We start from the raw sequence: 144,179 nt of genomic DNA, 5'->3' as shown, positions 1-144,179 counted from the left end.
GGGTTTTGTTCTGTGTGTATAATTGGAAGAAAGGTCTTGGTTCTTAGTTCAGAACTAAAAATGGGGGTAGCAGGGTGGAGGAAAGTGGGAATCTATGGCTGATGGATGGGTCAAGTACATGTATTAACAATTCCATAAACTAAAGTTATGCTGAAACTAACAAGTAATTATAAGAAATTAGTAAAAGTAGGTAATTATTGACAATTGCCAATAAAAATGAGAAAGGCGTTTGATCAGTTATGACTCCTACCTAGTTAGAATCCATTTTAATATGGTCCCAAGTTGCAGAGTTCCAAGAGATACCAGGGAGATGAAGATTCTGTATTCTGATGTTTGTGATTATCTACAATTTTTATTAAAGGCACTTCAAACAGGTCACTGAATAAAACTCAGGTAAATGTTGTTGCTCTATTGTGGCTGTTTAATTTTGAAGTTCAGCTAGTAGGATGATGTAGTCTAGATTTCAAAATGTATAACATATTTCCACTCACTACAACTGGTCTTTTTAAGACCCTGATTCCAAACTCAATCACAGGAAAGCAGTTAATTTGGAAGTTCTGAAAATCATTTTTGTTTTCCTTCTGTTGAAATCAATTACCTTGTTGTGTATAAAACTCAGGTTCCACAAGGATTTATTAGATAAATCAGAAAGTGTGAATATAATATGGATGATGGCTTATTTGGGCTCCAGCTAGAAGACAGAAAGATTACAAAATCACTTCACATTTGTTTAATATAATTTCACTCATTTGGGGGCCAACATTTATTGAGCCCCTACTACAAGAAAAGGATGTGCTTAGTTGGCCTTCTGCTGTGTACAAATACAGTAGTCGGGAAGGCAGTCCTGGCCTGTGGGTGACCTTAGGAGATCAGTCCATTAATGACTTGCAAATATTCAAAAGTATATATTTAATATTTTTGCTAGGTCAGTAATGGATTATATCTTTTATAGAAGTTTATCTTATCTAAGAATTGAAAAATAGATTTTTAACATGGGTTATATCATAAGAAAATAAAAGTGACCCACAAGGATAAATGCTCCTGGGTACCTAAAAAGAGCAGAAAAGTTGGGACTTGAATTTGGTTCTAGTTTTCTGGCAGCTAAGATGAAAAGGGAAACATAGATCATGTCTTGTTATGTTTTCTATTTTGTTCCTCTGCAGTGGCAACATTTTTCCTGGAAGTAATTCCTATGAATCATGAATAATTTAACTCAGCAAAGACAGGATCCACTTTCCCAACAGAGGCAATAGTATTTTGACAAGAGTCTGCAGTCAACCACGTCAGACACAGCAGATGTGGTGGTTTTTATTCTGTAAGAATAAATAGCAGGGTCATTCACATGTTCAAAAGAGGTGTCCAAAAATATAACAAAAACGTATTTTTGTTTATCAGTTCAAAATATCTTAGTTTTCATTATTCTGATGGTGTACAAATCCAAAAAGTAAAGTATTCCATTCTTCTGAGGATAACAGCTAACAGTAAAATGTAAAGAAAGATTCATGAGGAAATGTTTTATGACTATTAACTCTAATGGATGCAAAAGGTTATCCAGGTTTGATGTCATTAAAAGATTTTATCAGATGATTTCCTAATAGGACATAATGGTTCTGTTGAGGTAGTTAAATAATGCCTTTGATATTTCCTTTTTATTCTAAATCATGCTATGCATTTTTAAGAACACATTTCAATTGCTATCAAGTAAACTTAAATTATATTGGCAAAGAATTTATCAGTGGATTATGCTAGTAGAAACAGATGTTTTATTTAACAATCCAAGTTCCAAAAATGATTAACAATGTAATAATAACGTGATTTTGTGAAAATTTTATAAATTTTCAATTTTCTGGAGACCTATAGAGCAATTGTATAGCCAAATCATTTGCTTGGCTTTGGTGAAAAAAATGTTAATGTGAGGCTTGCATAGGTATAAAAATGTTTGGAAATTGAAATTCTTCACTAATTAATTTAAATGTAAAAAATTGACGGCACAGACCTGTTGAATGAGATTCTATTCTACCATAATTTAGGAGTAATGGTTAGTCATCTTTGTAATTCAGTATTCATTCATTTAGCAAAGATTTATGAGTCCTACTCTAAGGCCATCACTCTGTAACATGTGGGGACATAATAATGAGTAAAACAGACAGTCTTAAACTTGTGATGCTTGAAGTCTATTGGTAGTCAAGATATTTCACAAATACATAATTACAAATTGTAATGCATGCTATAAAGACACTTCTATTGCCTAAAAGATGCAATGAGAGTGTATCATAGGTAGACCAGATGTATATGGGGGCCAGGGAAGGCTTTCTAGAGGAGGTGGATATTTAAGTTTCTATTTGAAGGGTGAATAGGTGCTAAATAACCATGAAGAAGAGAGTGGGAGGAGCATTCCAGGCAGAAAGAGAAGCATGTTCAAGGGCCCTGAGGTAGGAGGTTTGGAGGAACTGAAAAAAGAAAGAAAAGCCCTGCCTGTAGGATTGGATCACAAAAAGTGTGTGGAAAGTGGCATGAGATGGGGTCAGAGAGGCAGGCAGGGCCAGATGTCACGATTTCAGTGTTTATTGGTAAAAATAATGGGAAGCCTTTGAAGTATTTTAAATAGAAAGGTGATATAACTAGACTTGCAGGTTTTTAAAAATTAGTTTTATTTTTTTAATCCCAAAGTATAATTTACATACAATAAAATGTTCCCACTTTAACTATACAGTTCGATGAGTTTGATAAATGAATGCATGCTTATAATCACCGTAAAAATTAAGATATAAATATTTCTTTTGCCCCAGAAAGTTCCCTCATGCCCCTTTCCAGTCTTGATAACACCTCCTTAGCCCTAAACAGCCACTGATCTGCTTTCTGTCACTATATATATTACTTTTGCCTCTCCTGCTATTTCATGTAAATGGAATTTTACAACATGGACTCTTATGTCTGGCTTCCTTCACTCAGCATGTTTTTGAGATTCACCCTTATTGTTGCATGTATCTGTAATGCTTTTTCTTGCCAAGTGGTATTCCATTCTTTGGATATACCTCAATTTGTTTATCCACTAATCTGCTGATGGACATTTGTGTTGATCTCACTTTTGAGCTATCATGAATAAAGCTTCCATGAATATAAAAATCTTTTTTGTAGACCTATGTTTCCTTGGATAAAAGTAAGAGCGGGTGTCAAGTAGATGTTTAACTTTGTAAGAAGCTGCCCAACGCTTCCCCAAAGTGGTTTTATGTTCCAAAACAATTTTTTTTACTTTGAAATATACTTTATATTCCCATAAATGGTGTATGAGAGTTCCAGTTGCTCCATATCCTCACTAACACTTAGTATGGTCAATCTTTTTAACCTAAACTTTCTAACAGGTATGAACTGATAGCTCACGTTTTTAATTTTCATTTGAAATAAATCACCCTGACTTCAGGGTGGAGAAGGACAGGAAGGAACCAAAAGTGGAAGCACAGAGAGATCAATAATTTGGATGACCAACTCATGTCTGCTTGGCCTGGACTATCCCAGTTTAAAATAGAAAATCCCACATTCTGGGAATGCTCTTAGTGTTGAGCAAACCTGGATGTTTAGGGACTCTATCAATAAAGAAGGAATGGTGGTGGTTTGGCTTGAGTGGATGGCAGTGACAATGAAGAGAAGTGGAAATATTTGAAAGATATTTAGGAGATACAAATCAACAGAACTAAGTGATGGAGTAAATAGACATGGGGAGAAGAGGAAGATGCCAAGGAAAACTCCTAGGCTTCTGGCTCTAAAACTGAGTAACTGGTGGTGCATCCACTGGGATGGAGAACACTGCGGGAGGACCAGGTCTAGGGAGGATGACCTAGAGTTCAGTTTTGAATACGTAGAATGTGATGTATCTTTGAGACATCCACTTGGCATTGTCAAATACACATATAGCCTGGAGCCTAGAGGACAAGTCTGGGCCAGAAATACAAATTAGGGAATTAGACAAATACTCTGGTGGGTAATTAAGGACATGGATCTCAATGAGATCAGATGGATCTCATTGCAGAACTTTAGTGGAAGTTTCTTAACTGACTTTTCCGGGTGTTTTTCCCTGTGATTTTTGTAGAATGTAAGTCATATTACTTCAGTATGAGAACAAGAATAGAACTTTATCATGAACATGTCACTTTATATGGCAATTTAAAATTTATTCTTGATTTCTTAATATCAAAAATGTAACATCTCAAACCCCTCTTTTTTTTAAGATTTTATTTATTTATTTGACAGAGAGAGAGAGAGCACAAGCAGGGGGAGATGCAGGCAGAGGGAGAGGGAGAAGCAGGCTCCCCACTGAGGAGAGAGCCTGATCTGGGACTTGATCCCAGGACCCTGCGATCACAACCTGAGCTGAAGGCAGACATTTAACTGACTGAGCCACCCAAGCACCCCTCAAACTCCCTCTTAAACTAGATTTTCCAATTTGGCATAATACAGACTCTTATAATTAGATGGCTTAATGAATGATTCTCTACCTACCCTATACAAAATACATTTATTGCAGCATCATTTAAAGATAACATATTATTTATTTATTTATTTTTAAATTTTATTATGTTATATTAATCACCATACCTTACATCATTAGTTTTTGATGTAGTGTTCCATGATTCATTGTTTGCGTATAACACCCAGTGCTCCATGCAGAACGTGCCCTCCTTAATACCCATCACTGGGCTAACCCATCCTCCCATCCCCCTCCCCTCTAGAACCCTCAGTTTGTTCCTCAGTGTCCACAGTCTCTCATGGTTCGTTTCCCCCTCCAATTTCCCCCACTTCATTTTTCCCTTCCTGCTATCTTCTCCTTCTCCTTCTCCTTCTCTTTCTTCTTCTTCTTTTTAACACCTAATGTATTATTTGTTTCAGAGGTACAGGTCTGTGATTCATCAGTCTTACACAATTCACAGTGCTCACCATAGCACATACCCTCCCCAATGTCTATCACCCAGCCACCCCATCCCTCCCACCCCCCACCACTCCAGCAACCCTCAGTTCGTTTCCTGAGATTAAGAATTCCTCATATCAGTGAGATCATAAGGATAACATTTTCTAAATGGGTGGTAAATATGCCAGACTTCTGAGGAGCCCAAATTTAGGGGCTTCTGTCTTTTTGAAAAGAGACTATTTTCACATCTGAAAACCACAAAACTCAGATATAATCCCTTTGCTTGAAAGATGGGAACATCAAGAAACAAAGATACAGTGCTATGGTGAGCACTGTGAACTGTGCAAGACTGATGAATCACAGACCTGTACCTCTGAAACAAATAATACATTATATGTTAAAAAAAAAGAAGAACAACAAGAAGAAGATAGCAGGAAGGGAAAAATGAAGGTGGGGAAATCAGAGGGGGAGACGAACCATGAGAGACTATGGTCTCTGAAAAACAAACTGAGGGTTCTAGAGGGGAGGGGGGTGGGGGGATGGGTTAGCCTGGTGATGGGTATTAAAGAGGGCATGTTCTGCATGGAGCACTGGGTGTTATACACAAACAATGAATCATGGAACACTACACCAAAAACTAATGATGTAATATGTGGTGATTAACATAACAATAAAAAATTAAGAAATGAAAAATAATCCAATTGAAAAAAAAACTAATGATGTAATGTATGGTGATTAACATAACATAATAGAAAAAAAAAGAAACAAAGATACAAAGATATGGAAAACATGTTATTTTTTTTAAGACTGTATTTATTTATTAGAAAGAGTGAGAGAGAGAGAGCACAAGAGCGGGGTGAGGGGCAAAGGGAGAAGCAGATTCCTGCTGAGCAGGGAGCCCGATGCGGGGCTCAATCCCAGGCCCCCCAGGATCATGACCTGAACTGAAGGCAGATGCTTAACCAACTGAGCCACCCAGGCGCCCCTGGAAAACATGTTCTAATATGAAATTCCAAATACTACGTCTTAATTTAGGTATGCTATTTTCATTTAAATGTATGTGTAATTTCTAGATTATATCCTATCCAACGCTCAGAGAATGCATCAAAATCTGAATCTTAGCAATGCCAATATTTTAGTAAAATATCTGACTAAATCTTATCTTAAGAAATATAGGGTTTTTTTAATTTAAAAAAAGGCCTTAGGGACCTAATAAAGAGAGCTGAAGAAAATGTGCATAAACAGTAGAAAAGTATTAATGAAAGGCAAGCACTGAAAATGCAGATTGTATGTTTAAGAAATGAGAGCTTAATGTGTGGGGATGCAGCCACAGACCAGGTCAAAGAAAGCCTGGAGTGGAAGAAGGAGAGATAATTGGGAAAACGTTGATTCCCTACTTTGTCGAATATCAGAATATCACATCAGCATTCAGGAAAGCAGTCTTGTAATGCCATATGACCTATTAGACCCCATCTGGAATACTGCACTTAAATCTATACTTCTGGAAGCTACATTTAAGCATTCAGCCCCAAATTGTTCTTAAAAGTATGTTCTATTATTTTTCTGTCATGGTATTAAATACAGGTGCCGGAAAGTTAAAAAAAAAAAAAAAAAAAGAAAAAGGTTCAGAGATAAACATGGACATCGTACAAAGGATTTTAGGTGTAAATAACGTGATGAGATGAAAAGAACTAAACCCATAAGCTGAGAGAAACTTATTAGGGACTCAGTTACTGGGGGCTTATTAGGGATTGATATATATCTCTGAAAGAAAAGAAGGAAAATAAGTAGTGGGTGGAAGACATCAGAATTTGGTAAGCATGGTAGAATAGAATAAGAGGAAAAGATTCTTCTTTTTGAATTTTCATTATTTAAGTTTTGGTAGGAGGAAAACCAACCAACCTGGAAATTCCATGATCACCGGTAGGAGTTTTATTCCTTGAGATATTCTGAAGACTTCATGACAAGCTCAAGAGTCTAACAAAGGGGAGAATGACTGTGCATGAAGAAACTATGAGAATGTGAGAGCGTTTTAATGGGGCTCAGCTTGGATTTAGATATCTATAAGGAAAACACAGAACGCCACAGTGTGTTCCAAATGACCATGGGTCAGTAAAATGTGTATCAGGGGCATACGGACTGTGTGTCAGTTGCTAAACTTTTTATCAATCCCGCTTTTTGAAGATTGTTTCTGCTGACTGGTTTGTAACCCCATTTGCCCATAGATAGCCACCGTTGTAGCCTTTCGTTTAGCACAATTCTAATAGAGCCAGTCTAAGCAAGCTTTATATAACAAGGATCTGAAAGAATAAAGTAAGGCCCACCCTCAATTCCAGAAATCTGGTGTTACAGGCAAGCATTTGTTGTTTTCCTATTGCTGCAATTTGATGGCATGTCTGCAGGGTGCTGAATGCATTATGTAGAGTGCATTGAAGATACAGTGAATGTTTTCTGAAAGCTTTTGTGCTCTGAGTTATTTTCTAAGGTGCTATTTAATACTACCAGATGCTAATACAATGATGTGAAATTTATGAAGCCAAATGGCGAATGCCCTCCGCTATACTTTTTTCCAGTGCCTTGAATGCCAGCTTGCTGTGACTATTACTTTTCTTCCTTTCATTTTATCAGCAACAGACTTCCAACAGAGTGTAAATTTACGTATGGTTATTCTTTGTTTTATACAAATACTGAACTCTAATTCAGAGGACCCAATACCGCTCTATACATTTGTCCAGGGGAAGCTATTTTAGGCTGCTTCAGAATGTGTGTTTAGGGCAGGGAAAGGGGGGTGGACACTTGGATTGTATTCAATATGGAGGCAGCTGCATTAATAAACACCACTTGATACCACTGATTTCATTTCACAGTAACAAATGTTTTTATTTAAGTGTTCCTATTTCCCTATGAAATAAGTTTAAATCTTTAACTCCCCATCTAATTCTAATTTTGATTAATGTTAATAATTTTCCCCACCAACACAGGAATTCAAAATTTAACAAATGAATTATAATTCTAAGGAGAAAGAATGGATTGAGTTCTTTTGCATCCATGTCCTTACACCTCAATGTTTGCTGTTCCCTGACACACTCTGATCAGATCAAAGTGTCTACTTGGTATCCACCGGATTGTGTTCATTCCTACTTCTGTGCTTTTGTTCACATAATTTCCTTTTCCTCTTAGCTTTTTAAAAAATGTTAATGATTTTTATTATGACGTATTTCCAATATACAGAAGAAAACAGAAAATAAAATACAGAACAACTCTATGTATGCATTTACCAATAGCTTTAAAAGACATTTAGTGGTCATACCTGCTTTGATCTCACCAGCTTTTTTTCTTTTTAAGAAAAATAGTTTTGCTCAAAAAAACCTTCCAATTCCTTTCAGTCCAACTGTTTGTTTTTGTTATTCAATAAACAAACAACTGTTGAGTACATCTAGAGGCTCTACTACATCTAGAGGCTGTGCAGGGTGTAGAGAGGTGGGGAGAAGAAACCAAGTAGCCTAATCTTTTAAGAGTTCACCATACAGGGGATCCTGGGTAGCACTGTCAGTTAAGCGTCTGACTCTCGGTTTCAGCTCAGGTCTGATCTCAAGATTGTGAGATAGGAGCCGACGTGGGGCTCCGTGCTCAGTGTAGTCTTCTTGAGTTTCTCTCTCTCTCTCTCCCTCTCCCCTTCTCCGCTTCTTTCTCTCTCACTGAAATAAATAAATATTAAAAAAAAAAGAGTTCACCATACAAAGCCCTCCCCCTGTTTAAATCCTCCCTTCTCGCATTAAGGACTTCCTAATAGGAGTCTGACAGGCTGACCTCCCTTCCCAAGACATCTAGGACACCTGTGATCTAAAAATACCATTTAAGGGATTGTGCATGTAGACAAATGACTAGTGTGTGCTAGAGCTGGCTTGTACTAGCTTGTGAGAGACTATGGCGTATATCTATTTCCAGCTCTGCATTGAGTGGTGGCAGAAGTGAGCAAACACTACAAATCAGAGTTTTTGTTTTTAGGAGAGCTCATTTACTAGCATATCACTGCATGTAACACACATATAACATACCTGTCTTGTACACTTAAAACGTTTTTGTAAAGAGGTCTTAACTGTAAGTCCTACAATCTCCTTGAAGATGGAATCACATTTTATAGGACTTTCTTAATCTCCAAAGAGTTGGCCAAACAGTAGGGATTTTATAAGTACTTTCTGATCATTTTAAAAGAGTGTGTTCAGTTCTCATCTTGCCATAGAGATTCATTAATGACACCCACTTTGCCCTGTTTTTGTTACAGTGAACTTTAAGATGCTGTTATTTGAAATTACTCTGATAGCTAATTGCTTTCCCTCTCCCTGTGAGGTAATTTCATAAACATCAAAATATCAAGTACTTGCAGCCCAGAAAGATAGATTCCAGTAAATGATAGTCTCTCCGGTCCTGTGCATCCTCTGGCAATGCTGTGCTCTAGGACACAAGCCGCCTGCTCCGTCTGTGGCTCAGTTGTACTCTGCACGTTCTGTATTACCCAGCAGGTCTCTTTTGGAGGCCTGGCTTGATGCTAGTCAGTTATTAAAAATCTTGAGAAAGGGAGGGGAAGTGTGAGGTTATGTGCTTCTGGATGGGCAAATGGTCCTTAGCAGGGACCACAGGATCTATCAGAGTGAAATGAAGTCAGATGTTAGCATTGACAGTCATGTGCAAGTTTCTCAGAGTCCTGACCTTTTTATGTCTTCATTTCTCATCCCTCTAGTGAGATAGCAAAGCTCAATGGAGAGACTGATGCTCTGCAGTTCTCATATTTGCAGACCGTAATCAGTGCTCCTTACAATTCTTACACAAAGGTAGAGATTCTCACAGATCTGGGGTATGTCTGCAGAAAGACTACTGTCTGTCCTACCTCAGGGGTCCTTTAAGGGACCAAACATACCTGAATTTTTCTTTTCTGTGGCCTCCTTCAGTAAACCATTATAGTGTTCAATCACTGTCCATTTTTAAACCAGAAAAATGTTTTTATTTCCCTTATTCTAGCAAGGATTAAAATAGGGAGTAGATGATGATTATATCCTGTATCCTGAGAATTCAAAGAAAGTTACACACTGGCCTTTTTTTCCCTCAATCACATTTATGGGGGTAGGCAGGCAAGAGGTAGAGGATGCTTTATGCTTTGTGATATGACTGTTTACTTAGGTTTATGTTCCATGAGTAAATGAAACAGCATCTACTTCCTTTTCCCATCTTGCCAGAATTCCCAACATACAGACTATTTGTCTAACTTTCAAACTGAAGAGCTTCCTTCAAATTCATTGTCCCAATCTGCTCCCCTTTCCAGGGGCCTTTAATAAATCCTTAGTCCTAGGGGAGGAAGCAAAGGCAATCGACTGGTTTTCCCATTTTGCTTGTCAAATGCTTCTTAAAATTTTTTATTTATTTATCAGAGAGAGAGAGAGAGAGCAAAAGCAGGGGGAGCTGCAGGTCCCCCGCTGAGCAAGGAGCCCATGCGGGGTTGATCCCAAGACCCCGGGACCATGACCTGAGCAGAAGGCAGACGTTAAACCGACTGAGCCACCCAGGTGTCCCTTCTCAAACACTTTTAAAATTCTCCCTTTGAAAAGAAAAGGCTTTGCAGAGGTGCCTTTGTTCTCTGTGTTAGGGACAGATAAGGAAATTCGTGCCTCCCACCACCATACCTACTGTGACCTCGGTGCGCCTCGGCAGCTTCACCAGCTGGAGGGCCCCATTGCTTTCCAACCTCGGCCTCTGGGATGACAGGACAATAGACCACATCTGGCTCTGCTGGCACCACATTTCTGGGCTGATTTCCTGACTCTTCATAAATCACAATCCTTAGCAGGCTTTACATGTTTCTTATCAGTTACAGAGTGGCTGAATTTTATCATCACCTCACTGATCAGCCTGTAACAAGTTTTCTTGGTTGCGCTGAAACAGAGAAAGTAAGCAATATCCATCTTGTTGAACCACTGACTTACACAGAGGCTGAGGAGCCTCTTAGGAAAAAACCTGACACTTTTCTACAGTTTGAGTCTGGACATGTCTGAAAGATGAGGAACAATGGAAACCAGATTAATAAAAACCCCCAATAAGGGAGAAAGGAGACTTGCAAGATAAGCTAGACCCATCATCAGGACCCAAACATTTATTTCAATACTTAATTCAATAAGTGTTTATGGGATGCCTACTATATACCAGAGCCTGCACTAAGTGTCAACCTTAATTTTGTGTGCTTCGTCATCTGTGAGTACAGAAAATAAGAAGACAGACCCTATTTGGGTGTTCTATGTGTGGTTTAGGCAGTCAGGACAATTTACAATTATGACTTTAATAGTCTGAGCACCTTTAGAGAAATTACTAATTTTGATTACTAATGATATTCAAATTGAGTTACTTTTTAAATATTAATTAATGCTACCCACGATACTGGAATAAAATCCTAAACATGTTAAGATATTTCAAAAGAAAAATTATCAATGTAACCTAATAATTTTCATATAAAATTCTATTATTTCAACAAAAATTTGGTATTACATGGTTATGATTACCCGACAGTGGTAGCTTCCCATCATTTTGGGGATGCTTGATTAGATGTGTCCAAATCCCTGACTGCATTAAACAAATTATTGTATTCTATATAATTCCATGTGTTGTGTATAACTGTGCTAGCCCTTCCATTTGCCATTTTATCCCCAACCAAAGACCCAAACACTCAGAATGTGAAATGAAAACATTGATGGGTTTGAAGTTAAGTGGAAACTCATGAACCTTGAGTTTTTACCCTACCTAAAATTTGACCATATGACTTCAATTCTCAGGATAAACCCTAAAATGATGCGGCAGTTACTGTGCTGCTGGTAAGATTGCAAAGCTATGTCATTGGAATTCATCTATGTCAATTTCCATTTCTGGGGTATTTTACCATGGGAATAGCGTATGGTGGAAAAGAGATATAAGAGAATTGAGTAATGCTGGGTCAGCATCTCCAGGTACCCATGGTCCCAGAGGGCAAAGTTATAAGAGCAGTGGTGAGCACAGACCACTCAAGCTATATCACTAATGTTAAATGAAGGAATACAATGGAAGCTATCAAGAATCTAGGTAACAGCTGGACATTCGACCTCCTCTGTGGCTTTGGGAGCAAATCTATACGATGCTTAAAGATTTCTAGGATGGTGAATATGTAAAGAACCACATAAAGAACCACACAGATATAAAAAAGACCTGCAAAAACTTTCAGCTATAAGATGAATAAGGTCTGAGGATCTAATATAAAACATGGTGACTGTAGTTGATAACACTATATTTATAACTGAAATTTGCTAAGAGCAGAACTTAAACATTCTCACAAAATAAAAAAAAGAAGGAAAGATAAATATGCAAAGTGATGAATGTATTTACTAACTAGCTGGAGGGGATCCTCTCACAATCTATATGTATACCAAATCACAATGATGAACACTTTAAATACATATCTTCCAATTCTATATGCCAACTATACCTCAATAAAGCTGAAAAAAATACCTACATTTAGTGAAACTCATTCGTTGCTGTAATGTGCACTGTCATAATTTCTGATGACACAAACGAACTGGCAGAAGACAGGAATTTCCCTTTATAAGATTCTGGGTATAAACATGAGAGTATTTAGTCTTCTTCATAGAGTTCAATGCATCAAAGTAACTTAGCAGGTTCTGGGGCACTAGTGTAAGGATGGAAACTTCAAAACTCATTGATTCCCACTTCTCTGCATCTGAAAATATTTCCAAGCCTATTTTCTGAGGCTGTGATACATGCCTCCAGTGTTGGAGTCTGTCTCAGTTGCTTAGGTCATAGCAACTTCTGCTGCTCTCTGGGACAGTCACATCATGCTAGAGAAAGCCTGATTTCCCCTGAACTATTTCTAGGCTAAATGGATTGGCTTCTAGATTACTGCCAATAAGTTTCCACTATTGTTTGCCTACCACACAAGGAACTGCTATCAATAACACTGTATAACAATAACAAATACTACTAATAATAACTAAGAAAAGTAGCATTGGCAATTCTGGTAGCCGGCGTCATCAAGTCATGCAAGCCTACAGGAATTAACGAACAGCACAAGAAGCCAGAAGTGGGCCACTGAGGTCTGAAGACAGCCACCACTGTGAAAGAAGTATCCACATTAGAACTGTGAAAATTAATCAAGGGAAACCTCACTAGAAGGGAACTAGGAGGTTCAGCAGAGGGAGCTCTCACACCCTACCACTTGTCAATTGCAGATCCACCAGGAAGAGACGGACCTTGCAAATGGATATACTACCGTTACTACCCCAACAAGAAGAAGGAAAGATGTCCTCCTCCCCCTGCAATAGTTCAGCCAATGAAAGACAGCAACAACCGAGCCAACGAGAAGCCACTATACTTCCAGCTCCCAGTTTACCGCAATGGAGTAACAGTCTATACCGATTCCGTTGATTGCTGAGTATAGCAGCTCACAACACAGGATGTCAAAGGATGAGGTATCTTGAGACTGAGTTACACTAACTTTGTAGCAATACACAGGAGAAACAATAACAACAACAACAAAAAAACTACAGTTTACAATACAGAGCAAAACTTTTTAAAGTCTTGGGAAAGTTAATAAAGTAACCAGGGATCTTATTTAATGCCATTTTACGATTTCCTAATAATATAACATTTTAAAGATGTTTTGTCAGTTTCTCGGGTAGCATATCAACCTTCAGCTGTTTTTTTTAACAACTGGTGATCAATATTTGAGGTGATGTGGCTTCTCCTGTCACATTCTAGCTCATTTATTTCTCTACCCACATTGATCACATGGCCCATTGTAATACTGCCTCTGGTACCCTCCTGGCTATTCTCATGCTTTGAAGGATTTTCACATTAAACTTTTCAACAAATTGCCAAGTCTACATATTCTAATTGCTGAAACCAATTTTTAAAAATATTTTATATGAGGGAGAATTGTTTTGACTATTTTTGGGGTGACGGTTTCTATTTCTTCAACCTTGAAGCATTTTTAAGTATTTTTTTTGCCAATTCTTCAAATGACATATCAGCATTAATTTCGTATGTTTTATCACCAGTAACTAAAGCTGAACATTCCTATTCAAATATTAAAACCATTTTTAATAAGTCAATAAATTTTGGCAAATTGGTCATTCAGTGAATTGAATCTTGTTTTTCAAAGTATTGCTTTTTTGGTGACTTGATCTCCTAAAAGTTGGAGGCACTAAACTATGTCCATGCTTACACTGAACAACTTCTATAGACTATAAATAAACACTGACATTTTTGAAGTATTTTGGCTATAATAGTAGCTCGGATGAAAAGCATACACATTAGAACACACCACCTATGATGTAAATGATTTATAAAAGGACAAACTCTTGAAAGATTTAGGCTCCAGAAGTTGAGAAGTGTCTTTATCACAATCCCAAAAAGAGTTTATAAATAACCCAGAAGGCTTAGGATTCTGTTTATAGATGTTATATCGTGTCCTTCATCTAGGAATATTGCTGAACACTGCTGGACCTTTTGTTTGCTTACCTATTCATGATACGTTACAGGAACTTTTGTTGCACTGTCTCCACCATGAAGGCCCCACTTGTTAGGAGTTATAATAATAATTATTGTGTAGTAATATATTGCTTATAAAATTGTGTATACCGTTATCGGTATTAATAAGGCAATAAACATAGATCAACGGAACAGAATAAAAAACCCAGAAATGGACCCCAAACTATATGGTCAACTAATCTTTGACAAAGCAGTAAAGACTATCCAATGGAAAAAAGACAGTGTCTTCAACAAATGGGTGTTAGGAAAACTGGACAGCAACATGCAAAAGAATGAAACTGGACCACTTTCTTACACCATACACAAAAATAAATTCAAAATGGATGAAAGACCTAAATGTGAGACCTGAAACCATCAAAATCCCACTAGAGGAGAACAGAGGCAGCTCCCTTTTTGACATGGGCCATAGCAACTTTTTACCAGACATGTCTCTGGAGGAAAGGGAAACAAAAAAATGAACTATTGGGACCTCATCAAGATAAAAACCTCTGCACAGTGAAGGAAACAATAGAACTAAAAGGCAACTTACAGAACGAGAGGATATTTGCAAATGACATATCTGATAAAGGGTTAGTATCCAAAATCTATAAAGAGCTTATCAATTTCAACACCCGAAAACCAAATAATCCAGTTAAGAAATGGGCAGAAAACATGAAGACATTTTTCCAAAGAAGACATACAGATGACTAACAGACACATGAAAAAATGTTCAATATCACTGATCATCAGGAAAAACAAATCAAAACCATGATTACATAACACTTCACACCTCTCAGAATGGCTAAAATTAACAACACGGGAAACAACAGATGTTGGTGAGGATGAGGAGAAAGGGAAACTCTGTTACATGGTTGGTGGGAATGCAAACTGGGCAGCCACTCTGGAAAACAGTATGGAGTTTCCTCAGAAAGTTAAAAATAGAACTATTCTACAACCCAGCAATTGTGCTACTAGGTATTACCCAAAGTATACAAAAATAGTGATTTGGAGGGATACATGCACCTTGATGTTTATAGCAGCATTATCAACAATAACCAAATTATGGAATAACCAAATGTCCAGTGATGAATGGATAAAAAAAAGAATTCATTCTTTTTTATGGCTGAGTGATATTCCATTATATATATTACTCAGCCATAATAAAAAATGAAATCTTGCCATTTGCAATGATATGCATGGAACTAGAGTATATTATGCTAAGCAAAATAAGTCAGTCAAAGACAAATACCATATAATTTCACTTATACGTGGAATTTAAGAAACAAAACAAATGAACATGGGGGGAAAAAGACAGAGGGAAGCCATAAAACAGACTCTTAACCTCAGAGAACAAACTGAGGGTTGCTGGAGGGTAGGTGGGTGGGGGAAGGGCTAAACAGGTGATGGATATTAAGGAGGGCACTTGTTGTGATGAGGACTGGGTGTTATATGGAAGTGATGAATCACTAAATTCTACTCCTGAAACTAATATTACACTATATGTTAACTAACTGGAATTTAAAGAAAACTTGAAAAAGAAAAAAAAAAGGCAATGAGCTAGTTTCATTGCTGTGGATTTTTTATAAAGAGGGAGAATTTTGTATAGTAATGTAGAAAAGTATCTCAATTCCTCAGCTAAAATTTCAATGTATTGCACATTCACATATAGAGATTTCAATTAAGAACCTGTGAATAATCAACTTAATACTCAGAAAGCCAAGCTCCTTTTTTCCAAAGCTGGTTCAGGCATGGACCTATGCCTTTATCATTAATATGCTTCAACTCTAATGTAGCTTCTCCTAAGGCAGAAGATAACAAATTCAAGAAGAATTTATTAAGCTGAGGCTAACACTAGCATTATTAGAATGGCTTTTCAATAAAGTCAGGAATCGAACTGACAGCACCAATCGAAACTGGGCATCTTTGATTTCATTGGTAAGACAAAAAACCCAAGAAACAATGTTTGGCTACAAAACCAAGTAGCAGCAAATGTACGTACATCAGATTTTTCTCTTAGTAGTCTTAAAGTAAAGCTACTGTCTCTTAGATGCCCCAAGCCAGTCCTGCCCCGACCAGGCTCTGCTCTCATGTTTCCCTGGATATAGTACAAGGAAATCGTTGACCAATCTCAAGCTATATTCATGTTGGTGACTGGCGGGGATTAATATTCTCTTTGAATTACAGTAACTTTCTCTGAATAAAACCCTGCACAAATACCCACTTTGATTACAATATGTAACTATGATATAAAATAAAGATGCAAAATCTCTGGACACTGAAAACGAAAATAGCCTCTTAACTGCTTTTCCTAAAATAGGTTATATAAAACCTCTTTTACAAAGAGATAATTGGCTACCATAAATAGTCCTATAAAATGTCTCTTGTTTCTGCTGTAAAATTAAAATATGTCCATAACAAAAGAGAAGACTCCCAAGTTTTAACCTTTGATTTTTAATGCTGAAGTCATTTTGCAAAAAAAAAAAAAATGTGATATTTTATATAGTAAATCTAACTAAGATTTTACTACCAAATGACGACCTGCAGAAGCACTGTGAAATGACTTAATTTCTTGTATACTTCTTCACTTAGTAAAAAGGGCTATTGGTCACATTTTAGCCTATATAATTTATAAATGATTGATACAATTAAAACTTAATTCGTGACCTAATTGTGGGAAAGTGCCTACTACATGTGAAACAGAGCTTGCAGCATTGACCAGTTGAATCCTAAGTTTGAAAGTTTTATAAATTAAGGATAATAATGCTATCAAAATAGCAAATGCTATCAAAGTACCCTTCCTGTCTTGTGTTTTCAGGTTATCTCCACTTGGTGATTGGAAAGCCAGTAAAGAACCCAGTTCCGTTTCATGCTGGAAGTTTGGCCCTCCTGTCAAAGGAGTGATCAGAGGGACAATGACGGCAGCTGGAGAGATATGAGAAGCAGGTTCTTCCAGCATGGGCACAGTGATGAGGCTAGGTAAGGAGAAATAATGACTGGACGCAACCGAGCTGGATCTGATTAGCAATTGGGAGACTCTCCTGCCTCATGAGCAGATGATAAAAACTATTCTGTATGTGAAGGATAAACTGGAAGGGAAGAAAATGCAGACAAGGAGCCCAGCTAAGAGGCTGTTACGAACACGTGTGAGGCGGGTGAGATATTGGTTAACGTGGTGACTGTGGAACTAGTCAGAAAAGCTTTATGGGGAAAGTACTGAATGAGCAGCTGTGAGTGAGGAGGAAAGGGAACAGGACAGAGAGGCAGTAACTAAGATGCACTCCGATGTGGGGAGCCTAGGGTCCCAGGAGAGTGTGGAGGCCTTGGCATTCGTGGAGAATTTTGAAAGAGCTGCAGATTTGAGGAGAAGATGGAATGGAAGCAGAGTATGTAAAGCACTGATTCAGGAAAGAAGACTATATTGCATGGTAAAGAAAAATTGAATCATGTCTAAATATCAAAAGAGAAGACATGGAAGAGAAATATTTAAAGTATTAGAGATTAAAGTATTAGAAAAATTCCCACTATGCATGAAATCCATGGTCAGGAGAATCTGTGCAATGAAGACACTACTAAAGAGAGGAAAATGAAGTCTTTAGAGGTATCTAATCCTAGAATGAGTCAGTGGGGAGGGAGTGGTGACAAGACCCTGAAGGAAAGCAAGTGGAAGAGAGAAAGTGACAACACAAGATGATGCCAGACTCTTGAGGATGAGCTGAATCTGTCATCATACCCTTTTCCATCCTGAAATCCTGATTCGTGGTGTCTCTTACCCTCCCTATTCATTCATTCATTCATTCATTCATTCACTCACTCACTCAAAAACTGATTAGATACCTTATAAGTAGCAGGCACATGCTTGGATATGAAGATACATAATGTAGAATCTTTGTCCTTGAAAAGCTCACAGACACACAAAAAGTTATTGGATAGGGTGGGAAATACACATGCTCTTAATTCATTATGGTAAGTACTCACTTCGAGAACACTAAGGAGAGTACAAATAATTCTGACTAGGAAGTGAGCAAGACTTTCCAGAGGATGTTTGTCAAAAAAGTCATATGCATGAACACTTATCACCAAATGCTTTCACCAATAGATATCTACAAGAACGTTCATAATAACATTATTCATCAGATCCCCTGATTCAAATCTATGCAAGTGTCCATCAACAGCAGAATGGATAAATAAGGTGTGGTATATTCATCTAATGGAGTGAGAATGAACAAATTACAACTACACACAACAACACAGGTGACATAACGTGTGGGAAAAGCCAGACAGACATAAAAGAGTATGATTCTACTTAGATCAAGTACAAAAACAGGCAACGTGAATCTATGGTGTTAGACACCAGAATGATGGTTACCCTTGGGAGAAGGCAGAGACTGGAAGGGAGCCTGAGGGGACTTCCTGTGGCGTTATTAACATTGTTTCTTGATCCAGATGCTATTTACAACGTATGTTGACTTTGTAGAAAGTCTTCAAGCTATGCACTTATTACTTGTGAATTGTTCTGTATAAATGTTACACTTCAGTAGAAAAAATAAATAAATAAAATGAGGAAAGAAGGATTTGAAGCCTAAGAAGAGTAAGTTTGGGACACTGTGGAACGTGAACCACCAAGGACCTGATGAAAGAGTGTGTCAGCTCTCCCCTGCCTGCTCCTTGGCACTAGCTCTGCTGCCACCTCCGTCTGGAAGGGTCACCATTGTGGGTGGAATTGTGTCCCTCCCAAAAGACAGTGCTGAAGTCCTCATCCCCAGTACCTCAAAATGTGACCTTATTTGGAAATGCGGTCATTACAGATGTTCATTACACATGTAAGTAGTTGAGAAGTGGTCATACTGGAATAGGATGGGCCTCCACCAGTATGCCTGGTGTCCTGAGAAGATCATGTGAGGACAGAGACACAGGGTGGATGAACACCATGTGAAGACACAGGGTTGGAGAGATGCATTGAAAAGCAAAAGAAATGCCAAAGATTGCTGACAAATCACCAGAATCTAGGAAGAGGAAAGGGAGAATTTCCCTAAAGTTTTTAGAGAGTGCATGGTCCTGGCAATACCTCGATTTTAGATTTCCAGCTTCCAGAACTGTGAGACAGTAAATTTCTGTTGTTTTAAGCCACTAAGTTTTGGGTACTTCATTATAATAGCTCAAGGAAAATAATACATGGGACTTTTATAGACCTTTATGGACGGCATTAATAGGCTTCCCTAGCACTAGATTTTGACCAGTGTGAGGTAGCTATAGGAGGCCCCACAGATTGGAAGGTGGAAAGTGTGCTGGGCTATGCTGGCAGCTGCTGAGTTTCTCTACCAAAGACTATAGCTCCTGGTCCAGGCCCTTTAACTATAACATTATCATGCCTCTCTGGCCCAGGGGTGGTAATGGGCCCTGTTGTTGCTAGCTCCAGGGTACTTCCCCATCCCTGGTAGTTCTCCCTTTACCCAGCCTATACTTTTGTAAATAGGCCCCCATTAAACTCCTCTCAATTACCCTGTTTGAGGATTCTGCATGGATCCTGAATTATATAAAGGAGAGAACTAGCATTGCCTAAGTAGGACATACATACATATACACAACACAGTATAGTTTCAGAGTAAGTTTGTGGGAGTCATGATGAGAGGCCTTCAGGAAAATTCTCTATGAGGGAACTAAAACCTTAGATATGGACAGATAAAGATTTTTCCTGATCCAGGTGCCTATTGTTTTTTTTTTTTTTAAGATTTTATTTATTTATTTGTCTGGGGTGGGGGGCGCAAAAGCAGGGGGAGTGGCAAGCAGAGGGAGAAGCAGGCTGCCCGCTGAGCAAGGAGCCTGATGTAGGACTCAATCCCAGGATGCTGGCTGGGATCATGACCTGAGCCAAAGGCAGAAGCTTAACCAACTGAACCACACATCCCCATTGCCTACTGTTACTATTTTTTTAAGATTTTATTTATTTATTTGACAGATAGAGACACAGTGAGAGAGGGAACACAAGCAGTGGGAGTGGGAGAGGGAGAAGCAGGCTTCCTGCGGAGCAGGGAGCCCGATGTGGGGCTCGACCCCAGGACCCTGGGATCATGACCTGAGCGGAAGGCAGATGCTTAATGACTGAGCCACCCAGGTGCCCCTTGCCTACCGTTCTTAAGCAAGGTTTGTGTACTGCCTCCCAGAGCCAGATTGCATTTCTGCAAAAGGAGAACTTGTACCTTCAGCAAAGCCCCTCCTTAAAACCCTTTGTTTAGAAACCATGTTTGTTGGTTTTTCTTCCCACAAAAAGTAGAGAAGAGGGGAATTAATCTCTCAATGCAGGCAAAAGAATTTTGTGATTGGCTGTCACTGTGGCCCATTATTTCTGTTCTGGGAAAAACCACCCATGGTCTATTGGCATGGGTTTGCTCACAGGCTACAGTCTTAAGAAAAAGCCCTTGGTCACCTGTCCATATATGAACCATCTAGTTCTAGGGGTCAGAGCCAATCATCAGTTGAGAAGTCCCATCGTGAACTTCAAAAAGTGAGTTTCAAACAGAATGGCCAATAGCCAGATAGAGGTTGGTTTGAGTTGATTAAAAAAAAAAAAAGAGTAGAAGGAAGTAAAATCTTTTAATTTGTCTCATTATTATAAAAATAAAAAATGATGAATGGTCTGGTCCAAAGAGGGGGCAGTACCAAGCTTGATATATGCTAAGAAAGAGAGGCAGTAATTATTATAATTATAATTATAATTATAGTTACATTTGAACATTTGAGTGCTCACCACTCCTCACATGCCAGACTAAGTATTTTACATATCTCTCCAACACTACAGGATAGGTACTATTATTACCTCATTCTATAGATCAAGAAACTAAAACTTAAATTGCCCAAAGTCACACAGCTGGTGAGTGTTAAGTTTAGGATTCACATCCAAGCCTATAATAGACACCAAAACTCCATTGTCTTCCCAGGACAAATGGGAAGAGAAAGCCCTTGGGTCGCCTCCTCTCAAAGCCTGAAAAACTTAGGGATGGAGAAAGAAGTGAATTACATTAAAAAAAGGGGGGGGAGGGGGAATTCCACTCCAGATTTTGAACTATGGCTGTGAGACCTCCATTTTGCAGATGAAGAACCAAGGTTTGGAGGTTAAGTAGTTTGCTCAAAATCCCAACCCAAATTAGCACAACCCAACCCAAATTTTTGCCTTCTTAATATGAATAATATGTTTTCAATGAATTAAAGCTAAACCTCCACATTTGGGAAGATTGTGAGTATTAATCTTGGAAATTAAAGTGCTGATCAAAACAGAAAATGCCTTTCCCAGAAAAGGACTCTGCTATTAATTGAATTAATAAACGAAATCGAGGGGCGCCTGGGTGCCTCAGTCAGTTGAGCATCTGCCTTCGGCTCAGGTCATGATCCTGAGGTCCTGGGATTGAGCCCCGCGTCGGGCTCGCTGCTCAGTGGGGAGCCTGCTTCTCTCTCTCCCCCCACTGTGCTCTCTCTCAAATAAGTAAATAAAATCTTTAAAAAAATTAAAAAAGTAAACGAAATCGAGTGCCTTGGGAGGTTCTTTTTTCCTCAGGGTAATCAGGCTTAGTCTCTTACAAAATTGTGTGGAATAGCAATTGGCAATGTAGAGAAATATTTAGCAAGACAGAGCCTATAGAACTAAGAGACAAAATTAGATTTACTATGTAGTTAACATCCCAATGGGATCATGGGAAAAAATGGCCAGTCTCAGTTTAGTGGAATTGAACTAGGGTTTGAACATTGTCAGCTACATGTATCTTAAGATTTAGGTTTATAAACTTTATGTTCTGTATTGATGCTAATTGAAAGACTAAAGTTTAATACACCTTTAATATACAGAAAAGGACATCAATAGTGTCTGTCTAAGGTAGCAATAAGAAAATTTAAGAGGTAATGGAGTGTTAACAATGTAGCTAATTGTTATTCCCTAGTAACAGCTATGCCCCAGTGGCCTTATATATAGTTTCTTCCATTCCACTAACAGATACTCTCAGTGGTTTCACTTCCACAGAGCCATCCTGGGGACTTTAGGAGTGAAAAAAATAGCTTAATAGGAGAAAAATCCAACTCTGTAGCCCTCAAACTTCAGAGTGCTTCAAATCATATGGGAGGAGGGCTTTAAAAAAAGATTTCAGGGCCCCAAACCCAGAGTTTCTGACTCAGCAGCTCGTGGGTGAGGTCTAAAAATTTGCATCTCCAACACATTTCCAGCTGATGCTGATGCTATCTGTCTAGGAAAGACACTTTGCTAACCTCTGATTTAACTGTATGGGCAAATCTGTTGCCTTAGGTGAGAATCAACCAGGAAAGTCGTCTTTTCTCCATTTATGTTTCCAGCAACTACAAGCTTCACATGCATCACAAGGTTAGAATCGAGGTTTAAAAATGAAAAAAAAAAAAAAAAGCGTTGGCATCTCTATTCCCAACACAAACATAGAAGCCAAAAAGATTCTATAAGATGGACCTAAAGTCAGAGCAAAAAAACACCAATCTAATTTGCCATAGGATTTTAGTGTGCTATCTGGACATGCTGTACTAGGATTTACTTGATGAAGACAGAAGATATTAACTCTCAATAAAATCATGTGAGAACAGCACTATTTTCTTTACTTAGCAGCTGACAATCTGGGGAGTTGAATGGCAGTAAATCATTCACCAAAGGCAGCAAACTAAGGAATGGTAAAAGAAAAATGAAAACAGAGAAGAAGGAAAAATATCCAACTTTTCTATTTTCCTCTGCATGTAATGCACATATCACACTTGTGTTGCACATATAAGGAAGAAAGATTCCTGATGGCCCTGGTTGCCTATTACTGGATCATAAAATGAGAGAGCAAAACGTGAGTTCATTTTACAGAAGAGGAAATTGAGGCTCAGGGAGATTAAGCAACCGTTACGAGTTCCCCTGGCTGGTGGTAAGTGACTTACTGAAAGGCCTGGGCCTCCCATCCAGCATGCTGTCTAGCACACAAGTTACAACAGTTGTAAAGACAAAAGACACTGGTTAAAATGGAAAAATCACTAGGCTAGGATTTGGGTCAGGCTGTCCTCTGTGGACCTGTCACATACTCAGTCTGATTTCAGTTTCTTCAAGTCTAAAATGAAAATAACAATTCCTGCCCATAGGGTTGTTCTGGGGATCAGTGATGGAATGGATGTATGGTCACATTTTTGGAAACTGAAAAGCACTGCATAGACCATGACCCTCTAGTGGTAAATGTGATGTGACTGATGAGCATAATGGCATTTCACAGCTAAATAGAAGAATATGGACAGAAAGGAGCAAGGGTCTTAAAACATTTATCCAAAACAAAGAGCCAATAACGAGTAACTCCAAAAGACTTCTATTTGACATTTCTAGTGCTGAATGTCATATGCTTTTGAAAAGACAAGAAGTCAAAACAAAAGGAACAAACAAAAATCAAGAAAAGATTTAACCAAATCACATCCTGTACTCTCCAGATCATCCTGTATACTGGTATTAACTAGGAGGACCAAGTAGTCAAACTTTAAGCCTTTTGTATTAGTCATATATTCCATAGACCCCTTGGACTAACTAGCTATTCATGACAAGTTGTCTGTCTTCCTGCCTCAGCTGGGGAAGTCCTAGGTCAATAATACCCAGACTTTAACTTTCAAATGGCTTATGGCTCTTGCAATTGCCAAGAGACTCCCAAACTTCTGGTTTGGGATTAGAATATCCATGAGACTATTTAACAACCCCATGGCCCTTCCAGTTAATGGTGATTATAGCTGTGAGGCTCCAGAATCCTAGGACTGCAGATACTCCTGGCCTGGGTATGAACTATAAAGCACTAGAAGTAATATGGTGACCTTTGTGGAAATACCCAAAATAACCAAGGTCAAGTTGAGATGGGATAAGGAAAACTCAGCCTGAATTAGCATCCATAATATACAGCAAGAAAAACAGGGATTACTTGTCTCCACAGTCTATGTTTAGCAGAATGTGCTCCTTCGAAAGCTGGAATGTGTGGCTGATATTTATAGAAAGCACCGTAAGCATGTCCAGGACCTTTCTGTGGTATAAAAAAGCAAACTGTGGTGAGCCACAGAGAGGAATACATTGTCAATGTTGATAAATCGAAAAACCCCACTGATGAGGATGTGATTATGTGACTCACTGGGGCTATTTCCCCATCTGTCATGTGTTCCATGAGGATCAGGACAGCTGTAAGGACAGAGATGGAGGAGGGAAGCACTGATGGTACATAAGAAAACTTTCAAAGTTAAAACAAGCATCTTACTTTTCTGGTGTCCCTATTTGACAAGAGAACGGATGTAATAAGGTCATCAGTCTTAACACTGTTGGGTCAGGTGGACAAAAACCAACTATAAGGAAGAAATAAGCCATGAAGAGAAATAAAAGCATATAATTTAAGACATTTGCAATCACTTCTCCTTTGGCTTTAGGGAAAATTGTTACCTTTCTTATTCTATAACCTGTTCATTTAGTTTATTAGGCACTCATTGGGCATTTATGTGCTTAATTTTATAGGGAAAACATTACTTCTGTCATTTTTCTATTTTGTGCTTCAGAAGAATGCCTTTCTCTTTCAGAGTGTTAGGTCCCAGGCAGGTTTGCCTGGCTTTTGGAAGGGCCACTGCTGGCCTATAGGTCCTTTTGAGTGGGTGGAGGCAGCTTCATGGGCACGTGGCTAAGGGTGAGAAGTGAGGGCTGGATTTTGGCTCCCACTTGTGCCTGCCCCAAGCCAGGTATCACTGGGCAGTGCACAAACTGCACACCTGTATTTGGCAGCCTAGCTTCATGTAAGAAACATATTTTTAGTAAGTTGTATGTGATTAAATATGTATGGACTCACTGTGATCTTTGGTTTTCCTGTAGGGGGAGATACTGTGAATCGTCAGGGCAATATCTTATTTTATACTCTGCAGCAATTCCATGATGGATTTTTTGTAAGGGGAAGAAGTATCTTCTAATTTACCTATTATGCAAATCAATAGTTAGTAGTAATATTACAGTAATTATTTATTATAGAATAATTTAATAATAAATTAAATTAAGCTCAGCTTATTTCTTCATGTCCAGGGTGGCAAAGAACCTCTATCTATGTGCCCTAGAGTTCTTCAGAGTAAAACAAAAACAAAAACAAAACACACAAAAAAACTACAACCCCCCCACAAAAACCTTTATTACTATTTTTAATATTGTATTTATTTATAAATATTTTATAAAATAAATATTTTATTTATTTGACAGAGGCAGCGAGAGAGAGAACACAAGCAGGGGGAGTGTGAGAGGGAGAAGCAGGCTTCCTGCGGAGCCTGGGATCATGACCTGAGCCGAAGGCAAACGCTTAACAACTGAGCCACTCAGGTGCCCGATTTACTAGCTATTCTGTAGAAATAGGTGACACTATAACAAATTTATTTCTCACTACCTAATGGTCAGGAAAGCTTCTTGGCAAAGTAAAAGTGTTGGCAGTTGTCGAGGGAGACAAGAAAATAGGAGTGTTACTGGTGAATTATTCCCCAAAATTTGTTTCTCTGTGCTGTCAACCCCCCACTATCCCCCCTTTTAGTACTGCATAGTCTAGGTTTAGAGATGGAGAAGCATACGCTACATGCAGAGACAGAAGACAAAGTATTTTCCCCTTTTCTTAGTGAAATGTGGGCTTAACATGTTAGAAATGTTTATAAACCGACCATCTTGTTCAGAACTAGTTTGGGTGGACATAACTAAACCCAGCTAGTGTTGGGTAAAGGCAAGGGAGGAGCTGGGACTCGAGAACAACTTGATGCCAGGTCTCAGAGTCCGCCATTCTTACTTTCTCTCCATCTCTCCTCATGATCTCTGTCTCTCAATCACTTGGTCTCGGTCCATAGGTCAGCTTTTTGTTCTTAGACCTATTTCCTCATGGATATACAACCACCAGCTGCTCTTCCGCCAGACATCTCCTAGCTTCACCACCAGAGGGAGACTGAGACTCTGGTCCCCATTGAAAGATTGGTGAGGAGGACTCTGGCCTGGCTTGTGTTCTCCCCGCTGAACCCAAACCTGCTGGAATCAGCTCCAAGCAGGGCCACCGGGGACAACCAGAGGAGGCAGGAGAGTGGGATCTCTAAGTGAAGGGCAGCTCCTACATACATAGGTTAGAGTAGAGGAAGGAGCACTTCCAGAAGAAAGCTGTACGGCTGTGGGCAAAGAAGGCCCACTATGCACGTTCTTACACCAAGTGAGAGTTAATGGGCTCTTTTGTATGTGTTTATTCAACATGTATTTATCGAATGCTGCCTTATGCCAGCTGGGAAGTGTGGAGTTGGAAGACACAGTTATGCGTGTACTGCGGAGCCCAGTCCAATTTAATGGCATGGATGTTCAATGATTAAGAACTTGGGCTCTGAGTTAACAAACATGAGCTTAAATCTCAGCTTTCCCATTTACTTGGGCAGGTTATTTAACCTCTCTCAACCTCAATTCTCCATACACTCAAAGCACTTCACCAAAGAGCCTGGCATATAGTAAGCACTCAATAAATGACAGCTATCATTATTCAAAAACATATGGAGATCTTATTGTCCCCATTGTGTTAATACAATGGTGGACTGTCTTCATGAAGATCAAATAGAATTTGGAAAAAAAAATCCATATTGTTTTATTTGGTGGGGGGCAGGGGAGGGGAGCTTAGGCATCTTCACCAGAACAGTCCCTCTTCTGGCACAAAATACACAGAAGCCCTTGTACAAACTAGAGCTCAATTTATGGTGGCACCTAGTTCTAAATTCTTCGTGTGTCTGGATCTTGTGCCTTTTCTCTGCCCCTTCTCTAATACTTGCCTGCCTCACTGTCTGTGTTTTGACCCTCTGCGCTCCTGATTCTCTGCGTTTGATTCTGACCTTCCTCACCTTCACCTTCCTGACAGGTGTTCTGACTCTCGCAGACAGTTGAGGCCTACATACTTCCATACCTTTGCTGGGGTAATGTTTCACTGAAGAGAGAATCAGGGACATATTGGGATAACAGCACCAACCCAGGAAGAACAAATCAAAAACAGGGAGGGGGTGAATGTATACATTGGAGTAGATAGAGATAGCGTGTAAGTGGTCCAAAGCCCTTATATGAAGAGAAAAATATGTCCCAAAGGACAGCAAGTGGGTACATTTTAGTGTAGGGTTGCCATAAGGCAGTTTATGGTCGGATCCAGAAGGAAATAGGAAAGAGCAAGGCAAGGAAAATGAAGACACACAGTGTGAAAAACATGTGCAGGTAGAAGGATTATCAGGGTCTCATTAAATTGCCAGAGGGCTGGACAGTCCAATTTGGAAATGGGCAGGCACCAAGGCAGCTCTGGAAGACCAAGAAGAAGGGACCCTAGCAAGGTCTCCTGAGAGGTAAGGGTACCACCAAAAAATGTGTAGAGTACCTATGTTGCTTTCTTGTGTCCCTCACAACAGATTCTGACACCTGGGAGAGAACATCTGATTGGGGAAGCATACCCTCTTGCTGGCCTGGGGCTTTGAGAGAAAGGATCAGGTCACTTCAACTATTATGGAGGGAAGGCCCTGGGTCCACCATCCGCCAGCGTCACATTCAGTGGAAGACAGGTAATTCCCCAAAGGAAATCGGGGCGCTGCTAGGAAATGGGGAGCAAATATCCTCTACACATTCTTGCACCACAACATTTTTGGTTATCTCAATACAGAAAAATAAGTTGCACTGATTAGAGGAAAGTAAAAGTTTCCATGATTCCAACATTCAGGGATTTTAGAATTTTTTCTTCCCAGAAGACATTTTTGTAACTTTAAATGTTATGTAGAAATCCAAATACAAAACGGGTAAAAAAGGCAGAACTACTGCAGTAGGAAGGGGAAGAAAAGCCCCCACATTCAGCCCCACCATGGAAAACCCGTGGCTTTGAGAAACACAGTTCAAGAAAAATCTCTGCTAAAAGTCCTTAATGGTGGTTATTTAAAAAGGAAAACAAAAAAGGAAACAAAAACTTTGACCACGTATTAAAAGGCAATTCTGAAATTAGAGTTTTTAGAGGAAGAAAATATATGAACCAATGTATGTATACCCTAGTTCTGGTCCTTCCTTCCTGTGGACCAGAAGTTCAATTATGGCTACTAAGAAATTAAAATGCAAGAATGCTAGACTTCTCCCCGCTGAACCCAAACCTGCTGGAATCAGCTCCAAGCAGGGCCACCGGGGACAATCAGAGGAGGCAGGAGAGTGGGATCTCTAAGTGAAGGGCAGCTCCTACATACATAGGTTAGAGTAGAGGAAGGAGCACTTCCAGAAGAAAGAATGTTTCTTTGCTTTTTAGATATTTGTTCCAGGTTGTTGTGCCAATTCAAGTTATTCCTTAAAAGGCTAGAAAATGTACTCTTTATCATTAATATGTTGCACTTGGTACTTGAAAAGGATGAGACTGGGGCAGCTAGCAGAGTTGATCTCTATACAAGTAGCTTCAGTGGAGAATAAATCAAAGACTGGAGGGCACGAACTCTACAATTGCAGAGTTATGCTCTCCAGCTCAAAAGGAAAGTGCATTGACTGGCAGAAAAGCAAGTTGCTAGCACCAAGCCCCGCTGAATGAATGAATAGGGGAGTTCAGAGAAATCTGCACTATTGAAACTGGCACATTTCTAGAGCATCAAAATTTATATGCAACTTTTTATTTTCCAGTTTAAAACGGTTTCCAGCATCTTCAAACAGCAACTTGTATGAAGTTTTGACTATGTGCTTGTTTTGAGTTCTTAATCTTTATGTTTAAAACAGTGATTCCCCCACCCCTTTGCTTAACTGCAAAATCATTCCTGGCCACCGGAATGATAAACATAAGCAGCTTGTTCTTCTGTCACAATTAGGGAAGAGATGAATATGACTGTTTAACAGCTGGGGTCAGAAAGAAGAGATTCGGGAATGTAAAGAAATATTTATTATTGTTGTTGTTGAAAATGTAGACTCATAAAATCCAGCACAGATTGTACTAAACCTGCTGACTTTCATTTCAAATGAGAAGCTAAATACGGGTGACTAAATACGGGTGACAGGAAACCGGTAGTGTGGGAGATTTCAAAGAGATCTCACGTTCTAATCCTTCCTTTCACAATCTGGGATATTGTTCAGTATGCATTTAGGGGAGAGGCAGAGGAAATGCTAACATTAATTAGCCCTTGAGGAAAAAGCAAATTAAATGTATATCTGAAGAGTTTATTTATATATAGGAATTAATTTTATCCTCTGAGAATTCATTGTCGTACCTATAAGCCAGAATTACTAGGTCGAATTCTTATATTTAGCCCATGCTAGAATCATACAATGATATTTATAGGACTTGTATAAGCCTTATTATATATGACTTCTGACTTTTTATTCCTGAGGTACCACCTACAGGGATTAGTGATCATTGCTTTGGGGGTCAAGTAATAATAATAACAGTAATAAAATAATGATAGGTTTTTCCAGTTGGGAATTGATCATCTAGTTAGGCAAGTAAGCACATACACATGAAAAGCTAAATAATAAAACAAAGCAATACATATGTAAGGTCTAAATAGGACCCTAGGAATTAGAAGAGAGCTATCACCATGAGCTATTGTGATCATCGAAAAGTTTGTGGATCATGTAGGACCCTTAGCTGAGTTTTTACACATTGGTAGGATTCTGATTAGAAAAAGAAAAGGGAAGACAGTATCCATTTTAGGCAGGAGAACTCCCACGCACAATACTGAGGGCAGCGCTTGGCTGAATAACACTGGCTGCTCTAACAAACAGTCTCCAAATATCAGTGACTTAACACAGTAAACCTTAATTACTCACTTACATCCCAATCTAATGTGGTGGGGGCAAGAGTGGGGAGAGAATAAGGGGTTCACCTCTTCTCAGTCATGCAGAGCCCAGACTCATTCCATCTCTTGATATCATCATCTTCCATGTGTGGTTCCCAAGGTTACCACAGAAGAGAAGAATAAATGGAGGAATGTGCATGGAAGATTTTCAGAGGACAAGCCCCGCGGTGGTGTAAATCACTTCTGCTCACATTCTACTATCTAGAACACAGTCAGATAGCTCCAACTTGACTGCAAGGAAACTGGGACGTGTAGTTTATGTATGTACTCAAGAGCAAACATATGCCTTGTTTTTGCTGCAGGAGGTCACATGAAAGACCGTTAGAAGAGCATATCACAGTGGCAACTTTAATGGCTATTGCTGGTCACCTCGCTAGTCTCCTTCCTAATACTAGCCCAAGTTTTGTTACCTATGCACCTCCTTCACGTCAAGGGATATGGACACTAACTTTAAGCAAGAACAGAAGACAAGCTTAAACTAGATAGCAGAGAGAGTAAACTGGATGCCATTCTTGGTTCCTTTGTGGATAACTGACATGGAAAAAATGGCACTTGTCAACAACAGTATGGAGTAGACATGAAAAAGAGCGGAGAGACCCGAGAAGAAATAATATATTTATAATATTTTAAATTATATTTTTCATTTTTTTGAAGATTATTTTTTTGAGGGAGAAGGAGAGTACAGAGGGAGAGTGAGAGGGAGAAGCAGACTCCCCGCTGAGCAGGGAGCCCGATGTGCGACTTGATCCCAGGACCCCGAGATCATGACCTGAGCCAAAGGCAGATAGATGCTTAAACACTGAGCCACCCAGGTGCCCAATAGTATTTTTCTTATTTGTAATTTTTTTCCTACACTCTCTTACTATTACTAGATCATGAGATTCTGAATTGTTGCCCTAGGAAAGAGGAAGGCAAACACCAGAAAAAGCAAGAGATGCCAGGATGATATATTTTTTTAAATTTTATTTTATTATGTTATGTTAATCACCATACATTACATCATTAGTTTCTGATGTAGTGTTCCATGATTCATTGTCTGCGTATAACACCCAGTGCTCCATTCAGTACGTGCCCTCCTTAATACCCATCACTGGGCTAACCCATCCCCCCACCCCCCTCCTCTCTAGAGCCCTCAACTTGTTTCTCAGAGTCTCTAGTCTCTCATGGTTTGTCTCCCCCTCCAGTTTCCCTCCCTTCATTTTCCCTTCTTACTATCTTTTTTTTTAACATATAATGTATTATTTGTTTCAGAAGTACAGGTCTGTGATTCATCAGTCTCACACAATTCACAGCGCTCACCATAGCACATACCCCCCAAAGTCTATCACCCAGCCACCGCATCCCTCCCACCCCCCACCACTCCAGCAACCCTCAGTTTGTTTCCTGAGATCATGAATTCCTCATATCAGTGAGATCGTATGATACATGTCTTTCTATTAAGTATCTAAGAACTTAAATAGTCTCTGGGAAGAAGTGCAGGAGAAGGGGAGGAAAGAATCCAGAACTGGCCCAGCTTGAATGCTAAAGGACTGACACTGTAATAATCCAAAGAGACTTTTTTTAACCAAAAGGTGCTGAGTTACCTTGGACTAAATAAATGCCCCCTACCCCATTACAAAGTAGAAGTGGAAACTTCATTATTGCAAATACTATCCATCACAGTTAGTAATGGAAAAGTGTATCTATTACAGACCAGTTAGGAGAGCCTACATGTTCCCAGGAAACAGAGCCCTGAGACAAGGTTTGTATGCAGGCAGGTAGTTCATTTTGAGAAATGATCTCAACAAACAAGGACAGGGAACTAGGTAGAGTGAAACAGGGAGGGAAGAGAGCCAATTCAATGGTGTGTCCTCTAGTTGGCCATCCCTGTGGGCAATGGGGGCTTGATGCCAATGGCGCCCCCTGGGGAACCGTGTAGAATGAGCCTCAGATCTATCCACCCAAGGTATGGAGGAGAGGGGCTCCTGTCCATACACACTATAAGGCTGCCAGTAAAGAGGCCCGGCAGGCCCCTCAGGCATCGCACGCTGAGGCATCAGAGAAGGTCAGCTCGTTAATAGAGAGATGCGCAGAGCACCTTGTGCCCAGTGCTGCAAGGTGACCCCGTGAGGAGCTGGGTAGCCAGGCAAAGGCTGGAGCCAAGGTAGGCTGGGGGGATGGGAGGTGTCGGAGGCAGCTGCAGTCACAGGATGATGGGGGCACAGGCGAAAGTACTGACAAAGTGGATGAAAAGGAAAAGCTGTCCTGCCACCCTGCCCTTTTATCTGCAGGTCTTCTCTGTCCTTTCAAAAAGAGCAATAATCCCAGCCTTCACACGAAAGCAAGGTTTTATTTAGGGACTCTAATGGATATGTGCTACTTAAGGAAGCCTCTAAAAAAAACTGGAGAAAGGGGAAAAGGCTACCAATTTCCCTTTAAAAATTTCCACTCAGAAAGCCAGACCAATTTGAACGTCATGTCCCCTTAGTGCTACCACCTAGTTTAGTGTAAATTGTCATTTCCCAGAGGATGAGTCACTGATTAATGCATTTCACTTACTTTTTCTGTAGAATTCTGTGATAGTTGCCATTACACAGAAAAAGCAGCTCAAGTAGTTATGTCCCACACTGACCTCCTCTACCCTGCCCACTATAAATGAACTGCTTTTGGCTTATACCCATGGTCAGACAAATGTCTTTACCAGATAATGGTCTCTGGGCACTGGATTTCTTCCTTTAGAGAGTTTCTCATGCCGAAATATTCCCTATTCCATGCTCCTTCACCCCTGCTGGTTTTCACAGTTCAGCGTTCTTGACATTGACATTATGCTGATAGCGGCAGCCAAAAGTGTCATAACTGATGGAGTCAAAACTTTACTTGCAGGTTCCAAAAAAAGGAGATTTGACATGAAAACGAGGATAAAGAAATGTCTTGGAATTTTTCTGTTAATCACCACACTCTTACGTTTTTCTAAGCACAAGAACCCATTTAGCTAGTGACACCTCTTTTAAATGATTACAACTTCAGTTATTCTGATTGAAAAAATTTCCATGCTGAGTACATAAGGCAGAAAATTACAAGCAAGCTGTGATTCTAGAATATATTGCTAATGCAGTCATTTTTTTAAACTGAGCTAATATGGGGAATTTTTAAGTCAGTGTTGATACATTTTCCCCCCAATGTTTACTAAGGAGCTGTTTGTTATGTGCTAGATGCTAGGGATTCAAATTTGAGGAATTCCTTACCCTCAGGGAGTTCACAGTCTAGTGGAGGAGATAGAAAAATAAATAAGGAAACTCCCTCTGGAAAATGCCACAAGAGGAGCTTGCATAATGTGTTAATGGGTCAGAGAAAACCCCTAACCACCTCTGGGTGTGTGGGGTGTGGTGACAGGGATGGGAGCAGATCAGGAAGAAGGCTGTGAAGAGGCGGCCGCTCTTGCATCGAGTCTGGAAGGATGGGTGAAAAATCATCAGAAAACAAGGAGAGGAGGGGCAAGTGCAAAGATGTGGCTTTGACTGTGGCTTATTTGAGGAGCTGCAAGACACGGGGAATGCTGATTGTGGGGGTTCTGCTGAGACTGAACTCTACACTTTATCCAGGTATCAGGAAGGCAGTCTAGGGTTTTAAGCTAGGGAGCAACATGATCACATTTGGATTTGGAAAGCAAATGGGTGGTGGTGGTGTGGGAAATGGAGTGATGTGCTGGTGCAATGCCCAGTCAAGAGGCGACAAGCACCTGAAGGAAGACAGGTGATGGGGTGAATAAAAAATGTACTTGTGAGAAATGCCCAGGGTGTAAAACTGCCTGGTTCCATAACCAACAGTGCGAGAGCCAGGACAGGGTTTGGATAGACTGTGTTTGCTCTTTTTTCTTTCCTCACTGCCATCCACACTCCTTGCTACAATTGCTGCTTGCTCTCCTGCCAATAACTCTCCCCACATGAGTAGATGAGTGACAGTGACAAGACAGGAGTGGTGCCTTGTTTGAATGTACCAGTTATAATCTCACCTTCTGGCATTTGACTTTTGATGCAGAAGATGGGCTGTTTTTAAATATCTGGGGGACAGTTATGTTTGCACAAGAATTCTAGAATAATAACTAGAATTGATGTAACTCTGTGCAGTTTACAAAGCAATTTTCCATTTGTCATCTCACTTAAGATGCAGGGCAATGTTCTGGTGGGTAAAGCAAGTGCTCTCACCATGCCCATATTGCCACGGGCAGTTGTGCCTGAGGGAGAGTAAGTGACTGGCCCAAACCCACACAGCTTCTGAAGAGCTGGCCCAGGGATTCCATAAGATCTTTTTCACTCCACAATTTTACAGTACCCCACCATTAGTTGAGCCGTTTGGTTTTTAGCTTGGAATGTCATTGATTGCTTTTTATTTCTCTTTTTAAGACTTATCTTATCTATCCAACTTGATTATAACTCTCACAAGGCTAGGAGTTAGGTACGATCAGTTAGTGTTACATTGCACAGACAACTTAAAATGTAGTGCTAGACTTTCTTCTTCTGAGGATCCTTAGCTATTTCACCAATTCTAGCTTCTCACTGAATTGCTCTGCCTCCCTCTTCTGCTGCCACAAACACTGAAAACATTCACAATGACAATGGTTCTTCCTATTGTTGATGGGGTGGAAGAGTGCTCTACAGCTGTCTAACCTCTATTCCCCAATTCAGTATCAAGCCCCTTTCAAATGACCAAAGACTATGATGGTGGGTTCCTGCCCTGGGTCTCACACCCCACATCGTTTCATCTATTGTCTCTGTGAGGAGAAAGCAGCCACATAGAGACTGATTTCTCCACTGAAATGAATTATGCCACCTCTTCCTTGTAAGGGAGAACCAGCCACAGTCAGTTTTCATTTCAGATGCATTTTTTTTTCTCTTAGTAATATATTATTATTGTACCTCGTGGTGATGGATGCTGCCTGCTTAATAAGATATAAAAAGATGATATTGAATGAACTGTCTTTTTCTTTTTAAATATCTCTTCATTTGGTCAAGACCTTCACTCCCATCCTAGGATTTGCCATCTGCACTGACTGTAACATTGCACAACTCCTCAGGTGATAACTTAAAAAGGAGTTGGGTTTGCATAGATGCAAGAAAACTCCTTGCAAAGCAATGCCATAATTTTGATTCAGATAAACCACCTCTTAAATAGCTAATTTTTCTTCAGCCTTTGGAATAACACAGTGTCTTACAATTACATAGTGTCTATAAATTACTGTCATGTTTTCAAGTAACCTCTATTTGAAATAATGGATGTCTTGTTTTTTCTGGGATGAGAAACTGATGTCTTTGTCTTGTGCCAATGAAAATAAGGCAATCTTGAAATCGTGCAGATCTAGAGATCTGGGTTCTTTGAAAAGGTGAATCCCTGAATTTACAGTAAATAAAAAGTTCTGGGATTAGAAATAGAAATTACAAGTATGCCTTTCACTTCATAGGAATTCCTTCTTGAAATTTTTCCAGTAACTTAACGCACTCAGTATCTTGTGACTAGAAGATTTCAATACAAACTTCTTAAGGAAAGGGAATAAAACAGTGTTGCTTTCCAATACATGAAGTCAACTCTATAACTAAATTGTCTTTTCTGACAAGCAGTCAGAAATGTTGTATGAACACGTAGTTTATATCTGGGCCCTTTAATTGCCATTTTGATGGAACATAAGATAGTTTCACTCAAGAATTTTGCTTTGTTATCTTTAATCTGTCATCATTTTGATTTGGCAACATACATAATGTCTCTGGTTTCAATTTCATTCCTTTTTCAATTTACATTTGATGATTAGACATACGTGAATCCACAAATCCCCTTCAATTTAGAAATGGGATTAGCTTTTGGAATGAAAGACTAAAATCTTGGGGCGCCTGGGTGGCTCAGCCAGTTAAGCATCTGCCTTCAGCTCAGGTCATGATCTCAGGGTCCTGGGATTGAGCCCTGCATCGGGCTCCCTGCTCATCAGGGAGCCTGCTTCTCCCTCTCCCTCTGCCTGCTGCTCCCCCTGCTTGTGCACTCCTCACCTCTCTCTGTGAAATAAATAAAATCCTTGGGAAAAAAAAGAAGAGTAAAATCTTAACCCAATTCTCAAAACTTAACTGGTATATTAGGAAAAAAAAATCTTAAGTTCAAGATACATTAGTGTTGGATTTAGAATTCTTTATTTTGACTTCTGAATAACATTTGTCTTTCCCTGCAAAACTTGCTATTGGTAAACTAAAATTCCAACACTAATTCATTGCAAAATAGTAATAAAAAATTTGCTTTCCTGCCCAGAATTCTTTTCCCTATCTTTTTTAAAGATTTTTAAAAATTTATTTATTTGACAGAGAGAGAGTACAAGCAGGGGGAGCGGCAGAGAGAGAGGGAGAAGCAGGCTCCCTGCTGAGCAGGGAGGATGGCAGGACTCCACCCAGGACCCGATCCCAGGACCCGATCCCAGGACTGGGAGATCATGACCTGAGCCGAAGGCAGATGCTTAACTGACTGAGCCACACAAGTGCCCCCTTTCCCCCATCTTCTTAAACAAAACCCACATTCTCTTACAGAAACCACCCCTCCTCTACTCTCAGGCTAGATGGCTGGGGTAGGCAAACTCCTCCTCTTGGCACCAGTGCAGGGCATGTGAGGAGACCTGCCCAATCAGAGCACTGTATCTCTCAAGGATGGGCAGAGCCAAGAGATGGAGAAAGAATGAACCTTAATTATTTGGTCTTGGATCCAGCTGGGCCACAGTCCAGTCCACCTTGGAATCCCTGATTATGTAAGCTCAAGTCAGCTTGAGTTAAATTTCCTATTACTTACAATAGACAGAGTCCTGACTATAACAAATAGCTTCGGGACATATTTACTTGGCAACATCTCAAAAAAGATTTCCCTTTAGTTTATCTCTCTTTTGCCAATAAGTAAGTTCTTGAAGCTAGATATAAGTCACTTAACTTCAAAGGTGACCCCAAAAAGCACATTCAAGGATTTATTATTTCTGCTTCTGGATTGGTAGCTTTAATTCACACGTTATCCTCAGGAAATCTTTGTAAATTCAAAGTTTGTATTATCCAAACTATTTCTGAGATCTGGGTTTTCATTTCATTTAATAGGTTTTGTTACTTTGCTTCTTATTTTTAAACTTTCTAAATGCTTTACCATCTCACGAGAGAGGGAAAATGGACAATAGGAGATGGCTTCTTTAATGGGGAAAAAGGGCCTTGGAGAAGCCTATCCTCCCCTGCGGCACCACTATTTACATTTCCATCTGTTTTTTCTGTTCTTGTTTTTGTGTAAGAACTTACTTTTATGTAAGAATTTTTTTGATTAGTAAGATATATAAATTAAACTGCTTTTAGCTCTAAGAGGAAAAGCCCAATCCAACTGGCTTAATAAAAAAAAAAAAAATATTTCGTATACCAAGAAAACTAAGCAGGAGTGGCTTCATGGCTAGTTAATTCAACAACTAATTGATGGGTTCCCTCCGTCTTTCCACTTTGCCATCTTCAGGAAAATGACCCTCATTAACAAGAAGGCTACAGCAATGCTAGGAAAGAAGAGCTGTTTCTTCTCCGGTGTCTCTTTTCATGAAAGATGAAATCAGATCCCATGGGCCAGCACTGTGTCATGTGTTTATGCCTAACCGGTTGCTGACAAAGGAAATGGGGATATAGTCTTGGCTTAATCCATCCTCCTGGATTTGGGGATGGGACTCGCCTCCCCTAAAAGGATAGCCATGTGAAAGAGAAGGAACATCTGAGGATAATAGTTGGGAAGGTAACCAAAGAGTTCTGCTCAGGGTCAGCTTCATGAGTGTACATTCTTAACAGCTGCCCAGAGCCCCGCTCCAGAAGGGCCCTGTCCTTAGCTTCATGCTCTGCTCTCATGAAATTCTTAATTAGTTTTGAAAATTACGTAGCCTGTCTGAGTTCTGGCATCTCGAATAACTGTTCCAGGTGCTTGGTAGAGTGTCTTCTTCACCTTTCTCTTTTCCATCTCTCCCTGGAAGAATGCAAAAATAAAACTGTGTTGTGCAGAGGTGAAGCAAGATTAGTTAAAAGAATGTGGAAGACAGTGGCTACTGAGATAAGGAGGAAGCTGTCAGTACAGATGTGAGCAGTCAGAAAGAAAACAGGAGGGATGGAAAGTAGAGAGCAGAAAAGGATGAGAACGAGGTATACCCTGGGGATGAGCCAAAACAGGCCAATGCAGCTCATTTTCAGGGAGCTTATTACCAAAGGAGATTGCACTCTATAGGAATTGGTCAAGGCAAATGTTGTGGTTAACTTTAGAGCTATTTAATTTTCTTTATATTTGCTTATAGTTATTGTTGCTTGTTTATTTTAAATCTCTCTCTCTCTTTTAACTACTCTCTTTCTCATGCTATTCCTTTTATCTGCTTTCTCCAGGTTTTCTGTTAGAGAGCTGCTTTCCTCACATCAGTTATGGTCCCTTCCCCCCTCCTTTTTTAAAAAAATGATTTTGTTTATTTATCAGACATAGAGAGAGAGCACAAGCAGGGAGAGTGGCAGGCAGAGGGAGAGGGAGAAGCAGGCTCCCTGCTAATCAGGGAGCCCGATGTGAGGCTCGATCCCAGAACCCCGAGATCATGAGCTGAGCCGAAGGCAGATGCTTAACTGACTGAGCCACCCAGGCGCCCCTCCCTTTCCTCTTTTGAAGAATAGTTTCTACTTTTAGGTAAAAAGGGGTCTGCTTTACCCACAAGTGCAAAGGCCTACCTAACACAGGAATGTAGCATACTTTATTGCTTGTTGCTGTTCATGTGGTTGACCCCACATTCAACTCCACTTCCAGGAGTGGGCACATGGTATAAGTGTGGCCTACCAGTAAAGTCCAGTGCCCTGGACTCAGTAGTTGTTTTACTTAGCCACTCCCTAAATAAAATTTAGCTCCAGGACATCTGCCAAAACAGTTGGAAAAGAGGTGCTATCTATCTGTGAGAGCTCATAAACCGATAGGATACAAGCTTAGAGCTGCTGGCTGCCACCTTTCTCATGACTTGTCAGAGTCGGAAAATGAAGTTAGCTCAGGGACAAGCAGAACTGAGACGTGGAGACAGATTTCTAACAACTTCTTTTGAACACTTGGGTTCCAGTGAGCTAGAACTCTCTCCCTGACTTTCGATTATGAGGGACAACACATTCTCTTTTTGGTTTAATTCAGTTTGGATTAATCCAGTTTCACCCAATCGCTTTTAATCTAAAGAGATTTGACTAATGTATATCATTGCCACCATACAATATATATGTGTAATATATATTTACAGCCACTTTTTAGGAAGCGATGTGTTTTCAAGGAAATTTCTCTTGCTAGCTTTCCGAGTGTTGAATATCTACCCTGAAAATAAGAGACAAAAAGTGCAAGCTGCCCTTGCGAACGTGACCTCTGACATGCCAGGACTAGTCAGCCCCAGTGGATTCAGCCGGTTGGAACTGAGCAGGACCTGGTCCTCAGCTGCCAGGAGGGAAGGGGCCATTTGCCTTCACAACTCATGGGGACTGTGCAGTAGAAATTGATGAGCCACTGGGTAAATGGCATAGGCCACTTGAAAAGATGACTACGACCCACATCTTCAGCTTGGACACATGGCAGAAATGTCTTCAAGCAGTAGAAAAGATGAAAAGGACAGATTTTTAAATCAGAGTATGAAAAAAATATATATATATATCTAGATGAGGTGGTAATTTTGGAAAAGTTCAACTTACTCCCTGTAGGACTTTTCATGTAGCCCTAGATTTCAGCAGCTCTGGAGTTCTACTGGCCTTATGCCTTTTATCTTCTTATTCTTACTAGTTAGAAATAAAAATAGACATCAAAAGGTAGTGTCGTGGTTGCCAATCAGCATTGGCACAAAGTCTGTTTTCTGGAAATTAGGCCCATTAGCTACAGAAACTTTTTGAAGAACAAATATATTTGTAAATTATATCCATTATGCTAACATAACCAAAACCTCAAAAGTTCGGTACTTGAAATGTGTAGTGAGTTCTAAATTTAAGAAGCAAACCATCTTAGCACATACATTACTTTACTAAAATCTAGGATAAAACCCCTCATTCTTTTCTCTTTTGTTCATAGACAAATTCCTCCAAAGGACTTGCTCTATACTTACAGTCACTATTTCTTCACTTTACTGCCCTGCTTCCGGCTAGCCCGATCCACCCTCAGACCACAAAGAGAATGAGGAAAGCCCCACCGGAGCTCTCCATGGTCCCCCAGCTTCTCTCCCTGGGTCCATGGTCCCCCAGCTTCTCTCCCTGGGTTGCAACCTACTTTTCCTCCAACCCTGTCTTCCCAGTGTCACACCCTTGGTCTGCAAGGCCTTGGAACTCACCTTCTAGGGCTTGACACCTGGCTTTACTTAAATGACTATAATCTGATTCCCTTCCCCCCTACTACCTTCCCTAGACACACAGTTCTTTTTCTGCTTTGAGGAGAATATTCTGCCCCTACACTTTAGTGCTAAAGAACCCACCTCAGACAACACAAAAAGCAGGGTAGAGTGAGTCAGGGAGTGTCTGGAGGCCCTTCTAAGTGCCTATAGAACTTCATCTCTTCCTACTCCCCCCTCTCACTCTATGCTTTCTAAAATAATTCACCTCAGATTTTTTAATACAAAGACCTCTTAGTGTATGTGACCATTAACTTATAAAAATCTAACATGCACATAAATTTGGGGGGAGAAATATTTGCATAAAGCTGAGTATTCTATACAAATATATATTAACATTTAGATTTCTCTTTGCAAAGGCCTATATGTTCTGTAAGCAAGAAGAATATAAAAGTTTTGTGTTAAGTTTAACCCTCTATCCTAACTGAAAAAAAATGAAAGGCAATGAAGTATTTGCCTATTAGAAAGCTGCTAAAGAGAGCTAGAGGAGGACGTCCTTGAAGAGGGGTTCCTGGTCTCTCTGTGCAGAAGTCAATGACAGTTCTCCCCACAGACAACAGAGCAGAGATGACTGTGTCCCAGCCAGATGGTAAGGAGCATTTTTTAAGACAAACCCAGTATCCTGTCTAATATGATCCACATCCTTCTGAGACTCTGAATTGAAAGAAGACGGATAGTGAAGTTTTCAGCCACCTAATTATAAGCCAAATGGCATTTCCATCCAGAAAGAGGCCCTCACATAATCAGACATGTTTATAGTTCATTCCTATCCTTTCACTGGCATGGATTAGAGTAGATAATGCAGTGGCTTTATCAAAAGGTTGTAATTATGGCTCCATGGAAGAAAAGAGTTCCTAGAATTAGAATAAATAGTGAAAGATTGAGATATTCAACAAATGAGTACATATGTAAATTTTAAAAGATACTTGAACTAAGTTTTGTTTTTTAACATTTGAAGAGAGGCACTGTTTGCCCAAACAGAAAAAATATGCTGCATATCCAAGTGATTTTGGCAATTAAATTGTAAAATCTGGTCAATTATTCTTTCATTTTTCTTGGGTTAAGATGAGGGTTTTGTTTGTTTGTTTATTTATTTATTTTTAAAGATTTTATTTATTTATTTGACAGAGAGAGACACAGCAAGAGGGGGAACACAAGCAGGGGGAGTGGGAGAGGGAGAAGCAGGCTGCCCGCAGAGCAGGGAGCCCATCCATCCCAGGACCCTGGGATCATGATCTGTGCTGAAGGCAGACGCTTAACAACTGAGCCATCCAGGCACCCCTTGTTTGTTTGTTTTTTAAAGATTTTATTTATTTGTCAGATTTATATTTATTTTAAAGATTTATTTATTTATTTGTCAGAGAGAGAGAGAGTGTACAAGCAGGGGGAGCAGCAGGCAGAGGGAGAGGGAGAAGCCGGCTCCCTGCTGAGCAAGGAGCCTGATGTGGGGCTGGATGCCAGGAGCCTGGGATCATGACCTCAGCCAAAGGCAGATGCTTAACCGGCTGAGGCACCCAGGCATCCCAAGATGAGTTTTAATGCACTATTTTAAAAATAGAATTTGCTATAATATTTGTTCACAAAAAGTGACCCATTTTTCATTTGTGAGTTAATGGGATTGAGTCAAGTTTAATGTTTTTATAGTGAAAAACTTATTAAATTCATTAATTCATTTAAAATGATATTGTTCAATTTATAGTGACAAACATGAAAATGTGGGGTTTACATTCTAATGGAAGAGAAATGACAATAATAGATAAATAAGGCAATTTTTGAGAATGATTAAGTGCCCTAAAAGTAATAAATAAAATGGTATGAAAATATATACTAATAGTAGTTATGATGTACTGGATAATTACCATGTGCTGCCACATTATATTCTTTATATATAATCCTGTAATGTAAATACTATTATTATCCCCATTTTACAGACAAGGAAATTGAGGCATGTGGAGGTTAAATGACTTGTCCAAAGTCACACAACTATAATGTAACAGAGTGAGGATTTGAGGTGAAGCAATTTCCTGTGTAATGGTGGGCTATGATATTTGAATCAATTGTCTTGCTAGAAATAACCAAAATACTTAAAAGAACCATCTTCTTCAAATCATCAAAGAAACAGGACAGTTTTTTAAGAGGCCAAATGTGAAGAGAAAATGAGAATTCTGGAAGGCAAGTGGGCATAGAAATGCTTTTGCCTTGAAGGCAGTTCCCAATCTGAGTAAATCAGAAGCTTTGTTTTGATGACCTTGTTGGATAAGGGAGATGACCTAAAGTGGAGAATCCAGGGGAAGACCCTCTCTTCAATAAATGGGGAGCCCTCCCCCAAAAGGCTGCACATTCAGGATAAGCATGAACCAGTCCAAAAGAAAATTAAAGCCTGTGATTTAATTACTATCTCAAGACATAAACTTGGTTTAAGGTGAAAGTGCTCCAGAAGCTTAGCAGAAGCAAATAAAAATTCTTTCTGGAGTTTAGTACTTTCATCTGTGGACCTCAAATTATTTCCATGAATGATTTTCACATACATTGTCCAACACACAAAGAAAACCAGAAGTATAAGCAACTAGACTTGAGTAAGAACCAGCAGAAACAATAAAAGAACTATGCTGATTTTGTTGAAATAAATGAAAGATAAGCCTGACTACGTCTGCAAGAAATAGAAAACTAGAAAAACTAGCAAAGTCAATTTGGAAAAGAAAAAATAAAATGTGATAAAAAATTGAAAACCCACTGAATGAGTTTGACATCAGATTCAGCTAAAAAGGTGAAGAAAGCATTAATGAACTGGAATACAAGTTAGAAGAAATTATCCAGAGTATCATGTGTTATATAGAGAGACAAAGAACAGGAAAATACAGAGGAAAATGAAGAAAATTAAAGGATAGATTGAGAATGCCATGGGTCATTTATGGGCACCCAAGTAAGAAAAGGAACAAAGATGATAAGACAGGACACAAAACAATATCATGTAAGAGATTTTGGAAGAATTGGGAATATTTAACACTTATGATTCAATTTTATTCTACAAACACTTGTTGAACATATCCCTGATGCCAGGGATGGTTATAGTCACTGGAGATACAAAATATATAGGACTGGTTTCCAGTCTCAGAATGTTCATAGTTTCGTTACAATGTAAACAAGAGTAGAAGATTAGGGATAAAGAGGATAACTGTCTTACAAGAATTTAAGGTTGAGGGGCTCCTGGGTGGCTCAGTTGGTTAAGCATCTCGCTCTAGGTTTTGGTTCAGGTCATGATCTCAGGGTTGTGAGACTGAGCCTCACTTTGGGCTCTGCACTCAGTGTGCAGTCTGCTTGTCCCTCTCCCTCTGCTCCTCTCTCCACTTGCACTCTCTCTCTCTAAAATAAATAAATAAATAAATAAATAAATAAATAAATAAACAAACAAACAAACAAATAAAACCTTAAAAAAAAAAAGAAAGTAAGGTTGAACTGTATGATTTTTTAAAGGTCCTCCTCACCCTGAGCATCTATTACTCAAAGTGAATTAGTTATCTATTACTGGTTAATATATTACCACAAGCTTAGAAGCTTAAAGCAATATACAATTATTGTCTTATAGTTTCCGTGAATCAGGGATCCAGGCATGATTTAACAGGGTTCTTTGCTTCTGGGTCTCTCACAAGACTGCAACTAAGGTATGGTCAGGGCTGGGATCTTATCTGAGGACTTGACCGGGGAAGGAGCTGGTTGTTGGCAGACCTTCAGTTCTTCAAGGGCTGTTGGACTGACATAGCCAACAGCCATAGGTCACCCTCATTTCCTCTCCAACATAGCAATTTGCTTCATCAAAGTGTGTCAGGGAGAGAGTCTGTTAACAAGGCACAAGTCACTCTCATGTAACTTAATCATAGAAGTAACATCTATCACATCCTACTAGTTAGAAACAAGTCATAGAAGCTGCTCACATTCAAGGTGAAGGGATTTTTCCAGACATGCAATGAATTAGAAAATCAATTAAGATAATCCACCATATTATCCTAATTCAAGGGAGAAAACCTCCAATCCATGATCATCTCTACATATACCAAAAAAAAAAAAAAAAAAAGACATTTGATAAAATTCAACATTCATGCCTGAGTAAAAAGACTTAGTAAAATAGAAGTAAAAATACATTTCTTTAATAAATGTCTTAAAGTGTTAGAAGAACAGTAGCTAGTATGGCAAATTGATCACTTGCTGGTCCAAATTAACAGCCTCCCTGTGTCCCTGCTTTTTAATGTGAATTTGCATCTCCTCCCATTGAGAGGTAAAGTCTGTTTCCCATACCTTGAATCTGAGCTGGCCTTGTGACTTGCTTAGGCTAATAGAAAGCCAAAGAAGTAAACATGTGCCAGGTTTAAGCCTAGGCTTCAAGAACCCTTGCATGCTTCCACTTTCTCTCTTGGACCTTTGCCTCCACCCTGAACACCAACTCTGGCCAACCTGCTGAAGGACAAGAAATCACATGGAGGAGAGCCAAGAGGTGCCAGCCAAGTCCTGGAAGCAGAGCTACTCATCATCACATGGGTGCATGCAGACACGTAAAGGAGCCCAGGTGAAACCAGCCTAAATTGACTACTTGAACTAAATAAGTGGTTGTTTGAAACCATTAAATTTTCAGGTTGTTTGTAATGCAACAATAACTAATTGATACAGCTGGCAAGACCACAAAAATCCTCAACTAATTTCCTTTGTTTTGGAAATGATAACTTCTGGCTACATACATCATCCTTTCCATTCAAAAGAATGGAAAGAAGGGAGAGGGAGGGAGAAGAAGGGAATTCGGGTTACATCCAATTCACTGTACGTTTCTGAATGATGATGAAGGAAACAAGTCATGAAATGATTATTCTATGTAGATAAAAGCTTTTATTATTGATTTTTACATGAGAGTCAGGATACTGATACTTTGTTACTCTTCTCATAATGAAGTTATTTCTAAGAAAGTCTTGATGCAATTAAAGAATAAGTGGCTTGAGAGAGAATTTTAGCTAGTTTAGGCCTTCTTTCCTAACTCATATCTTGAAATTTAGATTCAGGATAATCACTCAGGCTTCATATTCATTTTTTGCTTTTGCCAATGATGCTTACCATAAGCTACAACATTTGAAATCACAATGGAGACATTAAATTTCCAGAATCATAATATTACCTTCATCTTTTAGTTCAAAATTCATCTACCTCCCACATGTCTTAATGACAGTTGAGCATTTTTCTCTCTTTTTGTGCAGTATAATATAATATAACTCAGATATTCAAGATTACCTTTTGAGGATTAGCTAGCAGTCTAACATGTGCCATAAAAATTGGACCTCTAGTAGAGAAGACACAAAGCAATGTAAATCTGGGAGAATAGTCTGTTCAACAGACACAGTCATAATTAAGTAGTCAGTGTGAGCTCTAGCCTCTTCCTGAGGATGAAGTGATGGGCCTGAGGATCCTTCATAAGTCCCCATGATGTTTTTGAATCTAATGTAATTGAAGGGGATGAGTAATTTAAAATCTGTTTAGAATCTCCAGAATGGCCATTTCCTTCTACACATAGTTCCAAATAAAAAAATTAAAAATAAAAACAAACAAACTTAGTCCCAACTCTTGAGTCTAATCTTAAATGGATGAACCAAATAGCCCCTAGGAGAAAATGCTTTTCCCTCTTTATTTTTAGCTCTGAAGATCTATTTATTTTCCAATTACCTGAGCCTCAGACGGTTCCCCCGGCACAACAGCTTTAAAATTGTATCATTGCTAAGGATTTCTCCTATCTTAGGTCTTCTCTGTTTGCCACAACCTCTTCCTGATATTTATCTTATCAATATTTACGGAACAACTCCTATGATCATGACACCAGAGAGATGAAAAGTTTACGGTTTTGCCTCAGGAAGAGAAGATATTAAAGTAATTCTTTTAAGAACACTCCTTTGAAAGGTATGGCTCCTCTATTATCATCAAGAAAGCTTTTTGGCATCTGTTCCTTAAGGAGCACACCCACGATTCCTCCTCTTTACTAATAAAGAGAATTATGTTTTGGAACCAATTCCCAAGCTCAGTTTTCCTGCTTAGAAATGAATGCACTCTAGTCCATAAACCCAATTCTGAAAAACTGTAAAAAAAAAAAAAAAATACCTTCTCAATTGCTTGGCTCTGACTCAGTTCTGGTAGGTTCTGATAGTGAGTTGGGAGCACAGAGAAGGTGCACAGAGCTCCAAACATGCTTCTCTTCCATTACCATCATTGGAATGCACAATTTGGTGTGGTCAAAAGCAGTGCTACTGTTAACTGCACGAGACAGAGGAGTCTGTTTCAGGCAAATCCTTTTCACATGTACCCCTTCACCACTTTGTTTTTTGTTTGTTTCATTTTGCTACAAATATACTCCTAAAATAGCCTGCAAATTGGGAATCATTTCACTAGCAAGATGGTTATGTGGAAAATGTAACATGGTGTGAAAAAATTACGAACCTCTGGGACCAGGTTTTGTGACAACGCTCCAGTTCCTCTTAATCATGCCATTCTCACACCCAATCAGATACCTGTCAAACGCTCCTTCCTAAGTTCTTTCATTTCTCCACAGTCTGTCACCATGACCCTGATTTACTTCCTTTCCTCTGTTCTATGGCTTTGGCTCTAATTTGATCTTCCTATTTCCTGTCCTTCCTGATTCCAGTGCATTTTAATTTTAATCATCTTGAGGCCCAACTTCAATCTTATCACTGGCATGCTTAAAATTCTTTCATTGTTCTCTATCACCCACAGGATACGATTCAAACCCCTGTGGAGGCATTAACAACACTCCTTGTCTCACCACAACTTCTGTTCCAACTTTACTAGCCCTCCCCTCTTCACACACCCTATGGCGGAATCAAACTGATTTCCTCATTCCTTCCTATGCCTGCTCTTCTCTTTACTGCCCTATGCCTCTCACTTGTAGTTCCTGTTCACTGAAATACCCTCCCCATCACTTCAACTATAAATACTATCTTTTCTTCACAGGTCAGATCAGATGCTGCCGTATTGACAAAACCTCTCTGATAATCCCCATATAAATATAGCTGATCTAATCCTCTTCCCCAGCTCTAGTGGAAGAAAGAACTAATTTCCCTTTAATTTTTGGTTCAAATAGCTCTGAAGTGCTACCTCACAGAATGCCCTTCCCCTGTTGGAGAGTCCTCTCTCCATGGGAACTCCAGTTCCCCCAGACTTGCTTTCTTAGTCCCAGTGGACAATATTAATTATTCTTATCTTGCAGCGGTGGGGGGGGGGGTATGTGAATCAGAAAACCTGCTCTATCAGCCAGTGGGCCTATCCTTGTACCACACTTCAGGTCCATTACTTGAGGATCTTTGTCATCTTGGACATGTACTACCACCAAGTCTGGCACAATCCCTGTCCTCCAAAGAAATTCCTTTGGCGGTAAAGTAAGATTATACAACTGTTTTTGCTCTGACCATCATCTCCTTCAATAAGAAGGGGAAAAGGAAAAGCCTCTCTACTTGTAGGCACAAGCAGCTGCCTTCATCTCCGACCACTCAGAATGTTACTGTTCTGAGGTTACATCTTTCCTCAAGTCTACAACAATGTACCCACAGAGCCTTTGCCCAAGGTACTGTGGGCAGTGCCAGAACAGCTCATTCTTGAGAGATTTCCATCTCGGCCCCATGCCATAGTCAGAGCCCTTAATCCCATGCCACTCCATCCCTTACTACCTGACTTGCATCTCATTCCCAAAACTGAGGTTTCACATCACCTTCCATTCAGTTAAATGTGCCTTCTAGGTAGTTATCCCGGTCCTTAGGAGATATGTTGGTTAAAATGCACTGAGTGTTATATGCAAACAATGGATCATGGAACACTACATCAAAAACTAATGATGTAATGTATGGTGACTAACATAACATAATAAAATAAAATTTTTAAAAAAATGCCTTCAATTTTAAGTAGTAAAACAAACAAACAAAAATGAACAAACAAGAAAAGTCTCAAGCTGGATTAAACAATGATGAGATTTGCTGAGTGATATAACTGTAGACTTAGAGGTAAGATAAGTTTGACGATGACTTATCCCAATAGACAGACAGCCCTTTTTCCTTGTGATTCTTGGCCCTGTCTTCTCCTAGTATTGACTTCATCCTCCAGGCTGGTGATGGGATAGCCTTAGAGGTCTGAGCCTCACACCCACACATGTCAAGATCCAGAAGAAGAGTTACAGGGTCACTTCTGCAAGCATTCCTGGAGTAGTGGACAAAACACTTTCCAGGAGCCCCAGCAAACCTCTCTTCAGGTCTCACTGGTCAAATTGGGGACTCCCATTCCTCAGTCAATCACTGGCAAGGAGGAGTAAGACTGCCAATCGGGCTTACCCCATCAAGAATTATATGGGTTACATGAGTGGGGGGGGCACCTAAAAAATGTGGGCTCCCTTAGGAAAGACAGGAAAGGAATTTCCCACATGACTTATAATAGCTGCCTTCTTTCTAAACTGGTGATAAGGAAAACATCTCATATACATTGATTAAAATCTTAGATACTGTTATATTACTCAGGTTTTTTTTTTTAAAGCTTTTAGAATCTCACAAACATAATATTGAGTGAAAGAAGGCAGACACAAAAGAAAATATGTTCCGTATGATTCCATTTATGTAACAGCTCAAAAAGAGGCAACACTGTATTGTATTATAAATAAGAGGGGTAATGACTAGAAAGGGCATGAAGGGGCTTCTGGGGTAATGTTCTGTTTCTTGATCTATGCTAGTTATAGCATGGGTTTAATTTGTGAAATTCATCCAGCTGTACATATATGATTTATGTAATTTTGGAATGTATGTTCTACTTCAAATAAGAAGTTAAAAATAAAAAATAAAATCATAGTGTGAAGTGCTGTGCAAGGTATTACAGATACTGAGATAAAGTCTATTCAAGATTCAGGGACTTTATAGCTGGGTGGAGGATTCACACAAGTCAGTAATCCATTACTATATAGTGTTAGGATATTTTCCATAATATGGGGAATCAAATCCAAGGTTGGGGAAGGCTTCCAAAAAAGGATGACATGTAAGTTGGAGCAAACACAAGGTATGGGTATGAATTTGCCTGGTGAGGGTTGAAAGGGTCTTTGAGGGCACAAAGATAACAGACTGCCTGAAAATAGGTTACTATGGCTGGATCTGAGTGTTTAGGAAGGGCACACATTGAGGCTAAGAAAGGTCAACAGAGGTCTTTTAGGTTATGTGAAAGAAGTATACCTTATCCTGAGGGCAAAGGAAAGTCACAAAAGAAGACTGCTATGATCCAGCCTCAGCCAAGAATACACTCAGCACTCGTAGTGAAGGGACTTCTACTTGTGTGTCTAGGAGACTGGAAATAACATCCTTGAAGAGGTTAATAGGCATCAGGGTTTGGCTGAAAGGAATTAGTGGGAAGCAAACTGGCCTGCAAGTCAGATAATCTAAATTCTCATCCCCACTTTTCCTACAACCTTGATCTGTATCCACAGACAAGGTAGGACAGGGTAGGGTAAGAACACTATTGAATAATTCCACTACTTAGGCAGACCCATCTATTTTATCTCACTTAATAATCTCACTTAATATATGCCCATGCCATAGCTGTTCTTAGCCCCATTTTATAGAAGATGGAATTGAGCCTCAGGAGGGCACTAGTGGCAGAGGTGAGATTCAAACCCAGGACTTCTGGGGCCCTGGTGCAGCTCTTCCTGCACTATGCCATGGAAGAACCACAAGTCCCATCACTCTGGGCCATACTTCCCTCATCTGTAAGGTGAAGGACTGATTGCCCTTTGGTTATTTCCAAGGTCCTTTCTAGTTCCTTCCAAGATTCCATGCTATTTTTTTTTTTAAGATTTCACTTATTCATTTGACACAGAGAGAGGGAAAGAGAGAGTGAGACAGACAGCACAAGCAGGGAGAGCTGCAGGCAAAGGGAGAAGCAGACTCTCTGCTGAGCAAGGAGCCCAATGTGGGACTCGATCCCAGGACCCTGGGGTCACGACCTGAGCAGAAGGCAGACACTTAACCAACTGAGCCACCCAGGCACCTCCAAGATTGCATGCTATAATTAGGATGCAAATCCTTAACCCAGAGATTAAAATTAAAAGTATGTTTTAACACACATTTGCAAATTCTTGGTTGTATTTTTATTATTTCTTTAATCAATAAAAGGAGGATGGGCTTTCAGACATTTCTTTCTCTGAATGCCTAAATAATACAGGAAATAAAATACTACTTTAATAGTAATTAGAAATCTGGAGGCTTTTTACAAAATATTTATTTATTTATTTATTTGAGAGAGAGAGAGAGAGAGAGAGAGCAAGAGCACATGAGTAGGGGGAGGGTTAGAGGGAGAAAGAGGGGGAGAGACGCAGACTCTCCAGTGAGCATGGAGCCACACAAGGGGCTCAATTCCACAACCCTAAGATCATGACCTGAGCCTAAATCTAGAGTTGGACATTTAACCGACTGAGCCACCCAGGCACCCCAGAAATCTAGAGCCTTTTTAAAGCCAGGCCTCTATATGTTAAAAAGCAACAGTATAACTAATTTCTGTAAAATATCAATAGAAAAAAATCGCCTCCACTTGACAGAACAATGACCTTATATAAATACTTAAATGTGGTGTATTGCTATTTTTTGGTCATTAAGTCCCTATTAATTACTTATTCTTTTCTAATTTCTATGAACCTCACAAATTCATTCCATTATGATCTGTCCTAATGCAAAATAAAAATGCCATTGTTAGTAATATGTAGTATACTAGCATCCAATGTGTTTGATATCGGGCCACTCATCCATTTAATGATTTAGATTTTTTTTTTTTGCCATTGCTGACATCAAATGAATACTTTGTGATGGCAGAACCAAGAGGATCCGTGTATCTTACCTTTTTCCCTCTAGTAAAGGAATTAACCTCGTGACCTAATGACTCTATCTATATCAACATCTATACTCATATGTTTGATACACAGTAAATTGTTAATAGTGGTGCCCAGAAAGAGGAAGTGATGCTGCGGGAAAAGGGGGATGAAAGGGAGGTATCACTTCTCCTCATTAAACTTTGACATTGTTAGAATAACTGTTTTACAGTTAAAATCTTTTCATATATTACATGTATAATTTAAATTTTAAATTTTTATTTATTTTTTATTACTTTATTCTTCATCATGATAAGCATACTCTTTAATCCCCTTCACCTATTTCACCAGCAAAAGTGGTTCTAAGAGGGAAGTTTATAGGCCTACCCCAAGAAGAAAGAGAAATCTCCAATACATGTATAATTTTTAGAAATAAAAAATACCACTTGCCTAGCTTTCAAAATTCTTTTTTTAAGATTTATTTATTTAGAGAGAGAAGGAGAGAGAGAGAGAGTGCACATGAGCACACGAGCAGAGGAAGGGGTAGAGAGAGAGGGAAAGAATCTCCAGCAGGCTGAGCACAGAGCCCAGGGCTCCATCACATGACAGGGAGATCATGACCTAAGCCAAAACCTAGAATCCAGTGCTCAACTGACTGAGCCACCCAGGCGCCCCTAGCTTTCAAATTTCTTAAGAATTAAATCATTCTGAACAACTGTGCAGACCACTAATGGCTATATCTAATGGAATCTTATAATTACATAAAAACATGTTTTACTGCCATTCTTTATAATAGTGTTTTATGTTGAGAACCCAATTTTTTTTAAAGCATTTAATACCATTGGCAAAAAGAGTGTGACAAAGAGACAGTTCTATTGACTATTCCCTGGAAGTGTGAAGGGCAATGATATAAATAAAGTTTCACATCTAAAGCCAAGAAAATCTCTGAGTAATAATAGCAGTGCCCAAGAGCAGTGAATCCCTGGAATTCTGGAATCATGACTCCCACAACTAGATTTAATTCTCAAAAGATTTCTTGAGTGTGGCCATATTAGAGACACACAGATGAATAAGATACAGTTTTCCAATGCCAAATTCCGATATCTACCGAAGGAAGCCCGGAAGTACTATTGCAGTAATGTTATTAGTGTACAAGGGAGGGACTAATTAATTCTGCCCTGGGAGAGGCAAGGGCTGGTGGTTAGGGAGGTTTTTAGAGCAGGTGCCTATACTGGACTTAAAGGACAGAGAGAATTTCTCCAGACAGAAAAGAAAGTAGGTGAGTTCATTTCTTGGGAGTATAGGAGAATGACCATGATGGCTGCAACACAAACAAAGGCATCAAGGCACTAGGTGTGCTCACGCAAAGTGACCAGACTGGGAAGTGGGAGGGTGGTGAGCGAAGGATGCTGAATGACTGAGAAGCAGGAGGATAGGAACCGCACTGGTGACTTAGGCTGATTTCAATCCTAGCAGGATGGCAGACTGGATACTCTGAATGGCTCTCCATGATCATAGTGCCAATTCCTTAATAAATGTTAAAAAGCATGTTTATTTTTTATCCATTCTTCTGTCGATGGATAAAGAAGAGGTAATATATATATATATATATACACATATATATATATATATAATGAGATATATATATATATGTGTGTATATATATTACTCAGCCAACAAAAAGAATGAAATCTTGCCATTTGCAATGATGTGGATGGAACTAGTGTATAATGCTAAGTAAAACAAGTCAGTCAGAGAAAGACAAATACCAGGTAATTTCACTCATGTGGAATTTAAGAAACAAAACAGTGAACCTGGGGAAGGAAAGGAAAAATAAAATATGATGAAAATTGAGAGGGAGGCAAATCATAAGAGATGCTGAACTTTAGGAAACAAACTGAGAGTTGCTGGAGGGGGGAGGGGGTAACTGGGGGATGGGCATTAAGGAGGGCAGGTGATGTGATGAGCACTGGGTGTTATACGCAACTGATGAATCACTAAATTCTACCTCTGAAACTAATTTTTTTTAAAAGCATGCCTTTTTAAAGAATTGCTCAGCTCAAAAGAAATCAAGAGAAATCGCCTAAGGCCAACTTATTCAGGTGCCTGGGAGGATGATGAAACAGAAAGAGAAGTGCAGGGGTGTAAGGGAACTGGCCAGCCTAGTAACCTCAGGAAAGCCGCTCACATTCTCCTTACACGGGGAATGAGGGTGATGGGCAAGGAGATCTCTATGATCCCAGTGCTAAGATTCTATCTGTCTGAAGGCAGAGTGCTTTTCCTGCCACACCTCCCAATACACACTAGTGCACTGACTTCTCAGATCTCTGTGAAGAGGCAGGACCCTTGGAAAGGTCCCTAGAGTTTCCTTTTCCTATTCTTGTTGTCTCTGGAAATTAAGAGCCTAAGAAATTATTATTATTATTATTATTAGGCTTATTATTATTATTACTTTTTAATTTTCAGGTAAAAATATAACATCAAGAATATTCAGCTGGCCAAAAGCATCAAAGAAAAAGCCACTACCATTTCATCTTTTCAAATCTTAAATTCACCTCATATAAAGTGAATAATGTAAACAGTGACTCCTGGGGGAAAAAAAATCATTTACTCAGGAGAGTGTTTAACTTTATTCCATCCCGTTGGTCATTTTATTAGTAGAATTTCTAGCTTCGGGTATAGAAAATACTATTTTATGAAATAAATAAATATTAATATAATATATTCAATAAATATCATTTTATGAAAATGATAATGTATTTAAAAGAACAATTTGTGGTTTTAATAAGCTTACAATTACATAAGAGTGAGTGCAATGTTAGGAAATCATCCTTTAATAAAGACTTATTTCAGAGAAACAACTTCCTGGTATTATGGGAAAATACTGACACAAAATACATTACTTGAATAAAGCATTCATTTGGTTATGCTTAATTCGTTTCAAATAAATTATTTTTAGCTTTTAAATGAGCTGTTGAAAAGTTCTGTCTCAATAAGGCAGCTACTATTGTTTTTCTTTGAGTTACCATATTTGCTTTGTCCCCAGAGAACGGAATTTATGAACTTTTGTAGTTGCAAAATCAATGAAAAAAGACATATTCACTCTTTGGCAGTAGCTATAGAAATCTAATTTCAAAAATGTATGTAATTTATTGGAAGAAAACAGGAAGGGAGGGAGGGAGAAGAAATCAATAAAAAATTAAAATTTTCCTTAGATAAATATAATTCACAAGTGCAATGGGGAAACATTTATCTTTGCCCCTTTCTCACTTATCAGACATGAAAAAATGTTATTAAAACCCTGTTATCATTTTTATTGTACCACTTTTTAAATTTATCCTATCTTAAGTTTCCTCTGGGGGGGAATACACATCCTCATACAGAGTTTTGAAAATTATTCTGGAAAGAAATCTGTGAAAATCTATACAGTGTAAGAGAAGAATATGATTCAATAATTATTTGGCTTACCTACCCTACAGATAACATTCAGGGAAATTCGAACCATCATTTCCCTTATTAGACTAAGGATACTAATTTTTTTTTTTTGGTGCTAAATAATGTATTTCTTTGCAGTGGAATTAGCTTCTCTGAATGACAATAATTCACTCCTAGTTTTCCCCATGGGAAGAATTAACAAACATGGATAAACACAGAGAGAGCAAAACAACCATGGTTATGGTCCTTATCTGAAATACATTTAGGTACTTCAGTTTACCCCTCGTTATTTTGCCACTTCACTGACTGGCATGCAGCACTGTACCTTGCTACTTGTACTTCTAAATACCTCTCAAGAAATAACCATTGACTAAATGGCTGGGTAGCCTGTGTTATTCTCCCTTCTGTAGTGGAGAAAATATGTCAAAAGCTCCAAGAGTAAAAATATATGACTTCTTTTCCCCCATTTAATCCACATCAAGAAATAAGAAAGAAAATTTACATGCTTTATCTAAATTGAAATCTCAGACAAGGGGGGCGGAGTGTACTGTATAGTAAAGTTCTCAGGTGTTACTAAACTTGCAGTTTGTAAGTCAAGGTAAGTCAAACTTGTAGTCAAGGAACTAGGAGGTTCCAGAACTGTGGTCTGCTGAACGCCACCAGAATTGAACTCCATAATAGGATTATACACAAATGATGAAGTCCTCAGTGAAACACAACTAGCTTTGTGTACAAGTAGGAAAGAAAACCATGGATGTTGCTTAGATTCATCATATATCAGATTAAACATGGGAATGTTAAGCAGAAAAGTGATTCTCCCCATTGTAACAATTGTCAGTAATTAATTATATGTGCTTATCACCTTTTTATTTTTGGCTTGACTTGTTATTCAAACCCTATCGATTTTTAAAACATTTTATATTTTTACATCCAATTCTTCTAGAACATGGCTGGAAGCTCCTTGACCGCAGGAAAAATTGCCTTTTTTAAAATATCTTCCCACAATGTTTTATACTAGGTTGGTATTCAATAAATATTGGTTGATTTGGATAATGAAATTAAGCAAAGACCGAATTTAATTTTAGCAATTTGGTTTTAAACATTTTTTTCTACTTACAAAGGTAACACATGGTTAGTACTGAAAATGTGACAAACACAGAAAAGCTGAAGGAAAATTCAAAAGTCATCACAAGTCCTAAACACCTTTCTCCACTTCCCTTTTGCCCCCAGAAACAGGTGAACGTTCTTATGGTTTTTTTACTATGTTGGTTTGCAGAAAAAAATGGTATAAAGCTGTACAAAGAGTTCAATTTTTACTTAATGTATATCATGAACTTTTCCCCATGTCAGCAAATATTTTTCCGCAACATGACTTTGCGCCAGTATAGTATTCTATTGCATGGCAGCACCATAATTACTTTTTCAAAATCCTGTTGTTTCTATTTTTTCCATTATAAATTGTGGAATACTGTGAATATTCATGTTAATATTATATCAAATACACATAGCAATTAATAATTAATCAAATAATTGAGCTCTGATAAGGGAGGATACTTAATTAAAAAGAGACAAAGAATGGAGTTAGATGGCTTAATGCAATCATGTATTGCATACTTTACATTTTCACATAGGAAAATTACTAATCTTGGGGCACCTGGGTGGCTTAGTTGGTTAAGCGTCCCACTCTTGGTTTTGGCTCAGGTCATGATCTCAGGGTCATGAGACTATGCCCCGAGACAACGGGGAGCCTGCTTGAGATTCTCTGCCTCTCCCTCTGCTGCTCCCCTACTGTCTTTCTCTCTCAAATAAATAAATAAATCTTAAAAAAAAGAAAAATTACTAATCTCTTGAGTTCTGAAATGTGATTAAGAAATAAGATACTAAGATCTTACAGGTAAAATATGTGCCTTTATAAAGTGACTAATTTTCCTTTTTTGGAGTATAAATGATTATAGATAACTAAAGCCTTAAATTATTTAAAATGGAGCAAACAAAAGGCTTAGCATTTATTTTCTACACCATTTACCTTATCTCAGTGAGTTACTAAAAAAATAAATATGGGGAAGAATTCTTGCTAATTCAGGAAAGTTTGAGGATAAGTACATTCCAGATAAATTATATAAATGCTCAATACATTGATACATGATCATTGATCAATTCAATCTTGATTTGTGTCACATGCAAAAATCTACTATATGACTTCTACAAAACTCTAAAATTCTAGACTATGATTACATACTTAAAATATGAGAATAAGATTATCTGTCACAGGCCAGTATCATTTTTTTTTCTAATTCCATCACCAACACAAATGATGAAAAAAACTCAAAAATATCTCAGAATGTCATTTAAAGCAATCAGTTCACAGACTTTTTATTTCTGCTCTTTTCTAGCCATCCTCATAGCTGGTGACCTTTTTCTCCCCCCAATCCAAAAACTTTTATAGGAGGTAAAACATCAGACTGTTAATAAAGAAAGGCTTTTGGGGAAAAGATTATTCCTAAGGTTAGCAGTCTCTTATCCAATTTGATTCTTTGACACCCAAAGTAGCTTTATGCCTTAAATATGAGCCAACAAATAAAAGAGTAATAAAAGAAAGTTTTTTAAGAGAAAAAGAAACAAAATGGATTTAAGACAGGGGACAGAGAGATTCACCAAGAATCTAGAACTTCTGCTCTAAAGAACCCAGAATATTCTCGGAATTTAAATTTTTTTTAGAGTAAATGCCAATTTTTTAAAAAAGATTTATTTATTTATTCATTTGACAGTGAGAGAGAGACAGCGAGAGAGGGAACACAAGCAGGGGGAGTGGGAGAAGGAGAAGCAGGCTTCCCGCAGAGCAGGGAGCCCGATGCCGGGCTCGATCCCGGGACTCCAGGATCATGACCTGAGCCGAAGGCAGACGCTTAACGACTGAGCCACCCAGGCGCCCCGGAATTTAAATTTTTAATCTAGCTCTGTAAATGCCTGCAGTTATTGCCTAATAAGAACATAAAGATAATCACAGTTTAGAGAGGATGAGGTTTAGGTAAAATACATTTAAGAAGCACCTAGGTCCATGTCATCAACAATACCCCTTCTCCTACGGCCATATTTATTGGTTTACATCATTACCTATAACAAAAGAATGTTCTGGTCAAAATCAAATTCCCCAAGGATTTATTAAGCATGAGGTTGCTAGAACTCAAGAATGAATAAACATAGTGCTCATCTTCAACAGTAACATCCTGAAGGGAAAACAACTTGTAAAAAACAGTGGTTGCTCATAAATTACACATTCTGAAGTGTATATTTTTGTCACTCTATAGAGTTAATCTATATTGTTATCCTTTCTCCAAACAAGATATGACTCTTCACATGTTTCTACTTGCCTCCATCTCCCACCGCTTTTCGTGTTGTGACGGTTAGACAGTAGTAACAGCTCTCTTGATGTCTTGGTCTTGCTTTAGTGGGAGGTCATGCCCAAGGACTGCATGGTTTCCCCCAGTCACAATCAGCTGTACCAGCAGAGGCATGCCACAACAGAGTTAGTTCTGCCAAGTGAATATGGGGAAGGGAGACGGGGCAAGGGAGCTGGGGGCATTACACAGGGAATGGGAAATAATCATGATCCTAACATCTAAGTTGGGTAAGGGGACATGTGGAAAAGGGAAGAGGCTAGGATTGATGGATTGGAGATTCTGGAAAGATTGGAGTATTGCTGGAGTTGTGCTACTAGAGGAAGTCAACTGCCTCTATAGGGTTCTATGGGGGGGGGAAGGTCAGAGAGTGAGGGGTATGAAATGGAGATGCCAGAGGGATTTTAGGGACTGGTTATGACAAATTCTAGGGTATGATCACAGAGTTCACAACTGAGGTAGAGTGCAGGACAAGAGAGAGGAAAGGAGTTCAAGAAGCTGAGAGGCCAGGGTGTTGGAAATATTATCTACGTATATATTGAATCTTCAAAAATTAATACAGGAAAAGTGCTGGAGAGAGTGACCGTGAGTCAGGAGCTAAAATCACAGAGAAATTTAGGAGTGACACAGGCATAGGGACATGATCCCAACAATGAGAGTTAGTTGGTAATATCATTTGATGATATTAGAGTCAAGCTGGGGGAGGAGGGAGGAAAAATGGCCTAAAGCAGGAGAAAAAAAAAAAAAAGGAGCAAAAACAGCGACCCTGATTACATCTAGCCTGATTCCAGGTCTATAAATACAAAGGGAGTGGTGGAAGAAAGAGCCCCAACTTGAGAAGACTGCAGGGGAAGAAGCATCCTCAGAAGATAGCCAGGTTCTCTGTAGAGCAAGAAGGTGAAGGAAACTCTCAGAAAAGAGGTTGAAGATGTGGTAGATTTTGCTGAGGATGGATCATGAATTCCAGAAGGCACAATGGAAGAAATTCAGGAGTTTGCTGAACGATGTGTGGGAGATGGGGTCAGAAGTAGAAAGGCCCCGGAGTCTAGAGTTTCTTATGGTGAGTGACATAAACGTGTAGCTAAAAGGCATAATGGAGACAGTCCCAGTAGACTCAAGGCAGACAGTGTAGTCCTGGTAAGGCTGTAACTGCTACAGGGCAGGAAAAGAGGATATTCAGGGTATTCAGGACTCCTTCATGTCCTCAGCAGTTACAGATAAGGAGGCAGAGAAGCCTCTCTCAGAGGCTTCTTGACACCCATTGATGAGGGTGTCTGACTAGGGAGATGTTTCTTATTCAATGTGTACTAGATTCACTCTTGACCCCTGCTGCTCAGGACTGCTGATAGGAATTTAAACAACTACATTCTCCTTGCAGGGCAATGTCTTAGTATCTAAATAAACAGAAAGTGTATATATATTTTGACTCAAAAATTTTAGGAATTTTCCTCAAAATACTTTCATGTGGTGGCCAATTTAGAAACAAGTTAAATGATGAATGGTTAAATACAGTCTATATTATAAAATAGGATAGATAGATTGTTAAATTAAAAATTGCAGAACAATAAGTCAAGCAGAGAAAGTCAGTTATCATATGGTTTCACTTATTTGTGGAACATAAGGAATAGTGTGGAGGACATTAGGAGAAGGAAGGGAAAAATGAAGGGGGGGAATCGGAGGGAGAGATGAACCATGAGAGACCATGGACTCTGAGAGACAAACTGAGGGTTCTAGAGGGGAAGGGGTTGGGGGATGGGTTAGCTTGGTGATGGGTATTAGAGAGGGCACGTTCTGCGTGGAGCACTGGGTGTTATATGCAAACAATGAATCATGGAACACTGCATCAAAAACTAATGATGTACTCTATGGTGACTAACATAACATAACAAAAATAAATAAATAAATAAATAAATAGATAAATAAATAAATAAATAAATAAAATTGCAGAACAGTAAGTACACTACAATTTCATTTATATAATTTAGAAAGCAACATAGAAACCTATACTTGGATTGCATATGTAGCAACTACTTCAAAAGAATTCTCTATGTGCAGGGCACTGTTCTAGGTGCCGTAATCAGTTATGTACTATTACGATTATTGCTATTTTGTGGATAAGGAAACTGAGGCCCAGCAAAGATAAGGAATTTGCCCCAAACCCCCAAAATATTAAGGGGTAGAGCTTGAATTTTGTCCCAAACACCCTGACTCCAGGGTCTGTGCTTTTAAATACATTAAACTGCCTATCAGGTATGTAAGTATAAAGAAAAAAATCCTGAAACAATATTCCCCAAACTCTTAACTGCAGTTACTTTTTTTTTTAAAGATTTTGTTTATTTATTGGTCAGAGAGAGAGAGAGCACAAACAGGGTGAGCAGCAGGCAGAGGGAGAAGCAGGCTCCCCACTGAGCAAGGAGCCTGATGCGGGACTCGATCCCAGGATCATGATCTGAGCTGGAGGTAGATACTTAACCAACTGAGTCACCCAGGCGTCCCAACAGCAGTTACTTTTGAGGAGAGCAGGATCGGTGGAGGTTGAAAGTGAAAATAATTGTTAGTTGTTACTTTGACTACAAGTTTTTTTAAACTTTTAACAATTGGAATATGTTCACGTGTATCGTTTGTTGGGTTTTTTCTTTCTTTTCTTCACTCACTTAAAAAAAAAGTTGCTGTACAGTTCCAGTCTGCACCAGGGTTGTATGCAGTAGTGTGGTGGCATTATTTAAAAGGGTAAAAGGATAGTGATTAACTTGCCTCAAGGAAGGACACTTCAAAGAGGAGATTTTTGAGTCTTAAAGGATGAAGAGTCTGCCAGGAAGATGTTTAGGAAGGGCCATACACTTGGTGCTCAATAACTGTTTTGAATGAATGTGTTCTAGGTAGAGGGGACACATATACAAAGCCTCAAAGGAAAGGTAGCAGGAGATAAGGTTGGAAGGATAGGTAAGGGCCACATCACCAAAGGTCTTATGTGTGAAGTAAAGGACATTATCTGGCAGCAATGAGACTTGGAAGGGTTTTAAGTGGTGGACATCTGACTGTTCTATGCATACGGGTTTAACAGGTTTCCAGCACATCATCCTACAGATGCTCACTCCACACTAAACAGAAAGAAATAATCACTAAACAGAAAGAAATAATAGCCAAGAATAGTTGTTGGTGGTAGTGAATTGAGATCCTGGGACTCTGATCTATGACTATCTCATATGATACACCAGTCTTGTATTTTTTGTATTTAAGATCATTTAATTCGTGTCCACATTAATATCATGGGAGTTTTAACTTCCTTAGGCATTGGTGATTTTTTTCCTGCTTTGTACTCAGTTTTGTATTTTGCATTTATATAAAAGTAGCCTCTGCAACAGATCTAAACACATGAATAAGATCTTATGTATCCTTACAAAAAGTCATTCTAATTAAACTATCCCGTTTTTTCCCCTTAACAGTCCTAATAGATATAAATCCTTAATGCCCTCTCGTGCTCATTATGAGTTTTATTATTCCTCCAGAAATCAATTCATTTGTGGATATTGGGCTTCTGCCAAATTATCTACAAAGGTGTCTTTGTTGATGTTTTAATGTATTTGGCTACAGTACACATAATATTTCTAGGCATGGATAAGCTGACTATTTTTAAATAAGTACTATTGGCGGTATAGGTCCCTCAATGCATTTTTGGTAAAAATCCACCTGTGATTCACTAAGCTGATTTTACATGAAAATTAAAACCATTTATGGTTTGGGAGCCTGCCACGCCTTTCTGATCTGTGAGAAGCCTCTTTCTCCCTTTGGGATTTCAGCATTTTAAGCTGCGAGCTAAACAGCTTGAGCAGAGGAAAAAATTCTCATAAAACAAATAAAACATTCTAAATAAATGATTCCTTTTGCTTGTTCAGTAGCCAAGAGTAATGTAAAACTTTTATGAGAAATACTTTTATGTGCAAGAATTGTTTGTTTGAAACAGATACCAGCTCTTTTGTTACTGTGCCTGGGCTCTGCAGCAAGCATCACCTTTACGAGATGCCGACAAAGTCCCTAGGACAAAGCTCCCTTTCCAGGATAAATCACATTTAAGCCAAGATTTAAAGCTTCCACTTCCAAATTACATTTTAGACAATTCTGTTTTGTAGTGAAGCCTAAATCTATTGTATGCAAAAGTCTATAACTTGTTTTGTTTTGGGTTTATAAGAAGGCAGATCCTTATTAATTTGCTCTCCATTCCCATTTCCAACTCATAATGATAACAAAAGTTCTGACTGGGTTATATTCAAGGCTTGAACTTAAAAAGTGCAAACTTTCAATGAAGACTCACTTGTTTACTGAATTTCATTTGAATATATCCAGTTGGACTTTTCCAGTCCTTGTAAATATAAGTGGCATTGGACATCAATACTTCCCAGGAATCCTCATAGATATCACTTACTGTCCCCCTTTGAATACATCACCAAGAGATATAACAATCTTCTTTATAAGGGCAGTTACTCACAGACTTAAGTAACTTACTCGTTGATTAAGATGTAAGCCAAATCAGGGGCGCCTGGGTGGCTCAGTCAGTTAGGCATCTGACTCTTGATCTCAGCTCAGGTCTTGATCTCAGGGTCGTGAATTCGAGCTCTGCATTGGACTCTATGCTGGGCCTGGAACCTGCCTTAAAAAAAAAAAGATGCAAGTCACATCATTTTTCCCCTCCTGCATCTGCAATCTCTTCTAAGAAAGGATTTATTGCATTACAAAACAATTTATAGAGGCAAGTGAATCACATTTTTAAAAAACTGTTTACATGATAAAGATATCAATGTATACCTATGAACATTTAGCCAGGACAGTGTGGAGGGATTCAAGCATTATAAGGTGACCATACCAGATCTCCTTTAAGATATGTTTCAAATCCACATAGTTCATGATTTTCCAGAAAATGTAATCCCCTCCCTTTCCTTTATCCCTAAAATCCTTAAAGATATTACAATGATTATAATGTCATATCAAAAGTACTAATAATTGAATTACATATTTTATGTTGCTATGTGAATATCTTGCAATTTTAATTTTTAATAAAAATTTGCATTAAAATGAGACCATTGAGCATCCGTATATATGGCAATTTCATTTTTAATATAATTTATTCCAGATGAATATAGGGAAAAGCAGAAAACTTTGCCTTCTCTATTTCTTTTTCCTTTCACTTTTTCTTAACATTTTTGCCTAAAGTTAAGAGTTACAGGATAGAGGAATTACATTTGAAGATTAGGGATAGGAAGTTGGGGGCTGGGAAGGGCATGGCTTAAAGCAATGGGGAAACATTGCCCTTTATATATTCAGAGTGTCTAAGTGTGGCCCACTTTCCTCTCCCTAAATCCATATCTGTTCAGACTTGGGGTGTCAGCAAGTCAGGTCTCCTTTCATCTATTGGTGGTGAGTAGATCCTTGTGCTTTCAAATACAACAAAGGACAGTGAACTGGTAGTGTGGATACCAGTAGCTTTACCCTAAGTCTATTACTAAACAATGTAGACCTTAGAATGGGATTGCATTTGCAACCTCTTAAGAGATATGTGTGTAGCACAGAATAAATTTGACATAGAAGGGCTATGTGAGCAGGAAAAAGAAAGAGAATTATACTTTAGTTTTTATGACCATTTTTAATTTGTCCTAAGAATTCACCCTGCATAGGGATAATATAAATAAATGAATTAGCTCATTTCACTAAAGGTGAAAATACAATGACTGGAAAGACTGGACTTCTCTATTTTTTCAAACTCCCTTTCTGCCAGGTGACTGGCAGGATACATTTTTGTCAATCTCCCATTTGTAAGTAACCAGTATTTCTTTCCTCCCTCAAGGAAGGACAAATATAACTTTGAGGAACATGTCTTTAAATAGGCTTTAGGGGGGACCTGGGTGGCTCAGTCAGTTAAGCGTCTGCCTTCAGCTCAGGTCTTGATCCCAGAGTTCCGGGATCAAGTCCCACATCGGGCTCCTTGTTCGGCAGGGAGCCTGCTTCTCCCTCTCCCTCTGCCTCTGCCTGCCGCTCCCCCTGCTTGTGCTTTCTCTCTCTGTCAAATAAGTAAATAAAATCTTTAAAAGAAACTTCAAAAAAATAGGTTTTGGAAGGAGGTGGGCAAAGATAATCGGGATTAGGATGGAGCAGAGTTGTTCTTATCCTTGCCAAAAATAGAGGCTACACAGATTTGATTTCTGTATGTACACACAGACAGAGGTTGAGGAAATGAAAGCTAAACATGCACCCTCACTTCTGCCCCAGCCTCTAAACACAACAGCACTCAGAGCCTCAAGGGGCAGTGCTGGCATCAAGCCACTCCTCAGATTGTTGATACAAAACTGTAAGCAAGTATGAAGTCTATATCTTACTAGCAGAAGCGCACTGATTTCCTCTGGTACTAGTTTCACATAAAAAATCATATCAGCAAATATGTAAAAGAATTGGCACAGAAAAATTAATTAGTAATGCCTTTAGTCCCATGAGAAAGTTATTACAATCCTTTTAAGAACCTAATTTACTCTTGGATTGTGGTGAGCATAGCATAACATACAGACTTGTTGAATCACTCTGTTGTACACCTGCAACTAATATAACATTGTGTGTCAACTATATTTCAACTGAAAAGAAAAAAAAAAACGAACCTAATTCACTCTTGGAGATTTCTGCTTGGGGTGGGGGTAGGGACAGTTGTGAATTTTTTCATCTGTAGATGTAACCCTTGTCAAAAATTACGAAGCATCTGAGATTTTACACGATTTGCAAGTTCACAAGTTGACACAGTTTCATGGGTGCTAGCAGAAGGCATGAAACTCCCAGACTAGAGACAAAGGATGGTTTATTACTCACAGCAATAACAGGAGTCAGAGTGTCAGCATTTGCGCCAGTTCCTTGAGTCCCAATTCCCACAGAGAGACATGAAGAGAGCTAGATGATCCCGGCACAGGCATTATAAGAGAGGAACCCTGAGCTTGGGTAACGGAATCTTTTGTAATGATCAGTAAGCCCATGTGACCTTTGTATTCTCTTTGTTATACCGGACAGTAAACAAACCTGCCTTTTGCTCCATAGAGGGACTCTATCTCTGTCTTCCAAGGCTGTTTTCCTTACAAACACCCTTGAAAAGATATTCCAGAACAAAAGCAGCCATTGCCTCTGCTTGCAAGATGTACAGAAATGTGAGGCACTCATGGAGAATTGAACAATAAGAAATTTCAATCCCTATTTTCTCAAGCTTGAGACTATATATAAAGTCCCTAGCTCTGTCCCTTAGCCCATTTTCTACTCTTTTTTTTCAAACTGGGAGTCTTTCTTGACAATACTATGGGCAGATGCTGGTGGGGAGAGGGATGGGGCAATCTTAAATCAGTCGGGTGTTGTAACTTTAGTAGTGGGAAGATGAAAGATGAAAGGCAAAATCTCTGTAGGGAAGTTATCCCACAGCAGGCTTGCTGTTTGGCAGCTCCCAACCGTCCCCGCCATCCTCCCCCAAAGCATCTTCCTTTTATTTCACTTCAACACACAGCTAAATGGATAATCACTGCAGTTTTGAAAAATATAAATCTCTTGGAGCATTAAGGACTCTTGGGTTTTTACACACATGAGTGTGAATTTGTGTAAGACACTTGCTCTTTAAAAGCCAGCTGAGATTGGCTGCTCTGAAGGAATAGCAATTTTGACTGTTAGGGGAGAAGAAGGGTAATTGTGAAGTTTGGAGCAGTTTCGGTGTATAGCAGGCCAGAGAGATAACACCGTGGGAGAATTAAAACAATATGATGTCAAAGTCCATCGTGCAGGGCAGCTGGGCACTATAAGGTGGGGAAAGATGTGAGAGAAAGAGTAGAGAGAGAAAGACTAGGGAGATATCCAAGAGAAATTGCACCCATTCTGATTTTACTTGAAGTTGGCACTGTGCCCAAAGCAGAGGAAGAACATGCTCTTCCTCCTTCTCCTCGCTCCTGGATCCTCTTTCCATAAATATTTATTGAGTATCTGTTGTGGCAACTGCCACTGCTACTATTACTAGTTATCATGTATTGAACCCTTGCTATGCGTCCAGTTTTATGTTTACACTGGTGTGACAAGGTCCGATAAGACATTACGGTCCCGTGTGGGAGATAGACAAGGAAGTCAACAGTTACACAATTTAGTAAATGCATCTAAATCAGACAAGGTAGGTCCTTGCTTTAGGGCCCAGACTTCATATTTCCATCATTAGTTCTGTAGCCCACAATAGTGAACTAATAGTAGTTAATTCATACACAGCCTGGCAAAGTTTTAAGTGCAATTAACAATGAGCATCTTTATAAAAACCCCATGAAATAGGTACTATGATTATATCTTACAGAGTGTATATCTATCCACCCCAACGTCACAGAACCAGTGAACAGCTGAGGTGGGGTTTGATTCCAGGCCTCTGGCCAGTGTAGGGGGTATACTGACACCGAATCGAGTTTAAGCTAATTAGGCATTTGAAAGCTGCCCAGGAAATATAACCATCACTTACAAGTTCTTTCTGTGATAAAGTACATTTTGACTTCCAAACTTGTGAAGAAATTTTCAAATGGATGTTTTAAGGTAAGAAAGTACCTGAAACCTCCTGGGGCTAGAAGAGACCTGTGAGCATTAGTGACCTATGGTTAATAGGACACTGTAAATTCGGGGCAAAAGACAATAGAGTATTAACTGCCACACTGTAAGTTCAGGGATACTCCTTTTTCAGGTTCAATTGTTCTTAGAGGCAGCAGTTCCCCCCCTTACTAGTTTGTGCTGCTAAGAAAATTAATGACTTAAGTTTACTTTAAAAAGCAAAGAGTCAAAAGAATGAAAAGACAAGCCGCAGACTGGGAGAAAATAATTACAAAAGACACATCTGATTAAGGAGTGTTATTCAAAATACACAAAGCCTTAAAACTCAACAATAAGATTTAAATGGGCTAAAGATCTTAACAGACACCTCATCGAAGGTAAGGTGAGGCTTATGCCAGGGAAGAACATATTTCCTATCTTCAAATGGGCTAAAGATCTTAACAGACACCTCATCGAAGATATACAGATGGCAAATAAGCATATGAAAAGGTGCCCCACATCATATGTTGTTAGGGAAACACAAATTGAAACAATGAGATGCCACTACATGCCTTTTGGAATGGCCTAAATCCAGCACACTGACAACACTAAATGTTGGCGAGGATGTGGAGCAATAGGAATTCTCATTCATGCAGGTGGGAATGCAAAATAATACAGCCATTTTGGAAGACAGTTTGGACATTTCTTATAAAAGTAAACATACTTCTACCATATGATCCAGCAAGCATGCTCCTTGGTATCCACCAAAGGAGTTGAACATGTATGTCCCCACAAAAACCTGCATATGGATATTCATAACAGCTTTATTTATAATTGCCCAAACTTGGAAACAACCAAGAGTTCTAGGTGAATAGGTAAAGAAACTGTGGTACATCCAGACACTGGAATATTATTCAGTGCTAAAAAGAAATGAGCTCTCAAGCTATTAAACGACATGAAGGAAACTGAAATGCATCTTACTAAGTGAAAGAAGGCAATCTGAAAAGGCTACATACTGTATGATTCCAACTCTATGACATTCTGGAAAAAGCAAAACTATAGAGACAATAAAAAGATCAGTGGTTGCCAGGGGTTAGGAGGGAGGAGAGATGAATAGGCAGAGCCCAGAAGATTTTTAGAGCAGTGAAACTCCTCCGTAATGTGGATAGTTTTAAATTTGTCCAAACCCACAGAATGTACAACTCCAAAAGTCAACTCCAATGAAAACTATAGACTCTGGGTGATAATGATGTGTCAGTGTAGCTTCATCGGTTTTAAAAAATGTGCCACTTTGGTGGGGGATAGTGATAATGGGGGAGGCCACGCATATATGCATAGGGTATATGAGAAATCTCTGGACCTTCTAATCAATTGTTCTGCCAACCTAAAACTGCTCTAAAAAATAAAATCTATTTTTTAAAAGAGCAAAGCAAAATTCATTTATAAGAGAACCTCTATTCTTAAGAAGAAAAAAAAATTTGGAACATTATACCTGTTCCCATGCTCTTGCTCCCTTGACAAAATTGCTAACCTTCATTCTGGGGTGCAAGAATTACTGCTCAATAGTGTCTTCTTATTCGGTGTGTTACAGACAGCCCTGGAGAAAGGGAGAGAGAGGGCAAGGGAGAGAAAGAGGCACAGAAAGAGAACAGGGGCCTTCCACAGTATGTGAAATAGATTTTAAAGAAGACACAGCATTTTCTTAGAGATTTAGGAGGAAATTTGGAGACCATTTTCTGCTATCAGGTTAAAAAATCAGTTTTATTTTATTTGGACCTATCATAAAATTTATGCTTTACTTATGCCTCAGTGGCCACCTCTTCTTGAAGATAATCTTCCTCAACAGTTGGATTTTCTGAATATTGAATAATGATTTCCCCCCCGAAAGGAATAATGGATTTTGAATGTATGTTAGGCGAACACTCATTTAATGAATACACAGACAGCTAACAATGTATATGCAGTGATAGATCCTCTTTTACAAAAGAAGGACATAAGATAAAGCTGGCTTATGCCAGGGAAGAACATATTTCCTATCTTCAAGAACTTACTTTCTTTCAGATTTCCTCTCCTCTGGGTTTTCATCAATCTCAGGGGCATACGTCTTAAGAATAAAAATGTTAGCGGACTCTGGGAAGAGACTTCCCTCAGACCAGGAGAGTTAGTTTATGTTATGAGCTGAATTACGCTGCCCCCTTCCTCCCCACCACCCCCGCCTCGGCAAATTTATATGTTGAAATCATACTCTCCAATACCTCAGGATGTTTATTAGTAGATAGAGTCTTTAAAGAGGTAATTAAGTAAAAATGAGGTCATAGGCCCTAACCCAAATGACTGACATCCTTATAAGAGATTAGGACACAGACACAGAAGGAAGACCATGTGAAAACAGAAGAGAAGACGATCATCTAAAATCAGTCGGGGAAAACAACCCTGCCAACCTCTTGATCTCGCACTTCTAGCCCCCGGAATTGTCAGAAAGTGAATTTCTGTTTTTCATCCAGTCTGTGATACTTTTTATGGCAGCCCTAGCAAAACTAATATAGTGTGTAAGAGTAAACCCTGGTGACACCAGCATTCCCAAAGTGCTTTTATCCAGAGCCTAATAAGAGCAGTTCAAGGGGCGCCTGGGTGTCTCAGTTGGTTAAGTGTCTGCCTTCAGCTCAGGTCATGGTCCCAGGGCCCTAGGATCCAGCCCCGAGTACTCGGGCTCTCTACTCTGCAGGGAGTCTGCTTCTCCCTCTCCTTTTGCCCCTCTCCCCCACTCATGCTCTCTTGTGCACTCTTTCTCTCATAAATAAAATCTAAAAAAAAAAAAAAAACAGTTTCATGAACTTAACATAATTATAAAGAAGATGTAGACTTCATAAATTAATTCAACAAATATTTGTTGAGCTTCTCCAGCACATCATGTACTGAGCTAAATGGCAAAAACAAAAAAATAAGCCCCCAAGTGGCTCAAAGTAAATAAGACCCCAGACCATCCTCAAAGGAATTCAGTCTAAAGAGGACACAGGTACAGAAAGAGTTAATTTCAATATGATGTGACCAGTGGTGAGATTGTGGTATGCACAGAGTGCCATGGGTAAGGACCAAGGGCCATGAGAACTTCACTGAGATATAGAAAGGGGAGCAGATTGGAAGCCACATCCAACCTAAGTCTTTAGGTAAAAGTAGAAGTGTGCTAGGTGGACAGGGGAAGAGAGGCGTTTCAGTGACAGGAGTACCACAGACAAAGGCAGGAAAATGAGAAAGTGTCTAGCATGTCAGGTGGTGAGCGAGAAGTTCAGGGTAATTGGAATTAGGATGTGTATGAGGGAGGATGGGAGGAGAGAGTGAAGAAATAAGGTCAGACCACTAAGGGCTGGGCATGCCAAATTTGGATCTTAACCTGAAAGCAGTGGAAAGCCACCAGAGATTTTTATAGAGAAAAGTCACGATCAGACTTGCTCTGAGCATGGTCTAGCTTAATAGCGTGGAAAATGAAATGGTATGGGGAGAGATACGCTGCATAAAGACAGAAAGCAGGGAGGTTGATGGGAGCCTGAACTGAGGCAGCAGTATTGGGGTACAAAGAGCAGTCTTGCTTTAGAGATATTTCAGAGGTGGTATTGAAGGGGTCTAGAAATGTATGTTGTGAAGATTTTAACACTTCTATTTCTGCATGTGCTAATACGGAAAAGGTGCTTCCAAGTGTAAAGCACTAGACGGTATTTACTTGTATTTTCTGTGTCAGACGTACAAATAAATATCGTTTCCTTAAACATCAGATTTGTTATCACCTTAATAAAACACACAATATTTTATTTACTTTTTAAGAATTGAATTCAAAGGAGCTACTACATTTCCTTACTTGTGTTTTATTTAATTTCGGGAAGAACTGCTCCCTGAAAAAATATAGTATAATTGGATACAGTTAAAAGATGAGTATCTTATTTCATCTCATCATAGCATGTCTGGTATTTCTGTGACTCTTCCAAGTTGGACTTGATTGAAAACTGCATATTTGAGGCAATTGAAAGCCTTGGAAAATACACTCACCTCAGTCTAATCTGAGTTTTCTCACTAGCTGCCTTCTGTGACTAGTTTACTTCCTCTTTCTAGGCCTCAGTTTTCTTATTTTTTTTAAAAAAAGGGATAAATTCTTGATCCTTAAGACTCCTTTTGACTAAAATTCCAAGGGTCTTTTCTTCCAGAAGAAATATTGCTTTTGACTTTTAAAACGAAAAAAAAAAAGCTTTATTTATTTATAATTACTGAAGTTTTAAAAAGGAGACTTTACATTTTGCTGGAAAATATTTATCAGAATGTATATAAATCTTGTTAGATGGTTTTGAGACTTATTAAAAAAAACCTGAAGCACAATGCACGTTCAAACATTACCGTTCTTGGGGTACAAAGGCACTCAAGGAAATGTACTTAAACCTCCGTAGTTTCAACTAAGTCTTAAGAGTAACACAACGAACAAGTGATGCTTGTTGAAACAAATCTGGAGTCGAATTGGGTAAATACGACTGCAGAAAAATTAGCAAGCCAGACGACTTCCTTTCCCCTTCCTTAGGAAACTTGTATCTGTAAGTGGAAGAGGGTTCTAGATCCTCCGGCAGAGAAATGGGAGAATACGGAGGGAAGTTTCTCTGATTCCTCACTCCCTACTTGCTGGTCTGATTTCCTCTCCAGCTCGCTCTGTCTGATAAGGAATTGATTCTCCCCCCTTCTCTCCCTCCCCCACCCCCCGCTCCCTCCCTCTCCGTCCTTCACCCTGAGTAACGGTAGTGTCCTAGCAAGTGATGCTGTCGGAGACAGGAGCCGGGCACCGAGGAGGCTTCGGCGCCGCCGCCACCGCCACCGCCACCGCCACCGCCGCCGGGCGGGAGAGCCTTTCCCAGCACGGGCGCTCCACTCGGCCCCAGGCTTCCTCCTTGCAGCCGCAGCCGCGGCGGCTGCTCCCACGGTTTCATGGTGGGCGGCGGCGGCGACTCGGCTTTGGTTCCCGCCTCTAACTGCTCGGTGTCCGGCCGCGCCGTTCTCTCCTCCTGCCTTCCGGCCCGGGGCTGCCCGGGGCTGCGGGCGGTGCGGAAGGGGCGCCGCGGAGAGACCCGGCGGCTGCGGCGGCAGCGGCGGGCGGCCGGCATCCCCACGCTCGGACCGCGGCAGGCGCGATGTCCACCAAGGTCAGGAAGTGCAAGGAGCAAGCGAGGGTGACCTTCCCCGCGCCGGAGGAGGAGGAGGAGGAGGGTGAAGACGAAGGCTCGGAGCCGCAGGGCCGCCGGCGGGGCTGGAGGGGCGTCAACGGGGGGCTCGAGCAGCGCTTGGCGCCCTCACAGCGGGAACCGCACGGCTACTGCCCGCCGCCCTTCTCCCCCGGGCTGGACATGTGAGTACCCCGCCGGTCCGCGGCCCGCGCGTCGGGAGGGCAGTGCCGGGCGGGGGGCAGGATGGCGCGCTCCGGGCCGCCCCGCCACGTGCCAGGGACCCCCAAACGCCTCCCGGCACGGCACGGCAACTCTATTCGGGGCGACTTGGGGATGCAGACCTCGGTCGGGAGCTCGTCCCCTTGGTTCTGCTTTGTGGAGGGACTTGGGGGCCGCTGAAGGCGTGGCTGGGGCTCTGTCCCGGTTCAAGCGCACAGAACGGCCCCGCGGACGGACACAACGGACGCCAGACTCGCTTTGCAGCAAGCAGACACGTCCTCTCCTAGACACACACCACTGCCCCATGGGCTGGGACCCCTCGGCAAATGAACCCCGCGCTTACCAGAGGAAGTCAAAGAATAGTAAGGTGTGCATAGACCCAGGCGCGCCCTCGAACTTCGACCTCCTCCCCCGCTTCCCAACGTGGAACTACCCTGGGAACTTGCGTTTCCCCTCGACGCTCCCACCTGCCTCAAGCCAGGGCAGGGGAGTGGGGAGAAGGCAAGGGAAGGTTTGTGATACGGAGTGTGGGTGTAAGTTTGCCCAGTCGCCTCATTTCTCGATAGTCCATTCACAGGTGGGGGCAAACTGAAGCCAAATCCTCAGGGGAGAGTGGGCGCGAGGCAGCCTCGGGAACTGTTTCGTGGTAACTTCGGCTGTAGTTCCCAGGCGGCTCAGGGTCAGCAGCTGCTTTCTTTTTAAAGAAAGGTAGAGGTTGGCTCTGTAGTGTGTAAGAAAGAGCAACTTTTCTCAATTTCCAGATCTTGGAGCCAGCCTTAGCAGCTACGAGACATAGCGAGGATTAAACGAGAGCTCTTAGTTTTAAAGGGTGCATGCTATTTTTCTTGTCACATACCTTGGGCGTGCCACGGGGTTTACGTGAGTCTTTTTTAGGAAAAACGCACAGACCTAGGTAGAGAACTTCGGGTCAGACGTGGCGGGCGGCACTAACCGTCTGGGTGGGGTAAGTGGTTCTTGGTGAAGGGACGGAGGTTATGCAGCGCCCCCTGCTGCCCTAGAGCTGCCACATCCTGGTCCCAGGCTTCTGGGGCGACCTCCAGACAGACCTAATCTCGCATCGCTCTGCCCGCTCAGAGCCCGCGACTGGCCCTTCTAGATTTGCTTATAAAAAAACAGAAATCAGCCGCTAGGAGTAGATCGCCTAGGGAAGGGTTCTGATTTAAAATGAGCGACGCATCCTGATGTGGTTCAATTACTGCCGAAGATTAGCCTGAGTGGAAATGGCTCAGGAAATGGAAGGAAGGTATATCCTTAGGGATTAAAGCATGCCGGCTCGCTTCCCAGCCTCCCTAAGATTTTAAGACATTGTCTATTTTTCCTTTTGCCAGTTTGGTTTTTATAACCCAGTTCAGTTTCTTGATTATTTAATTTTTTTTTTCTGTTCCCTTCAATCCACACTAAATGGGACACCACTGCCCTCTTATCTGAGAAAATAGGGTGGATCAGAGATTACTCACTTTGCCTTTTGGAGTTTGAGGTCAATTACGCAAAATACTAAGGCAAATTCTATCGTAAACTTGTCTGCCTGCTAATAGAAGAGAACATTTTTTTTCTATTTTCTGACTTTACGTAATTCAACAAGTAAATGTCTTAGTGTATTTACTTTGTAAAGTGCTTGAGAAGATCCAGTCATCTTAAGGAGACAAACATTAATAAATGTTTCTTTGGGAGGTAGGGCAGCGAGCTCTTCATGTTTGAGTCCTGTCATTTGCTAACTTGGGCACTAGTTTGATATCTGTAGAAAAAAATCAGCTCTTTATTCCTCCTTCAAGTAGAATATGGCCACAGTTTAAAAGCTCAGAAAGTGGACACAACAAACCTAGGATGGAACTGGAGCAGGATAACCAGTCTCTCAAAGCCCCAGGCTCATTTTCAATAGTCAGAAGAGAATAGCTGGACTTAAAATTTAGCCAGGATGCTGAAGATAGAATCCCACGTTTACCAAAAAATTCCTCAAGGTTATCCTGTTGCTCATTTCACTGCTCCATGCTCCAGTATTCCATTTGGGAATTTTAAACAGACTGACTTAGGAGAAAGAATGTCATCTGCTGTATCACTAACAAGAGTTTTTACAAATATCCTTTGATAGAACTCTTGATTCAACCATTGATTCAAACCAAGACTTTCTTTTTCTCAATTGTTTGCAAACCTAGGACCAAGTAGTCTGTCATTGGCAAGATTACCTCATTCTCAAAGTTTTTAGTTATTAAATATATCTGATAAAACTCCAAAAAGTCATCTGAAGGCAGTTCTCATGAGTTTCGATTCAAAGACATTTCTTAACGTGTTTGCATGTGCCAAGTGCAAGTTAGGTACAGCGAGCCCCAAAGATGAGTATGACAACTTTTTGCACTGAAGAAGTTTAAAATCTCATGAGGGAGAGGTGGAAATGAAACTGGGCATGAGCCATTGTGCTATAAATTAGAGTAAAATAAGTCCATAAAAACATACAAGGAAGGAGCTATGAAGGATCAAGTGTAAAGGAGCGATGGACTATGTAAGGTCATGGAGAGATCAGGGAAATATTTATGGCTCTAAAAGATAGGATAGGAGACAGAGACAGAGTGGGACATTAATTGAAGCCTTTCCCCCCAAAATGTTAGGCATGTCTGGGGAACGTTAATTGAGTTTGGTTGGAACATAGAGTATGTATAGGTGCAGTGAGATTTAGCTGGATGTATTGGTTTGGGGCATTAATATGGAGGATCTTGCCAGGAGGAGACAATAGGGAGCCACTGATGGTTATAGAGCAGCAGCAATTTGAGAGTCTGAGAGCAGGATGGATTGAAGTAGCAATTGAGAGAATGTCAATAAATAAATTAGGGGGCTACTATAGCCATTCTGGCTGAGATTAGGATCTGTAATAGTGTAGTACTGGTGGGATGGAAAGGGAAGAGGTTGGAAGACAGAATACACAGATAGGATCTATGGGAATATGCAACTAACTGCCCATGAGGGGTTTAAAGAGAAAGCAGAGGGGCACCTGAGGGGCTCAGTCAATGAAGTGATTAAGCTAAGCATCTGCCTTTTGCTCAGGTCATGATCCCAGGTTCCTGGGATCAAGCCCCATGGCAATCTCCTTGCTCAGCGGGGAACCTGCTTCTCCCTCTCCCTCTGCCCCCCTTATGCACGCGCTCTCTCTCTCTATCTCTATCTCAAGTAAATAAAATCTTAAAAAAAAAAAAGAGTGCGTGTGAGAGAGAAAGAAAGCAGGGTCAGAGATGACTTGGCGATTTTGACCTAGATAACTGAGATCTTCGATGTCATTGTTGAAAAGGAAAGGACAAAGGAGGATCTGATTTTTCAGATAATTCTGATTAGAGGTGTCAAGCAGGAAGAGGGAAATGCAAGTTTAAAGCTTGGGAGAATTTGAGAATCTACTGGCTGATGGGGCTAGTTGCTGAGTCATGTGAGTATATGGTATTACCCAAAGAAAGAGTGTAAAGAGAGAGACAGAGAGCTCTAGACTCCCTTTTCTGAAGGATTTTTGTTGTTGTTTAGAGGGTAGAGAGGGTAGCAAGATGAAGGAGCAGGTGGGTACTAAGGCAAAGCTGCCTAGAAAGAACAGTTTCAAGAAAAGAGAAGAATTGACCCATAGTTGGCAAATATTTGATAAATCAAGAGAGAAACTTATGAGTCTACTTTTAGAAAGAAGAATCAATCCTTATATTAACATATGTGCACATAATCATTAGATTTCTCAGCAGTGATATCTTTAAAAGAGAAAGACTTCTAGAAAGGAAGATTCTGTTTAGTTTTTCTTCAGAGGTAGTACTGCCAAAAATGTGTCATAACAAAAGCAGTAATTTGCGTTTATATAATATTTCATGCTGGAACTGGGAAGGGATCCCCCGTTCTTAGTGCCTGCCCTCTCTTGGGTCTGGTACCCTCACAACCAGAGTATCTGTGTTTCTATTTCTCTGGAGATTTCATATCCTATCATGCTTATTAGGGTGAGGGTATCAGTCAGTGGGGTAGAGATCTGGGGAAAGAGTTCTACCTGATCTTTATACAGGCTTTCAGCCAATTCCCTTATTTTGGGCTCTTGCCTCATCTCTACTTTCTGGAATTTCTTTTGCCTTCAATTTCTGGGCCTTTTCTGGAATTGAGCAGGGTGGATCAACTTGCTTCTTGTTATAGGCACTCTGGCACTCTGGATGGACCTTCCTTATCTCCACTAAATCATTTACCTGTCTTCCAACTTCACATATTGTGTAGTTTCAGATATTACAAATGTCTTCTGGTTTCATGGAAGACAAAATCTGTGTTACTTTTCTCTGTTTTCCTTGCTGTTTAGGGGAGATAATTTTGGAGAGGAGAAAGGGTAAGAAAGACCTTTATTCCGTTGTCTTGAAACCAAATATCCCTACGATTATGTTTTAGGTGTTCATTTAAGCCCCAGTGAAGACTATATTATTAACAGGCCAAGATTGCAGAAGGAAGAATATTCTTAATCATGACTGATCTTATCGCGTGAATGGAGTAGATAGTAAGCTATACAGTGTGATATGAGGGTCATGAACTCTCCCACCTAAAGTCATCTTAGTACCACACTTCGTAAAGCTAACTAGTATAGAATATTTTGGGGAAAAAAATAGAATGTTTGAGTTGCAAAGGATTTCATCTAGTCCAGTCTCTTCTTTTACAAATTGATAAACTGATTCCGAAGTTGGACCTCTAACTCACAGCAGCCCCAAGTCATCTGAAATCTAGCTCTTAGGGCTGTGCTGTTCACACCGTGGCCTCCTTTCCGTTCAGCATTTCTCTATTCCTCAAAGAAATTTAAAAATGCATTTACTCTTGGGAGGAATAATACAGGACACTACTAATTAGGATTAATTCATTTATGAGATCCAATTAAGTCATCATTTCAATTTGACTGCTGATGGCCCATCAACGTGAGAGAGTTTGTAAGCCAAGCGGGAGGACTAAGGAATGGAAACAAAGAGGGGAAAAGAGTATCTCAAAACATAATTGACCCCCTGCCAAATGTCATTTATGGTTTTCTCTTTTCTTAATATCAAAGTGGTGAGAGGATCCTGGAGCAAGACTGGGGCATCATCTGATGATGGGGTTAGAATTTTAGGGATTTTTCATTACTGGCCTGGGATAGCAAATGTCTGTCCTCTCTCTCCCTCTCTCTCTCTCTCCCGCCCTTCCTCTCTTTCCTTCTCTCCCCACCCCCCGAATATTCTTAACCATTGAGCTTTGCCTTTGCCTACAACATCCCATACACCCCCTTACCCCAGTTGACAGTAAACAATAAAACACCATGGGAAATGTAACAGGTTGAAGAAACCTGTTTTTACTGGGTTCCTAGGCTCTTGGTAGGAGGAATGCTTTAAACTTCATGGCTCAGGATTGAGATTGTCCCCTCAGGGAGCATGCCTAAGGAACAGTGAATGGCTGCTGAGCAGTCTTCTGAGGAGGGAGGCTCTTACCTTGACCAGCAGTCTTCCTTTTCAACCCTGCCCTCAACATCACATGGCATAAGTCTGGCAGGAGAGCCTGATTAGTGGCCTGTGCAGGGTGAGCACGTAGGAGTCTGGCCCAGATAGAAGATCTGGAGTTGTGAACTATGGGGTGACCAACTTTACACTTGGCATAAGGGGCTCAGCATTGACTTTATGAGAATAATTAAGATTGTTACAGTGTTTTGTCTTTAATTTAGCATCTAGGCCAGGGGTGTCTGTCTACAGTTACCTAGTCAAAAGAAATCCCTTATTAAAAAGTAAACTTTCCCTCCTTTTGCACTGTTCAAATAATAGGTGACGGTACAGATTTGGTCTTAGATCTTTTAAAAAATGAGATTTAAATGTCCACAAGTATATGACCTGTTAAGGAAAGAGCATGATGATGCTACTATTCTACACCAGTTTTGCATTTCTAAATATATTTTGTCAAGTAGTCCTGATGCATATGGATTCTGTTGAAAAGTAGGCTGCAGGGTGACAAGAAAGGAGCAAGCATCTAAAAACTTAAGACTTTTGACTTAGGATGTAGATGATAGTGATAGAAAACCAGATCCCTTTGCTTCTAATAATATTAAAAGTGTATATGGATATAGATATAAAATAAGCTTATATGTATAGTATATAAAGTATTAATATATATATAATATCCTCTAATATATTTAAGTAGCCAAATATGAATTTCTCTTGGGTCAGTAGAAGTTTTTGATTTTATTATTGAGTTTATTTTTTTTCTTTGTGGTTCTTTTTTTAAAATTTTTTATTGTTATGTTAATCACCATACATTACATCATCAGTTTTTGATGTAGTGTTCCATGATTCATCGTTTGTGTATAACACCCAGTGCTCCATGCAGAGCGTGCCCTCTTTAATACCTATCACCAGGCTAACCCATCCCCCACTCCCTCCCCTCTAGAACCCTCAGTTTGTTTTTTAGAGTCCATCGTCTCTCATGGTTCATCTCCCCCTATTACTGAGTTTATCTCAATTCTTGTTCAGTTACAGATTGAATTCGTATTTGACTTCTAATTTCATTGTCACTTAATATTCCTGAAATAATAAACATGAGTTTTAGGAAGTATTGTGAAAGAGTTTATTTTTGAAGATAAGCTTCATTATTAGAGCTTATTAATTCTAAGATTTATCCCCATGTATTTTTTAAAGATTTTATTCATTTATTTGAGAGAGAGAGAATGAGAGAGAGAGCTTGAGATGGGGAGGTTCAGCGGGAGAAGCTGATTCCCCGTTGAGCAGGGATCCCGATGAAGGACTCAATCCCGGGACTCCAGGATCATGACCTGAGCCAAAGGCAGTCGCTTAACCAACTGAGCCTCCCAGGCACCCCGATTTATCCCCATATTATCCTGACAAACGTCACTTTTTTTTTATTTAAAGTTTTTTTTTTTTTTATTTGACAGAGAGACACAGCGAGAGAGGGAACACAAGCAGGGGGAGTGGGAGAGGGAGAAGCAGGCTTCCCGTTGAGCAGGGAGCCCGATGCGGGGCTCGATCCCAGGACCCTGGGATCATGACCGGAGCTGAAGGCAGACGCCTAACCACTGAGCCACCCAGGCGCCCCCAAACGTCACTTTAATATCAAAATCAAGAGATGTGGAATTCATCAGATACTTTTTGTGGTGTAACTAAGAATTAAATGTGATTAAGCAGAAATCTACTTTGAAAGAAGAATAATTGTTTACATTATTTTAACTTCTGATTATTAATTTATATTATTCATGACTTTTATAGAAGAATTATTCTAATTCCCCTCCACCTCTGCTTCCACATATTATCATATGTGACCAAAAGTTTTCTTTAGTCTGGAGGGGAAAATTGTCTGATCTCTGGGTCTTCAGTCTTGTGGTTTAAGCACTCATGCGTCTGTGCAAGCATGGCTCCAACAGGTAGATATGCATCAGCCATGTACTGAAAGCCAGGTGTATAGAGATAAAGGGAGGCGGTCTCTGCTATTAAGGATGTTACATTATCTTTGAAGAGCCAGGCATAAAAGCAGACAATTGAAAGCAATGCAGGGGCACCTGGGTGGCTCAGTCAGTTAAGCATCCACCTTCAGCTCAGGTCATGATCCCAGGGTCCTGGGATTGAGTCCCGCATTGGGCTCCCTGCTTAGTGGGGAGCCTGCTTCTCCCTCTCTTACTCCCCCTGCTTGTGCTCTCTCTCTCTGTGTGTTAAATAAATAAAATCTTAAAAAAAAAAGGCAATGTAACAGTCAGTTTAACCGAGTTGTTCCTCAAAGCAGAAACATCTAAGTGCTAGAAAGTACATGTGTTTAAGAAGTATTATCATGTCATACAGGCAATGATTAGGGGTCTTCACCTCTGCTCCCAGTGGAGGAAGGAACACATTGTTAAGTGGCCTTTTTGCTTTTCTGGTTGTGGCTGCTGAGGGGTCTGGCAAAGAGCTTTCATGAAAGGGATGACAAAGAAAGTGATGACGGGAGAAGACCGGAGCTTTCCTCCTTAAATATACAACAGCCTCTTTTCTCTGACTTGGCGATTAGGGTATATACCCAAATTAGCATTGTCTAATAGATTTATTAAACTCATACCTAGAGGTTTCTGAATATAGTACAGGCTAACAGAAACTGTCAGGAAATTAATTACTGTGGAGACCCAGATCTCTCTCCAGACTTGTAAGTGCTGGAATCTCTACCTATTAATTTTTTTTTTTTTTTTTTTTTTGGTGGGATGAGAATCTTTAGAAATGAAAGCTATGCTTTCCTGTTTCTTTTTTTATAAAGATTTTATTTATGTATTTGACAGAGAGAGACACAGCAAGAGAGGGAACACAAGCAGGGGGAGTGGGAGAAGCAGGCTTCCCGCTGAATGGGGAGCCCGATGCGGGGCTCAATCCCAGGACCCTGGGATCATGACCTGAGCCGAAGGCAGACGCTTAACGACTGAGCCACCCAGGCACCCCTGCTTTCCTGTTTCTTAAATGGAGCTCCTTATCTTGTTAGTTTGGTTGCTACTGAGACAATGTGTTATTGAGCTGTTTGTGGTGTCAGGAGATGCGAGCTCAGCAGTAGGCAGTGTGGGACATGGGACTCCCTGTAGCCCGGTACTCTATTCACCGAACAGTTGAATAGATTGGGCTGCCTTCCTCTAGTCTTCCATACTGATGCCCTTAGGGGATATAGTGAAGTTCAGAGTGTCCCCCACTCCACTTCTTCCCCTCTCCAAATACATATCTTAAGAGATTTTCAAAACATGTGTTTTTGATGACTCCTTTGAGGCTGTTTGTGAGACACCCTCCCTTCCTGCGAGCCCACTCACATGAAATCCATATCGTGTAGATGTCGGTTGTCTCCAGAGGCAGCCACGTTGACTGACAGCTGCCTGCTTGCCAGGGGGACTATGAGGTTTGTCTACTTTTTGACTTTTCATCTCTGACTTTCTTGTCCTTTGTCAGTGCCTGCTGCTTCCCACCCTTATCATCACTTCCGGTTATCACCACCCCGGACACTATAACATGGCCATTGCTCTCTAATGCTTTTCCCCCCTCCTCTGTGCTTATTTGCACTACTTCTCTTCTGTGGCTCCTTCTGCTCTTCTTGCCCTTCACAGAATGACAGACTGGATCCTGGCCGATTGGCACATTCACTTTCTTCAAGGGGGTGAACAGCTTCATCAAAACAACTTGGGTGTTATTCTCATTGCTTTGGCTCACATTGATGGTGTTATTACTCTGTTTGCCAGCTTGCTACATGAATTGAGTAGTTGGCTAATTCTTCATTTCAATAAAGGATTTGACTTCTTTAATAATGCGCATTTGTTGCTGAGTGCTAGAGAGATTGTGATTCAATCCAAAGAGCAGTTTTTGAAGCTGTTCTTTCTAGAACCCAAATGTTCCAAAACATAAGCTAAGCATACATTTTAATAACATTATTTTGATTTGCAACCTTTATTCATTTTTTTCTTATTCCCTGGAGATAGCATGGTAGAGAGCCTGGGAGAGGACCTCTGAGCTCTCTTCTAATTCTTTATCCTTTAATGACCTTAAGGAAGTGACTTACCATTCTGACTGAATCTCTTTGTCTATAGACTTAGTATCAGTTGGGCAGAAATAATGGTAGGCCCAGGGATGGAAATAAAAGGAACATCCCAGAGGCAGGTGTAGCAGGGTCAAGAAACCAGAACAACTTAGATGAGCAGCAATGTGTTGCTCCTGTAATTTGCCTGTAATAGGTCTTTCTCTTGAGCCTCCCAGCTGCTGACCAGGAGAAAAAAAAATAAACCAAATGTCCATCGTGTGGTTTAAATTCGTTTTTTAAATTTTGGGGTTTTTTTTTTGTTTGTTTGTTTGTTAAACACTTATTCTCATCCAACAAGTGAATTAAACAATCAGTCAAGCAATTAAGTTAATTAAGCAGTTAAGCAGTTATGTGAGTTATTAGGAGGGAAGACTTGCCTTACATTATTGCAGGGAATAGGTCAACTAGGGCATTGTCTCCTTGTGCCTTGAGCTCATATCTAAGGCATTTTTGCTTGCTGATTCTTCCCTCCAGTCTCTTCAAGGGGTCGTAGTCTCCTTACGGTTCATGCATACACCTCTAGTTCAGGGCACTCTGGGGAGATGCTGTGAAGCCAATTTCATTGATCCTAGTTTGATGTTATAAAGTAAATTTTCCTTTTAATAAATAGCCTCTCACTTGGATAAAATAGCTCAGGCTCTCAGAAAGCCCTCCCCCCCCCGCCGCCCCCACTGTCCTCTGTAGCATCTGGGCACTAGAGGAAGGGAGCTTATGTGTCCCCTGGAGGAAAGAAAGAGTTGTTGTCCTCTGAGTCTTCTGGTCTCTGGGCGATGTTCATTGTCTACTTGGGTGCTGCTTGTCAGTGAAAATAACTCGATCTTGGCTGACTTGCCTTTGTTATAACCCAGACATGCTCCTTGGCTTATATGGTTTGAGCTCAACTCCCAGGAGCTCCAGGGCTCTAACCCAGCTTACAGCAGCAGTATCCCTAGTCAGGGTGCAGGGTCTCTGGCTCTTAGCACAGGGTCCACACCACATGGGAACTTAGGGTGGCTTGACAAAGCCCACACCATTCCCTACTTAACCGGGCTGGGCTGTCCCAGATCTTCTGCCCTCAGTGGTTCCTCACTTTCTTGGATCCACATCTTAATTTTTACTTCCTTTTTATTTTTTCTTTCTTCTGTTAAGACAGGAAGCATCATGGCTTTGCTGTCAAAAGCTGTCTTGTCTCCACGATGAGAACATTCTATGATCAGGTTCCTTCAGAACTAATTAGAGAAATGAAGGAACTGAGCAAATCTTTCCTCAAAACAATTTCTCTTTTTCCTAAATTTTACTTGCAAAATCCCATTTTTTTCCTACAAAAAGCTGAAAATTACCTTGCTCTTTCTCTTTGCACTCCTCTAAAATTTGTCTTCTCTACTTCTCCCCTAAACACACCCACCTAACTCTTAACTAACCACCGATACAGGAGCAAGGAGCCTAATGCAGGGCTCATCCCAGGCCACTGGGATCATGACCTGAGCTGAAGGCAGACTCTTAACCAACTGAACCACCCAGGTGCCCAGGAATATATATTTTAAATGAGCATCCCTTGAAATTCCCAAGCACACTAAAGGCTGGGAACCTCCAGCATAAAAACAATGTGATTATCCTGAATATCAATGACCCCAAACTATGAGGCCTTTAAACACCTGTCATACTGGCCTTGACAAAAGTCAACTTGAAATAACATGTGTGAGCACTGCAGGCTAAGGGACAAATGGCCATATGTTCGTTTAGGTTCCCTATGTTTTATTAACATTTAAAATTTGAACTTCGGGAAGCTGAACTTCAGCAAGTCACCTGAATCACGGTAAATAAGAAGCCTGCAAAAATGCCTTCACCAGTGACTCATAACCGCCCCCCACCTCTCCTGCTACCCCCACAGCAAGGTGTCCTGAACCAACCAGGGCAAAGATACTGTATTTGGAAAGACAAAAGAGAAAAGCACCTTACTACTTTTTCCAAAAATACCCTTGACAGTATAGGAATATCCTTGACAGTATAGAAATAAGCAGGATAATGTGTTTATAAGACAGTGCAAAATGAATCTGAGGAACAAGGAAAACAAGGTTGGCTGGGCAGCATCCCTGAAAGTCAACCAGAGAATTCTAGTTTGTTTGTTGTTGTTATTTAAGAGAAGTGTGACAGTAAAAGCAGAATTTAAGAAGAGCAAGGTGCTGGGGATGGTAATGGCACACAAGGAGGAAAATTAGGAGTAGCCTGTGGCACTGGAGAGAATCTGGAGTCAAACAGAGAGCCTTCAAGTTGAAGCTATATGTGTTACAGTGGGCAGGTTTTTTAATCTCGGTTTTCTTATCTATGAAAGGGAAATAATACCTGCTTCATAACTAAATAGGAATTAAATATGGTAGTGCGTGAAAAACATACCTATATGCCAGGTGCTGAGTAAAGTTTAGTAGCCTTTCTTCATGCCATCTCTGCTGGAAAGCTGGTCTAATAATCCAGCTATGATTGGTTAAAGATCTGGAAGATGGTTGTGGCAATGAGAATTGGAAGGGAGGGTCTGGTACACGAAACATTCCAAAGGAGAAGCTTCAGAACTTTGAGACTGACAGCATCAAGACGGTGAGTCATAGATGACCTTGAAATTGCTTAATCTGGGGGTGCCTGGGTGGCTCAGTCAGTTAAGCATCTGCCTTCGGCTCAGGTCTTGATTCCAGGGTCCTGGGATCCAGTCCCACGTTGGGCTTCCTGCTCGGCAGGGAGTCTGCTTCTCCCCCTCGTTCTGCCTACGGCCCCCCACCCCGTGCTTGTGCTCTGTGTGTGTGTGTCAAATGGATAAAATCTAAATAAAATAAAATAAAGAAATTGCTTAATCTGAATAAGGAGGGGGTGCTTGTTAAGAAAGAGGGTGAGTTGGGACATTTTAGAGTGACCAGGGGATAATAGGTGTACATGTAGGATCTGAGGTCAAGGGGGAGGACAGGACATGGGAAGAGATTTGGGAGCTCAATGGAACAAATAGTTATTGAGTACTTACTCCCTATGGGTCACTGGATAATGAGAAATAAAGAATTACCTGACCATCCAGGAATATGTGTACATGTGAGTGGATATTTATTAATCCTGTATTTCTTTAAAAAAGAATTCTTGTAACCATAAAATAGGTTTAGAACACATGGAAAATATGATCATTGATTTTAAATGTATGTGAGAAATCATTTAGGAGGAGGGAAAAGAATGTACCGGAAATCTGGGGTAGAATAATGATGGTAACTGAACACTTTTAGATCTAAGCTGAATTGCTAGATTTCCTGGGCCAAAAAGAAAAAAAAAAAGGCAAGGGTTATATAGTTCATATATTATGAGATTAAAAGAAGCAAACTTATCTGGAAAGAGAGGCCTATTAATACAGAATTCTATGATAACTTTAGTATTTGCATCCTCATAAAATGTACAATGGATATGGATATGACAACCTCTTAACCCTTTAAATGCAATTTTGAAGACGACATAGTAACCTTTTAAAATTATCAATCCTTGATAAAAGCAAGGGCGTGACATTAACGAGTCACTGGTGAAGGCATTTTTGCAGCCTTCTTATTTACTGTGATTCAGGTGACTTGCTGAAGTTCAGCTTCCCGAAGTTCAAATTTTAAATGTTAATAAAACATAGGGAACCTAAACGAACATATGGCCGTTTGTCCCTTAGCCTGCAGTGCTCACACATGTTATTTCAAGTTGACTTTTGTCAAGGCCAGTGTGACAGGTGTTTAAAGGCCTCATAGTCTGGGGTCATTGATATTCAGGATAATCACATTGTTTTTATGCTGGAGGTTCCCAGCCTTTAGTGTGCTTGGGAATTTCAAAGGATGCTCATTTAAAATATATATTCCTGGGCACCTGGGTGGTTCAGTTGGTTAAGAGTCTGCCTTCAGCTCAGGTCATGATCCCAGTGGCCTGGGATGAGCCCTGCATCAGGCTCCTTGCTCCTCAGGGAGCCTGCTTCTCTCTCTGCCCCTCCCCTCTGCCTGTGCACTCGCTCTCTCTCTCATGCTCTCTCTCACACTCTCTCTCAAATAAGTAAATAAAATCTTTTTTAAAAAATAAAATACATATTCCAAAGCCCCACCCCTGAGAGATTCTGACTTAGTTAATCTAAAATGGGTCCCAGAAATCTGCATTTTAATAGGCACTCCAAGTGATCTTGAGGCAGGTGGTCCTCATGTCACATTTAGAGAAACAGTGTTAGAAGTCAGGTGAGTTTATGTCAAAGTTATGAAAACTGAGGAGTGTTACTTGTATTTTTACCTCTGAATGCAATGGAGCAAAGGGTTGCCTTTGGGTACACCAAAATATTTCTCAAAAAGAACTTTTTATCTGCTTTTGTTTGGAGAAGTACCAAGAATCCAAAGTTTGTTTCATATAGCACGCATTTTTTTTTTCTTCTTGAGATGTATGGTCACTGTCTTACTCAGCTTGGGCTGTCAACAAAGTACCATAGACTGGTTTAAACAACAGAAGTGTTTTTTCCTCACAGTTCTGGAGGTCAGAAGTCTGAGATCATGGTGCCAGTATGGTCAGGTTCTAGTGAAAGCTCTCTCTTCCTGGCTTGCAGGTGGCTCTTTTTTCTGGGTCTTCACTTCGTGGAGTGGGGGTGGGGTGGGGGGCTTGAGGTGGGGGGAGAGAGAGGGAAGGAAAGGACATGAGAACTCTCTACTGTTTCTTCTTACAAATGCACTGATCCCATCATGAGGGCTCTACCCTCATAACCTCATCTAATCATAATTGCCTCCTAACCTCCCAAAGGCTCATCCCCAGATGCCATTACATTGGGAGTTAGGGCTTAAACATATGGATTTGTGGGGGGACAGAGTTTAGTCCACAGCAGACAGATATTACCAGGCATCCATATCAGCCTGAGCTTGCACGGGGACTTGTTGAGCAGCTGGTTTAGGTCAGTGGTACTCCAATGCTCTTATAAGAAAGAAGGCCCTGTGCAATGGACCCTTGTAGTGCTGAATGAGACAACCCACTGCATGGGGATCTGAAGGTAAGAAAATGTCTGGCAAAATGATTTTAGTGTTAGTATTACTAAAGTGAGGCATCCTCTCCCTTTCACCCTCATTCCTACCTTATTTCTCATGCTAGCGGAGATGCACTGTCAAGACTAGCTAAGATTGGCGCCATGTTTATGAATTGTGGACAAGTTGAATTCAATGTGACTCATACCATTCTATCATTCCAGATCAATGAAGGTTGTTTTACCTAATACTGTAAGGAAAGTTTTTTTTTAAGGCACTTCCTACATAGATTCACCATGAAGATACATTAGATCAGCTCTTTAATTTTGAAATAGCTGTATAATTTTTTCTAATTCAGAAATTGACTTCACACTTAACTCAGTGTTAGAATCTTTTAAAAACAAAATCAAAATGACTCACGTGACATGTGTTGTGTAGTACTAAAATCCCACATTTCAGCTCAAATGCACAATATGGAGATATTCTGAAAGAGGAAGAGATACTAAGAAAAAACTTTAAAATATTAAGAAATGCAAAGAAAAATTCATTAAAAAATCATATTCTGGTATTTTCAAATCACACTCTTTGGGGAGAAAAGGTGGGGTTTTTATAAGTGATTTTTGTTGTAGATAGCAGTCATTAGATAAAGAGCCCTTTCCATTAAGATGTGACACTTTAATGAGTTTATTTCCCCAAAGATAATGTATCTGAGTATAGATTGGAATTCTTCAGACGTGTATACTCTGCAGATACCTTCTGTGGTTATAGAAAATGTCAATATATTATCACTGGTAAGCATAAAATTCATCTTTTATGCCATATGGAAATTCTAACCATTTGAAGAGTTCCAGTGTGTAGATTCATAGTAAAAATATTAACCCCAAAAAGTCAGTTCCATTAGGAGTAACAAAACATACTCCCCTACCACAGTAACAGTATTTACCAGATTTGTTTAAAGCCCTGTCATAGAGTTTGGGTCTTGAAACAAAGTTCTCTCCTATGCAATTCAGTGAATGCTATTTCCCAGTTCTTTTTTTTTTTTTAAGGATTTATTTATTTATTTATTTGACAGAGAGAGAGATGGCGTGAGAGGGAACATAAGCAGGACGGGAGAGGGAGAAGCAGTCTTCCCGCTGAGCAGGGAGCCCGACACGGGGCTCCATCCCACGATCCTGGGATCATGACCCGAGCTGAAGGCAGACGCTTAACGACTGAGCCACCCAGGCATCCATGATGAATTTTATTTTTAATAAAAATATTCAAACTGTGGTTAAAAGTATTCAAAATGTGCAAAAGGGTATAAGTGAAGAGCAAAAATCTCCCTTCTCCTCTGGCTCCTCAGTTCTGCTCAGAGCCCAGGTATAACTACAATTAAAAGCCTCTTGTATTGCTTTCTGGAAATTGCTACAAACACATATGTATGGGTGTGCATACATACATGTGTGTACATATATATGTATGTATATAAAGTTTTGGATACATATAAATGCTGTATTTATTTAATTTTTAAAAAGTTGATCACCTGACACTAGTTGAGCAGTTAGGATGGGGTGCCAGTCTAGCACTGTCGCCCTTGGAGTTAACATGCCTCTCTGGACCTCTTTGGTTATCACCTCTGAAGACTCAGGTTTGCCTGGCCGTGTTCCCTTGGTCTCCATGTGAGAAACCTCTGCCAGTGCCTTCTGTACTCCTCTCTTGGTTTGAGGTCAACAGAGGTGAGAATTGAGTGGGGGCTGGTAACTGCCTCTGACTTCTGCTCCCAGACCCCCAGGGAGAAGGACAGTGTCTTCTCTAGCATAGTTTTCAGCCCCTGACTCTGTGAATATTGTTTTATCAATGGTGGAAAGTATTTCTGGAATATATATCATAGAAGGAAAGCATTTTTCTCCCCCAGCCATTCACTTTTAACTTGTCACAATTATTCACTTCAGAAGTCGGTAATGTAAAAAGAGCTTTATCTGGTATTTTATCAGCTCATACACAAAACAAAATATCTGGTATTTATCAGCTCATACACAAAACAAAAATCACAGATATTTTAAAGGAGCTTATCTTAAGCATTGCAGTCAGCAAGAATGTTAGAACTGGCTAAGGGTAAAGATGCAGATTTGTATTTATAATAACAGCCGTTTAAATAGTAAAAGTAATCACAATGTTAAAAAGAAGTAATCATAGTGTTAAAAATTATGTTGTTTATTTAGCATCATTTTTCAAAGACTCAGAACTTCTAAAAAAGCTTTTTGTTCATGTGCTCATGAGGAAACTCTGGAACACTTTGTAAATTTCCATTTTACATCTGGGCTAAGGAAGTCCAAAGAAATGAATTTACTCACCATCAATTAAAATGTGAACCTGAATCACTGTACACATCAATTAATGACATCACTTTCATAATGCAACTGAATCTCAATGAATGTGGTTGGTATTAGGTACATTGTTCTGGATATACAGTTAGTGTCCAGTTGCTTTATTCATAAAATAATAGTAGTGATTTTTTTTTTTTTAGAGAAGGGGAGGGGCAGAGGATGAGAGAGAGAGAGAAAGGGAGAGAGAGAATCTTAAGCAGGCTCCTCGCCCAGTGTGGAGCCGGATGTAGGGCTTTAGGCTTGATCTCACAACCCTGAGATCATGACCTGAGCCGAAATCAAGAGTCAGAGGCTTAACTGACTGAGCCACCCAGGCACCCAATAATAGTGATTTTTCAACCATAAATCATACTATATCCTTTTACTTCAAAGAGGCAATTATATAATATTGGTAATTAAACAATTCTTATTACAAAGTCACAGTTATTTTCAAGCAAGTAAGTCGGGTTTTTTTTGGGTGGGGGGAGGCAAGATACCCGTAAGAGGAAAAGATAACAAGGGTAAGATCCTGAAAGATCCTTGGCCTAAATCCTAGGCTTTCCGCCCCCCTCCCGTCAATTATTTTCTTTAGTTAAAAATATGCAATGATTTGAGAGGATTCTTCTGGCCTAATTCTTAAAAAATTTGCTTTCTTTAGCCTTAAATCCTAGTGCTTTGGTGCCAAGAAAGTGCTAGACCTCTATTTTCAAGACTTTTAAGACTAGGATGCTTATTTATACAAGGTCCAGTGAGTTCCATCTATACCAGGGCCGCAAGGGAAGCATGGATGTCTAGACCTTGTTTATATTATGATTTCTTCCAAATGCCATTTTCTTCTGAATAGGAACCCCTGTTCTGATAGGCTACCGGCTCCTGTCTGGGTTCAAGCAGCAGGTATTAGGTACAGGTGTAAATTTCAGGTGCGTTGTTTAGCAACTGACTCAGCTGCCCGTGGGCCACAGGTCTGCTGTAGGTGCTGTGTACTTGGAAAGGGCTGGATCTGTGGGAGGAAGCAATACGTCCTAATAGTCTACAGGTGTTTTTCATTAATGCTGATTAGGTCCATGGAGGGAAGCCCATCTCTGAGACGCAAGACGGTGATGCGGGAGAAGGGCCGGCGCCAGGCGGTCCGGGGCCCGGCTTTCATGTTCAATGACCGGGGCACTAGCCTCACTGCCGAGGAGGAGCGCTTCCTCGACGCTGCGGAGTATGGCAACATCCCTGTGGTGCGCAAGATGCTGGAGGAGTCCAAGACGCTGAACGTCAACTGCGTGGACTACATGGGCCAGAACGCGCTGCAGCTGGCTGTGGGCAATGAGCACCTGGAGGTGACAGAGCTGTTGCTCAAGAAGGAGAACCTGGCGCGAATCGGCGACGCCCTGCTCCTTGCCATCAGCAAGGGCTACGTGCGCATCGTGGAAGCCATCCTCAACCACCCCGGCTTCGCGGCCAGCAAGCGCCTGACCCTGAGCCCCTGTGAGCAGGAGCTGCAGGACGACGACTTCTACGCCTACGACGAGGACGGCACGCGCTTCTCGCCCGACATCACGCCCATCATCCTGGCGGCGCACTGCCAGAAGTACGAGGTGGTACACATGCTGCTGATGAAGGGCGCCAGGATTGAGCGGCCACACGACTATTTCTGCAAGTGTGGAGACTGCATGGAGAAGCAGAGGCACGACTCTTTCAGCCACTCACGCTCGAGGATCAATGCCTACAAGGGTCTGGCCAGCCCGGCGTACCTGTCCTTGTCTAGCGAGGACCCGGTGCTCACCGCCCTGGAGCTCAGCAACGAGCTGGCCAAGCTGGCCAACATAGAGAAGGAGTTCAAGGTAAGCTCCGCGCTCCACCCCGGCTACCCTGCACGCTCATCCACTTTCCTACTGCCGCCTGGTGCCTTCCAGAGTTTGCTCTGGAATCAGTTTTGCCCAGCGGATTTAAAATCACCAGATATTGGAAATGTTATTCAGAAATGATTTCCCCCTCTCAGCATGGTGCTGTGATAAATTCGCTTTGGGGTTGGGTATATACTGGGTTAGAGAGCTATAGTTATGGTGCTGCTCTGTGTGGATGAGCATTAAGTAGAACGCAAGACTTCCCTCCCCCCCATTTGTTTAAAGGAGGGATTTGGTGTGACATTTTGCCTCCCAAATTCTTCTTCCTCTTCTGTAGTTAGTGGTATGGTGGCACACAACACAGAAGGGTATTTAGTTTTGCTGTTTATTGACCTAAACTTCTGTATGTCCCTTTAGATAGAAAGTCAAAAAACTAATATGAAATACAATTAAAGTCATTTTATTAATATGACAAAAATGCCTCTCCCTGAAATCTACAAATGTATATTCAGAGTGGTGAGCCATAGACATTGGGTCAACCCAGAAATACAAGGATAGCAAATTGTTTTGTTTTAATGGTGACCTTTTTTTTCTGAACGTCATTTCCAGTCAAGCAGTATTATTGCTTTTTAAGCATTATTTTTTTTACAAAATTTACACATTAGTGACAGAACATTTTTATCTTTTATTCAGTTGCTACATCCTCCTATGCATTTTGGATGGTTCTACCTTTAAATCTGGGGCAAAAGGAGATTTCATGGTTCTGGTGAAAGTCAAACTGTTTTTCAGTAGGTTCTTGTCTCCTATTGTCCACTTAAGAAGATTATTGTAGACATCAATTCCTTAAATTATTTTCTGGATGCTGAGTTAATCCTATTTTTAGTGTTGTGGTGTCAGATCACAGAGTGATTATTCGGACTTTCAGATCTTATTACAGTTTTTCATACTTAATTGAGATTTGCGCAAATGCAACTAGCAATATAATTCAGGTTAAGGGGTTGCAAGAAAATGGTATGAAACAAAGAAAAGAGCTATTAAGCCATGAAAAGACATGGAGGAACCTTACATGCATATTACTAAGTGAAAGAAGCCAATCTGAAAAGGCTACATACTATATGATTCCAAATATCTGACATTCTGGGAAACGCAAATCTATGGAGACAGTAACAAGATCAGTGTTGCTAGGAGTGAGTAGAAAGGAATAAATCAGTGGAGCACGGAGGATTTTTAGGGCAGTGAAAATATTCTGTATGATACTATGATGATGGATACATGTCATACATTTATCCAAACCCATAGAATTTACAACACCAAGAGGAAACCCTAATGTGAACTATGGACTTTGAATGATTATGATATGTCAGTGAAGGTCCATCAGTTGTAAGAAATGTACCACTGTGGTGAGAAATGTTGATGATAGAAGCTGTGCACGTTTTGTGGCAGGGCATATATGGGAATTCATGTACCTTCCTCTTAATTTTACTGTGAACCTAAACCTGCTCCTAGAAAAATGGTCTTTTTAAAAAATAGTTAAAAAAAGGCAGGAAAGTTTTGCATGTTTTTTGTTTCCCTTTCCCTAGATATTCATCAACCCTCATCTTGTCCTGGTAGAGATCTGGCCTTAGTATAATTTTGTTATTCCATTAAATTTTTTTCTGATATAAAAGCTACACATATTTGTTGTAAAAATGTGGAAAAATACAAAGAAAAAATAAATATCACCTTATATTTACTCTCTTTGAAGAGATTCATTATGTGATATATGAAAAGATGTATTTCCTTGGACTCAAAAGGAATTATTTATTTATTTATTTATTTATTTTTAGACAGAACTCAGAGCAAATTGAAAACTTCAAATTCTGTTTAGAGAGGATAGAAAAGCATTGAGGTAAAATAGTTCTGAATATCATTATTTTGACATAGTAATAAAAAATATAATTCTAAATGTATTTGCCACTATTTCAAATGCCATTCAAGCCTTGTTTTTTCCATTTTGCTTGATAATATATTGAAAATCTGTAAAAGAGATTCTACAAAAGGGAATATTTTTTCATATTATGCTTTAATAATTTATAAAAGATGGTGATGTTTGCAATCCTGCCCAGAGAAGTCATCTCAGTGAAGCGATAGTTTAAAAATTTGTTATTCATAGTTTTCCCCTGAAGCTGGCTAAATCTGTATTGGTAATACTTGGAACCTCTTTTACCCTGGCTTGAAGAGTCACCTCTGATAACCTTTCAAATGGTGGAAAATATTACAAGAGGTAAAAAGAGAAGAAAACACAACTGAATTTAAGAGGGAGTCTAGGAAGCTACCAAATATCTAAGGATATGCAAAAATCATCTAAATTTCACAGTTCCTTTTTCTAAACTATACGGAAAGCACTTGTGTAGCATAACCCTCTCTGAGCCAGAATACAGATGGTTCTTCAGGATTTACAGTCTCCAAGGACAAGTCTCTCTCTCCCCTGTTTCTTTTCTTTCCTGTTCTTGCTCTTATTATTCCTTTCCATATCTGCCTTCCTTTCATCTCTTTGCCCTCTTGTCTTATGCTCCTGTCCAGCTGTCAGGGCTTTAGACAGACAGAGAAAACAGTGCGTTCAGGACACAGACCCAGAGACTCTGAGCTCGGAAAGGGCAGTGGGAGTGAAGCTCATTTCTGAGGCAACCAGGTAACCTAATTTGCCCTATTCCATGTGTTCACTATATTCTTTCCGTAGAGACCATGCTCTCAAAATACTAGCCTTGAAATGAGAAACTAATGTGTTCCCTAGTGAAAAAGAGGTGATTTCCCCCCCTTTTAGACATCTGTACCTATTTTATATTATCCATGGCCTGTAAGATTATCATCTCACCCCTCAAATTGCCATCGCTTAGGTGCATCCGAGAAGGTTCTCAGGCAGTGCGCAGTTTTCAGAGTTCCTTAAAGAATACAGGAGGCATGGTGCCAAAAACATATGAAGGTCTTTACCCCAAAAGGTTGAACATTCTAGGATATAGATTTAGATAAATTAATGGAGGACAGCTTGGTGACAGGTTATTAAAGAAATAGTTTGGATGTGCAAATGATGTCTGAAGCTATTCTGAGAAACAGAATATTGGACAGGATGGACTCTAGGTCTAATCTTCCGAATGTCATTGGTAAGAAAGCTAGTCATTTATTAAACTGTGAGAATGCAAAGTGAAGTTTCTTAATTCTGAGTCAATGATGCACTTTTTTTAAAAAAAAAAAAGAAGGTTATTTTCCTCCTCTATGCCTCAGTTTTCCTCTCTTTAAATTAGAAAAGCAATTTTAACTTACATCACAGTAGGGCTGTGAGGAAGAGGTAAAGAAATATAATCCAAAAGCAAGATGGTATTTTATAAAGCAGGAAGATAGTCTAGGAGTCCTCTAGCTGTACAGACCTCTCATTTTACAAATGAGAAAACAAAGCCTATTAGCCAAGGACCCATCTGCTAAGCCTAGATTTAGGTGTCTTGGGTCCCAGGACTAGATATTCTATCTAACGCTCTGTACCTGATAACATTGTGGTATTTCTGTAGTACTTGTTGTGTATGAAGCATGCCATAAGCATATAATCCTCATAGCAGTAACATTAAGTAGGCTAATTCTCATCAGAAAGGCTAAGTAAATTCCACTGGATCATACAGCTAGTAGGTGGTAGAAGCAGTGTTTGAACCCAGGAAGTCTGGCTTCAGATTTAAGCTTTTTTTTTTAATTTTATTTTATTATGTTATGTTAATCACCTCACCATACATTACATCATTAGTTTTTGATGTAGTGTTCCATGATTCATTGTTTGCGTATAACACCCAGTGTTCCACGCAGTACGTGCCCTCTTTAATACCCATCACCAGGCTAACCCATCCCCCCACCCCCCTCCCCTCTGGAACCCTCAGGTTGTTACGCAGAGTCCATAGTCTCTCATGGTTCGTCTCCCCCTCCGATTTCCCCCCCTTCATTTTTCCCTTCCTACTATCTTCTTTTCTTTTTTTTAACATATAATGTATTATTTGTTTCAGAGGTACAGATCCCGTGATTCAACAGTCTTGCACAATTCACAGCGCTCACCATAGCACATACCCTCCCCAATGTCTATCACGCAGCCACCCCATCCCTCCCACCCCCCACCACTCCAGCAACCCTCAGTTTGTTTCCTGAGATTAAGAATTCCTCATATCAGTGAGGTCATATGATACATGTCTTTCTCTGATTGACTTATTTCACTCAGCGTAACACCCTCCAGTTCCATCCACCTTGTTGCAAATGGCAAGATTTAAGCTTTTAACCACTATACTATCCTGCTCCTTTTGTTATTAGGGAAAGGATCTGACTGAACCAAGCCTCCTTAGAGCTGAATTCCAATTTTTCTCTTAAAGATAAAAAGGGATTAGAATGATGATTAAACCACAAACATTAAAATAAGTGTGCTAAAACCTTTAGACAGGTTGTGACGAGGACCAGGTGTCCTTGTTCTTCCCTTGGCTTGAGCAGGTCTTTAGGCTTTTGAGTTCCTTCATTGAAAAAGAAGGTTACAGGTCCTTCTGGTAACTTTGTGGAGAGCCATGGTATTAGAAGAGTGGCACGATGAAGGTGATTAAGTAAAACTAAATTAAGAGAAAATTACTAGAAAATGCAGACCAGACAAATGGTCCAAGTGGTTGAGTAACATTAGGCAGGACCTCATGGTAGAACTAATCTAGTCACCTCATGGTGCAATGCAGACTTCGGGTAGTTCCTTTTGCAACTGAGAAAGGGCTGTCTTTAGCTGGGGCCCTCCATTTTTCCCTGGGAGCTCCATATCTGTTGATAAAGTGACATCCCATGCCCACAATAAAAGAAATTGCCATTATCTCCATCACTGATTATTTTCTGCATTTAGGCAACAGAATTCTTCCAGCAGGAAATGCTTACAGTGTTATAAAGACAAAGTGTTGTTTTTGCAACTTGTATAACTACCAGTTTTTGTTTCTTGATTGATGTTTCTGTGGATGTGAACAAACCACACAGCTTTCTTTAAGACAAGACAATTTACTGATTATGATTTTTTTGAAACAATGAGTTATACTTAGGTGTTACTGCAGAGGTGGCTACTGTTTTCTTCAAACATTGAAATAGTCTCTCTCTTTTCTGATCAATGGAGAAATGGTCATCCTGTGTTGCACCAAATCTTATAGAACAGTCTGAACTGAGGAGTAACATGAGGAAATTTCATCTAAAAAAATTGTATTAAAAGGAGAGCTTTATATGGAAACAGACATGAATTTAATACTTCTGGATGCTATAATAAAATATTTCATTAGTCTTTCAGGAATGGAAGGCAGATGGATATTTAACTGACACTCTGCCTAGAAACCAGAGACTGAACATTTTATTAATTTTATCAGTTGCATGGTACCAACTTGAATGGAAACCAACGATTGAAGTTTTTATTCATTTTATCTATTCTTTTATGAGGGGAAAAGGATTAACTGTAACTGTTCCTTATCTGAATTTCTGATATCTGAAATGGAAACTTTTCTAGTCTGTGTAGCCTTTAAACAGTCTTCCTTTATTTTAGTTGGTGACGTGATTTTTTTGCCCATCAAATCAATTATTTATTTAAAGGAAAGAATTCAAATCCTTCATGTCTTTTTTTTTTTAAGTAGGATTTTTGGAAGCCTGGAAATTCTGCTGTGCTAGGTATTACTTGGTTATTAGACACGTATAGTATCTCAGGCCATATTGAAATGGGGAACTCTGTTTTCCTCAAGTGTGCCAAATTAGACTATCATCCGGTTAACTTTTTATTTATTTATTTGTCAGAGAGAGAATGAGAGCACAAGCAGGGAGAATGGCAGGCAGAGAGAAAGAGAGAAGCAGACTTCCCACTGAGGAGGGAGTCTGATGGGGCCTTGATCTGAGGACCCTGGGATCATGACCTGACCGAAGGCAGACGCTTAACTGACTGAGCCACCGAGGAATCCCCCGGTTAACCTTTTTAATGGGCTAAAATTTTAGTGAAAGCCATAGAAGTAGAACTGGGGTTTCTGAAAGTAAGATACTTTCCCAACAGATGGTCATTGATACCTTAACTGGAACCAAAGGGCTAGAAATAGAACTCCATTCAGAAGGTAACAGAGAATGTTGCCAAGTGACTTCCTTATCCCAGTCCATGGCACTATATAAATATGCTAATGAAATTAAAGATTCACAGATTATTTTTAGCAAGGTGTTAGTTCCACTGGCCTGGAAATTTTCTCTCAGGTATTGATACTCTGCAGCCCCTGAGAATTCAATTACATATAATCAGACATTTCTCTCCTTCCAGTTCTGCAGGACATGATAACCTTCAGACAAACAAGAAAAAATACCTCCTCTCTCTGTTGGTACCTGTCCATCTCTTTACATTCACTAGAAACCAGTCATTCTCAAACATAAATGTGTATCACAAACACATTGAGAGTGTGTTTACATAGATTGTTGAGCCCTTTCTTCAGTTTCTAGATAGGAACAACTGAAATGGGGTCTGAGAATACATTTCTAATACATGTCCAGGTGCTGTTGATGCTGCTGGTTATAGGACTACACTTTGAGAAGTCATGTCTCCAACAAGGCAAGGGAGAGTAGAAACTGAACAAGTTATTTTCATGTATAGTCAATCTTCTATGTCAGATCGCCACTTTAGAAAAATTACCATTTAAACCAATTTTCACTACAGAAATGGTTTTGTTTTGGCTTTAAGGAAACTGTTGTTTATATAAGAGAGATGCAGCTCTTTTTGATCCTTTTGGTCTGTCAGCATTAGCATTTATCCAACATCCCTTAATACAAACCAGTAACAAATGTGCATACCATTTTCAGAGCTGTATCCTATGGGTGGGCGGATTGCAGAAGGTACCAGCTGAGATTGTGAGTGTGGGCAAATCCTGTCTGGGTCTAACTCAGCAAGACTTGCATCCATGTAGGAACAGCAGCTTCTACCCAGGAGAAGGGACCCCTTTTTGTAATTCACAAAAACCCTAAACACTTTCCATTGAATTAAAGCAAATTCCTTGAGTTAAACTTTAAACCTCTTGTTCTTAGAATGACTATCGGAAGCTCTCCATGCAATGCAAAGACTTTGTAGTGGGTGTGTTGGATCTTTGCCGAGACTCAGAAGAAGTAGAAGCTATTCTGAATGGAGATCTGGAATCCGCAGAGCCCCTAGAGCTACACAGGCATAAAGCTTCACTGAGTCGTGTCAAGCTTGCTATTAAATATGAAGTAAAAAAGGTGAGTGGCTCACTTTTATCCAGTGCCATATTGGAATAAATATATAATATCAACTATGCCATAATCCCAGGAAAGTTTTTTAAATAATAAAGATGTTATTGATAAAAGTTTTTTTTCCTTCATGAAAGAGACTAAGTGAAATATGGTAAAGTTGTGAGTCAAATATCTAGCTTCTGCAATCCTTTCCACTTTTTGTCTGCTGTGAGAGAGACCTTGGGTAAGTCATAGAATTTCTTTTGGGCGCCTGGGTGGCTCAGTTGATTAAGCAACTGCCTTCGGCTCAGGTCATGATCCTGAAGTCCTGGGATCCAGTCCCGGAGCCGACTCCTGGCTCAGCGGGGAGTCTGCTCCTCCCTCTGACCCTCTCCCCTCTCAGGCTCTCGCTCTCTCAAATAAATAAATAAAATCTTAAAAAAAAAAAAAGTCATAAAATTTCTTTAAACTTCAGTTTCCTCATGTAAAAGAAGAATAATATCTCTTATCCATCTCAGAGAATATGATTTCAGTGGATTAAGATATGCAAAAGAACTTTGTGAACTCCTTACAATGCAAGTAAAAATAAAATGTTACTTGTATACATTTTTGTAAATCACTGTTACAACTGTCCTTTTAATCCTTGTGACAAGCCTATGTTATTATCCATTTCACCTATAAAATAGGTAAAATAGATGATGACATTTCTACTCTAAAAAGGAAACTGAGGTTTGCCAAGCTTAATATGTCTAAGTCACAGAGCTGTGGATACCAGAAATAAAATTTATGATTACTTTTTTACTCTGTTTATTGCAGATAAACTGTTAAGTGTATGTATTTGCTGCTTGTATGGGGCTTTTAAAATAATTCTTGAAAATTGTAGTTATGATGTTTTACTATAATGAAAATCTCAATTAACTACAACCTAGCAGCATTTATGTGTTAGATAACTGATATTTTTTTGTATTCTAAGAGAAAATGATAAGTCACTAAGAAGTAAGCTGTTTTCAGGAACAGATCTAGTTTCATGAACTGGTTACTCTCTGTATAGCTGAATTTTCTCTCCGCCCTGCATGGTGCTTAAGAGGGCAGGGAGCCAGCTTGCAGGGGTTCAAGTCCTGAGTTAACCACGTGTTCCCTGTGTGGCCACGGGCAAGTCACCCAACCAGGCCAAGCCCCAGTCTGCTCAGTTAGTCAAGTAGGGACCACAAACTGCTTTTTCAGTTGTTCATAAGATTATAAGAGCTAATACATGTAAAGTAATTAGCACAGGTCTAGCACATGGTGATTGTTCAACATGTAGTAGCTGATAACATTTCTACCCAGAACGGAGACCTGTGCATATGCCTCTGCACCGTGGAACAGAGGCAAGTGTGGGCCCTAGCAGCAAGTGAGCATGAGGGAGACTTCCTCTCTTTCGTCTTCTCCCCTTGTATGCGTGCACGTGCACACCCCCCCCACACAAATTCTGCCACAATCTAGAGAGCTTTCACATATAGTATTCACAAGGTTTTAGCCAACTATTAATTACAGATCTCCCCTCAACTTAATAAGACAGGCAAATGTGAAGATTCTTAGTAAATACTGATGTAAAATAACTTTTCAAGGAATTATCGTTTAAAAATAAATTGGCTCAACTGCCTTCCTCTCAGAGCATTCTTTTTTTTTAAGTTTTTATTTTTTAATTCCAGTTAACATATAGTGTAATGTTAGTTTCAGGTGTACAATAAAATAATTCCACACTTCCATACAACCCCCGGTGCTCATCACAAGTGCACTCCTTAATCCCCATCACCTATTTCCCCCTTCCTCTCCTCTGGTAACCATCAGTTTGTTCTCTATAGTTAAGAGTCTGTTTCTTGGTTTGCCTCTCCCTCTCTCTTTTGTTCCCTTTGCTTGTTTGTTTTGTTTCTTCAATTCCACATAGGAGTGAAATCATATGGTATTTGGCTTTCTCTAGAGCATTCTCGCTAGTTGAGGTTTTGCTATATTAAAGGAGAAAAGATCATTTTGAATAAGATTAATATGAAACCATTTTTAGAAATCTGTCTGGACATTTATTCACAGATCTTACAATACACACCTCTTTTCTTTAGCTCCTGAGAGGAGTGAATTGATTTCAGTTGTCACCGGTTCTTTACCGTTACTTTGAAAGTGTCATGTTAGCAGAGGCAGCTCATTATAGATGTGCTTCTGTTGACCAAACTGTCTTGAGACTGTGAATATCTTCCTGGCATGTTAATTTTAAATAAATTGATGTATAGCTTACAACGTATGAGGTGTCATTAATAATAAATTTGTTTTCAGTCAACTAACTGCCAGGAAAAAACAATATATTTGAAACTGAAAGGAGATTTAGGGCTCTGCATGTATTTCTGGGTTTGTTTGTTTTATGCTCTAAAAGGAGTATTAGTTAAAGTATTTCATTTGGAAGCTTCATTCAATGTATATAAAAACTTTATCCTAGAATGCCCAAAAAAGCCCAGAGACTTCCTTCATTCTTCACTCAACATTCACATGTCTCCATCTAGCAAGGAGGAAAGATGCCCCATCCCTTCTGGTGCTTCCTTTTTCCTTCATCTAATTTCTAGTCCTGAAGTGAAACCACTTCTTGGCTTACAGTGATGCGTGAACCCTATCCCCTGTGGCACTGAGGTAGTCCACGGCTACATGTGAGGCATTGGGATTTCAAAATATGTTATGGAATTTTTTCCTCCTGATAACATAATAAACTTACATTTATTCAAATCAACTCATAATTCCACCAGGGAAACCAGTTTTGTGTAACGGTAAGCTGTTACCCACAAGAGACTCAGGAAGTCTCTTCTGCCATGTGCCTAAGATGTACCCCCAGCTCTGGTTATGAGACTCCTAGCTTCCTGTCTGGCCTCACAGTCCTCAGAGCTCAGGTCTTCCCTAGGAATCACACCGTGAGTTCTACTCAGGCCTTACAGAGCTCAGTGGCAATTAGTCAAGAAAATGAAAATATGGAAGACCTGAATAGGAGAGATCTGAACATGATTTTTTTTTTAAGAGAGCGAGAGAGAGAAAGAGAGTACACACCATTGTGCGCATGTGGGGGAGGGTCAGGGAGAGAAGGAGAAAGAACCCTAAGCAAGCTCCGCACCCAGCATGTGGGGCTTGATCTCATGACCCTGAGATCATGACCTGAGCCGAAATCAAGAGTCAGATGCTCAACTGACTGAGCCACCCAGGTGCCCTGATTTCTATGTGAATTTAGTGTTTATGTGAAAAAGAATTTTCTAATACAAAAGTAGTCAAAGAAATAACAAAGCAAAAAGGTAAGTAATCTGACAACATACAACTTAAAACTTCTGTACACAGAAAGATCATAAACAAAAAAGTAAAGGGCAATGTGAGAAAGGTATAATTTCTCAATTCTAACATACAAAAGATTGATATTCTTAATGTCCAAAGAGCTCAAACAAATTTTTAAGAAAAATTTCTAGAGCTCTGCAGAATAAGCAAAGGGCTTGAATGGGCAACTCACAGAAAATTCAAATGACTAACATATTTAAAATTGTCAAACCCTCTAGTGCTAAAATAAATGCATCCTAATATGCAAATAACATTTCCTGTCTCTCAGATTTTTAAGGAATAAAAAATATTCTCAATGCTGTTGGTGTAATGGGCAATCTTACGCTCCTACTGAGGAACAAACGATAATGTGTTCTCTATCAGGGCGTGGATGTTTTAGATTATTCATCCCAGAATCATTTCTGAGGAGTCTCAAAGGTAAATAATAAAACTGGAAAGATAGTAAATATTATTACTGTTTGCAGAGTTACCCATGTTTTTCTACAAGAGAATGAAATAGAGTGAAAGATGAAATTTGATTTTTTTGAAAGAGTACAAGAAGATTAAATTTTAGGCAAAAACATCAGTTATTTTCCAGTTAGAATAATCGATTATTTACTTCCCCCAAAAGCTCTGAGTTTTAATTCTGCCTATACCTCTGCCTTCTCTGCGACTTGAGGATGAACACCAATCCCTTCTCCCCCATAGAAATAATGAGAGCTTCATCTGCTTCTAGTAGTAAGTAAGCTCTGTCTATTCTAAGAAAGTCCTTGACAAAGATAAAAGATACTAGAAGTTGATAGATCATCGAATGTGGAAAACTGGGCTATTGAGAAAGAGGAGAGAATTTCCTGGGTTCTTCCTCTTTGTTCTCTTATTTCTTCTGTGGTGAGATTAGATTTAACTATAGAAATATCATCTAGAAAAGAGACATGCAGCAATATATTCACATAAAATTACCCATTGTGTATGAAGAAATTGTGCTTTCCCTAATTCCAAAAATTGAGCAATGCAATATGAGTGGTAAATATACTGCAGAGACCTTGGGCAGGGTGCATGTGCTGGCTGGTGAGGTCCTGAGTCCTACAACTGGGCAGCCTCTTGGCCAGGTTTGGGCCTGGCACCAAGAAAGAACAGAATATTTTGCACTCTGGGTTCGAAATCCAGCAAACTTACACAATGTAAGTTTTCAGTTTATGCTTCACAACTCAGAACTTTAAAAAGAAGTTGAATGAAGTAGCTTTTATTCATAGCAGTATTTTAAATGGTATGAGCTGTGCCTCCAACCATGTCATTAAAAACAAACACAGGGGCACCTGGGTGGCTTAGTCGTTAAGTGTCTGCCTTCGTCTCAGGTCACGATCCCAGAATCCTGGGATCGAGCCCCACATCGGGCTCCCTGCTCAGAGGGAAGCCTGCTTCTCCCTCTCCCACTCCCCCGCTTGTGTTCCCTCTCTTGCATGTATCTCTCTGTCAAATAAATAAAATCTTTAAAACAAAACAAAACAAAAAAAACAAACACAGAGTGTTCCTACCATGTTTTTGTACAACAGTAGTCCCATGAAGATAGTTCTTGTAAGACAGTGTAACGTGAATTTTTTTTAAGTTGAAAATTATCTCATTGTTTTCCATTAACCTGCCCTGATCAGCGGTTCTGTTTACAGTCTGTTAGTCGTTTGGCAGGAAAAAAAATGTTTGTTCTCAGTGCTACGGTAGTTTTTTTCCATTGAAAGATTGAGATTTTCTTGTGGGTCAGGGATTCTCTTTTTAAATCAGAAAACCTCAAATAAGGGCATTATTTCTGTAATGATTTCAATTTGCTGGTCCACTGAAGTTAGGATGCAGAATACAAATTTATCCAACTGGCTATCATTGGTGTGGCCGCATAGGAAGTAAACAATTTTAAGAGATAAAGGTCACCACTCTATTTTGAAGTCCTTGAAAAGAGCAAAACTCATCTCCCAGAGGGATTAACTTTTTTCTATTTATAACTATTTAATAGTTATTTTTTCTAAATAACTATTGTATTGATTTTATTCTTTTTTTTTAATGTTCCTTGTGTGCTTGCATTAGGATTTTAAATTATTGGAAGAAAATATCCATTTGTGTTTTCTTCCTGTGAATTGGAAGGGATGAACAGATACCATATGCTGGTGTCTTACTATTTCAATTAAGAAGAGAGTAGAATTAACAGTATGGGAAATATAGATGTGAAGCCGAATTTTAAAGTGTAACAAGTAAGATGCAAACACCACAATTTGGGCTAATATTTAACATATATTAAGTGTTTGCAAGTCACAGTGGGTCGTAGATTGTACATTATTGTACAAGTCACAATGGGTCGAAGATCGATCATTATATAATGCCATATGAAAAGCACTGATTTCCATCAAGTCTTTAAGGGCTGTGTAACCTATATACAATGCAATTAATGCCATAAAGCACATCTTCAAGTTTGAAGATGATCTGGAAGAGGAGGAGCAAGAAGAGGGAGCCATACTGCAACATTAATATTTCTGTCCTCAAGAGTTCAAAACCTAAGAAAGAAAGGCTGGACACTCATAAAAGCAAAATTTGTCCATCAATTCTATATGGACCCATGTCCACCTGTCTCTGAACTTTATGGGGATTTTCTGTCTTGCAGAAAACCTTGGCCTATAAAAAGGTGCATGTTGACTTCCCAAGTGGTAATCTGATTTGATGACATTATCTATTCCACCTGTAGATTTCTATGCACCTTTCCCCATCCTCAGCTGAGCCTAGTTGGAGTCACAGGACGGCTTTTTATTTGCGTCTGTCCAACCTCTCACAAATGCAGACCCTCCAAACAGCAGGACATTCAGACCAACATTCAAACTAATACTATTTTAAATGTTGATTATTTATCTTGGCAAGCATAAGGAGACTGTCTCCATTTTGTTTTAAGAATTATTTATTTATTTGAGGGTGAGAATGTGAGCGAGTGAGCAAGCCTGGAGGTGGGGAAGGGGCAGAGGGAGAGAGATAATCTCAAGCAGACTCACCGCTGAGTGTGGAGCCCAATGTGGGGCTGGATCCCATGATGACCCCAATATCACGACCTGAGACTAAATCAAGAGTTGGACATTTAACCCGCTGAGCCACCCAGGTGCCCCTCCATTTTTTCTTTCACGTTTACTGAGAGCTTACGGTGTGCCGTAGAACAGGACCCGCTTATCACTTAATGCATACTGATGCTTCCATTTTCACTTTATTCTACCAAATACCTAACACAGTGCCTGGCTCATAGGAAGAGCTTACATTTTGAAGAGTGAATGAATAAATGAATGAATGACATTTAGGAACTCAGAGGGAAATGAGGATTTTTAACACAGAAGGAGGGATAAAGCAGGAAGGAGATGATCCAGTAAGGTATAGAGGCAAAAGTGGAAGTTTGGCAAAGTTCTCAACAAGAACCCTAGAAAGTTGTCACCAAGACCCCAGGGCTTTCAGCCTTGATCGTATTTTATCGTGAGTTCAAATAATGACTGTATTGATCGAAAATTGGAGGAGTGACTGGATCTTGAATCTGGAAAGGAGATCTAATATAGACCTAGCTGCTAGCAGTGACCAGTGAGTGAGCTCTAGGACCTGGGATTTTTAGAATTGAATTGAAAGACACTTATAAAATATGCTTTTTCACACTAAACTCGTTAAGTGAGAAAAGATAGCATCTTTTTTGTAGTACTTTAAATCTCCCAAATCCTCCCAGTCTGTATTATTGAAATAAATTCAGTTAAGTATTTCAGATCTAATATTTGTAAACTCATCCTTACCACATCTACCAGGACAAGAACCCTTGTGCCCAGGGGGCACAGCCATCACCAGAGTGGCTATCAACGGACTTCCCAGAGGGCAGGTGCACACAGGGGCAGAGGTGGGGACTTGGGGGAAGTTGTGTCTCTACTGCCTACCCTGGGGGGTGAGGTTTTATTTTTTAATTTTATTATTTTTTAATTAGAAGAGCTAATGGGAAACTACACACCAGTGAATAAAAACCTGTTCATTTCCTTGTAGGCGTGTTATTGATAAATAGCCAGATAACTTGAGGAATTGCCTAGAGTTGCTAACAATCATTAGGATCATTAACTAGAATTTGATTAAAGGTGAACCCTTCACTGGTGGAGACTGCGGCTGTTTTCTCTGCCTCTAAGAGTTTGCAAAAAACATTTCACGAATACTTCCTAACAGGTTCATTGTTATTTTTTTATTTTGTTTTTTAGAAGATAGTGATACCTTGATTTTTGTGTTGCTAAATACACTTTTAAAAAAATATGTTGGTACTCATAGTTGATTTGTGAATGACCCTGAATAATTTCTAAGCTTGGAAAGCTTCAAAGACAGGCATATCCAGTCACAAATGGGCACCTGTTGATGTAGGGGCCTTTTCACATGAGCCTGACTACAGATACATTCTGCTACCTGAATAAGGACAGGCCTTTAATGAAATCCCAGTCCCTCAGAATAGATGCCGGCAGATGACTTAGTGAAACCAGATGGCAAAATAAAATGGCAGGGCTGAAATAAGTATAATTTGCTCAGTTTTTCCTGGTTAGAACTGTAGTTACAAAAGAACTGTTGGAGATACATGTTTGTGGGTTTTGACCTGTGAGAGAAGCAGCAACAAAAAGAGTACAGATTACTGAAATAGGAAGGCAGGGACATTTGATGCCAGTTCCTGGAGGTATTGCAAGTGTGGACCCAGCATAATTCTTGCCGGTTTCATTGGCTTTTTGCAGATTGTTGCAGATTTGCAGTGGTAGTACATACGTATACATAGGGCATATCGTGTATATATTTTTCATACATGTAGCATTTTAGGAATTGCTTATGAAACTTGATACATTTTTCTTTTAGTTGTACTCTACAATAAACCAAATGACTATTCTTTTCCATTTTGAACCAAAAGCAAGTAAGTGGGCGGACAGCAGGATGGGACACATTTTCACAAAGGAAAGGATATATCACCCAGATTCTGGAGAGGAATCTGAGAATTATGGAGAATTTCAGTCAGAAAGAACTGTAATTAAGGACAACATCAATTTTACCCTCTTGTTGCCAACTTTAATTCTACTAGTTCTGAAGCAATTTTGGGAAATGGAGGGAAGGTAAAGGAAAATATTACCAGAAACTTCTAGTGCCTATATTCCAGAAAAGTACATGTTAATATCCTTAGGATACACATGCATTCAGTAGCTGAAGTGTCCCTAATGGCACAGTAGTAACCTACGTTTCTTTCTGCCGACAGTTTGTGGCTCACCCCAACTGTCAGCAGCAGCTCTTGACAATCTGGTATGAGAACCTCTCAGGCCTGCGGGAACAGACCATAGCTATCAAGTGTCTGGTTGTGCTGGTTGTGGCCTTGGGCCTTCCGTTTCTCGCCATCGGCTACTGGATCGCACCGTGCAGCAGGGTACGTGTTTTTCTTCATCCATTTCCTCTGGGGTTGGTGTACCTTGTGCTTTGGGGATGAAAAAACAAAAGCTCCCTCCTTAAGGCTCTTATCAGTTTTATCCTGAATGGTAATTGACTCCGGAACACAAATGCTGCTTTTTTAATGACTGGATCAATTCAAATAAGGGATGAAAAAGGATCTGGTACTAGTAGGGTAGTTATTAGGCTTTTAAGATAAAATCCCCATGGTAGTCAAGAGGAAGAGCTGCCTGAGTGAGGTAGCACTTTTTTTTAAATTTTATTTTATTATGTTAATCACCATACATTACATCATTAGTTTTTGATGTAGTGTTCCATGATTCATTGTTTGTGTATAACACCCAGTGCTCCATTCACTACGTGCCCTCTTTAATACCCATCACCAGGCTAACCCACCCACTCACCCCCTCCTTTCTAGAACCCTCAGTTTGTTTCTCAGAGTCCATAGTCACTCATGGTTCATCTCCCCCTCCGATTCCCCCTCCTTCATTTTTCCCTTCCTACTATCTTCTTCTTTTTTTTAACATATAATGTATTGTTTGTTTCAGTCTTATACAATTCACAACACTCACCATAGCACATACCCTCCCCAATGTCTATCACGCAGCCACCCCATCCCTTCCACCCCCCACCACTCCAGCAACCCTCAGTTTGTTTCCTGAGATTAAGAATTCCTCATATCAGTGAGATCATATGATACATGTCTTTCTCTGACTGACTTATTTCGCTTAGCTTAATAGCCTCTAGTTCCATCCACGTCGTTGCAAATGGCAAGATTTCATGTTTTTTGATGGCTGCATAATATTCCATTGTGTGTGTGTGTGTGTGTGTGTGTGTGTGTGTGTGTGTGTGTGTGTGTGTGTATACCACATCTTCTTTATCCATTCATCTGCCGATGGACATCTTGGCTCTTTCCATAGTTCGGCTATTGTGGACATTGCTGCTATAAACATTGGGGTGCACATACCCCTTTGGATCACTGTATTTGTATCTTTGGGGTAAATATGAGGTAGCAGTTTTGCTGATTCTACTGACAGCTTAATAAACAGAGAGCCAACTGAGTTGGCCTGTGTGAGGAGAACAACCCTACAGCAGTGGTACCAAGAAACAGTGAACCTGAGACCTGGAAGGGCAACTCGTTGGAACCTGTCAAGAGATCTGAGGTTGAGTGTATTAAGTACGGTCACGAATAGTGGTTTGTCGTTCGACAGTTAATTTGAAGAATTCAAGAGAGTGCATGCCAGGTTTCCCCAGCCCTTTATTTCTTCAGAAGATTCTAAAAAAGGTAGAATTTGGGTTTGGGGGGCTTCGGATTTTTTAGATTATTTATCTCTTTAATTTTGCTTGACTCGTTCACTACCTCCATCCCTCTCGCAACTTTACCAGTATAGACTCAATTTAATTGTGCCTCAGAGATCCTCTGAACAAGATATAGGAAGGAATACTAGTCACACTAACAGAATGTGTATTAGGTTAATAAAGGGCACCACCAGGGAGAAGAAGCCATTGTGAGATCCTTTAATTCTGTTTTTATATTCCACAATCTGGTTTTGTTTAAATCAGAGGCAGTTTCAGGAAAAATGAGTCAAGGCCACTTACAAACGATTCTGGAAATCTGTCAGCTCTCTGGCTCAATTGTCTTTCTGGAAGAGTGAGGCCCGCTCTCATATACATGTGAGGCTATTCATCCGTCTCACTTCATTGTTGAGCTTCCCGTGCAACTGAAGGCAGAAAGTTTGTCACTGTGTTGATGACTCAACTAAGTTCCTTTATTATGTATCGTGGGAAAGTACCTTACGATTCCTCCAATATATGAACCCTGAAGACTAAAATCTATAAATGTTGAGAGAGTATGCATTAAAGCGAAAATCACTTCCCATGCAAATAATTTCCCTTTCTGAGGGAAATGACTTGGAAAGGTCAGATTTCTAAGTGTTCGTCTTTGGGGACAGCTTAATCAGTTAAAACATTGAAGTCCACTCCTTTTTACTCTTCACTTATAAAAGTGCAGCTCTTATAAATGATGTGATGAACTCTCTGTCTGGCGGAGAGGGTTAAAGGAGGGAATTGAGTCATTTTTTTAAGATTTTATTTATTTATTTATTTGACAGAGAGAGACACAGAAAGAGAGGGAACACAAGCAGGGGGAGTGGCAGAGGAAGAAGCAGTCTTCCCGCTGAGCAGGGAGCCCAATGCTGGGCTTGATCCCAGGACCTTGGGATCATGACCTGAGTTGAAGGCAGACGCTTAACGACTGAGCTACCCAGGCACCCCTGAATCGAGTCATTTCTGGAGCCCACATTTATATACCACCTAGCCTGTGGCAAAAAGTACATAGCAAGAGCTCCCCACATATATCCCATTTTTAAGACAGGCATGCTGCTTTATTTTCATGTTATTTAAAGTTAAAAGATCAGCCTTGATGAGAAACAGACTTGGCAGCCCCCAAGAAATCACTGTGTGCTACAGATGAGCTCCCCCAAATGTGTCTCTTTGCAGCTGCAGAACAGCACAGTGATGTGTAAATGTGTTGTTTATTTTTCTATGTCTCATATGGAAAATGTGACATTTGTGTGTCTGCATTCATGTTCAACTCCAGAAATGCTTAACATTCTTTGGTTATTTGTTGACATCAAATTAAGGTTCCGGACATACAAAAACATTTGTTTGAAGTTGCAGTCTCTCAAATGTGAATCTTGGTACTTTTAAGGTCACAGACTGAGTTTGAAAGTTGGTTCTGAGTATGTAGACTAGAGAACTTATTTGATAAATCTACCAAATGTACCTAATTCTTGGGCCACAGAAGCCCTTGGGACAGGCAGGATTGTTTTTCATTTCTACTAGAACATGGGGCTTTTAAGGACATTATATCACATGGGATTTTAAAGGAGTTACCTTAAAATAATTATGCACTGAACTTTAGAGATGCTTTGGTACTATTTATATGATTTTCCAAACTCAGGGCTGACTTAATTAAGTTAACCTACTTAGAGGTTTTACTTATTGTATATCTCCTTCTTCTTATTGAGGTAATAACACATAAAATATTTACTTGATTCTAATATCTTCTGCCTTTTTTTCATAGCATACAAAGTGCAGCTTGATTTCAGAATATTTAGAAGTGAGAATGAAAATTTATTTCTTCAGTAGTAAGGTTTTTAATCTTCAGAGTCCTTGTTAGGTACTACAAACCCATCATAACACTTAAGTTATAAATGAATGGGTCTCCAAACTCATAACATTTCAGTTATAAAGCAATAAGGAATACACACTACAGATTTGGAGTTTCTTTTCCTAGCCTCTCAAAACCTAGATGTTGATTGCATAGTATTTCATGTAAAAATAAGAATAACCAGCATATGCCTTGTGATTTTCAGAAAGGCATCTGTGTATGCAGTCGACCCTAAGACAAATTGGGTATTTAGAAACAATGAAGTTTGAAGACTTCTTAAATTATTCTTGGAGGAAGCATCCCCTAAAAGGAGTAGTTTTCTTAATGTATAGCTCTTCACAGACAGAAGCAGAATTTTGAAAATCTTCTGATTTCATTTATTTTTTTAATCCTGTATAGTCATTTTCAAAAGCAGAAGCCAAGTTTTCCAGAGTAAAAGTTTCTTCTTCTTTGTCTGTTTGTTTGTTGTCCTACAGCTGGGGAAAATTCTACGAAGCCCTTTTATGAAGTTTGTAGCACATGCTGCTTCTTTCATCATCTTCCTGGGCCTGCTTGTGTTCAACGCCTCAGACAGATTTGAAGGCATCACCACGCTGCCCAATATCACTGTTATTGACTATCCCAAGCAGATCTTCAGGGTGAAAACCACCCAGTTCACATGGACTGAGATGCTAATTATGGTCTGGGTTCTTGGTGAGCTTACTATTTTATATATTCTAATTTCTACCAAAAAATAGTGTCTGTATAATGATTATCTTTTTTATCTAAAATGTTATCGTGCGTTATATGGTGACAACATCATCATTGTAAGATAAGCAGAAGAGCAAAATAATTGAATAATTTGGCAGCGTGATGATACTGAAAGGTATCCCTTAACACTAAATAACAATTTTTATGAGTAATAAGAGCCTAGTTATAAATATACCACATTTCTAACTTTAATTATTGAGAAATGTAAATTTAAAAAAATGTGACTCACCATGATGATCAAATATTTAATTGAAATACTTGTGAAATAAACCAGTAGCCATTAACTGATGATTAAAGAACATTTTTTGTTTTCATTTCAGAGGTTTTTTTACGAGAGTTTCCATTTTCAAAATGCTAGTTACTTCACCTTACAATAGTCCATTTTTTTGCTTTTTTAAATTTTTATTAGCAAAGTGTAGTTGACATGCAATGTTATATTAGTTTCAGGTGTACAACATCGTGATTTGACAAGTCCATATATTACTCAGAGCTCCCCACAATAAGTGTAGTCTCCATGCAGTGTTATTACAATATTATTGACTATATTCCCTGTGCTGTACTTTTTAGCTCCATGACTTATTTATTTTATTAACTAGAAGTTTGTATACCTCTTAATGTCCTTTTTCTCCTACCCGCCTTCCCCCCCCTCACTGACCTCCCCTCTGGCAGCCACCACTTTGTTCTCTGTATTGAAGAGTCTGTTGTTGTTCATTTGTTTTGATTTTTAGATTCTACATGGAGGTGAAATCATATGGTATTTCTTTCTCTGACTTCTTTCACTTACTCTGTACCCTCTTAAGTCCATCCATGTTGTCACAAATCTAAGATCTCACTTGTTTTTATGGCTGAGTAATATTCCAGTGCGTGTCTTGTGTGTGCGCGCGTGTGTGTATGTGTGCGCGCGCGCATGTGTGTATGTGTGCATGTGTGTGCGTATGTGTGTGCGTATGTGTATGCGTGTGTGTGTGTGCATGTGTGTGTGTATGCACATACGTGTGTGTATATATCTATATATATATCTCACATCTTTATCCATCCATCAACCGATGGATGCTTAGGTTGCTTTCATATCTTGGCTCACAAGAGCCCATTTTGAATAGCTATGTTAAAGCTAAAAACTTGAAGCCATGAGAGGGAAAAAAATGGAGGTAGGAACTCGTTTATCTATCCATCACTAATTCAGAGTCACTTTATTCTAGTCTCTCTGTTTTACCCAGAGTGTTTTTGGTATCGTCTCAATTCCTAAATTAATAGGTTGGTTATTCCCCTCATTCACTCCTGTGGACTCAACTTACATCAAATAATTATTTTATAAATTGTATTTTGAGCTATGCCATTTTTTAAAATTCCACAATATCTTCTCCTTACATGGTCAGGACAAGTTGTTAAATTGGAACATTTGGCCCCCTTCTCCGAGAATGGCATCTTCTGCTTTCCATTTCTTCACAATGTCCTAGGGCCCCTGCTTAAGGTTTCCTTCTTTTTCCAGTGATATTCCTCACCTCCCTGGCATGAAACTAGAAAGAGGAGAGAAGATAGGGGAGTGATGTAAGTGTTCCTGTGTGATTAGGAAACGGATCTTGTTAAGAGTCTATAATAAGTTTCTCATTTAGGGGTTCAGTTCACCAATAATTACTATGGTGTGATAACCATTGGGATCCACAAAGATGAACTTTCTCCTCTCCCCCCAAAAGTCTCATAGGGCAAAATCATTTGACTTAAAGAGTCTTCTTTGCTTCTTTTCCTTCCCTCTTTCCTGCCCACCCCTCTGCATAAGTAGCACCATTGCTGGTTCCAAATGTAGAACTATGTTTCTCCAAATTCTAATTCTGACTTAGCTGAAGATTTTTCCTCCACTTAACTCTGCCCAGGGCCTCAGGGAGCTGAACAAGAGCTGGTGCTTGGTGGTGCCTAGTATGATGTGCCTTATCTATGGAGCCTTTTCTAGATGGGGACTGATGGGGGACAAAGTAACAGCTTCTCAGTCTAAGCTGTAAGAGGTAATCTGTACCTTCTGTGTGTGACAGGAATGATGTGGTCTGAGTGTAAGGAGCTCTGGCTGGAAGGACCTAGGGAGTATATTTTGCAGTTGTGGAATGTGCTGGACTTTGGGATGCTCTCCATCTTCATTGCTGCTTTCACGGCCAGATTCCTAGCTTTCCTTCAGGCGACAAAAGCACAACAGTATGTGGACAGTTATGTCCAAGAAAGTGACCTCAGTGAAGTTACACTTCCACCAGAGATCCAGTATTTCACTTACGGTAAGTTATTAACTATAGGCTCCTCATATGAAAGGTCCGCAGAAAAGGTACTGAAATCACATTTTGGAAGGAAGTGTCCATATGTTTAATATGAGATGTGTGTTGAATGTATATGAATAGAGGAGAGAGCATGAGATTTGGAACTATACAAAACTGGATTCCTGTTGAGGCTATGACTCTCCCTTGCTGTGTGTGACTTTGTTCAAGTTAATTTCCTTCTCTGTGTCTCAGTTTTCAAATGTATATAAAGAAGATGTTGCAAGGTAGAAGAAAATTATCTTTAAGCCTAACAATATAATTACTCTCATATATTGTGAAGGTATGAAACTGTCTTAATTAGGGGAAAAAATACCTTGATAAACTGATTGAAGTGGAAGATGAATCCCTGAGAGTGTGGTTCAGAGGAGATAAACTGACCATTGACCACCTGCTGTACAGGTGAAGTGAACAAAAACTCAGCAGAGGCAGGAACTAGGAGCCAAAGTGACATGACAATGTAAGCTTTGGAGAACAGGCAGAAATACTGGGGTGAATGTCCTGCCCCTCAACATGAGGTGGAAGGGAATTCATGCCTAACTTCTCTGTATCATGAAGAGCAGGGAGACCCCAGCTGATAACCAGTGTGCAAGGATATTGACTCCTTCCTGGCCCAGCACAAACCAGTGGTAAGCAATGTGAGCCTCCCCTCCCTTGAGGCCAGATTGGGGAGGTGCGATTAGCAGATTTTCATGTAGTTGTACAATCTTAAATCTTGAAAGGACTTTAGAAATTTATTACCTACCCCTTATTTTACTGATAAGGAAACTCAGGCACAGAGTTCAAATGTTTTCTGATTGTGAAGAGTAATTGTTTATAAATGTAATTAAGGCTTACATTGTGATAACTACAAGTGGCATGTTAACATTGAAGAAGACCGGGCGCTTGCTCAAAAATATAAAATGCACATTTCACACATTGTGAACTTTAAACACATTATCTCCTATTATCAGCAAGCAAAGCTTTTTATATGCCAAGGACTCCAGATCAAATGAGTAAATGATTACCATTTATAATTAAAGAATTAGCTTAAATTATATTTTTGTATAATATCTATCCTGACTATTTCAGTAACCTATTTATTTAAATTTATTAATGTGTATCTAATGATTGTCATCTGGAGAGAAATTTCTGAGTTCAGGATTTACTTATTGTGTGTATGATTTTGATCAACTATTTAGCCTTTTTAAGTCTTGGTTTCTGCATCTCTAAGGAGCGGATAATAATAACATTAAATCCATAGAGTTATAGGAACACTCAATAAATGTTAACTTCTGTTGTTGCAAATGTCTACAACGTATCCATTCTTCTGGGAGTGATTCAGTTTGCACAAAATTAGCCACATAGTATTTCATTGACCTTCCAGGGAAATGAGTATCCAGTAGTCTGCTGTGAACTTACTAAGCCATTTTGAAAGGGGTGGGTCCTCATTTAGAATCCATATCCCAAATTTTTGCACCTCTGTAGCATTTTACATTTTCCAGGAACAAGTCATATTGCTCAGATATCACACCGACAGCACCAGTGTGATTCAGTTGACATTCTTACTTCTCATAATATGACATTTTACTTGCACAAACTGTTAGATGAACTAATTTCCCTATGAAATATGAAAAAGAAGTTTTGTGCCAACTGAGCCTATGTGATGACAACAGTTGGTCAATAAATCTAGTAATGAGGGGATAAATTAGTGAAGTCTGTTGTTTTGTCATTCTGGACACAGTCTGTCTCTGATGAAGGGTTTTAACCTCTTTCTTTATCTTTTGTACTTGATTCTGTTTCTACTCAATTTGAAGCAGGCTTAGTATCTTTATAATAGTGTTTCCTCCATTAAAAGATTCCATGTGAGTGTGGAATTCATGTGTTTCTGGTTTAACATGAAAAACAGTGCCTGGACAGTTAATTAAATCTAGAGTAGTTTCAACCAAGATAAAAACCACCTACCTAAAAAATAGATATTATTTAAGGTATTTATTTTGCATGGCTAACAATGACTAGGAAGTTCCATTTCTAATCTCTCTCTCTCTCTCTCTTTTTCTAGCCAGAGATAAATGGCTCCCTTCTGACCCTCAGATCATATCTGAAGGCCTCTATGCTATAGCTGTTGTCCTCAGCTTCTCTCGGATTGCGTATATTCTTCCTGCAAATGAGAGCTTTGGCCCCTTGCAGATCTCTCTTGGAAGGACTGTGAAGGACATTTTCAAGTTCATGGTCCTCTTTATTATGGTCTTTCTTGCCTTTATGATTGGCATGTTCATACTGTATTCTTACTACCTTGGAGCTAAAGTAAATGCTGCTTTTACCACGTAAGTAAAACATCTTATGAAAAAGGTACGATGAAGAGAATTTCTAACAAATCTAGAGGAAGCAAACACACAAAAAATTCAGAAATCCTAATAAAGATGTTTTTAAGGGGAAAAAAATCCGTTGAAAACAATGCTTATGTGTGATTACATTGCTCCAAATGGTCATTTCTTTGAGCTTAGTAAGTATTCGACCATGAAACAGAGTCAGAATTTGAAAAATCCTGGACAAAACTGACTATTTTGAGAGAATTGGGCAGCAAATTTTTAATACTGGGTGTCCCTTACATTATGTATGACATTAAACTTAGTTTCATCATTTTGTAGCCATTACTATTCAAAAAAGAAGCATTGTCTTTTATTTTAATGTATCATTAATCAGTATAGGAGGTGAGTAAGAAGAAATTAGAGCTCAATGTTGTACGGCTCACTGTAACACTAAAACCACTTCCTTCCTGTGGCCACACTGGTTTCTGTGCTGGGGACTCACCTTGCCTGGGAAGTCTTCCTTGTTTAAACTTCCTTAGTCATTGTCCCTTGAAGTTCCCTCAGCACGGACACATCCAGTTGTGAGATCCTCTCACTCATTGGTGTCTAGTGGTCAAGATGTGGGCCCTCCTTTTTACTGTAGTCATTCCAGGTAGGGAGATCATAAGCCCTCCCTGCCTCACTTCGTATCCTGTCGTGCCACGACTGGAAAGAGTCTAGACCTTTGGTAAGTTCCCTGCAGACTAAAATAGAATATTAAGCCCTTTCAGGCATCTAAATTGTTTTGAAATGATTTTTTCCAAAGACTTATATAGAGCAAGTCTTAGGGCTAAAAGAGAACTGAAACTCCCTTTATTGTAATGAAAAAAAAATCTGTTTGAACCCACTTGGGGAGGGACAGAGAGATCCTACACACAACACCACCCCTTTGAACTCTGTGAGAACTCATCTTATACAACACATTGTGTTCACTGTTTTGTGTGAAGATGTGGCAACTTGATATGGTGAAAAGAATATAGGCTGGAAAATCAGGCAGATCTGGATGTGGATGCAGTCTCTGCTGGTTTCTGGTTGTGGTTTTGGTCCAGTTACTCAGCAGTCCTCAGTGTTAGTTTCCTTCTTTTTAAAATAAACACAATGAGGTTGGAGTCAGGTTGTTGTGAGGACTATATAAGGTCATTGATAGAAAGCCTCTTGCACACAGTAAGCGCTCAGGAACTGTCTGTGTCCTCCCCTTTTCCATTGTTTGCCTCTTCCCATACATACAGATTCTCAGGAATCTGTATTCTTGAAGTTAGAGGTGAGAAGGTCTGCAAAAGAACAAGACAAAGGAGTCAGAGAATTTGGGGTTACTGTTACATTAATGGCGAGGAATGAAGAGATTATAGTTTTTCTTAGTCTCCTGCTACCATCTATGCTATAACATCACACAATGAAATGTTTTGTGATAGAGAGTAACTGCATAGAAGTAGGAACCTTTCTGTTAAAACTTATACCCTCAGGGTCTAGCACACTTTCTAGAACATAATAGTTGTTCCATCAATATTTGCTGAATGATGGAATGAATAAACCAACTAGTACTAAAACCTGTAAATCTATAGAATCGTTATTTAGAATCTGTTACAAAAATTTTTTTTTAAAAAAAGCACTGTTACCGTAACTGTTTCTTTGGAAAAAGGACTGACTTTTGAACCTTCTGTGTAATGGAATTCTACATGTGTAATTGTTTAATTTAAGGATTATTTTTGTGATTCACAAAGCAGTGGGTGCAACTTGGTTATATGCCCAAACCAGGCAAATTCAGTTGGCAAAGTTCATTGAGGGGATAAAAGTAGGTAAATAATCTGGTAAGGGCCTAAGTGTTCATCTCTATGATGGAAGACTCAGGGAGTAAGTTATATAAATTAAAGGAAAAGACCAGGAATCTTTCAATCTGTTGCCTCCTTTTCATTTCCAGTTAAGTACAACTTTTAGGTAGGGAATATATTCTTGTGGCAAAAAATTCACAGAGTGGCGTCTACAGTGAAAAGCGTCTGTCCCCTTCTTCACCACTGACCCCAGTCTCTTATTTCTCCTTAGTTCACAGAGGCAATGGTTTCTTTTGGATACCTTCAGAGATAATTTATACATAAACAAGATTATAAGTATTTGTAAACCCCTCTTTTTTAGTCAAATGATAGACTATTTCACTCTTGCTATGTCTTATTTTTTTACCTAATAGATCTCAGATATCATTTTATATAAACACATGTAGATGGATCTGTCTCATTGTCCCAGTGGCCACATGCCATCCATCATATAGATGTCGGAATTATTTACCCACCCCCCCTATTGATGGGTATTTAGGTGGTTTTCATTCTTCCCTGCTGCCACAGTACAGAGAATGTGTTTGTACATACTTTTTTTTGAAGTGAGTATATAATTTTTATCCTGGCCTTGTTCTACTCCAGAAAACCTGATTTAAATGTCTAAACCACGAATAAAATCAACCCCCAAATTTCCATCCTCCTAGGGGAAAGGAATGGGTATCATGGCATGACGTTCAGCTTTCCTCTGCTGAGTTGAGAGAATTTTCACTTGATAACTTCCAGAAAAGCTGGGCATTGGCACTATTTAATCACAAACTCCTGAAAACCTGAGAGAATGATTTCTATTAAATACTATGATAAAATAATTATACTCTTGGGGCTTATTATGATGATATTTAATGATGGCATTTTACTTCTGTACAGAATTCAGACCCTAACTTGTTTCTCTTTTGACTTTTTCATACTGAAAACTGTCAATTTATTTACTGTGTGCCTTATTCTTTCAACAGTGTAGAAGAAAGTTTCAAGACTTTGTTTTGGTCGATATTTGGGTTATCTGAAGTCACTTCCGTTGTGCTCAAATACGATCACAAATTCATAGAGAATATTGGATACGTTCTTTATGGAATATACAATGTAACTATGGTGGTCGTTTTACTCAACATGTTAATTGCTATGATTAATAGCTCATATCAAGAAATTGAGGTAAACCTGCTTTCTATCCGTGGTGTCTATTCTTGCCATCTCACTCTAACAGTACATCACATCTGTTTCTGTGCCCTATGGTGGATTTCCAGCTCATCTAAATAGAGAGGATTATACCCAAGCAGAGTCAGGACATTTCCCTACATTTTCTTCCTGGGTAGATAGGCCCCCAGCCTCCAGTGTCTTCTAGGAGCACAGCAGGGGCCCCCCTGAATTTACCATCACTCTGCCTTCTCAGTACATTTCAAGTTTTGAAATTTGGGGGCCCAGAAGTATTGGCTATAGGGAAATTATTCTCTCCTAGGTTAGCCAGCCAAGCACCGGAAAAATCCCAGTAGAGGAATTACTAGATGTATGGCAAACACTGGCGATGTTCTGTATCCAGTCAGAATTTTTAGTATTGTTGAAGTTATCCTACTTCTTGTTTTGGACTGGGCTTGGTTTGATACCTTCCTTCATCATCATATGTGTGCTTTCCCTTGTCCTCCAGGTTAGTGTTCAGTATCTCTTTAGTGCTTTGCTGTTTGTTAAATGCACCGAGTCTGTGTGTGTTTTAGGAACACACAAAAAGGTTTCTCAAAGCAGAAGTTAGGTCCCCCAGAAATGAAAACTGTGGGATCCTGAATACCTGTTTGAGTGTGGTAATAGCAGTTCTGGGCAGTGTGAGATAAGCAAGCCAACTTCTCCCACCTTTGGACCCCCCTCCTCTTCATTTCTTCTCTCCATCACCATGGGCCAGGACTGAGAATCAAAGTGTTGCAGGATTTTTTTCTCCTTCATTGGTGCCCACGGTTCTTGGTCACGCTGCTTGCAAGAATGAAGAGGTGGACCAGACGGAGTGGTGGGAAACAAAGCAAAAGTTTATTGAGTGATAGCAAAGTGGTAGTATGAAGCTCCCAAGGTGGGAGGGGATCCAAGAAGGTTGCCACCAGAGTTTCTAAGTCTAGGGGTTTTTATGGGCTTGTTGACAGGCTGTTTTAACCTGATTAACCCTCCCTGTGCCTATCGTCCAATCAGGTTTTTGTCACTGATCACATGGGAAGGGGTGGAGTACTCCTTCCAGGGGTGTAAAATCCTTTTAAGCATAGTTTCCTCTTAGGGTGGGGGCCCCTTGTCCCTGCATGCCTGCCTTCCAACTATCCTTCATCAAAAGGACATATAAGACAGGAGTAGGTCACTGAGGGCCTCATGTGACATTTGAGGATAGATGGCAGACACATAACCTCCAAAGTTCAATTCAACTGAGTGCTGTCTTTTTCCTTTTGCTCTGAAGTAGTTATAGTCTATCTACAGCCTGCCTTGGATGGGTCTAGATGAGGAGGGAGGGCAGGTAAGGAGTGGGGAAGTACGGTCGAATATGTGGAATTACCTTTTCATCCTTCCTTGACCTTGAATTTTTCTAGCATTTTTGCTTTGTTTTTGGCTGGGGAGCAGGACATTCTGGTTAAATTTTCAGTGGGTAGAGACAGAGGCATATGGAAGAGAAAAATAAAAACATTCTTAGCGGTACTAAGAATATATGTAGGCCAATAGAGGTTATATGCAGATAAATGTACGCAAGTCACTTACCTATTTCAAAAGGATAATTTAGGTTCATTGTATGATCCTACCGGAATATTTGGTTTTTAAAATCGAAGTAGGGGATTGAGGTTCTTGTCTCATGGAGTTGAAGAATGAATCTCGTGGACAAAGGAGAGTGAATAAAGCGATAGAGTTTTATTAAGCAAGGCTACAGAAAAAGCTCTCAGGAGTGAGGGGGGTCCCTGACAGGGTTGCCACTGAGGGCTTTTAGGGTTGGTCTTTTATTGAAGGCTAACTAGGGAACTTAAATCCTTTTAACGTCTCTACTGATAGCACCACTGAGTAAGGATTAGTGACAACACCTTTAATGGCTTACTTCCTTTTTAGGGACCAGTAATTCTTTATTCATCACAGGTAGCTGTTGTTAACAAGATTCTACCTCTGACACCTGGGGCAGGGTGGTCTGGTTTGTTCCCTTCTCTCTGGTGTCCTTACACCTCTGCACTTTTGGAATTTCTGTGCGCCTAATCCCGTAGCGCCCCGCCACCACACACACCTATCTCTCCCTACCTAGCCCCGCCTGTCCCTTACTCAAAATGAGTCGTTATTTCTTTTCTGTTTTTGTGACACAGGATGACAGTGATGTAGAATGGAAGTTTGCCCGTTCAAAACTTTGGTTATCTTATTTTGATGATGGAAAAACATTACCTCCACCCTTCAGTCTAGTTCCTAGTCCGAAGTCATTTGTTTATTTCGTCATGTGGATCATTAACTTCTCTAAATGCAGGAGGAGCCGGCTACAGAAGGATATAGAAATGGGAATGGGTAACTCCAAGTCCAGGGTAGGTATCCAAAATTCACCAAGACCTGAAGATGAATGTTCTGTCTTTCTCCTTGTCTTTGATGTTTGTTCAGTAATTTTTATGTGTGAACTTAGAAGATGTTGAAAGTTACTGTCCATTCCATAGTCTTTCACAGACTAATACTTGGTATCTTCACAGTGTTTCAAGAAGTCGCTTAGTCTGTACCTTGCTTCTGGTCAGAATTTCATGGAAAGTACCAGATTAAAAACAAAAACATCTTTTTTAACTTGTTAAAAGTAAACAGAAATGTTATTGTGAGAAAATACTCTGGGTTTTGTGTGTGTGTGTGTGTTCCATGCTTCTCAGCTGTTATTCTGATATTAAATAGTTTTAACCTCACATTTTTCTCTTGGCTATATGTATAGTTTACCACCATCATATTCTTCTTATTTGTAGAAACTCTTGATTGGGCTAAGTAATCTTTTTTTTTTTTACTATCATAAAATTAACACAGACCTAAGAGCATCCTCAAATATTAATCATAAGTACCATTTTTATATGTAATCAAGAATGGTTTGTCCCAGAGTTGTCCCATTTAAGTCATACTTGGGTTTTAGGTTGAGTCATACTCTGATTTTAACAAAGATGAGTTTTATGATAGTACTTTATAATAATGAACTTAATTTTCAGAGATAGAATTGGTAGAGGAGGCAGAGGATATGAGGAGGACCTCAGATACCAGGGAGCAAGACATAGAGGAGCAAATGTGTGGAGTTAAAATAGCATTTTTGCCTAAGTTGTGAAAATGGCCTCTAGTTGTAATACCCCGGAAGCCCACCAGGTGGCAGTGTTACCTCCATAAAGTACAGGCCTGTTGAGCAGAGGTAGGTACTTGTTCTCAGTTGAAGCTAGGGAAAAAAGACTGGATTTCTGCAATTTAATTTCTCACTTTAAAAAATAGATGTGCATTTCTAAGATTTGTAATACCCCGGCATCTTATTCTTTAAGGCTTTTAAGCCTTTTTAAATTTTACCTGGATGTGGGCTCTTAAGGCACTGATTGGGCTATCTCATCCCATGATTTCAAATAGTAGCTCATATGTACACAGTGAGAAGCAGTACAACGTAAGGAAGACAGCCTCTGCGTTAGACCTGGATTTGAATTTTGGCACTTCTGGCTTCCTAGCAAGTAACGTGGATAAGTCATTTCATCGTTCTGAGCCTTAGTTGTCTCCTCTGAAAGAGAGGAAATCTTGTAGGGTTCATGTGAGGATGATTTGAGAGAGATGTACACAGTTCCAGCCTCAACAAATATCAGTGCCCTTCCTCATTCACAGTTTACAAAGTGCTTTGCTGTACATTTGAACCTCATGCAACACTGTGAGGTAGGTATTATTATTATTCCCATTTTATAAATAAGACCACTGAAGCCATTAAAGTAGCTACACAGGTCAGGGAGCTAGCCAGTTGTGGGGTAGGTGTGGAATCCAAGTTTTCCAGCATCAGATGTCTAGCTCTTTCTGCTGCACACGACTGCCTTATACTCAGCACCTTGCAGGGCTGCTGATCTCTTAAAGGGGCCAGGCTTTAACTGCCATCCTGGGCAATTCCTGCCACGACTGAAATTGACTTTGTTTTGAAGGCGCTTTGTTTCTCTGGGGATTTATTAACTGAGCCTTTATTATTTAAAACCAGAAGCTTCTCAAGTATGGGAACCCACAGCTCTTGCTCTTCACAACTTAAAGTTTTCTTTCTGTAGACAACTGATTTCCCTGACTTCACTTCTGAGAGTGTAAATTAGTCAGGTCGAGAGAGAGCACATTCCGGTGGCTTGTGGCTGCCTGGGCCTCTGTAAAGGAAATGCAACTGGTGCAAAGGAATGTGAGGGGATCAGATGTGCTTCATTTGAGGTGTCCTCTCCTGCCTGTATTGCACCATTGGCGGAAAGAATAGCTTTTTTTTTTCAGAGAAGTTGCTGGAAGTAGAAAAAAAGTTGGGTGCTGATCTCTCAAGAGGCCATGAGCCTTGGCTTCCCAGTCTCTCCAGATCCAGTTTAAAACCATCACTTTGATTTTATTTTTTAAATTGTGCATGGAGATGTTTAAATCTCTTTAATATTATTAATACTATGAATATTAATAGATACTCTCTGTGTACTGACTTGAGTAAAAATTTGGAGAAATTATATGTCTCTGTTTTTCTTTTTTAGAAGAGAGGAAGTCGCCTCAAGAAATCTTTTGCACTAACCAGTAGTAAAACTAACCTCAGGCAGGCAACAGTCAGATACTGACCTCCAGTGGCAAAGGGGAGAATTAATTTTATTAGCCAAGGTTTTCTCTTGGCCTGATGGTGCCACTTCCTTCCTCTTAGCATCCCAGTCATTCCTGAGTTATGACGCAGGGAAGTCAGGTGGTGGGTGAATACACATTTTGGCCTGGGGGCCCTGCCTTTGAATCATACCTAATCGGTAGCAGCTTGCTCAAGAGTAAGAGGCGGTCCCTGCTCACATGCATAAAGAGTAGCCAGTAGCAGTGTGCTCTTCTTACTTTCTCTTTCTCCCCACTCTGAAGTTAAACCCTTAAAAGAGAGTGAGAAGAGAAAAGAAACCCAAAATTCTTTAAGCTTATTCTATTCAAAGTTGTGAATCTGAATCAGTATAAGGCCATGATACCTAGGAAGACACGTCATTCTGGCTCATATTTTAGTGTTATAAATTATCGAATGATCCATTCGAACTTGTAGTGTGTTTCTGTTCAAGTGTAGGAGACGAATATAGGCTCAGGAGGAGAGAGTTGCTTCTAGGCATCTTTGCCTTCTAGATGGCATGAGTACATTTTGATAAAACATCCAAGTCCCCAGGGACAATTATGTTTAGTATGAGCCAGATTTTAAAATAGGTTTTCAGTTCTATTGCAGTTCACCTTGTGAACATCTTGACAAGTGTGAGCATGTTGCTCATGTTAATTTTTACTGTTGGAAATATATTAAATCACTTATGAAATTCAACTTCCACAAAATGTTCCTTGGAAATGTTATCAAGGAGAATATAGTAGATTATATTTTTGGTTTCCCAATGAATGTATTCTAATTTACTAGGTTAATTGTATTTTTTCCTAGTTAAACCTCTTCACTCAGTCTAACTCAAGAGTTTTTGAATCACACAGTTTTAACAGCATTCTCAACCAGCCAACACGTTATCAGGTAAGCATTCAGTAGATGTATCTCTTTATCTGTATGTAATTCCGTGTGTGTGTGTGTGTGTGTGTGTGTAGTGAGTAGAATTATGTTCTGATGTATTACAAGGATAGAACAGTAGAGAGAGAAAAATAGTATAGTAGTTGGACAGGACTTTAGAAATCAGAGTCCAAGTCCTCCTTTTTTTGGTTGAGGAAAAAGAGTTCTTTGTGATATTAAAAGCCAGAGTTTCCAAAGAACACCTTCAAATACCTTGAGCTGGAAAAGCAGTGAAAGATATGAAATATTAGGAAAATAATGCTCTCATAGTATGGAAACCTGATACATTTCTCTAGGTAATCCATTTTTCCAATGGATTCTTAGGCTATATTGTTTCATCAGTACTACTTTAGAGTATGTTTTGCATTTTGATATTAGAATTGATGTTTGAACGCTAAATTCCAACTCAGAAGAAGTTGTAGCTTTTTACTTTCCACCTGGTCGATCATTTTGACTGTAGACTTCTGATGTGTCCAAGACCACAAGAATGAGGATCCAGGAATTTATAATGGATGGTGATGTCAATTAATGGGTACAGTTTTGTACAGTTTTCTTGGAAGCAGCAAATTCTGCAAAATTGCTTGGCACACTTGATTGTCAAAGCCTTTTTAGTGGTTACATTATATCCCATTATATGGTTATATTTAATATGTCAGTGTTCTATCAGCAGAGATAGAGGATATGGCCAATATTTAGCTATTACAAGCAACACAGCAGTAAGTAACCTTGTATATATGACATTTGAAACGTGCAAATCTATGAAATTGTCTGGTATCTAGGCATTTTAATTTTTTAGTTGTTACCAACCTGATTTTGATTGAGCTTGTGCCAGTTGATATTCTTACAATAAATGTATGAGAGAGCCCATTTCCTCCTTAATGTACCAACAGTGTGTTACCAAAAGCTTTTTATCTTTGCCAAATAGATGGGTGAATATGGTATCACAGTGTAGTTTTATTTTGCATTATTTGTAATAAATGAACTTGACCATCTTTTATTTAGTGTTCCATATGTTTGAGATCCTATGTATTTACTTTTCTTGATGGGCTTTTTGTTATAAGTTAAGAAGAATTCTTTTAAGAATTCTTTTAAGAAAATCAGCCCTTTGTGATATGAATTGAAAATTTTTTTTCTGTTTGTTGTGTGTCTGTTTAATAATTTTCCACCAACTTTCTGATTTTTGTATAAACTCCACAAAATTTTTATGGTTTTGATTTTGTATTCTGTTTAGAAAGGTCTTCCCCCACATAAGAATACTTAAGAAATATTTTACACACATTTTCTTGGTTTCACACTTTATATGAAAATCTTTGACCCATGTAGAATATATTTTGATGCAAAGTGGGGGTGGGGATCCAAATTTATTTTTTTCTAGATGATTATATAGCTGGATATGTTTAATAATTATCTTTTTATTGATTTGAAATATCACTTTTATCACTTACTAAATTTCTTTATCTCCTTAGATTTATTTTTAGGCTTTCCATATGCAATAGAACCACATTAATTATTATAGTTCAGAACAAGAGTCAAGCAAAATATATGGACACAGACCTACATATACACATGTCCTCACTTTAAGACTTATTTTACATAATATCCTGGTTATTCTTTCTTGTTTATATTTCTATTTGAGCTTTAGAGTCAGCTTGTGTAGTTTGCAAAATATTTTGTTGATATTTTTATTGTGGCTGTATTAACGTAAGTAAAATTGACTTCTTTATAATGTTCTGTCTTCTTTTTCAAGAACATGGCATACCTTTCCATTTATTCAGATCTTCATTTGTGTACTCAGGATCATTATAAAGTAGTCCTCCTATTGTTTATATTAATTAGGATTAAGTTTGCTGCAAACCACACAAAACCACCAAATACCACCCACTAAGTAGTTAAAAAAAAGCATAAAATTTATGTTTAAAAAAAAAACAAAAATTTATTTCTCTCACCTATTCAAGAAGTCAAGAAGTGGTCATTCCAGGGCTGGCATGGTACCTACCAATGTCAGGGACCAAGGCCCTTCTATCATATAATTCTGTCATGACTGGCTTTCAGTCTAATGTGCTCTCTGGTCCAAGAAAGCTACTGGAGCTCTGGCACTTATGTATGCATTCCAAAAGACATTTAGAAGGTGATAGGTAAGAAAGATAAGCCTCCTTCTTGTAAGGAACTTCTGTAAAGTTTCACGACTTACCTGCAATGGAGGCTGGGAAATAAATTCGTAATTCCTAGTGGCTATTTGCCAAGCTAAAAAACCCGTGAAGAGAATTGGCAGTCACTCCTGAAATGGATTATATTACTTGTCTTGGTGCTTATCTTTATGTCTTTACACACACTTCTATCTCTGTTACTTGATTTATAAGTTGCGAGTTTTATCTTTTCATCCTCCAGCTCTAAAATATGAGAAAATCAATGTGTTTATCTTCCATCATTTCCCCCCTTCTCTCAGCTTTTGTTGGTTAAATCATTAGAATTTGTGGGGGAGGAGGAAAAAAAACCACCTTTTCTCTATACATTAGGTTCTGTAGCTAGGGCCTGTGAATTAAACTGACAAAAGACAGATTAATGGGAGAAAAAAAAACAGTTTATTTGCACACGCAAAGTGTATACACGCAGGAGAACTCAGTGATGAGTAACTCAAGGGGGTAGTTAGAATTTGGAGCTTATATACCATCTTATCAAAGAGTAGTAAATTTGGGGAGAAGTGACAAGACAAAGGAAAAGAGGTTTGCATTCCCAGGAGTAGTAAATTGCGGGAGGGTAATATATGAGAAAACCAACAGAAGATTAGGGTTAGTTTATTAAGGTTTAATTGTGCAGATGCATCTCAGTGCCAGTTCTCTGTCTCCAGTGATGATGGTTGTTTTAATTCCTCCTGATATGGGACAGGAGAGAGGGAACACCTTCATAAAGGGAAGTTTATGTCTTGCTTTTAGGCAGGTAGGAGAAGGGTCGTGAGCTCTTTCTGTGTTTTCTCCTTCTTAATCGACTTCAGCTCAAAGTAATCCTCATGCCAAAGTACTATAAATATCGGGGTGGTATGTTCTGATCCCTTTCACTACCTGGTCAGGATTATAACCCACATTTGTTTTCATTCTAGTTCCACAGAGTCAAAACTCACCACTGATAATTTGTCATAATTTTTCTTTGTAGGTTAAAGTTTGTCTTCCTTTAGTTTCTTCAAAAAGAGCTTATGGGAACTATGTTCCCTCAGTTATTTCACATTCTAAACTATTTTCTGTATATTTATATTGACTTGCTATACAATTCTTTGATTTGACTTTGCTTTCTTGATGTATTTGTAAATATCACTCCACTGCTTCTAGAATGAAATGCTGATGTGAAAAAGTTTGAGGCTGGATTGTTTTTCTTATACTGTTGACCTGAGATTTTGAACGAATTCCCAAATTTTCTGTTTATTTTTTAAATCCAATAACTTGCTGTTGTTTATTCTGTAGGTGAATCTGCATGAATTTTTTCTGGACAAAGTACGTCTCTTAAATCCATACATTCAAGTCTTCATTTATTTCTGAATAATTTCCTTAAATTATACCTTGAAATATTTTTTCTGTTCTTTATTTGGGCTATCTTCTTTAAAGATACCAGTTAGATGCCTGCTGAATCTTCTTTGCTTGTCTCTATAGCTACCATTTTTACTCTTATCCATTTGAATTTTTCATCCATTTCTCCTTTTTGGCTCCTTTTTTCTCATACTGTATCTTTTTTTTTTCTTTTTGGTCTGTCTTCGTATGTGCTACTTCAAGTTTACCTTTCATTTCTGTGATGATTTTATTTTCTTCTTCCTCCTCTTCTTGAGATCTTCAAGTTTATATATCCTTTCCTTTTTTTGGTTCACCTTATTTTCCTTGCCCTCTTTGTGCTCTTATTTTAAAGACAGGATTGGCTCATTTTTTTTTTTTAATGTATCTGAATGATGGCATCATGTATTTTCATTCTTTCTTTAACATTTTTCTGGTGATTATTCTCTATTTGCTATTTGTTTTATCCTTTTTTTCTTAGACTATCTTAAAATAGACTTTGTGTAGATTCCTTACTGATTATTACTCAGTTTTAAATGAAGTGAGTTCTTGAACCAGCTGCTTTCAGGAGGTTGGAGTGTTGGAGAATTCCAGATCCTCATTCTCAGCTAATAGAATTTTCCTTTAGGCACAGAATTGTATATGTTCACTTTTTCTTCATGTTTCCCTATCAGAAAATAGCACTACAGGACTAGTCAGACACTCCCTCTCAACCTCACTGACTACTTCTAGCAAATATGGCTTTCCTTGATAATTTCTCCTTTACTCTTCTATTCTAAGCTTCTCAAGATTTTGTATCAAAAAGTCAAGGGAAGTTCTCAGCCATGAATGTCCACCCTTGGCATTTCCTCACCCCCCGACTTGATCTTTTCATATAACCTTTCTAAAAAAGGTATGGATCCCTTTAAGTTTCATCAAAGGAGTTTGTGTTTCTGTTTCTTATTCTCCTTGTTGCTTTTGAATGATTTAGAAGTGAGAGAAATTCCCAAGTTTATCATCAAATTCAAACTTCTTGTGTTCTGAAAATTGTTATGCTTCTATAAACTCTGAGAAAAAAAGTTTTGATCAGCTATCAAACCTCACATGCCAATCAAACTTCGTATAAATACCTTGATTATATTTAGATAAAGTTTTTTTACTATGAACTCCACAAGTGGTAACAATTGGTTTAGTTGTTATGGATTTTTGTTTCCTGTAGTGTGATTATAATATATGACTTACCTTAAAGAAATCCTAGATCCTAATCTGCTAAATGGGGATTACTTTCTTCAAAGTGGTAACCTTTAGGGATACACTAATTCTAATGGTGCTACCACAGCTCCTAACATTTTTTGAATATCTCTAAAGAATTACTTTTATAATTAGCTTATGAGACACAAAAATTGCTTTAGTCTCATTACTAAACTCAGATATTCACTTTTCAACCAGACTCAATGCCATAGGACTTTACATTTTTTTTTCAAAAATCGTCACATCCATCTTCAAAAAAACACATGGCTGTCACCGGTTGGTTTTACCACCCTATGTATTTTAGATCTAAATGAGTATTTCTTCACCAATTACTTCAAAAGCAGAGAGATTCAAATGCGCCTCAAAGTACAACAGAGGAAGAGTTTCAAAAATACTTTGGTCAATGGCAGTATTATTTATATTAACATTATTAATAATATGCTGAGATCATTTTTATTTTGTGTGTAAAGATTTTTTTTTTACAGAACTAGGGATAATTTTTCTGAAAAATATAAGGACTTGAAGGGATAGCCTTGATTGAATTCTGCTCATGAACACCTGTGTTAGTTCAAGTTAAAGGTACATAGATATACTAAGGTGACCTTAAGAAATGGGAAGTTTTTCTAAGACTCCACAGAGGTAAGGCTGTAAGTTCTTGGGTCCTATTCTCTCTGGTGTCTCCTGTAGCAGATCTGCTTTAACCAACTTCTTTGGCTTGGGGACACGTTTGGCCCAGGTAGTGTCAGGCTGCCTTTGACCCACATGGTGGTCCCTGGTCCAGTCCATGAAGGCTACCATAGGTGGCTTGGTGTTACTGGAAAGCACATGGCAGCTTTTCTCTAAAGGAGGCAATATGAGACACTCACATTAAGCTTCATTTACAATGAGCTTGAGGGTACATTCAAGACTCCCACTACTAAGAATCATCCTTCGTTATAAGGATATAAAGATACAGTCCATGCCTTCAGTGATCTCTCCCTGGAGTGGAAGTGCGGGGTTGAGATGGGAAGGAAAGGAAGGGAAGAAAAATGTAGATGAACATTCACACAACCCTGTGGTGTGGCTATGTGGTATAGGTGAAACATAAATAAGATGGTATAGTATGGGAACCCAGGGAAACCCAGAGGAGGGGAATATTTGAAAACTGATCCAGTAGAAGAAGCGATTTTCTTCTCTGTTTCTCTAAAGAACAGAGCTTGGACCAGTGGTTAGAAGGTACAATGAAGCAGATTTGGTGCCATACAAAAGAATTGTTTTTAAACTGCTTCAGTTGTCTAAAAATAGATTAAATCAGCTGTCTGGAAAGAGTAATAGGCTCTGAACCACAGATGTTTATTCAGAGGCTGGGCAATGGTGATGGGTCAAAGTGAGTGGTATGAAAATATGAAAAACATATGACTTCCAAGGTCCCTTCCCTCTCTAAAATTCTACTCTTTACTTCTGGGTTCTTTATGTTTGTTTAAATCAGTCTTACCTTATAGTAATACTTTAAAGGTTGCTAATATCCATATTATGGAACTACTGATAACAGTCAAATTTGCCTTCTCTGTAGGATTAAATGAAAAAAGTGAATGTAAAAGTACCAGATAGAGTGCTTCACGATTGTTAGTTGAATTTGAATCAGTGAAAAATAAGCGAGAAGAGAGGCTTTGATGCCTTTTGGGAATGAAGAGCATATCCATATATCCAACCACCCACATTTCATTCCTTTTCCCAGTCTTAATGGAGAATTGAGAAAGGAGCTCAGATTTGTTTGCAAAAGATAATGTTTAAGGTAACTACTATCTAGGCTTTCCATACCCTGGATAGAGAAAATCCATAGTCTACTCTACAAAAGTCACAATGTCTACCTTAAAGAGTGATTCACAGGATCATACCAAGAAATTTGGATAATTCCTGGAGGTGTGTGGACTATGGAAATTACTCTAGAGACTTCTTTTTTTTATTATTATGTTATGTTAATCACCATACATTACATCATTAGTTTTTGATGTAGTGTTCCATGATTCATTGTTTGCGTATAACACCCAGTGCTCCATGCAGAACGTGCCCTCTTTAATACCCATCACCAGGCTAACCCATCCCCCACCCCCCTCCCCTCTGGAACCCTCAGTTTGTTTCTCAGAGTCCATAGTTGCTCATGGTTCCTCTCCCCCTCCGATTCCCCCCCCCTTCATTTTCCCCTTTCTGCTATCTTCTTTTTTTTTTTTTTAACATATAATGTATTATTTGTTTCAGAGGTACGGGTCTGTGATTCAACAGTCTTACACAGTTCACAGCGCTCACCATAGCACATACCCTCCCCAATGTCTATAGACTTCTATTCCATTAGTTTTCTATTCCATTAGTTAGTAACTTGACCAAGAAGGGAAAATGATGAATCTGTTATTGGTCAATTTAGTTTTTGGTACTGGCTTTGATTAAGGAATCAGTTGAAAATTTAGAGATAATATTTATAATGGTAATTTTGTGTGTCACATATGTTTTATGATCCTTGCCCATATAACCATCACTATTAAGATTGGTTAATCAAGATTTGCTTTACGGAAGCATACTTGATAATGAGATCATAATAGTTATGTTAATTGAGCACCTACTGTGTAATTTACCTATATTATCTCTTTTACAATGTAGATTATAACATTTCCATTATACAGATTAAGTTGCCAAGGTTCCACAACTTGTAAATAATGGAGTCACAACTCAAATCCAGGCAATTTGCTCTTGCAGCCCACTTTTTTAACTGCTTACACAATACTGCCTCAGGTTCACCAGGCAAGCTACCTAACAGACTGGAAATGGCTAAGTTTCACCCCTTCTCTGAGTTGCACATAATTTTGGAATTCACATGAATTATCTTTCCAACATGAACTGAGGGGTAGACAATTGCCAGGTAGTGTCATGTGTGGGGAAACTGATTTCAATCCAACATTAGGTGTCTTCATGCCTTGTAGAGAAGCTCAAATTTAGTACAGTGGTAGATATAAAAAATATTTAAGCTGTAACTTTTAAGATGAAATTTTTTTAAAAAACAGAATTTTTGTGGGATACATGGAAAACCTAAGACACCCAATTTTGAAGGGAAAAAATTTAAGCCTATAACCATAATTTTCCGTATAGATTAAAGATGAATGTATCTACCTGTTTTCCCTTCAGTGAGGGAATTTAATCTGAATGATTCTGTACAGGTGTTTCTAGGGATCCTGTACTCTACTTGAATTTTTAAAATATTTTATTTTCCTATCATCTTCCTTTCTGGCAGTAAATATAACTTTTCATAGGCTTTTTCTAAGCATAGTTTTGGATAATGTTAAATATTTTAGAGAGTATCATACTAGAGCATGTGGGTAGCAATATCTTAGCCTTCAAATTTTATCTTTATAAATAATACTAGCAAGAATGAACCTCTTCTAAGCAAAATTCTGCTTTTACATGCATTTGATGATTTAATCTGTACAACCTCTGAGTTTTTATTGCCCCATTTTTTTTATATGGGGAAATAGAAGCTTAGAGAGTTAAAACACCTTGGGTTCACTCAGCTAATAAATAAAGACCTGTTCAAATTCAGAGATTTTTTTTTTACTCCAAACTCCTTCTGCCTCCTTTTAATTTTTAAGCAGTTTTATTTTTTGTAGAGATAGGATTTCTAAATAACACATTTCTGAATGGTTCCAAACAAGACCCTTTTATAAGCTCTGAATTGCTCTCAGTTTAGGTATTAGCTAAAGTTTTTACAGCTTTGTTTGTAAAAGTGAAAAATGTTTGTTTATTATAATTGAGGGGCTGTTGCTGCTGGAGATGGAATGAATGCACAGGCTGGGGAGGCACATCAATTTGTTAGGCAGCATTAAAAACCTACTCAGAAGAACATTTTAATAGTTTTTATTTTATTTTGTTTTAATTATAAACTCTTTCAAACACAGAAGGGTACCATAAATATACTGTTAGACATTTGTGCCACTACCATCTTGATTGAATAAATGTCAACATTTTCCCATATTCATTTTGGACCTTTTTTGGTAAGGATTTTCTGATACAACTAAATGCCCCTACCCTATCACATTAGCCTTCATCCCTCCCCAGTGATCTTCACGATCTTGAAGTTCGAGTGTGTTCTTCCCATGCGTGCTTCTATATATTTATTACTTATATAAGTACATTCATACTTTTATGTACTAGTTTTATGTGTTTTTAAAATATACATAAATGAATAATATACTACATATTCTGCTTTTTACACTTATCTTTATGCTTTTTGAGAATTACCTATATTGATACATGTATATCTTGTTTTTCATTCTCACTGGTATAATATAATATTCCATTGTATGAATAAACCATTTTTGTTTATTCATTCCTCTATTGATGAATATTTAGCTTATTTTCTTTCTTTGACTATTATAAATAATGCTATAATGAGCATCTTAGTAAATGTCTACTCTTGCATATTTGTGTTTTTCTGGATGACATACCTGGGAGAAGTTATATCAGTTAATATAAACTGAGCAACATGGTACAAGAGTTTCTCACTGTTCTCAGAAGCACTTGGTATTAACAGATTTTAAAAATTTTGCCTACTAAAAAACACCTGCCCTGTACATCTTCAAAAATGTTGGTATCATGAAAGACAAAGGCCAGGGAACCATTCCAGATTAAGGAAGACTGAAGATAAATAACATCTGAAAGCAATATTGTTCTTCAATTAGAAAAAAGAGACTGAATATGGACCATGTATTACACAGTCCTTGACTCATGTAACTTTTTCTAAGGTTTGATCATTGTGGCATGGTTATATAAGAGAATATTCTTGTTCTTTGGAAATATAGAAGTTATTACAGATAAAAGGATATGATGTTTGAAATTTATTTTCAAATGCCTTAGCAATATAATAATAATACACAGAGAGAAAGCAGTGTAGCAACTTTCTAACATTGGTGAATCTAGGTGAAGAGTATATGTGAATTCATTTTACTTTCAACTCTTCTGTAGATTTGAATTCTCAGAAGGAAAAATGTTTGCTAAACTCATAGGTGTAAATGTATTCATTATTTTAATTTACTCTTCTCTGATTACTAGTGAGATTGAACATCTTTTCATATGTTGATCGTTTAGATTTCCTTTTTTTTGTGAATTTAAATTCCTTTTCCTAATTCTAATTGGCTCTTTGTCTTTTCCTTCTTGACTTCTCAAGATTCTGTAATAGTCTTTATCCCGATTCTTTGTTGATGTATTTTGCAAACCACTTCTCTTAATTTTTGGTTTGTCTTTTAACTTTGGGTAATGGGTTCATTAAGGAGTCTCAGCTTATGAGTGTATAAAATGACTTTGTTTTCAGTATTTTTCCACTAACTGTCCTATTTTGGATTCTTCTTTTCCATTGGATGGAGGATCCCTTTACACATCTTGTCAAGACTCTGTAACTTTCCAGTGACTTGGTTATTAAAAAGTCTCATTTTTGTAATTAAAGAGACAGTTAAATTGATCTTGAACCATGAATCTCCAAATCTAAAGCTCTTCTCCTTACTCCTAGCACAAGCTAAACCTTTCCATGTCTCTGGTGGAGAAAGGTAGTGGTCTGCTTTGTACATACATCCCCCTGCTAACTCATTGAGGTGCTAATTCTGCTATGTGGAGTGGGAAGAAGAAGCCAAGGGGCAAGCATCTTTTCACTTGAGTGAACTGTAGGTGCAGCTTCTTCCTTGTTTGTCACTACTGCTCTAATGTTGACCAAGTTTTAACATCTTCACTGTGGCAGGCACCCATGTGCTGCCTCTGTAACTGGGTTGGAGGACATATTGAGAGGGTTTGAAAAGGCCATGTGGGCTACCTTCCCTTTTGCACAGCTCCTGAAGCAGAGATCTAGCTCTGATTTAAGGTTCACATCTAATTTTCACCTTTTCACAGGGACATCTCATCATCCCAGCCCCATTTATTGAATAGACTCCCCTTTCCCACTGATATGTACTACTGCCTTCCACCCAATGTAGTGGAAATTTTATCTGTTTGCCAAATAATGGGAGTACAGGTTGACCCAATGGCTGTTCCACTCTTAACTGAGTTCTTTTTTCTCTCTGACTTAATTGCCAGGAGCAGGTCGGCAAGTTTGCTGGAATTGATATTTAATTGGGAGCAGGATGCCAAGACTTTGGTTTAGGCAACTCTAATTTTTTTTTAAAAGATTTTATTTATTTATTCAACAGAGAGAGAGATAGCAAGAGCAGGAACATAAGCAGGGGGAGTGGGAGAGGGAGAAGCAGGCTTCTGGACGAGCAGGGAGCCTGATGTGGGGCTCGATCCCAGGACCCCAGGATCATGACCTGAGCCGAAGGCAGACGCTTAACTACTGAGCCACCCAGGTGCCCCAAGGCAACTGTAATCTTTATGAGTGATTGCCTTGGCTTTTTCCCGTCCCTTGGCTTCTGGGGAGTGGAGGTACACCACCTCCCTTCCACCCAGAGAGAGAAGAACCTCTCCACCCCAAAGGCCCGCGATCCCTCCCATGTCTCAGTCCTTTTCCTTATGTGGAGTGAGGAGGAAGTTGGTGGTAAGTCCTGGTCTGGTGATTCTCAATAAGCCTTGAGGGGGCGGTGGCTGGCCCCAGCTGCTAGTGAAAACTTGGTCTTGGACCATGGAGAACTTAGCATCCTTTCTCATCAGTTTTGGATTTATCAACCATGTCAGGACAACCAGAAAAATCCAATTTGACATAAGGTTACATTTCATTGGTATTCTTTCTTGTATAAAAGTTTTAAAATGTCTTAATACAGTCAGATTTACTAATCTTTTCCTTATAGCTTGTCCTTTCCTTTAGCTTTTTCAAGAAGTATTTCCCTGTTCCTTTCAAAATTTTGCTTTTCACATTTAGATCTTTTGTCTATATGACTCTTGAAAAATTTGTTTTATATGTGATATGAGGTAGAGATCTAATTTTAATTTTCCCAAAAGGATAGCTCTTGTGTTAGTACTATTTGTTGAATAGTCTTTTCTTTCCCACTGATTTGTATTATTGCCTTTCAAGTTGCTTTTTTTTTTTTTTAAGATTTTATTTATTTATTTGAGCGAGAGAATGACAGCGAGAGAGGGAACACAAGCAGGGGGAGCCCTATGCGGGGCTCGATCCCAGGACTCTGGGATCATGACCTGAGCCGAAGGTAGACGCTTAATGACTGAGCCACCCAGGTGCCCCTCAAGTTGCTTTTAATTGATATCTATTTCTTTGTATTTTCTTTCTATAGGAATCACCTTTGCTATCCCCTAAAGTTAATTAGCTACCTGACATGTCCACCCATCATAGTGAATTGTTCCAATGACATTTTATTAGAGTAGGAGCTGTGTTCACTATTGCATCCCTAGCATTTAGTACAGTACCTGGCACAGAGTTGGCTCTCAATAAATATTTGGTGAAAAAATGTGCAAGTCCAGGCCAAGATCCACGCAGCTGTGAGTCTGCCCTGAAGTCTAAATTCCACAGCATTTGATAGGTTTTCTATTTTACTGCGATTGGTAAAATGGGTTTTTCCTTTCCAGTTGCATAGTTTCTCTCTTGATCTGTTATTCTTTGAGATAGACATTTTGAATATTCCTAGATTTCTCCCTTTTCTTGAGCTTGGCATCTAATAGGTCACTTAACTTCATGATTTCTACTTTCTTAAAATTAAGATATATTTTCTATTCCTACTATATCTTCATTTTACCTCAGGCCTTTTTTCCCCCTTTCCTTTTTTTTAGTGTGATATTTGATATATGCACAAGAATGTGAGTAACACATAATAAATTATAATTACATGTACCCCTGTGCGAACCACCACTTGCCTAAGAATGGTAACATTATCTGTCCATTGCATCTACTTAGGTGCTCCTCCCCGGCCCACCCCTTCCCTCCACCTAAGAGGTAATCGCTAAGCTGAAGTTTGAGTTCTCATCCTCTTGCTTTGATTTCCTTTTCAAATATAGACTTATTACATATAAAAGTATTCCTAACAATGCATTATGTAGATTTACTTATTGAACTTTATAAAATAGTTTCATACTTTGTGAAGTCTGAACTGAATTTTTCATTCAACATTTATGCTTCTAAGATTCATCCGTCCTGTTGTGTGTGGCTATGACTCACTAATTTCATTATTTAATTTCATTAGTGAACACAATGAGATTACATTGTGTAACATAACATGGTTTCTCTATCCTCCTGTTGATATTTGTTTAGACTGTTTCCAGATTTGTATTTGCTACTTCGGATAAGATTGCTATAAACATTGTTGTTTATGTCTCTTGGTCCACATGTGTAAAGTTTTTCCAGGCTCTGTATCAAGAAGTGGACTTTCTAAAAAAAAAAAAAAAAAAAAAGAAGTGGACTTTCTGGGTGAAAGGATATGCCAGTGTTCGACTTTAAAAGATAATGCGAAATTGCTTTTCAAAGTGGTCTGTTTATACTCATGCCAGTAAAGCATTAAAGTCCCCATTGCCTTATATTCTTTCCAACATTTGGCATTATAAGATTTATTAATTTTTTCCCTTTTTAGATGGGAAATTGTGTCTCCTTTTAATTGTAATTTATATTTCCCTGAGAAATGAATTTGAGATTGTTTTATATGCCTACTGACTATTCATGATTCCATTCTTGTGTAATGCCTGTTTGTCTTTGCCCTGTTTTTCTATTGGATTATTTGAGTTTTTCTTCTTGAATTAAAGTTCTTCATACATTTTAGATCCAAACTAAATTCTTTATCAGTTGTAAGTATTGCCAATATTTTCTTCCAGTTTGTGGCTTGCTTTTTTAATTTTCTTTATAGTATCTCTATAACCAGAAGTTTTAATGACGTTTTAATAGTAATAATGTTGAATTTATCAATCTTTTCTTTTATAATTAGAATTTTTTTATCTTGTTTATAAAACATCCAGCTCTACACTGAATTTATAAATACATTCTCCTATGGTTTCTTTTAAAGGATTTAAAAGCTTTGTCTTCCACATTTTAGATGCATGTGGAATTAGTTTTTGTGTGTGTGGTATGAAGTAGGGCTCTAATTTTATTTTATTTTTTCCTTATGGATAAACAGTTATCCTGTAAGAGCATTTATTTAGATTGAAATATATTTACAATATATATTGCTATGAGAAGAAAGCATACAATATAACAATATATGGTACTTTGAAAACATAAAATATACATATAGTATTTAGTGCATATACAAAATTTAAAGAGACATACAACAAAATAACAAACAATAATGATTATCTTTGGATAGTGGGACAATTGATGATCTTTGTTTATTTCTTCTTTTCTGTGTTTTCCAATTTTTCTCCGTTGAACATATATTCATATTTTTTTTAACAGTGAAAAATAAGGTAGTGTTTATAGATGATAATGCGGTGTCAGCACATCTTAAAGAGAAAACATGAATTTAAATTCTCCAACTTAACTTTTTTTATATAGCTTCTTCCATTCCTAGGGGTGGGGGGGAATGTTTGTAGATTATGCAGTAAGTCTCAATAGAAGGTGAAAAATCTGGGTGAATCTTCTATAATTAGTTAGATAAAATTTCTCTCTCCTGAGCTGCGTTTGCTTTACAGGTATGTAAAACTCTTTGGAGAATAGGATCCATGTTACTTATGTATATCATTGATGATATAATTATTTCTTTTTGATCAACAGCAGATAATGAAAAGACTTATAAAGCGATATGTTCTGAAAGCACAAGTGGACAAAGAAAACGATGAAGTTAATGAAGGTAAGCATCTCCACCTTGAGAAGCATCCTTTTGCAACTAACTTAATGACCTTGGAAAACTTGATATTGAAAGATACTTTAAAAATCCAATCTCAAGTAACAGTTCCAAGATTGATAGGAGAATCTTAGGTTACATTTCTAAAACTCTATCTTTTAAAAGAAAGGGTTATTAAAAATGTCAATCAGAGACAGTTGATTTCTATTTAGAATGCCCTAACTGATTCTTAGAATGTAAAACCTGCCATCATTTTGGGAGCCTTTAAATTCCTATTACATAAAGTAGTCAGTAGTTTCAATTCTTTTGCAGTGAGTTCACGTGAGTGTTAACATTTTTCCAATGTTAACATTTTCCAATAAAATAGTTGGCTGGTTGGCTCAAATAGAACCTACATTTCTTCAGAAAAATGTTTCCTTTGTTGTACAGAAAGAAATCTGTAACCCATTTTTCTCATCTGCTGTTTCTCTTTTCCCTTTCACTTTTCTCCTTGGCTCCTTATTTAAAGGTGCCTATTTTTCCAGGCATATCCTAGGCAGGGCAGCTGTCCGTACTATAAAAATGTTTCACCAAACGCTAGGCCAAAGAACAGGCCCAGAGTTGGATAGAAATCAACCTGGGAAAAGTAAGTTGCCTTAAAAATGGAAACTTAGCTTCCAATAGCAATGAGATGCCACTAGATCTATCTATGCTGATAAGAGAAGAAAGGGCTAAACTAAATAAAACGTGATGGGCAGGCACCTGGTTGGCTCAGATGGTTAAGCGTCTGCCTTCAGCTCAGGTCATGATCCCAGAGTCCTGGAATCGAGTCCCACGTAGGGCTTCCAGCTCAGCGGGGAGCCTGCTTCTCCCTCTGCCTCTCTCTATCTCTGTCTCTCATGAATAAATAAAAATCTTTAAAAAAATAAATAAATAAAACGTGATGGGCTTCAAAGCCATTACTTGATTTATGCAAAGACTCCCTTGAAAATCTGGATCAGTCCACTGGTACATGTATGTAGAAAAGAAGTCTATGAATGTGTGATTGAGGACCAGCAAAAATCCAATTATGATGCCCTAGAAACTGTCTCAGGGAGACAGGATGGAAAGGGGTTGTAGTTTAGAAAGCAGAAATCTGATCAGTAACCTCCCTGCTGGGTGGCAGTTGGGAGAAGAAAAACAAAGTGATCTGGGGGAATTGGATTGCTGACAGCATCAAAAACAAATGGGCATCTTCCATGTCCTTGCACCAAAGAGGAAAATAAGTTAATGAGAATTTGGAGTTCTGAACAAAGTTTTAACTAAACTATCATACAGTTTAACATCCTCATTTAATAAATGAAGAAACTGAGGTCCAAGAGGTTGAGTAGTTTGTGTTTCCCGTATTGGCAGATGACATATAACACTTAATGCCTAGTCTCCCCATAACTCAAAAACAAGGAAGGAGGATATGGCACTAAGGAGGTGAAAGGGAATCTAGTGGGTTTGTAGTCCAAATGTGATATTGAATGTGTGAAAATCCATTTATTTCACCACAGACCAGCCTCAGGATTTCAAATTAGATCATATTGCCAGATGGGAAAGGAAGAAGCACTTTTTTTTTTTTTGCCTAAAAAAAGGAATCTGCAAATGTTTTATGTGTATTCTTGAGGAATAGTTAGAGTTCCTTAACATAAAAAGTTTCTGATATATATATATATATATATATATATATATGAAAGAATGTAGAAATTATACTTTAAAGCATCATAAACGTACCAGGTAATATCATGGAAGGTATGTTTTACATGTGATTCTTTTACAGAAAGCTTGTTAAAGTACCAATAATTTGAAGAATCATTTCTTAGATTCAAGATAAATTTCTTTTTTTTTTAAAGATTTTATTTATTTGAGACAGAATGAGAGAGCGAGAGAGAGCACATGAGAGGGGGGAGGGTCAGAGGGAGAAGCAGATTCCCTGCCAAGCAGGGAGCCCAATACGGGACTTGAGCTGAAGGCAGTCGCTTAACCAACTGAGCCAACCAGGCGCCCCAAGATAAATTTCTGCCCCAAAGTTCACCTTTCAATGTCAATGGCTTATCTACATTGCCATCATTTGCAAGACAGTCCAGTTCTTAATTGAAAACTACATATGCTCAAAATACTGCCAAGCTGAATTATGAGAATAGTTGTGTTTTAATAGTGAGAAGTCTCCTCTGGAGACTCTTATATGTATACCCATTGCCAATGGTATCACATTAAACTTAATTTTACCATTGCTTGTTACTTCCTTATACATTGGTTCTCTGTGTCCTACGAAATGTTCCTTGGCCCCAAGTTCATTGCCATTGACTTCCTTAATAATCACTCCTACTTTTTTTTCTTCCCTTCCCTTACTTCAAACCTGACTTAAAATTTACTTGTTCCATGTCAGTATTTGCCTGTTAAACAGACTGAATCACCTTTAGTAAAATTTCATCTTGCTAGGAGTCTCTTCCATTCTAGCAAAGGGAGATGATCCATGTAGGTTTTGACCCTTATGTCTGAGGGAACCAAAGGGACTCCCTATAGACAGAATGGGATACTCTGGCTGTAGATCAGTTAGCCGAAAAATCACCCTGTGTTAAGAGGTGATTAAGCCACAGAACAATACTTTAGCTGAATCTTGCTATTGAAAACATAGCTGGACTATTTTTATAGATTTTTCAAAGGTCAATATATTTTTAAAGACTAATACTTCTTGGGATGCCTGGGTGGCTCAGTCAGTTAAGCGTCTGCCTTCCAATCAGGTCATGACCCAGAGTCCTGGGATGGAGTCCTGCATCCAGGCTCCTTGCTCAGCAGGGAGTCTGCTTCTCCCTCTGCCTGCCACTCCCCCTGCTTGTGTTCTCTCTCAATCTCTCTGACAAATAAATTTTAAAAATCCAAAAAAAAAAAAAATAGACTAATACTTCTTAAATATCCTGCAGGAAAAAATTTGATAAAACTGCCTTGGACTTTATGAAGCAAATGTATTCATATTATATGAATTTGTATGATTTTCATTCTTTGTTCTTTTCTAAATCCAAAGAGCAAATTACCAACGATTTTTTTTTTAAAAATACAAATACTATAGGTGAATTAAAAGAAATCAAGCAAGATATCTCCAGCCTTCGTTATGAACTTTTGGAGGACAAGAGCCAAGCAACTGAGGAATTAGCCGTTCTGATTCATAAACTCAGTGAGAAACTGAATCCTAGCATGTTGAGATGTGAATGATTCAGTAACCTGGAATAATGGCTTTGACTATAGCACAAATGTGGGCAATAATATTTCTAAGTATGAAATACTTGAAAAACTATGGTGTAAATTTTTAGTGTTAACTACCTTTATCATGTGAATCTTTAAAACATAGGTCTTAATGATTTTACTGTTTTATCACATGAAAATGGTCTTCATTTTAATTGTCTGCCTTGACATTATAAACAATGACATGCCATTGTATTTAAAGGCCCCGTATTATTACATTACTGACATTTTTGTCCACTTTAGAATAAACTCTGTGTCTTTGCACTACCTATTTGCCTCCAAGAGACTGTAAGCTCCTTGGGGACAGGGACCATGTGTTATTCATCTTTGTGTCTCCAGCATTTAGTACAGTGCCTGGTACATAGTAGGTGCTCAATAAATGTTGAAACCAACTAAACGGAACTGCCAACAAAATACAAATAAAAATAAAAAGGCCATCACTATGTAGCATTCCTTCCCTTGTCCAAGTGTTGAAGAGATTTTTTTTTAATAGAAACTAAAGAAATTTTATAACCAGCCATGACTTGGTAAGATTTTCTTAGAATTTTTGGCATCACTCATGATCCTAGAACCTTTGAGACCTGAATGAAGAATTTAACAATGAAATGGATTAATAGAAAATATAATTACATTACATATTTAAGTTTCATATAATTGTTCAAAACAACACATTAAAGATTTTTCTAAAGTATATACAGTTTGCTTTCTGTCTTAAATTTTCATTTGTTGTTTTTCAGTAATGTGAATTTATTCAGTGGGGTAGTGAGTTTTTTTAAAGTTAGGGGCTATGCAGGGTTGCTGTTCTGTGATAACCTTCTAATTTCTGCCTCTGATGCTTTAAGGCTAAAGAAAATATCAACAATTGACTTCTATCTTGCCCATTAACTTCATTCTGAGTTTTAGAGGGTAGGTGTATGGGGAGAACCAAGAAAGAGCAATGGCTGTCTACCTGGAAACACATATTCAAGCATCACCAGGTATGTTTCATTTCCCTTCAAGGCATCTCTTGCTATCATTACTTAGTGATTGACATCCTTTTTCTTATCAAAGCCTCTCAGTTTACACTTTTTACACAAAATGGATGGTGATGAACCTGTAATTGATTTATTCTATAACTGAGCTGAATACTGGTAATATCCACACCACCTCATGACTTTAATAAGAAAGGGGATACAGACCAGTAATATCCCTCATCTCTTCACAAGACCATAAAGCACTCAAAGTATTTTTTTAACCAGTTGGGTTTTAATCTCTTAAAGAGTTGTGCTTATCATCTGGATTCTCTTCACTCTGTTTTTTGTCAGGTCTTACAGGAATATGATTTATGATCATAGCTCAAGGATAGTTTTATAGGTTCTAAAAACCAATTAAATACATGATACTTTAAAATCATTAATATCACACAGGAAAGCTTTCTAGGCGTGAAAACAAAAATGAACATTAAATGGTACTACATAAAGCTCTTTAAAGATAGTTTCTTAATTTCTACTTTTGGGGAGTTAAAACAGTTAAGGTAAGAAAAGAACTTTATACACTTTTGCTACCTCTGTAGAATAGTTCATTGACTTTTGTGCTATGCTAATGGTATTTTGTCTGAAACATTTTTCAAACTTTATGTATTTTATGTTATACCTCAGAACTGAATAGAATATTGATTTTTTTCATGTTATATGTGACTATAGTTTATAATAAAACAGTAAAGACATGGAGTTTCCATAATAGACAGTACTTTCAGTCTTCTGGTATTGTCTCGGATTCCAAGAATAAAAGTTTTTGCCTATAGCTATGGAACAGCATATTTAGCAATATTCCCAATTGGAACTGGAAACATGTTGAATGAAAAAGTGTCAGATTCATCTGAGGACATCCAGCCTAGGATCCTTGGATCATGCATATATACCCTGTGAGAAAATACATTTTTTTTTTTTTTAGTCTATGCCTCACACAACTGTAGAGTTCTTAAAATAAGTTGTTTTTCCTTTATTTACTATACTTATGTAAAACTAGTATGTTTCTGTTATTTCATTTTTTTTCCTTCATAGTTTCTAGGTTGTAGCCAAGAAGGAAGATGTGATGCCAAGGTGTGGTGGATACATTGATGCTATTGTTGTCCTGCCCAGATCCTTTTTAATGGGCCAGTGCAGGAATCTCCCAGATTCTGTGAGTGTTGGCTCCTTAGCAGTTCCCAACTATCCCCTTCCCCAGAGAATTGCCCTCCACTGAAAGGAAGCAGCCTTGCCTTGGATGTTGTGCCCCTTTTCCCCATGCCAGTGACCAACTGACTGGGGTGGAAACAAAAAGGCTGGTC

At 39.1% G+C, this 144,179-nt stretch overlaps 1 protein-coding gene across 8 annotated transcripts; it reads left to right on the top strand.

Moving 5' to 3' along the window:
• The first annotated feature begins 72,083 nt into the window (after positions 1–72,083).
• On the top strand, positions 72,084–143,621 carry TRPC3 (transient receptor potential cation channel subfamily C member 3). Of its 8 annotated transcripts, none has more exons than XM_027597702.1 (13): positions 72,084–72,324; positions 90,283–91,054; positions 98,123–98,311; positions 106,869–107,033; positions 110,702–110,918; positions 113,003–113,236; positions 115,314–115,578; positions 118,382–118,577; positions 120,731–120,940; positions 122,238–122,285; positions 124,018–124,101; positions 138,556–138,631; positions 141,699–143,621. In XM_027597702.1, exons 1-13 carry the CDS (start codon positions 72,110–72,112, stop codon positions 141,839–141,841), a joined length of 2,814 nt encoding a protein of 937 aa, XP_027453503.1. In that variant the 5' UTR covers positions 72,084–72,109; the 3' UTR covers positions 141,842–143,621. The 8 variants fall into 8 exon arrangements, with proteins under 8 accessions (XP_027453503.1, XP_027453504.1, XP_027453505.1 ...); XM_027597703.1 differs by having other exon boundaries at positions 138,559–138,631; positions 141,699–142,533; XM_027597704.1 differs by lacking the exon at positions 122,238–122,285.
• The last annotated feature ends 558 nt before the right edge of the window (positions 143,622–144,179 follow it).

Source organism: Zalophus californianus, chromosome 2, assembly GCF_009762305.2.
Source record: "Zalophus californianus isolate mZalCal1 chromosome 2, mZalCal1.pri.v2, whole genome shotgun sequence".
NCBI classification, from domain to species: domain Eukaryota; kingdom Metazoa; phylum Chordata; class Mammalia; order Carnivora; family Otariidae; genus Zalophus; species Zalophus californianus.
The sequence above is the reverse complement of the archived record's forward strand: the minus strand, read 5'-3'. Positions and strand labels throughout refer to the sequence as shown.

What these genes read in the sequence shown, in the direction of transcription:
- TRPC3 (XM_027597702.1), top strand. Translation starts at nt 72,110, where the DNA reads ATGTCCACCAAGGTCAGGAAGTGCAAGGAGCAAGCGAGGGTGACCTTC. An exon ending in AATTATGGTCTGGGTTCTTG is followed by an intron (nt 110,919 to 113,002) that starts GTGAGCTTACTA and finishes TGTGTGTGACAG; the next exon opens with GAATGATGTGGTCTGAGTGT. An exon ending in GCTCATATCAAGAAATTGAG is followed by an intron (nt 118,578 to 120,730) that starts GTAAACCTGCTT and finishes TTTGTGACACAG; the next exon opens with GATGACAGTGATGTAGAATG.